Here is a 117,407-nt window from a genome sequence, read left to right on the forward strand (position 1 = left end):
CTCTCCTCCTGAGGTTAAATATTTTGTTACATAACTACCTTATGTAAGAGCCCTCACTATTTCAATGAAAGATCCACGATCTCCTCCACCTCTTGACCAGAAGGTTTTGGAAAGAATTGCCAGGACTTCTCTTGTGCTAATTAAAGTGTCCTCAAGTGTTCAACCTCTGGATGATGATGAACCTAAAAGTGTTCAAAACAGGGCTCAGACTCCAAGGAATCAGCTGCCAAGTGCTCTCTAATGAGCAGAAATTTCACATAACTCAGGCCTCAGGGGGCTCGGGCCTCCGCTGGAGCCATGCCAGCAGCACTGGTGTCTGCAGGTGCTTGTGGGCACATGGGGCCTGCCGGGACAGCAGTCTGGCCGCTGTGGCTGGTCTAGGAGCTGGCTGGAGGGCTGAGCTTCTGCTGACGCCTGCAGCTTGAACAATCCTGCGCCACTCTTTGCAAAGAAAATTCTGCTCTCGTGGCTTTGGGGCTAAGATACTTGCCTCATCTTCTCATTTTCCTCATTTTGAATTCCCTCATTTGGGGCCCCAGGTGCTTCGCAGTTTCTATTTTTATCCTTTGAACTCCTACTAGAGACAGCCCTTTTTTTTTGGGGGGGGGGGGTTGGTACATGCCTGGCTTACTTACCTGGAGGTACATGCTTGTTGCTTCCTCCTGGCTCTTTACTCAGGGATCACTCCTGGCAGGGTTTGAGGGACCATATGTGGTGCTGGGAATCAAACCCTCATCAGCCATGTGCAAGCTCTCTGATCCCTTTCGAATTTCATTTTTGAGGTCTGAGGTATAGAAGCCAAGTAACCATTTTTCAAAGAGCACTGGACCAGAAAGTTGGGAGGCCTGAGATTTTTCTGCTTCCTCACCGTGGACTCCGGGCCAGAGTCTAGCTCTCCTGGGCTGTTCCCTCACCTCTTCTAGCTCAAGTTGAAAGAAGCTGGTGAACTGAATCACTCATGAGTAAAAGCCATTATAGGCTCCTCTCTCCAGAAGTCTACAATTTCTGGGGACCCACCCCTACCCACCAATCTACACTCACTCCAAGCAAAGGCTGTAACTTCCAGGGTCCAAACTCTTCTCTATTCAATTAGAGGAGGTTTTTCATATTCATATCCTGCCACTTCCCCTGACATTATGCTCTGTTCCCACTGGAATTCATTTGGACCACACCTAAGGTGCTTAAAGGTTACTCCTGAGTTTGTGCTCAGGAATCACAGTCTCATTCCTGGCAGTGCTGAAGATAGAACAGGGGTAAGCCAAGCACATACAAGGCAAGTACTTCACAGCGGTAGGGCGTTCGCCTTACAAGCAGCCAACATGGCCGACCCGAGTTCGATTCCTCCGCCCCTCTCAGAGAGCCCGGCAAGCTACCGAGAGTATTCGATATGCCAGACACAGTAACAACAAAGTCTCCAATGGAGACGTTACTGGGCCCGCTCGAGCAAAATCCACGATCAACGGGAGGGCCTTTACTTTACTTTACTTTACTTTTACTAGGTCTCCAGTCCCTCACCTTGGAATTCTGGCATATTCCTACATAACCATGGTTCTGAAACATCTTTGAGACCTACCTTTTGTTACTGCAGAGGTTTACCTGCAAGAAGACTTGGTCCTCTCCTGCATTACAGCAAGTACGTAGGTGATTACACAGCAGAGTGACAAATGCCCGGAAATCATTCCTTGGCCTTTGCTTAAGGGGTTTCTCTTGCTCTGCTAATCCCGTTTCGTGGTCATCTGTGAAGATGACTCCAATATTTCTCCTGTGTTCTGCACCGTGTCTCTGTTTTTTTTTTTTTTTTGGGACACTTCTAGAGATGCTCAGGAACTGCTCCCTGCCTTGCTGGGGGTGGGAAATGGGGGCTGGGGGCCGGCCTTCTGAGATCCTGCACTCAGCCTCCTGGGCTATCTCTGGCCCACAGGGCGTCTTAGCTATCACTTAACCGCAAAGAATCTCTCACATACGCTTGGTTATTTCTGTTTCCTCCCTCGCTAGACCGCCGGCTCTCAGCTCCGTTTTGCACCGTTCATCTCCAGACCTCAAAAAAGAACTCTGAGGCCTGTGCACGCAGTAAATTCGAGATCAACCAATCAAGGCCAGCGTGAGCCCGCAATCCAGCCAGGCCGACCTGGAAAGTGCTTCTCGAGGCTTGCTTTTGCTGGCCGTGCCCAGGCTGCAGGAGCCGGGAGGACACACGGGGGACACACGGAGAACAAAACCCGGGGGGGGGGGGGGGCGGGCGGGGGAAGGTGACAACGAGCACTTCTCGGGAGCCGCACTTCCAGGGCCCCGCCCCCCGCCCCGCCCCGCCCCGGACTGCCGGCAACTCTGGGACCTCCCGGAAGCGGCTCCGTCCGGCTCGCCCCCGCGCCCCGGCGGTGGGCGTGTCCCTCCTGCATAATTAACCGGCGGGGGCGGGGCCGGGCCCGCCCCCTCGGGCGGGAAGGGGGAAGCGCCGCGGCGGCCGCCTGACTGGAATGAGGGTGGCTGCGGCGACTGCGGCGGGAGCGGCGGGAGCGGGAGCCGGGCCGGCCATGGCGGTGTGGACGCGGGCCACCAAAGCGGGGCTGCTGGAGCTGCTGCTGAGGGAGCGCTGGGTCCGGGTGGTGGCCGAGCTGAGCGGGGAGAGCCTGAGCCTGACGGGCGACGCGGCGGCGGCCGAAGCCGAGGCGTCGCTGGGGCTGGCGGCGGCCGCCTTCAACGGCCTCGCGAACGGCGGCGGCGGCGGCGGGGCGGGCGACTCGCTGCCCGCCAGCCCGAGCCGCGGCGGCCTGGGCCCCCCGAGCCCGCCGGCCGCGCCCGCGCGGGGCCCCGCGGGCGAGGCGGGCGCGTCGCCGCCCGTGCGCCGGGTGCGGGTGGTGAAGCAGGAGGCGGGCGGCCTGGGCATCAGCATCAAGGGCGGCCGCGAGAACCGGATGCCCATCCTCATCTCCAAGATCTTCCCGGGGCTGGCGGCCGACCAGAGCCGGGCGCTGCGGCTGGGCGACGCCATCCTGTCGGTGAACGGCACGGACCTGCGCCAGGCCACCCACGACCAGGCCGTGCAGGCGCTGAAGCGCGCGGGCAAGGAGGTGCTGCTGGAGGGTGAGCGGGGCCGGGGCGCGGGGCGCGGGGCCGGGGCGGGGGGCGCGGGGCGGGCGCCCGGGCCGCGCTCACTTTGTTCCTCCCCTCCCCCGCCGCGGCGCCGCGACGCTCCTGGCCGGGGACCCGGGCCGGCCCCGGACGCCCGACTTGGGACTTGGGGCGGGGGTGGGGATGGGGGGGTGGGGCCCGCGCCGGCCGCTCTCCGCACGCCCCCCCCCCTCGGACACCCCTCCCCACCCCACCCCCAAAACCCACCACCCCACCTAGCAACCCCGCCCGGCCTCCCGCTTGCGCGCGGTGAGCTCGAGCCAGCTACCTCGAGAGCGCGGGGGCGCTCAGGGGGTCGGCTCCTCGGTGGGCTCCCAGCGGTGATCGCCGGCGATGCGCTCCCTCGGCCTTCCCCCCCGCCCTCCAGCCCCCCGAACCGAGCCGAGGCGTCCGGTTTAGCGTGACCGGCTCGCGTGCCCACCGGCGCCGTGCCCCGGAGGGCGAGACGCGCCGCCGCGGGGTTCCTCTGCGCGCCGAGGCGCGCCGCTCCGTGGGCGTTTTCGAAGAAAGCTGAATTCTCTTTGCCTGGAGTGAAGTTAGGAGGCGCGTGATCTTACACCGGAGAGGTTTATTTATTTATTTATTTCCCCCTCCCCCCTTTTAACGAGGGGTGTGTGGCGATATTAAAGGCCGAAATTCAAAACTCGGCACCTGAATAGACACGTGTAAGCCAGTTGCTCGCTTCAGACGTTTTTTTTTTTTTTTTTGAGTGATGGGCTTTCTTGATCCCAGGCGGCTCGGTCGTTCCCGGACCTTTTTAATAGCTGGTAAAGGGAAGACAACGGAAAAAGCGAGGTCCCTGGTCTGTAGTTGGGAGAGAGGATAGGAAAAAACAGAACCACACCCACACACACACACACTAAAAAAAAAAAAAACAACCAGAATCCGCCAGCGACTTACGAGTGTCTGATTGTGCAATGCAAACAATATATGCATGCTAAGGCAGTGCAGAGTTAGGAAGTAGTGGAAATTGGGTTTTAGTCAAGGAGATGTTTTCTGGGCAGAGATGAGTCAGGAGGGTATTCCTGCAGAGGAAAATCGGGAATGGGGACAAGGAGGAACTAACTCATCAAAGCCCCAGCCCAGAATTCCAGCTTGGCAAAGTGATTTTCACTTTTTTTCCAGACCGGTTTGTGAAATTCCAGTGTCCCACTTTCTTTAAAGGATTTTTTCCCTTCATTTAGTGTCAGGGTGGAACTCTGCTCAGAAAATAGGGTTTGTAAAAGAAGTAGAACCACAGAGAGGCACTTATGCAATGCCTATGAAAAAACCTTGGAGAGAGTTCAAACAGCTTTGCATGTGGGAGCATTGGGGTCAATTTCTGGGTACCACATAGTCCCCTGGACCCCACAGGGTATTCCCCTCAGTTAGTTCCCTGTCATAGGTATCTTAAAGTTGATCTAACTAAGTTCTTAGAACTAACATAACACTATTTTTGTAGTGTTCTATGATGAAGATGCATAGTTTAAACCTTTACAACAGATTTGTTTTGGGGCCACACTTAATCTGGCAGTATCAGGGCTTACTTCTGGCCCTATGCTGCTTTAGGGATCCTCCCTGGAAGTGCTCAGAGAACCACATGTGGTGCTGGGAATTGAACTTGGGTCGGCTGTGGCAAGGCAAGTGCCTTAACTGCCCTATTACCTCTTTGACCTGGGTGGGTTCTTTTGTCCTGTTTGTGAGGAGGTACAAAATAATTGTTTTTATTTTGTTTTGTTTTTGGCTACACTCAGCTGTTCTTAGCTATTTTATACATCTGGTTCTATCCACAGGGATCATACCTGGTGCATATTGGGGATCATAAGTGGTGCCAGGGATAGAACCCTCGTCACCTTTGTGCAAGGCAAGCTGCCTACCCACTGTACTATCTTTCTGGCCTTAAAATAACATTTTCGTGGAGTTCATGCCCAATTCAATCATCTGATCAGTGGCTGAATGAATAGCAGTACTCCTACATAAAAAAAAATAACATTTTCAAGTTAAAGGATATAAAATTACCTAGAATATGCAAAATCTCTAAAAACAGTGATTTAATGTAACCAGTAAAATATTTGAAATTGAGATCTGATGTCCCATCTAGAAAGTAGGTCACTTTTAATTGCTAGATTTTATGCCAAGCTCTTGAAATTTTGGAAGTATATTAACCTTCTGTTAGATGTCTCAAAACTTGAAAAACTATCTTAGCATAGTGATTCTCTTTTGTGGTGTGGGCAGGGAATTTCAGGCATGCCTTTGCCACCCCCTAGAAGTAAAAACTGTTCTCTCTGGTTCCTGTGATTAGGGACCTGAGTTTAAAGGGCTCCTTTTTTATCTCTGGGATTTGGAGGGATTATTTATTCATCAAACATTTATTCAATATTACTACCCACCAGGGATACTTGAAGACGCCTGATTCTTGGCCACAGGAAGTTGTAGTTGAGAGAGAGAGAGACAGAGACAGAGACAGAGACAGAGAGAAAGAGAGGCCTGAGACACAGCAGGGTGATTGCTTTGCATCTCAACAGACTGCATGCACACTTAGCCAGCGCTGGAGGGCTGGGAGGTAGAGCACCTCTAGGAGGAACCTTCTGCAGTGGGAGTAGCTTCTGAGCACTTCTGGGTAAGGCCCACTCCCCCCAAAAAGTCCTTTGTTGGAGCCACAGCTCAGTAGGTTAGCATGTTTTGTATGTGAGAGGCCCAGGTTCAATCCCCAGCTCTGTTCCTCAAAAAACTTTAGGGCTCCGTGCTGGAGTGATAGCACAGCAGGTAAGGCGTTTGCCTTGCACGCAGCTGACCCAGGTTCGATTCCCAGCATCTCATATGGTCCCCTGAGCACCGCCAGGAGTAATTCCTGAGTGCATGAGCGAGGAGTAACCCCTGTGCATTGCCAGGTGTGACCCAAAAAGAAAAAAGAAAACATTTTAGGGCTCAAGAGGCAGTACAGGGGTTTAGGCACTGCTTTGCATACTGCTGATACTAGTTTGATCCCTGACACCACATATGGTCCCCCAGCACTGCTAGGAGTGATCTCTGAGCACAGTGGGTATGGCCCCAAGTCAAGAAACACACTTGTTTGTCATTAATTTAAAAATAAAAGGGATAAAGAATAAACATGCGGCTGGAGCAGTAGTACAGCAGGTATGATACTTGTCTTGCACATTGCTGACCTAGGTTTTTTTCATGGCATCACATATGGTCCCCCAAGCACCGCCAGGAGTAATTCCTGAGCGCCATCGTGTGTGGACGGAAAACCAAAATCAAAATATATTGGGGCTGGAATTAGCACGGAGTGTCTGAGCTTGTGCTTTACTTTGCAGGAGGTCCAGGGTGAATCCCTGGCACCACATGGTCCCCAGAGCACTACCAGGAGTGATCCCTGAGTTATTGCTGGATGTGGCCACTCCTTCCCCCCAAAACCCAAATAATAAGTATGGTAAAGAGCTAAAATAATATAATCATAGAGAGGAATCTATATGCTGGAGAGGGTTCGAGCAATGCTTAATAGACCAGAGGTTAACAGTGCCCAGGCAAATATTGATGGGGAAGTTGAAGGTTGTATTGAGCCCCTACCCTAGTAAGCTTGCACCATCAAACACGCAATGAGAAACCTTTGTGTGTGTGTGTGTGTGTGTGTGTGTGTATGTGAAGCAAGGAGGTTTTTATTGAATGAAACTTGCTTAGAAAGATGTGAAAGCAAAGAGGGGGGATGTGTTCAAGAGAGAACCTGGGGACCGGAGCAATTGTACAGCAGATTAGGCTCTTGCCTTGCAGGTGGGCGACCTGGGTTTGATCCCTGACACCTTCTATGGTCCCCGGAGCCTGCCTGGAGTGATCCTTGAGCGCTGAACTAGGAATAAGCTCTGAGTGCTATTCGGTGTGAACCAAAAACAAAAAAGTAGAGGTGGGGAGAGGAGAGAGAACACAGCCTTCTTTAGTGGAAATACAGAAACAGAGACAAGCAAGCGAGATATGTTTTCAAGGGAGGACAGGAGCACAGACGCTATCTTGTGTAGTGAAGATTGTGCACAAATGAGGATTTTGTGGTCAGATATCCTTGGGGTTGTTTCTGACTAGTGGTTTGTAACCCCTAGGCGGGTTACTCAGCCTGTTAACTAAACCTTAAGTCTCCTCATCTGTAAAGCCAACGTGATTATAAAACCTCCCTCCAAGGCTTATTGCTCATTTAACAGTTGATGGGCTGGGCACATTTCTAGTCATGGGGAAGGTAGTAGTAAACAACCCCAAAGAACAACAACTGGGGCCGGAGTGATAGCACAGCGGGTAGGGCGTTTGCCTTGCACACGGCCGACCTGGGTTCGATCCCCGGCATCCCATATGGTCCCCCAAGCACCGCCAGGAGTAATTTCTGAGTGCAAAGCCAGGAGTAACCCTGAGCATTGCTGGGTGTGCCAAAAGGCAAAAAAAAAAAAAAAAAAAAAAGAACAACAACTGAGGTCAGAGTGATAGTACAGTAGGTAGGGCGCCAATCTAACTTCCATCCTCAGGACCCCATGTGGTCCCCTGAGTAGGAGTAATGCCTGAGCACAGAGCCAGGAGTAACCCCTGAGCATGTGGTTCATAAACCAAAAAGATAAAAGACCAATGACCACAAGTCAGGGGTGTGACCCAAGTAGTAGAGCACAAGCTTGCCCATGTGTCATCCTGGAGTAGGTCCCCGATATCACATGGCACCATACCCCAGCATGAAAGCATGAAACTGCCTGCACAGCAGTTTAAAAGAAGGGGTGGGTAGAGCAATAGTGCAACAGGTAAGGTGCTTGCTTTACATGTAGTGGCCCCAGATTTGATCCCTTGTACCTCATGTGGTCCCTGAGCCCCACCAGGAGTGATCACTGAGTGCAGAGCCAGGTCTTGAACACTTCTGGGTGTGGCCCAGTTAGAAAAAAAAAAAGAACAAAGTCTGAACAGTTGAACAAAAGCATTATCACCAAAGCCAAGATAAGACTTATTAGAATCAAAGGTTCCAAAGAAATACATGGTAAGATTATGAATTTAGTTTTGAACAGTGGCCAGTGCCGTTGACATAGAGGGCCGGAGAGAGAATAGCGGGTAAGACCCTTGCTATGCAGGTGGTGAATCCCGATTTTATTCTGGCACCTATATGATCCCCTGATTATCACCTGAGTCATCTCTTACTTAGCACTGCTGGGTGTGACCCAAAACCAAAATAATAACTCTTTTACTTCATTAAAAAAATGTTACGTTTATCTTTGTATTTCATTTGAATGACTAGACGTGTTTATATAAAACCTATGTCCTTGTACCTAGATTCTTTATATTTTGATGGATGGGAGAGGGAATCTGGGTCACACCTGAAGGGTATTTTGACTTAGTCTGGCTCTGCTCAGGAGTCACTCGTGACAGTGTGTTTTGGAAATGCCTTAATCCTTGTACCAGCAGCCCTCCTCCTATATTATTTAGTTTTTGTCTTTCTGGTTTGGGGGCCACAACTAGCATTGCTCAGGGTTTATTACTGACTTTGTGCTCAGGGGTCCCTCTTGGTATACTCAGGGAACCATGTGGAGTTCTAGGGATCCAACCTGAGTTGGCCATATGCAGGGCAAATGACCTACTGCTGCACTATCTTTCCAGCACAAATATTATTTCTTGGAACATTCCCTATATGTAAAATATGGCCTTCAAATGAATATAGAAATTTGAGTTTATTGAGTTTAATATTGACTGGTTATGAACATTTTATAAATACTTAGAAGTAAGCACAGCGGGGTGCCACCGAAACAAAACAGAACAAAACAGCAATTGCTTATGGTTTCTGACTGTGAGCTCAGGGATCACTTGGATCATATATGGTGCCACATATGTGGTGCCAGAGATTGAACCAAAATAAGTTGTATGCAAGGTAGGCACCTTAGCTGCTGTACTATCTCTCAGGCCCCCATAACCGTTCTTTACTTTAGATCTCAAAGGATAACTTAGTGACTTCAGCTGATGTATTTCTGCAGAGTATTTCTTCCAGAATAAAGGTTACTCTCTATTGTGATTAAATGTATATCTTTAGACTTCAGATTAAATTTCATTTGTGTGTGTGGTTTATTATTATTATTTTGTTTGCTTTTTGGGTCACACCCAGCTGATGCTCAGGGGTTACTCCTGGCTCTGCACTCAGGAATCACTCTTGGCGGTGCTTGGGGGACCATATGGGGTGCTGGGAATCGAACCCAGGTCGGCCGCATGCAAGGCAAACGCCCTACCCGCTGTGCTATTGCTCCAGCCCCAGTGTGTGTGTGTTTTTTTTTTAATTGTTCTGGACTGTTTAAGATCTAATCACTGTCCATGTAGGTTAGCATGCATTCTGACTTCTTTTTCTTCCTACTCCTTCCTTCCTTCCTTCACTCCGTCCCTCCCTCTATTCCCTCCCTCACTCCCTTTCTCTTCCTCTTTCCCTTCCCCCACTCCATACAGGGCCTGTTCTCTATCACTGAGCCACATGCCTGACCCTGAATTTTACCTTTCACCTTGAGAAGAGAATATTTGACCTTTATTAATGTATAATGTATAGACAGCATTTCTCCCCCCCCCCGTCTTATGACCTCTGTCTTATGACAGTGCCTGTAAACATTTGATATAGGAAGTGATACATCAGAATGTCATAGAGAGGCTGAGCAGTATGACTAATTTGACAGCCATTATCACAGTGTAGCTTTTGCAGTTTACTCAGGAATTGTGTGGTTATGTTTTGTTATCTTCTTTTAACTAAATCTCTATAAAATGAATAAGTTTTTCAGATAGTTGCACAAGGAAATCATGAATTTTAGATAGTCCTAGCACTGCAAATAGTAATAGAAAGATAGAGCTGATGTTTCTCCTCCCAAAAAGGAACTCTGTCACTCTACAAGGTAATCTTATCTGCCAAGAAGTAAGCCTAAAAGAAATTGAAACAGACTAATAGAATAAGGAGTTATATGCATTATTGTCAATGAACTTCACTCTTAAGAGTATATTATACTTAGAGTCATATAGAAATTAAACTCGCATGATTTCATCAGGGGTATGTTAGTGCGTTTCATCTTTATCCCATTGTTCCTTGATTTCTATTTTTATCTGTTTCCTATTTATACATTTGACATTAATGAATATTCATAGATGGAGAGTGTACACTCTGTGGGTGTGAGCTGTCAAAAGTTTTAGGCCTAGGGAGCCGCCCAGGCTTTAAATTGCTTTAGAGTAAGGAGTGGTGTCCTAGAAAGTTCAGGTTGGCAGATGGAGTGTAGGAGGGAAAGACATGAGGTAAGGGAAAGCAGTTAGGCGGTTGTTGCAACACCACAAGGGTAGTGAAATTGGAAAGCGTGAAGCGGAAAAATATAAACGAGATAGAAACAGTGGATCTAGGGGTCGGAGAGGTACTACAGTGGGTAGAGCATTTGCCTTGCACGTGGCCAACCTGGATTTCGTCTCCGGGATCCCATACAGTCTCCTGAATACTGCCAGGAGCAATTTCTGAGCGCAGAGCCAGGAGTAAGCCCTGAGCACTGCCCCCCCCCCCCAAAAAAAAAGAAAGAAAAAGAAAGAAAAAGAAGAAATAACAGGTCTAAAGGAACAATTTGAGACTCAAGGAAGAGAGAACAGTACAGGATAACATCTAGATTTCTGGCTTGGGAAATTAGATAAATATTAAGAACCAAAAAAGAATGGGAGAGAAATTAGTATTGTAATTTTAGTTTTGGGAACTAGAGAAATAGTACAGTGGGTAGGGCATTAGCCTTGCTCAAGGCCTACCCAGGTTCGATCTCTGGCACTGCATGTCCCCCTGAACCCCAGCAGAAGTAATCCCTGAGTACAGAGCCAGGATCCATGAGAACAATTGGGTATGGGGAGGAAATACTTTTTTTTTTCTTTTTTTTTCTCCTTCCCCCCCAGGAATTTTTTTTTTTTATGCTGTAAATCGAACCTGCATCCGTGTTCAAGGCAAATGCCCTACCTGCTGTGCTATCGCTCCAGCCCCAGGAGGAAATGTTTAATTTTGATGCTAGAGATATAGCTCAACAGGCTAAGCACATGGGAGGGCTGTTCAATCCCTAGCACCCCAGGGTCCCCTGACAGCTGCTGGGAGTAAGTCCTGAGTACCGTTGGTGTGACCCCAAAATAAAAAATAGTCTAGGTTAGTTTATTTTAGGTTATTTTATTTTATTTTATTATTATTTTTTTGCTTTTTTTTGGGCGGGGGGTCACACCCAGCGATTCACAGGGGTTACTCCTGGCTCATGCACTCAGGAATTGCTCCTGGCAGTGCTTGGGGGACCATATGGGAGGCTGGGAATCGAACCCAGGTCGGCTGCGTGCAAGGCAAACGCCTTACCTGCTGTGCTATTGCTCCAGCCCCGGTTAGTTTATTTTAAATGTTTGATTCAATTTATTCATTTAATCACACCAAAACAACTTGAGCAAGAGTATATAAAAGCAAAACTCCTAAATAACCTACAGGGGGAAATGTACTTAGATTGCATTTTTTGGGGGAAGGAGTAGCAAATAAGGCTGATCTTTGTAAATTGTGTACATCTTAAATTAATTTGGAGAACCTTGTTCCCTCATTCCCAGAGTGGGCTTTATTTTCAATGTCAGATAGATAACATGTATTTAAACAGAGATTAGTTTTTTACATGTTAAATTTTAATTACCTATGTATATTTTGACACAAAAGACCCTTTGCTCGTCTGAATGACATACAGGACTGTAGTTGAGAGATACGCCAAACCTAAGCTGGTGATTTATGAAATGTCAGGGTGGAGGTGGTAATTGAAGCTGTGAGTATTAATACAATCATCAAGAGAGAGAGCAAATTAAAAAGAAGTCAGCGCGGCCTGGAGGGTGGCTCAGGACTAAAAGCACCTGCTTGGCAAGTAAGGAGTTCAATGCCACACACATGCTCCAAGCTCATTCCTGGTAGCTCTGCTGTCTGGGACCCTCCGGCGCCACGACAGGGAATGTGATTTTTGGTGCATAGCCAGGTGATAGCACAGCGGGTAGGGCGTTTGCCTTATAAGCAGCCAACATGGCTGACCTGAGTTCGATTCCTCTGCCCCTCTTGGAGAGCCTGGCAAGCTACCGAGGGTATCTTGCCCTCATGGCAAAGCCTGGCAGGCTACCCGTGACGTATTTGATATGCCAAACACAGAAACAGTTGTCACAATGGAGATGTTACTGGGCCCGCTCGAGCAAATCGATGAACAACGGGAAGACAGTGACAGTGACAGCCAGGTGTGTGTGAATACTTCCTCCAAAGTGTGTTACCTTGGATGGACACCACAGCTGAATGAGCACTGCAATGAAAGGTGTAAAAACATCACAGTCAGGAGTTCAAGCTCTGCTGAGCACCTGTATGAGCATTATCGCAGCCTCCATCAGGTATAAAACCAGGTGTTCAACCACCATAAAGTATATGACCCCCAGCAATTACCACAGATGAGTGTGTGGTCACCACAACCAGATGTGTTACCACATCTGGTGAGCACCACAGCCAAGTGTGTGAGCATCATAACCAAATGTGTATGTTCCCCAGTCATTGCAACAATGGGAAGGGAAAGAGGAACGATACATGACATATTTACATACATAGCACTGTACTGTAGCACTGTCCTCCTGTTGTTCATCGATTTGCTTGAGTGGGCACCAGTAACATCTCTATTGTGATACTTGTTATTGTATTTGGCATATCGAATACGCCACGGGGAGCTTGCCAGGCTCTGCCGTGCAGGCAGGATACTCTCGGTAGCTTGCCGGGCTTTCTGAGAGGGGCGGAGGAATTGAACCCAGGTTGGCCTTGTGCAAGGCAAACACCCTACCCGCTGTGCTATCACTCCAGCCCTCTGTGTACATACATACATAGAGAAATCAAACCAGCACACAATCATGCAGAATCCCTATGTTTAAAGTGAGATGGGAGGAAAAGGTATCTGAAGTGAAATGGTCCACGAGGTAGCGAGAGCAACTGGGGAAAATGGTGAATTGGAAGGAAGGGAGACGAGTGTCTTCAGATGCAGCAGAAGCTAAGAAAGTCAAGGACAGGAAAGAAGTCCATTGGTAATTAGAGAACAAGATCATTGATGTTCTCAATATCAGCAGAGTGATAGAAGCAGGGGCAGTTGGTTGAGGGGTTTGGTTGTATTTTTCAATTATTTCATTTTATTTTTTTGGTACTGAGGATCAAGCCCAGAGCCTCATACACACAAAAGGTGTGTGCTCTATTGCCAAGTCACTTCTTGGCGAACACACTTAAGCATTCTATCATTGATGAGAAATACATTATTTTTTCTTTCCAGTTCTGTGGATTAAAACCAGGGGCTCATATATGTCAGGGAGAGAGCCTGCAGCAAAGTGGACCATGTTTTTAAAAGCTCCTTAGGAAAATAAAAGTGAGTAAGGTATCTAGAGTTGAATGTCGTGTCCAGGAAAAGTTTTACTCTTGCATTTGCTTTGGTTTGTTTTGCTTTGTTTTAAATTGGGGCATATTTGTACAGCAAGGGGGAAAGGCCCAGAGAATAGGGGAGAGGTTGAAAAACGAAGGGGTGGAGGAACTGATGCAATCCATTTTTGAGCCAGGAAGTGACATGCGGGGAACAGAATTTGGGGCTGGCAGCAGTGGTTGCTTTGGATGCAATGCTAAGAGGAAAGGCCAGAGGTAGGAAAAACTACAGCTGTTGCACTGAAAGCAATCCAAAGCAGAGGTAAGTGTCATTGAAGAGGAGATGTGGGGTGACAATCAAAGAGAGGGAGAAGAGGAAGATTCAGTTGAAAAGAACATCTTCAAAAGGCTGAGTTTTCCACGGGGCAGCAGAATCTGCTGGGGTCCATGTCTTATCTGCACAGCTTGCATTGAACTGCCCATGCACCCAGAGATTACTGGCAGCCAGCCTCAATTATCAGCTCAGGCATTTGATCCCTTAGAGACATTGTGGTGGAAAATTGAGAGCTGATGTATTAAAGGAAGAAATGACAGGATGTGGGGGCTGATTGGATATGGTGAATTAGCTCTTAGGTTTCTATCTAGGGGTGTAAAGAAGAATGATTGTTATTGGGGCAGGGCGGGATGAAATTATTGGGGCTGGAGTGCTTGCTTTGCATGCAGGAGACCTAGATCCTTGGATTTGAGTCGCCATATATGCTTCAAAGACCAATTTTTTTTTTTGAAAAGAAATACTTTGATGAGACTTAGGTGAGTGTTAAGTTTATAATATTCAGCTTTGGTTTTCTTTTTTGGGTTGCACATTGCTGTGCTCAGGAGAAAGCACTTTTAAGTTGTCTTTTATTAATTGATTAAAAAATACTGGGGAAGATTTTGGGCCACAGTGTGTGGTGCGCAGGGCTTACCCCAGGTTCTTTATTCAGGGATCTCTTCTGGTAGTGCTTAGGGAACCATATGTGGTACCAGGGATCGAACTCGAGTTAGCCGTGTGCGTGGCAAGTGCCTTACTCACTGTATTATTTCTCTGACCCTGGTATTTCCCCCCGCCCTGGGCGGGGGTGGCTATAAGGGATGCTGGAGATTGAACATGGGTTGGCCACTTACTTGCAAGACAATTGTCCTATTCACTGTCCTTTCTCTCTCTGTTCCCTCTTCCTACCCTCCCACCCCATATTTAAAAAGAAAATACTGAATCATAGTTCATTCTGTTCCCTTCCTTTTGTTGTGTTAATGTTGTAATATACTTGGTACTGTGCCAGAGCTCCCATAGTTGGTTGCAGTGCTCACTTGGTGGTAGCGGGGTTGGGGGGGGCAGGGTTTGCATGTTTCTGGCTCAAGGAATCACAGGGACAGTACTGGGGAGCACAGTGATGTGAGGTACTACCCTGGATGGAATCTAGGGCCTCACACATGTGAAACAGATGCTCTCCCACTGCGCTATGTCCCAGACCCATGTAAGGTGTACTTAAAACAGCAGGCTAACTTATTTTCCTGTGTTGCTGTACTGAGTGGGGAAGTGGGGATTAAGGATTAAGAAGGCATAGGCATAAAATCCTTTAATACTTCTTAGTAAAGTATTCACTTGATTCATTTGAGGAAATATAAAATTCTTTATGAAAAGAATGTTTTTTATATTACGGGTGGGAAACTGTTACTAAATCTTTTTGTATTAACCAGGTTAGGATGCAGAGGACAGCTGACAGGAATGTTAATCCTGTTGGTATTTATCATCAACAACACTAAAAATATCTTGAGAAATTATTTTCACATTTTCCAGAAAATAGTTTGAATAGTTCTTTCAGATTTCTTACTTGAGGGTAAAAATCTTGGTTTAGTTGAAACATTTTTCATGAACAGTCATATTTTAATCATGTCACCTCCATTTTTTTGTTTGTTTGTGGGACACAACCAGCAATGCTCAGGGCCTATTCCTGACTCCACACTCGGGAATCACTCCTGGTGGGGCTCAGGGAATCATATGGGATGTTGGGTATTGAACCCGGCTTAGTCGCATGCAAGGCAGGTGCCCTATCCTCTACCATTCTGCTCCTGCTCCTCTTTGCTATTTATCTGCCACAACTCATTGCCTTTGCTGTGAGAAGGAAAACGAAGACTAATATTTGCTTGAGCAAAGTGTAATTTAAAGAGGTAAAGTTGTTTCTACAAAACAACAATAAAAAAAAACCTCCTGAAAATTCAAAATTAACTTTCAAAGATCCACTATTAACTTTTCTCTTACCCATGTATTAATGAGAATGGTCAAATTAGAAGTCTTGATTTCCACATTGAATTCAGTTTCTTCCATCTTTTTGGTTTGCTGGCTTGCTTGTATGCTTTTCCTATGTTGTTTTTCCATGAGCGGGATCTCCTCAGCAGTAGGAGTAAGTATAGCTGCTGTGATCTTGTGCAGGCACACCATAGGAGCTCTATCATAGCAAGATCTAAGGAATGACTCGGGAAAAACTATTGTTTAGGACACAGTGAAAGGCTTGGGAAACTGTCAAAGTAGACTCAGCAGAATAGGTCAGTGTTATCTATCTTACACTACAAGAAAAAGTACTTTTGGGAACAGGAATGTGGCCCAGTGATAAAACACTTCCTTTGAATCTGTGGGACCCTGGGTTTGATTCAGGTTTTTTGTTTGTTTGCACAGTGGTAGAGCGTTTGCCTTGTGCGCAGCCGGCCGGCTGAGCCGAGTTCGATTCCTCCGCCCCTCTCGGAAAGCCTGGCAAGCTACCTAGAGTATCTCGCCCGCAGGGCAAAGCCTGGCAAGCCACCCGTGACACATTCAATATGCCAAACACAGTAACCACAAGTCTCACGATGCAGATGTTACTGGGCCCGCTCAAGCAAATCGATGAACAACGGGAGGACAGTGACAGTGACAGTGTCAGTTTGTTTTTTAGTTTTTGGGCCCCACCTGGCAGTGCTCAGGGCTTACTCCTGACTCTGCTCTCATGGATCACTTCTGGCTATGCTTGCGGACCATATGGGATACCAGGTTCAAACCCACCCAGGTTGACCTCATGCGAAGCAAGCACCCTACCTGCTGTGCTTTCTCTGCAGCCCTGGATTTGATTCCTGACATGCATGGAACACTGCTGGGAATGACCCCCAAACACTACTGGGTTTATGCTCCAACAAATCCAAGTTCTTCCCCATAAAGTACTCTTGAGCAGAATATACCTCATCTACACCAATGATAGTGTTGTACTAATACAGAAATAACAGCCCATCAGATCAAGGAGTTCTGCGTGATGTCAGCAGAGTAAGAGATTCTTTAAGTATATTTTTAAGAAATTCTTCAGTATATTTTTTAGTCAAACAATTGACAGTTACACAAAGCATAACGTATTTTCTACAAAGTACCTAGCATATAACAGGTACTATAGAAAAGATTGGTTCCTTTTAGGGATGTAGTTCAGCCAGAGAGCACTTGTATGAGGCTCTGGGTTTGATCTTCAGCACCATAAAGGGCAGGGAAGGAAGAGAGGGAGGGAGGGAAAGAAGATAAAGGGAAAGGATGCGAAGGCAGGAGGAACAGCAGGGAAGGGAGGGAGGAAGAAAGATAAATTTTAACCCTCCTGTTAATAATAAACACTTTAGTCTTGTAGGGAAAATTAATTTTAGCTAATTTAGGAGCTTGTAGGGTCCTGATTCTTGGCCCTTGTATACATTTCATGTTTATGTCACTTGTTCCTATCATTTTAGCTATTACTTGAGCATCTGCAATTAGTTGTGTCTTGTTCCCAGTCCCTCTGTGATCCTTTGCCATTGTTTAACCATGTTCTAGGCAAAAATGTTTGCACTTATTTGCTTAAGGGACTAACAGTCTCTACCCTGTTTCTTCTGCGCATGGCTGTAAGGCTGTCTGTTCATATCTTCCCAATTTTCACTTCAGGGTTTTTGATGAAAGTTGGATAACTTCTCACATCTCATCAATTACTAAAAAAAACCTTTTTTTTTTTTTTTGGTTTTTGGGTCACACCCAGCGATGCACAGAGGTTACTCCTGGCTCATGCACTCAGGACTTACTCCTGGCAATGCTCAGGGGACCATATGGGATGCTGGGAATCGACCCTGGTCGGTCGCGTGCAAGGCAAATGCCCTACCCGCTGTACTATCTCTCCAGCTCCTAAAAATTATTTTAAAGAAACAAAAATTTCTACATTTAGAGGGAATAGAAGGTAGTGTTATGGTTACTATTTATATTAGATGTATATTGTGATTTGGGGCAGGGGTTGGGGCTACACCCAGTGGCTCCCAAGGCTTACTCCTGCCTCTGTGCTCAAAGATCATTCCTGATGAGGCCCAGGGTACATTTGTGATGCCAGTGATCATATCTGGGTCAATCACATGCAAGACAAGTTCCCTACCCACTATTGCTCTGACTCCAAGATTGTGATTTGTGTGTGTGTGTGTGTGTGTGTGTGTGTGTTGAGGTCACACCCAGAAGTGATCAGGGGCTACTCCCAGCTCAGGGGACTATGCAGTGCAGGGGATCAAATCCTGACTTCCAGCACGCAAAGCATGCACTCCCTCCCTTACAGTTATTTCTCTGACAAGTGTGCATTTCAACCCTTTTAGCTATTTTTCTGCCCAGGTGTGAATCTTATGCACTTTTGCGACCTTCTTAATTTTATATTTGGCCACACGAGAGGTGCACAGGGCTTACTTCCTGACTTTGCACTCAGGGATCACTCCTGGTGGCCTTTGGGTACCATATGTAGTGCCAGGGATTAAACCAATGTTGGCCTCATGGTAATGCCCTACCTGCACTCTTTCTTACTTATTACAGTAAGAATCTGTTGCGGAATCCTCCCCTAATGTTGTTTTATAAGCTAGAAACTGGTGTGGACTATTCTTTTTTGGTGGGAAAGGGGACACACCTGGCTGTGCTCAAGGCTTACTCCTGGCTCTGCTCTCAGGGATCACTCCTGATGGGTTCATGTGCCATATGGGGTGCTGTTGATTGGCCTACCTGCTGTACTATCCCTCTAGCCTGGTGAGGACTGTTACATGGAAGCAGAAATGGGTGGCACTGTGGCTCAGCTCCATTTGCTTCAGTAGGTTCACCATAAATCTCCCACCTGGCACCAAAGTCATTGAGTTGTATGCCATCAGGATTTTCCATATACGGAATATCTTACTGCTCCTCAAAAGAAAAAACATGTTGAGACAGTAATGTCTAAGAGTTCGACTTTGCCACAGTTTCAAAAAACATAGCACCTCAGGCTTTTTCTCTGCATAGATTTGAAATTCTTTCAGAAACATAAATTCTTCACAGAGACAAATGATTAATTTTGCTCTGTGGAAAGAAAGAATCTCCAAGTTAGTATATGGCACACAATCCAAATGAACTGAGTACAGTTTTAAACGTTAGGAAAGTTAAGACCCATTTAAGAACATCCAGTCTTGAACCGAAGAAGGAATTTTTCAGATGATCTACCAACACATGAAAATTTGCAACATCAGCCCCTTCAATGCTCAAACAGTCTGTGGTTTAAGCAAGTATTTTTCCACTCAGCAATTTCCCACATCTTTCTTGGCATCAAATTACCTTTCTACTTGATTCAAATTGTTAGTTTGACTATTGGGCAGAATTCAGTTGTGGAAGTGGAAATGGAAATTATTTATTCCAGGAAATTTGGTGATTTTTCTGCTGTGTGGTTCACATATGGTCATAGTATTTACGTACTGATGATCTTGGTTTGTTTCCATTATACTTTTTTTATTGACTTGGTAGACAGAATAGGACCATTTTGGAAAACGGATATGGGGGCCAGAACAATATTACAGTACATAAGGTGCTTGCCTTGCACATAACTTGACCTGGTTCGATTTCTGGCACCCTGAAATTTCTGGTTCGATTTATGGTCCCCTGAGCCTGCAGGAGTGATCCCTAAGCACAGAGACAGAAATAAGCCCTGAGCATCACCAGGGGAGGCCCTCCCCCTCCGATTTTTTTAAAATAAAAAATGATATGACCCCCTCATTGCGTTACCCAACTCTGAGAATTCAAGGTAAGAAATGGTACTTTCTTTTTACAGTTACCCTTATTTCCATCCCAGAGAAAAGGTTTTTTGCTGGAACTCATGTTTCACTGATATCTCTAATGGTTCCTTTTTAGGCAGGAAGAAAGTCCTGTCTTTTATCTTTTGTCTTTCTTCCTCTCTTGACCCCAGATCCTTGGATGTATGTTCTAGTATTGTGTTTGGTGGATGTGACATAGATACTTTTTCTTTTACTTGGATAACATTGTCTTTTTCCATTTTCTCTTCCCTGTGTCTAGCATTTTCTGCCTACTTCTTTTAGATTTCTCAAGCGTGCCCCCCTCCCTGAGATCCCACACAAATAATTTAAAGATTTTAGTAATTCAGTGGATTTGAAAGAATGAGTGACTTGTTCTCAGATGAAACTGAAATTTTTAATAATACTTCTATAGAATACTTAAATACAGGAGCTAGAGCAATAGTACAGGAAGTAGGGTTTTTGCCTTGCATGCAGCCGACCTGGGGTAAATCCCCAAAACCCCATATAGTTCCCCAAGGTCACCAGAAGTGATGAGTGGGTTGAGCACTGCTGGGTGTGACCCCCAAACAAAAACAACCTTAAATACAACGTGTTATGGAAAAGATCTATTTTATGTCCATAAAATCTTCCTACTCATATCTTCCTACTCATATAAAGAACTAGGATTTGTTAGAAAGTCTTAGGAGTTTTGGAAACCACTCTTGGCTCTTACTTTTAATTTTTAAATGTAATAATCCTTATTTCTCCAGTGAATATATGATTTGAGCAAGATGTAGGTAATTAATTCCCAGTTTCCATTCAAAGAAGTATCTTTTCCCCTTAGATTTTGGGCCACATATGGTGATGTTCAGGGGCTACTTCTTGCTCCGTATTTGGATATTGCTCCAGACAGTGTTTGGAGGACCAAGTAGTACCAGGATTTGGGATTGAACTAGGGGTTTCTGCATGCAAAGAATGAACTCAGCCCATTGAACTTTCTTCTCCCTAGGAAATATCTTTTGTATGCATTTGTTATTAAGGAATGAGCTGCATCATTCTTTTAGAGTATGTAAGGAATTTATTTAAAAATTACTTTAAAAAATTTGAGATAGTGATTTTTTTTACAACACTTAAAGTTTGTTGTAGAAGTATGGATTTATGCTGGAGATAGCACTCTTGTTTTGGCACTAGGAATCCTCTTGGGCATTGGGGTACGGGGAGGGTGCAAGAGTTTGAACTCTGGGCCTTATTTTTGCATGTCAGTCTCTACCACTGAGTCATCTCTGGGCCCAACCACTCTTTCTTTCTTTCTTTCTTTCTTTCTTTCTTTCTTTCTTTCTTTTTTTAAACTTCTTTTACTTTCTAGACATTTGATGAATTTTTCTGTAATAGTGCTTAATGGGCTGTGCTGTAATTATTCATTGATAAAACTTGGGAGCCTTAGGGGTTACGGTGCATACTTTCATGTGACCAATCTTTTCTATCCCTGGTGCTACATCGTTCCCTCAAGGATCATTAGTTGTAGAGAGGTCCCCCTCACCCCACCCCGACAGCCCTATTTCTCATGCTCCCAATACCCTGCCACGGTAGCTTGGGTAATCCCTGGCACTTCAGGCCTGAGCAACACCACATTCTTAGGCTTTCCCATTGTACCGAAGGCCACATTGTAATGATTTGCTGAGAATCTCCAGAATGGGCCTGCGCTCTTACATGGTAGGAATATCCTGTCATTCTTAGATAATGCCTGATTACTCCAGTTTTTTAACTGTATAGATCCAGTGAGCAAGTTTGTGTCTTAACTCATTTCTACTGCTTCTTGAGTAATTGTAACATACTCGTGGTATGTTAAGATTTTACACTATCTGAAGACCAAATTGAAAGTTGAGGCATTCAAGAAAAGATGACATCAGTCTTTTCAGGTACTGGTCTGCAGTATATGAACTATAACTTGGTAGAACTTTGGTTCTTTTCTAGACCTTAGTTTTCTGAGTTTTTCAGTTTATATCACATTGAAAGTAACTAGAGGGGCCAGAGCTAGAGTATTGTGGGTAGAACACTTGCTTTGCATGTGGTCGACCTTGGTTTTAACCCTGATATGCTCTATGGTCCCCTAAGCCCTGTCAGGAATGATCCCTGAGTGCAGAGCCTGGAATAAGTCCTGAGCATTGCAGGGTTCCCCCGCACCCCGCAACATCCAAAAATAGGAGGACTGAGGAAGATAGCCCAAAGAGATTGTACATATGCTTCTTATGCCAGAGACATGGGCTTGGCCCCCAACATACTATGCCCTCAGCAGGAGTAGCCCAAACACCTCAACAGAAGTATCAGCCCTGAACTTTGTGTCCCCAAAACCAAAACTAAAAGAAAAAAACTAAACAAAAGCAACCCCTCCCAACCCAAAGTATAAAAGTGAATAGATTGGTTTGAATTATCACTAGGGTCTCCATTAGCTCCAATATTCTTTATGCATAATTACTGTTGTTTTTTTCTTTCTGGGTCTTGGGTCACACTTGGCAATGCTTAGGGATTGTTCCTGGATCTGTATTTTTGTGTATTTGGAGAACTCGCCCAGCAGCAATCAGGTACTCCTGGCTCAGTTACTCTTAGAAGTGCTCCCGGAGACCTTGTGCCATGGATCATACTAGGACCAGCCTCTTATACCCTGAACTATCTCTCCTGTCCCAAGTTGTTTGTTTTCAGTGAAGCATTTATCCAAAAAACATGCTGGGTGATTGGGTGTGTGTCGGAGAAGAACATGATATACTTGAACAGCCATTTCATTAACCTTCTCAAAATATGGTAATTTAGACTCTGGAGTGTCGCTCTATGATTCATTTGTGCTAACTACATTGGTGAATCTCCTTTCCTGGAGTAATCTCCAGAAGAGAGGAGGATTTAGCATACATGAAGATAAATATAATTCCAAGATAAGTACTCAGTGATTATAGGAAAGCTAATATTAACACAAATTTACTACTAATTTCAAGGGCAAACATTTACATATCCAGAGCTGATCATCTCTAATGTTACCTTAATGTTATTTGGCAGGAAGAGTCAGGAAATTTTGAAATTAAATCTGGATTCCTCTGGAGTGGCAGCATTCTTTGGTTGTCGTTATTCTAACTCAAATTGGCTCAGCAATGAAGTAAAAGTGAGAGGGGACTATAGGAAAGTGTTGGTCAGAGAATATAAGCTTCCCGCTGTAAGATGTATATCTTAGGATCTAATAGTTAACATGATGGCTATAATTAAAAATATTGCATTTGGAGTAGAAGAGATACTACAGTAGGTAGGGCATTTGCCTTGCATGCGACCAACCTGGGCTCGAGTTCTGGAACCTCATGGTCCACCAAGCATCACCAGAAGTGATCCCTGAGTGCAGAGTCAGGAGTAAGTCCCAAGTATCACCAGGTGTGGCACACAAAACAAAACCCCACCAAAACTGTATTACTTGGTAAAATTTTGCTATAGTAGATCTTTAAAGGGCTGGAGCGATAGCACAGCAGGTAGGGCGTTCGCCTTACAAGCGGCCAACATGGCCGACCCGAGTTCGATTCCTCCGCCCCTCTCGGAGAGCCCGGCAAGCTACCGAGAGTATTCGATATGCCAGACACAGTAACAACAAAGTCTCCAATGGAGACGTTACTGGGCCCGCTCGAGCAAATCGATGATCGACGGGAGGGCCTTTACCTTTACCTTTACCTTACCTAAAGTTTCTACTCTGGGTCTAGCAATTAAACCTGGATTGGCTGTGTACAAGGCAAATGCCTTCCCTGTTACAGTATTTTTCTAGCCCCACCCTGGACTATTCTGGTTTTTTTTTTTTGTTTGTTTTGGAGGCATATCTGGTGGTGCCTGATTAGGTGGATAATCATGTGGGGATGCACTCCAGCCCACTGAACTTTCTCTAACCCTGGGATTCTCTGTTTTGTTTTTGAAGCCACACCAGGCAGTGCTCTCTGAACTCAGGAATCACTCCTGGCTGTGCTAGCCGGGATGCTGGGGATCTAACTTAGCTTGACAGGTGTGAGGCAAGCACCTTACCCACTGTACTATCTTGCCAGCCCTTGAAATTCTTTTTTATGAGTGTTATCCCTTATCCCTTGTTTATTTTTTTTATTTAGTTTTTTTTTAAGTAATCATGTTGATTCATAGATATTTATTTTGTTCTGTGGCTCATAATTCCATATAAATATCATGCATTTTGATGATCATATTCTTCCAAATTTTGTTTTTCATTACCATTGTTGTTAATTTTATTTTTTAATTTTTTAAAAACTAAAACAGGAGGGCTGGAGCTATAGCACAGAAGGTAGGGCGTTTCCCTTGCACGCGGCCAACCTAGGTTCAATATCCAGCATCCCAGATGGTCTTCCAAGCACCGCCAGGAGTAATTCCTGAGTGCAAATCCAGGAGTAACCCCTGTGCATTGCTGGGTGTGACCCAGAAAGCCAATAAATAAATAAATAAATAAATAAAATAAAATAAAAATAAGACAGGTGCTGGGATGACAGTACGGCGGGTAGGACATTTACCTTGCACATGGCTGATCTGGGTTCAATTCTCAGCATCCCATATGGTTCCCTGAGCACCGGCAGGAGTTACTCCTAAGTGCAGAACCCAGAGTAACCCTTGAGCATTGTCAGGTGTGTGACCCAAAAACAAACAATAAAACAAATTAGGGGATGGGACGATAGTACTGTAGATAAGGTGCTTGCCTTGCATGCAACCTACCCATGTTCAGCCCCTGGCACCCCATGTGGTACTGTCAACAAATTATTTTTATGAACTTTGCACATTTGTCAGCTATAGGTGAACCCACGAGTCATGTATTATATAAAAAAGGCAGGAAAAGAATATGAACACATCTTCATATTTTCTCCTCTTCCTGAACTCAGTACTGCCAGTGTAGTCAGAACATCCTAATGACAACAAAAGCTTGGCAGTAGTTACGAATAGCAGGTCTTTTGTACAATTTTTAAAAATTACAAAGTGTTTTAAAATGTGGAAACTTGGATGGCATTCTGGTTCCCTGGTGGTGACTCTGATTGGATGTTCAGGATGGAGTGCTTGCTGACCCCTTGAACACAGCCATTGTGCTGGGTTAATATTGTGTTTCCGTCTATAGTTTGCTGCTTGGTGTGCTGATCTAAAACAAACCATCCTGTGTATTGAGCTAGTCCAGGACACATCCACTTAGAAACAAAAATACGGATGAGGATTTCCTTGCACTTGAACTGCTAGAATTGTTTTTGTTTGTTGAAAAACACTTAATATTTTAAAGTATTTTAGCAACTTCATTTTGCTTGCTATTGTTATATTTAATTATGTATAGCATTTTAATTATACTTATGGCATTTAGTACACGTTGCCTTTCATAATATTTACTTTATTATTTTGGTTGGTGGGGAGCTGTCTCTCTGCCTTTTCCTTTTCAACTCAACAACTTAAGGGCAGTCAGTATATCATTTTAAGTATCTTGCATGTTTTCACCTAAGAGAGAGTTCTTTGATGTTGGGAGGGGGAAAAATATGGTTTCTAAAAGTAAAAATGTATTTCCTGTCATGGATACTAGGAATGGGTAAAAGCCCATATGTTTGTGAGGGAAAGATTATCTTATAGAATGTTTTGATTCATTGACTCATAGTACAATATAATTTATGTATTTTCAAGAGAAAATGTCCTTTTGTTTGCTCCTGCGGACATAAATATCATTAATAAACTTATCAGTTGACATGTATGGTATATCAGTTAATAATAGTTTATTAAAGATAATTTGTTACAATAGAAGACTTGTTATAATAACAAATTTAGCTGCAGAATCTCAACAGATTACACTTCTAGAAGTCATGTGATAGCCTGATTCAGTATTTGAAGCATGACCAAGTCCTATATATTAAAAGCATTTAGGGCCCAGAGAAATTATCCAGAGGGCTAGTGTGCATGCTTTGCAAGCGAGAGTGCCAGGTTTAATTAATCCCTAGCACTGTAGTGGTCCTCTAAGCACCCCTGAGAGCAAACCTCAGGCACAGAACCAGTAATATTCCTTGGGCATTGCTGGATGTGACCCAGAAAACAAAAGAAGGAAAAGGTACACGAGGGATGAAAAGACAGCTGAGTACATGCTTTATCTGCTGGGTACTACCTGGTATCCTGAGTACTACATGGAGCCATCCCTGAGCAGAGTAGAAAGGAGCTCCCCAAGCACTGTCAGGTATGACCCCCCCAAAACAAAACAAAAAAGTGGTGTTGAGCAAAGATGCATCATCTAAATATTAGCAAGAATTCTTCATCTATAAATTAGCAGCAGCTTTTGTTTTTGTTTGTTGTGGTGCTGGGGATTAAACCTAGGACCTTATATATGCAAGACAGATACTCTACTACTGAGCTACATCCCCAGCTCTCAGCAAGTTTTTAATTATTTGAGTGCCCATTCCATAATTCTCACAATATCACCAGGACAGGGAAGTTAGGATTTCAGAAATATCTCTATTTGTTGCAGACATTTTTTGTTTCAAGTGAAAGTTTTCTTTAGAGAGGAAACTAATTGTAAGGAGAATATGGGGAGAGAAGAAAGGCCTAAAAGTAAAGGAAATTTGTGCCCTAAACAAAAACAAAACCGGATTTGTGCCCTAAAGGACATGGGTGGGGCTGGAGTAAAGTACTGTAGGGAGGTGCTAGCCTTGCGTGTGGTCCATCTGGGTGTGATCCTCAGCATCCTACGTGGTCCTCAGAGAAGCTCAGGAGTTAGTTCCTGAGTGCAGAGCCAGGAACAAGCCCTGAGTATCGCGGGGTGAGGCTCAACAGCAACAACAAAATTATTCTTAATCAGCCTATTGCTAATTCTTAGTCTGCTTTGTTGCCTTGACTTTATGTAAAAAGGAATATTTTATCTTTTTATTTTTCTAATCTTTTACATGATTAGGAAAACTTTCTCTGTTGTCAACAGCTTTATCTGCTTTGAATGTATTAAAACAGAATGGCATGAAACAGATTAGAAAATTGTTTCACATGAAGCAGGTATTTCTTTTAGAGAAAGAGAAGTACTAAGAATGGAATTGATTTACATGTACAGAAATATGCAAAGGAAAAATAGAAATCCATAATAAAAGGAAAATTATGTTAATTGAAATAACTTTTATATCCAGTGTCTCAGTTTCTGGATGAGTTATATGAAGAATTCTGAACACATGTTTTTATTTTATTTTATTATTATTATTTTTACTTTTTGGGTTATACCTGGCGATACACAGGGGTTCCTCCTGGCTCTGTGCTCAGGAATTACCCCTGGCAGTGCTCAGGGGACCATATGGGATGCTGGGAATTGAACCTGGGTCGGCCGCATGCAAGGCAAATGCCCTACCCGCTGTGCTATTCAGCGCCAAACACATATATTGTGTCACAGCTTCCACAGGGAAATTTGCTGGTAACTATCTTATGAAAACATTAAAAAATGCAAACCTAAGATTTTGAAAATAAAAAATTAAAAAGCTCGCATATTTCTTTGTACCTTGAGGAAACATTCCAAAGGAAAAAAATGTTAAATTAATTTTAAAGCTATAAATGATCCACAACTAGTTTCACTATATAACAGTAAAAAAGACTACTCTGCAGAAATTATACAGTAAATAACACAAAGCCCCAGAGGCCCCTACATTTTTTTTGCCAGTTTGCATAATTTTATTAAAAGACATAATTTTCAAGTTATGGAAGTTTAATTGCTGGGAATACATTTCAGAGCTACCTTATTTCTGGGCGTATTTGGAATACACTCTAGCTCAGACTGTATTCTTGTTTATTACATTTTTTAATAGCTCAGGGGTTTAAAAAGGGAACTTTCCCCTTGCTATGCCAACAGTAATCTGAAGTTTTCAAGAAGGGTTTCTCAGGCCAAAGAGACGATATCAAAGGCTGAGCACGTGCTTTGCATGCAGGAGGCTCAGGTCGCATCCACAGCACTCCACGGTCCTCTGAGCATCATGGGAACTGATCCTGAAACACAGAGCTGGAAGAGCCCTTGAATGCCACCAGGTGTGCTAAGTTCCCCTCCAACCCCCCCGAAAAGGCCATTTCTTGACTTGGACAGATCTTAGATTAAAATGGAGAAGGAAAGATGGGTAACACAGTGAACTGGAAATACCAGGACTGACATATAAACAACAACAGATATTTATTAAAAACCAGATAATGTTGAGATTCCATCTTAATAAGCACATATAGCTACTTCTGAGGGCAGGCTTGCGTCCTGGACTTCCTTGCGAGAACTTTTTCCTCCTCTTGAATAGCAAGAAGAAAGGAGTTATATTAGAGTTAAGTCATAAGACAAAGGGAACTTTGGGCGTGCTAATCTGGAAAATTGCAATTCAGGATACACTGCATTTTCGAATTGTTGGCATCCCAACATAGGCTGTGTGATTCTCTTATTTCATGGGACTTTCTTCTGCCTCAGGAGACATTTGCATTCTATCTTGAACACAATCCTTTTTCTCTTTCCATATTTACTTGTTTCTGCCACTATCACTATCACCCCATTGTTCATCGATTTGCTCGAGTGGGCACCAGTAATGTCTCCATTCATCCCTGTCATGTGCTAGTGTAGCCCGATGGCATACTGGGGGCTCTTTCAGGGTCAGGGGAATGAGGACCATCATTATTACTGTTTATTTGAATATTTACTTGTTTATTTCTTTATAATTTTTTCTTGACTTTTATTGTTTTGGGCCACAGCTTGCAATGCTCAGGGGTTACTCCTGACTGTATACTCAGGAATTACACCTGGCAATGTTTGGGGGACCATCTGAGATGCATGCCAGGCAAGAGCCCTATCTCCTGTACTATCACTCTGACCTTATTTCTTTATGAATTTTGAGAAACAATGGCTTAAAATTGCTGGAAATTTTGTGTTTGATACCCAGCATCCAGTGATTCCCCGAACACAGCCAGGAGGAACCTCCCTTCACCCCTTCCAGGGTCTACAAGAACTTCATTTAGCTTGTTGCTCACTCCCAGTGTTGCTTGGGGACTGTGTGTTACCAGGAATTAACCCAGGTTCTCACAAGTGCTCACAAGAGACAGTACTCTACTACTGAACAACATCTCTGGCCCTTCATAGCTAAGTTTTTGTTTTCGGGGGTCAAACCCAGCTGTGCTCAAGCATCACTTCTGGCAGACTCAGGGGACCATATATGGGGTACTAGAGATCAAATCCAGGTTGATTGCATTCAAGGCAAATGTCTTACCCACAATACTATCTCTCTGGCTCATCTGTACTATTTTTTAATGATGCTTATGAAGAACTTGTATTTTATGAGAAGATGATGTTTCTGAAAAAAGACAGGAGAGTCTGGAAGGACATGTGAAATTAGGAGGAATTTTTATATTTACAGTTTCAAGGGTTTTTTGTTGTCGTTGTTGTTGTTTTGGATTACGTCTGATGATGCTCAGGAGCTACTCCCAGCTCAGTGCTTGGGTCGGGGAGAGCCACTCCTGGCTGTTTGGGGCAGCATTTAAGATGCTGGGGACCAAATACAGGTTTCCCATGCAGAGAGAGCTCATTCGTAATGCTGTCTCTCCAGCCCTTCCTTTCTAATTTTATTTTTAGTATTTTCGAGTTTAATTACCTAAGGGAAAATGATGAGGCCCGTGGAGTGTAAAATGGTGGGGACAGTGTGGTTCTGGGAATTGAACCCAGTGCCTCACATTTGCAAGGCATGCTCTCTTCCACTTACACTGCACATCTACCTCCCCACCTCTTGTTCTTTTTTTTTTTTTCCCAATAAAAATGATCAGTACATGGAAGGGAAAACATTAACTTCAGTATTCAAACACCTAAAACGCTACAGACATTAGTGCTTAAATATTTTTGTTTTGGGGCCACTCCCACTGGTGCTCACAGCTTACTCTTGGCTCTGCACACAGGAATCACTTGTGGAGGTGTTCAGGGAACCACATGGGATACTAGGGATTGAACCTGGGTCAGCTGAGCGCAAAGCAAGTGCCCTACCTGCTGTACCATTTCTCTAGCCCGCAGTGTGCTTAACTATTTTGAGGTCAGTCTTTATCAGGGAAAATGAAACTTGCTGCAATATATCATGGGTTCTGAGTTGACCTAAATGCCTCATGGGAGTGTAAGTTACAATTCTGGGGCAACCAGGGCGGTCTATGTTTAGGACTAAAACAATATTTTTATTAACTTTTCACCTTTCCTATATCTCACATAAATTAGAAGCAGATGTTTGTTCTCAGTTCTTCGGCCATTCAGATGGTTAATTTTATGTGGGGATAGAAGTGATTGTGGTCAGCTCAAGTGAAATTCATTGCTTTTTTAAATAAAGACCAGGCATTAAGTTGTGTATGAGTGTGTTTACATATGCTATTGGCTCAGGGATGGTATGTGTGGTTGAATAAACTTTTGAGTAAATCAATAAAGGGTGTCCTTTTCTTCTTGGGGGGAACCACACCCAGCGGTGCTCATGGCTCACTGCACTTGGGTCATGAGATCACTCTCTGTTTTCTCTCCTTTCTGCTCTCTCTCTCACCCCTCACTCCCTTCCCGCCCCCTCCCTCTCTCTCTCTCCCCTTCACAAAATTTTTGACTTTGGACCATGCCTTGTGGTGTGCAAGGCTTACTCTTCTTTACTTTGCACTTAAAGTGGACTGATGAGCTCTGGGTAGCAAATGGGATGCTGGAGATCAAACTCAGGTCGGCTGCATACAAGGCAAATGCCATACCTAGGGATCGCTCCTGATGGACTAGGGGACTCCATGAGGTACAGGGATCTATCGCAGGTTGGTTGCCTGCAAAGTAAGTCCCCTGCCTGCTGTACTAGTGCTCAGGCCCCATAAAGGGTTCTTTTCTAACTACTATATTACTCAAGAGTAGCAATTTAGAATCTCCCCTGTTTGGCAGTCCATTAGTTGGTACAATGCTTTACATGCCCCTCAAAACAAAGTCTGCCATTGATAGTGATTGTAAACATGGAATTTTCGTCAAAGTTATTGTGACTTAATCCTCCTTTCAAAGCACAAAGTTAGACTACCAGCATGCCTCAGTCAAGAAATATGCTGGTGTGGGACCGGAGTGGTAGTACAACAGGTAGTACAGCGGGTAGGGCATTTGCCTTGCATGCTGCTGACCCGGGTTCAGTCCCCAGCATCCCATATGGTCCCGTAAACTTCGCCAGGAGTAGTTCTTGAGTGCAGAGCCAGGAGTAACCCCTGACCTTTGACCGGTGTGACCCAAAATGCCAAAGGAAAAAAAAAAAAAGAAATATGCTGGTTGTATCTTTGCTCCTTTTTCTAGAATGAAAAATCCCACACCTCTTTTGCCCTAATGCTTTACAATTGATATATTGTTTTAAAATGTTGATTGAGGGGGCTGGAGCCAAAATAGAGCAAATAGGGTATTTGCTTTGCATGTGGCTGACCAGGATTCTATCCCTGACATCTCATATGGTCTCCTGAGCACTGCCAGGAGTAATTCCAGAGTGCAAAGTTAGGAGTGACCCCTGAACATCACCAGGTGTGGCCCCCAAACAAACAAAAATGTTGATTGAGTTTTCTTGAACTGAACTAGAGATACTTGTTTAGTGCAGAGAAGAGAGGTAAATAGTCTCCAATTGCAGCTATCCAAAGGGTTCTCGTGTGAAAGAAAGTTTTGTTTTACATGGCAAATCATGGGTGGAAATTTTAAGATGTCCCTAAGAGTCCCTGAAATGAGACAATACTCTCTTGTGAGTTACTGAATCTATCACCAGGATATCGTTCGTGATGATGATACTCAAATATTGTTTCCATCATTTATTCAAGTTACTGAACAGACACAGATCTAGGTGTGGTTGGCTAAGATCTAGGTGAAATTAAATAAGCCATAATTCTGGCCTTCAGGGAACTCACAGCCAGCAGAGGAATAGGAAGGAGTATTAACAAAAGATCACAATCCAGGGTGCTAAGTAAGAGGTAATTGGACGGAAGAGCTGGTGAAGTATTTTTTTGGAGGGTGTGAGAAAGGAGACTGGGCCACACCCAGAAGCGCTCAGGGGCTACTTTTGGCTTTGTGCTCAGGGTTCACTCCTGGCAGTGTTCATGGAACTATATGTGGTGCTGGGGATCTTCCTGGATTTGGCTACATGCAAGGCCAGCACCTTAACTGTCCAGCCAAAGAAGGTGGGTGATTCCTAGAAAGAATACTAAGCACACAGTGGGAGAAGGAAGGTCCTAAGCAGAAGGAACAACACAAAGACTGAGAAGTTAAAGATTGTAAGGCTGGGGATGTGGCTCAGTGGTAGAGGTATGCCTCATATGTGTGAGGCCCTGAGTTCGAGTCCTGATGCTGCAGAGTGGAGTAGTTTTTAAACTAGAGTAGTGGTCCTTTGTTTGAATTATGTGCCTGTCGATCCTAAAATTCAGCGTACTGGCTCTTTAACAGAATAGATTTTTCTGCCCACTCCTAGTTATGTCATGTCTGTGTATATATCAGTTGCCATTTTTTCATAAGAAACAAAAATACTGACCTCCTTCTTTGATTTTTTATTCTAGTTAAGTTCATTCGAGAAGTTACACCATATATCAAGAAGCCATCATTAGTATCAGATCTGCCATGGGAAGGTGCAGCTCCCCAGTCACCGAGCTTTAGTGGCAGTGAGGACTCTGGTTCTCCAAAACACCAGAACAGCATCAAGGACAGGAAGGTCATCCCTCTCAAAATGTGCTTCGCCGCTAGAAACCTAAGCATGCCGGATCTGGAAAACAGGTGAACTGTATCTAAGGAGACCATTATACTCACAACTTGACAAACTTAAGGATGTTGCAATATTCCTTATGTATAAAGCCTCATGTAATAATATGGCTGTTGACTAAATTACTCAAAGGAAAAGCAATGATCTGGGATGATAATTTTTGGGGTTCCATATTTAAGTTATTTCACACACGCACGTGTGTGTGTGTGCGTGTGTGTGTGTGTGTATGTGAGAGAGAGAGAGAGAGAGAGAGAGAGAGAGAGAGAGAAGAGAGACAAAGTGCTGGAGCAATAAAACAGCAGACAGAACTCTTGTTCTTGCATGCAGCCAAACCAACTTTGATCCCTGGCTTCTCACATGGTTCCCCTAGCAGGCTAGGAATGATTCCTATTGCAGAATACTGGAGTAACTACTAACCATGTGCGACTACTGCACCCCAACCACAGAGAGAGAGAGAGACAGACAGACAGACAGAGACACACACACACACACACACACACACACACACACACACACAGAAAGTTTCAACAGACACACAGGAAGCTGTTCATGGTGATTACTCCTGGGAGTGAAATAAGATTATAGGGAGAAGGAAAGAAGTCACTTCTACTTTTTTAATTTTAAACCCTCTATAATGTTATTGACAGTAGGCAACAAATCATAGAGGGAAATATATATATATATATATATATATATATATATCTCAGAAAGCCTGGCAAGCTACCAAGAATATCCCGCCTGCATGGCAGAGCCTGGCAAGCTACCTGTGGCGTATTCGATATGCCAAAAACAGTAACAATAATGGGTCTCGTTCCCCTGACCCTGAAAGAGCCCCCCAATACATTGGGAAAGACAAGTAAGAAGAGGCTGATAAGATCTCAGGGCTGGGATGAATGGAGGCATTACTGGTGCCCGCTCTAGTAAATCAATGAGGATGACAGTGATAGTGATACAGTGATAATGTTAATACATTTTTTAAAACTACCAACATTATTTTATAATTGAAAAAAAGGTTTTGTCAGAAGATTTTGATATCTTTAGGGCTAGGAAATGGCTCAAGTGGTAGAATATATAAGCTGGGTTCAATCTCCAGTTCTGCCTGGTACCCCTTCTCCTGCAGCATCTTTAGAAGTGACCCAGGTAGTCCCCAAGCTTAGCGGGCAATGATCTCCATCACCACCATCAACACCACAAAATTTCCTTCTATCTTCTAATCATTTGGAGTCTATGATTCCTTTATTAATTTTTTAAAAATTTGGCGCGGGGGTGACTGGTAGGATGTTTGCCTTGCACATGGCCAATCCAGGTTCAAAACCCAGCATACCATATGGTCCCCTGAGCACTGCTAGTGCTGCACTCAGTGGTGCTGAGTGCAGAATAAGAAGTAACCCCGAAGTATTGCCAGGTGTGACCCAAAAACCAAAAAAATTTAAAAATTGGGGGTTGAGGAACCATACTTGTCAGTGCTCAGTGCTTACTTGTGTCAGGGCTTGGGGGAGTAAGATTAAATCCAAGTCAGCTGCGTACAAGTCTGGTGCCCTACCCCTGTACTGTCCCTCTGGCCCCTCTCATTAATTCTGTATGATGAAGTTAGTACTAGATATATCTGTTGTTAGAGATTATGAGGAAAGGAAAAAAGAACTTAAATATAGCAAGGATTAAGTTTTTATGATGTACTTTCACCTTTTTTTTGGTCTTGTTTTTTGGGGCACACTGGTGTACTCAGAAGCCACTCCTGGCTCCGTGCTTGGGGGTCACTCTTGGCGGTACTTGGGGTACCGTATGCAGAGTTGGGGCACAAAATGGGGTTAAGTATCCGATTTACTATCCCCTTTGCTGTTTAACCCCTGTACTATATCAGACCTCTGCTTTCACTTTCATGGCCTTTGGTCATCACTAGTTTAGCTACTTGCCTAATCAGATTGGGAGGGATCACAGAAAACAAAAAACAAAAAAAGCTGAATGCAGGTCAGGGAGATAGCCTGAGGGACTGAGCACTTTTGCATGCCAGAGGTTGGGTTTGATCCCTGACAATAAATGGTCCTTTGAGAGTTCCAGAGAGCAAGGGTAATGCCCCATCCCTAAACACAGAGCCAGGTGTGTGTGTGTAGGGGGGGGCGGGGGTGGGTGAGGGGGTTAGCTCCCAGTTGCAACCAGGAGTCTCTCAAAACACCCACCCCCAATTGAATGAATTCCTATTTTAGGCCACAGAAACTTTAAAGCTATCTGGTGGATGTGTTATAAAATATCTTTGTAATTCATCCTTCATTTTATTTTATTATTGTGCAAGGGAGGAACCATACCTGCAGTACTATCTCTCCAACCCACTTCATTCACTTCCTCAAGTCAGATATTTATTTGACATGAGAAAGATCTTACTTTTTTCTTCTATTTTAGTCCTTTCATTTAATTTTACCATCTAGAGCAGAAAAGAAAAAAAAATCATCAGAATGAATAAAGAGGAAAGCGACATCTATTCTTTTTACCTTGTGTTTTCAAAACTTGATTAGATGGTCTGATAGTTACAAGCTCTTCATTCTGGAGAGTGAAAGATAAATAAGTAATGATGAAGCTCAGGGAGAGAACATGAGCCCATTCCACACACAGCATTGTGGACCGTGGAGTTCAGGAAGGACAAGGTGTTCCCACACACTTCTTTTTGGAACTAGAAATCTCTTTCCTTTGGTACTTTCAGGATGTCCCAGTCAACCCCACATTAACTGTTTTCCATGTAAAAAGAAATTTTTTGTGATATATAAAATGATATAATTATTCATTTGAACACATAGGTGACATCACATATTTTATGGTACGAGAAATCAGTATGCTAGACATACAGAATTCATGCTTTTATGTACCTAAGCAATTTCAAAATAAATTTTGAAAATGATCAAGGGTAATTGCACTGCACAGGAAATCCTCAGTACTTTGACTCGAGGCCAAAACTCTTCACTCTGCGGTTGATTTCTCCTCTCTCCTGTGAGCCCAGACAATTTCTGGCAGACTGCTCCCAAATTTTTATTAGCAGTTTCACTTGAATTTTTCTTTTTCTCTTCTTTTTTATTTTTGTGTGTATGTGTGTTTTGGTTTGCTTTTTGTGCCACACCTGGCACTACTCAGGGGTTACGCCTGGCTCTGCACTCAAGAGTTGCTCCTAATGGTGTTTGGGGAAACGTATTGCGTGCTTGGGACCTAGCCCAGGTTGGTCACGTGCAAGGGAAGACTCTACCCACTGCACTATCACATCAGCCCCAAATTTTTCTTTTAAAATAGCAATTCCTTAAGAATACCTTGGAGCACTGTCTATCCTGTAGCTCTGTCCTCCTTTTGTTCATTGGTTTGCTCGAGCGGGCACCAGTAATGTCTCCATTGTGAGACTTGTTACTATTTTTGGCATATTGAATATGCCACGGGGAGCATGCCAGGCTCTGCCATGCGGGTGGGATACTCTTGGTAGCTTGCTGGGCTCTCCGAGTGGGATGGAGGGATCGAACCCAGGTCGGCCACGTGCAAGGCAAACACCCTACTCGCTGTGCTATTACTCCAGCCCAAGAATACCTTGTACATTTTTTTTTTTTACATTAACGAAACTCCTTTTCTAAGGCAGATTTCTGAATCCTCGAATCATCAGTCCTATTTTGGAGAATTCACAGGCCAATTATTTTTTTATTTAAAAAAATTTTTTTTACAGAGGCTGGAGAGATAGCACAGCGAGTAGGGCGTTTGCCTTGCACACGGCCAACCCGGTTTCGATTCCCAGCATCCCATATGGTCCCCTGAGCACCGCCAGGAGTAACTCCTGAGTGCAGAGCCAGGAGTAGCCCCTGTGCATCACTCAGTGTGACCCAAAACGAAAAAAAAAATTTTTTTTTACAAAACACAACAGTATTTCTTTCTTTCTTTCTTTTTTTTTGGGGGGGGGGTTCATACCCGGCGATGCACAGGGGTTACTCCTGGCTTTGCACTCAGGAATTACTCCTGATGGTGATCAGGGGACCATATGGGATGCTGGGAATCGAACCCTGGGTCAGCCACGTGCAAGGCAAATGCCCTACCCGCTATACTATCACTCCAGCCCCTCAACCGTATTAATTTTCAGGAAAATTTGGTAATCTTATTCTGGGAACTAACTTACTGCATGTTTTTATCTCTTTCCTCTTTTTCCACCCAGTGATCCCTATACCTGCTCCTATGTAAACAAAACTTAGTTTTGCTTCATAACAGAATTATTTTCTATTTGATTATTAAGAACCAGAATCTTTGACATAGGAATTTTCAGAGCTTAGATTGTCTCAAATGGTTTGAGGGATTGTCATATGAAGTTTGAAGACTTTTTTTGAAGGTGAATAATTTGTGTTCAGAGAAGGATGAAATGATTTCTATCTTTACTGCTAAGCAGGTCAGTAAGAGGCATAAAAGAAATTTCATGTCATGGTTTTAGAACTGAAACCTTAGCTTGCATTTAAAGGTCGTCAAACTGGTGACAGTGCCAAAGCAGCCAAGTGGAAATAATTTGACACTTTAGAAAGTGGTCAACCTAAAGAATTGGCTAATTCTTTGACCCAGATAGTTGGGATGAGGGTGGGTAGTTACTGACCACTAAGTGTAAGGATTGTTAAAGTAGATTTCCAGCCTCTGCATTTTTGCTGCATTTTATTCGCAGTACCAGAGATAACTAGTGTTAATGCTTCCAATTCCCATCTGATTCGTACTTTGTTGGTTTGTTTTTGAGTCATACCCAGGGTTCTCAGGGATTACTCTTGGTTGTCCTCAAGGATCTCACCCCTGGCTGTGCTCAGAGTGTCATTGAGGTACAGGGAATTGAATCTGGTTCTTTAACCTGGATGGGCCACCCATGTGCAAAGCAAATGCGCTACCCATTGTATTCTTTCTAGCCCTCATTATTTTCTTTTTGTTTCGTGTTGGTTTGGTCTTGCGCCACCTGGAGGTGCTCCTGGCCCTACTCTCAGGGATCACTCAGGGATCATTCCTGCTCTCAGGGATCCCTCCTGGTGGGCTGGAGATTGAACCCAGTTTAGCTGTGTGCAAGGCAAGTGCTCCACCCGCTGTAATAACAACGCTTCATGACCACCTCGATCTTTTTTTTTGGGGGGGTGGGGCCGTGATGCTCTGGGGTTACTCCTGGATCTGCACATTCACGAATTACTCCTGTGGTGCTCCAGGGACTATACGGGATGCTGGGAATCAAGCCAGGGTAAGCCAATGCAGAGCAAGTGCCCTCCCCGCTCTGCTATCTATTCTCCACCCCTCCTCCCCCCACCTCCCTCCCTCCCTCAACCTCCCATCATTTTCTTTTTTTGGGGGGGAGGGTTCACACCTGGCGATGCACAGGGGTTACTGCTGGCTCTGCACTCAGGAGTTACTCCTGGCAGTGCTCAGGGGATCATATGGGATGCTGGGAATCGAACCTGGGTCGGCCGCGTGCAAGGCAAACGCCCTACCCACTGTGCTATCTCTCCAGCCCAACCTCCCATCATTTTCTTAATTTTCTTTCCCATCTTTCTCAACTAAGTCATCTAATCACTTTCTTTCTGCTCGCCAGCTTCTATAGTTTTGTTGTAGTCATCCTTTCTTGTCCCTTTGGGCTTCTGGGTATGTTTTTAATTGTAGTGTTTGGTGGTGACTTCTTAGATGCAACAACAAAAGCATAATACATTAAAAGAAAAAACTTGAATTTCATTTTAATCCAACAACTTTTGCTCTCTAGGAGACACTTGGTTAGCATTAGTGTTCTCCAATGGTATCTGCTTTATATATTGAGAGAGATTTTGATTTATTATAGGAATTGTCAGAGGGACCGGACAAATGGTACAGTGGGCAGGGCACTTGCCTTGCACTCAGCAACCTGGGTTCTATCTCCATCTCTGGTATTCCATATGGTTTTCCCAGGAATAATACCTGAGTGCAGAGCCAGGAGTAAGCCCTGAGTACTGGTAGATGTCACCCCCAGATCCCAAAGCAAACCAAAAAAAGGGAATTGCCTGATATTTTGGGGGCCAAGAAGTTCCAACCTCTGCTGTCTAAAAGCTAGAGAACCAGGAAACTAGTGATACTATTTGGTTAGCACTCTACACCCCTGAACCAACACTACCAACACTACAGAACAAGGGCAGGAATAGATGGTTGTCCAGTTTAAGCAGAGGGTAAATTTGTTCTTTTATTCCCCCCCCTTTTTTTTTTTAATTTAGTACCTTAGTGAATTGAATAATACCTGCTTTGGCTAGCGTTCTCTTTGTCACTCAGTCTACTGGGTCTACTGATTGAGATATTAATCTCTTCTGGGAACACACTCACAAAAACGTCCAGAAATAATGTTTGACCAATAAAATAAACATTCCTTAGCCCAGTTGCATTGACACATAATATTAACTGGAGCTCACTAAAAAGGAATAAATAGACAAGGCACTGACTGGGAGAGAAAAATCTTCATAAAATACATATCAGATAAATAGTAACGAAAATATGTCGAGAATTTTAAAATCTCATGAATAAGAAAACAGGTCAATGGAAAATTGGCCAACAGGGGTTGGAGAAATAGCTCAACAGGCTGGGGCATATGTTTTGCATGTCAGAGGGCCAGATTTGATCTCTGGTATCACATGGTATACATCACTAGTAGTGACCCTGAACATTGAGCCAGAACTAACCCCCTGCACTGCTGGGTGTGGCCCAAAGTAAACAAAGGAGAACAATCAGCCAACGCATCTGAACAGAATCCCGAATGGAAAAATATATAGATATCTCATGAAAGGTACTCAATATCATGTGTCAGTAAGGGAATCGCAAAGTCAAATAATGAGATACAGGGCTGAGAGACACTACAGGAGATAAAGTGCTTGCCTTCTAATCCACTTTAATCTCCAGAACTGCATCTGGTCCCCGACCTCAAGCGCTGCCAGGGATCAGTTCTGAGCACAGAACCAGGAGTAACCCCTGAGCACTGCTGGTTCTGGCCCAACCCCTCAGTGCATGCACCCCAAAGACATAAAATTATATATATTAAAATCCAAAACATTGTTAACACTGAATGCTTATGTGGGTGTGGAATCTAGGGATGAGTGATGGAGGGGTCAGTAGGTGGGGCACAGGATTTTTAGAGCAGTGGAATTATTGACCTAAATAACTGTATCACTGGAGCACTGTCCTCCCGTTGTTCATCGATTTGCTCAAGCGGGCACCAGTAACATCTCCATTGTGAGACTCTTTACTGTTTTTGGCATATCGAATACTCCACAGGGAGCTTCCCAGGCTATTCTGTAGCTTGCCGGGCTCTCCGAGAGGAATGGAGGAATCGAACCCAGGTCAGCCGCGTGCAAGGCAAACACTTTACCCACTGTGCTATCGCTTTATGGCCATACCACCCTGAACGCACCCGATCTCGTCCTAAATAACAATATATTTATATATCAATAAAGATTGGTAATATATTATTAATTGGGGAGAAGGGGTTTGGGTCATATCCACTGGTGTTTTGAGGCTATTCAATTCTGTGTTCAGAAAAACTATGAAATAAACGATTAAACGAAGGTCAGTAGGAATATTCATTCATTGTTGGTGGGCTTTTAATTCTCCTCTATACTGGTGAGCTCTTTGTAGTCTCATTCTTTTTGGGCTCAATTAAAAAATTTTAGGACTTTTTCTTTATGTTATAATTCATGTCACATCCCATTGAAAAATTGTTCAAAATTTTATTTTATTATTTATTTATTTTTTGATTTGGGGCCACACCAGGTGTTGCTCAGGGCTTACTCCTGGTTCCGTGCTCAAGGGTCACACTTGGTGGATTCATATGGGGTACCAGGCTTGAACCTGGGTAAGCTGCATGCAAGGCTACCACCCTACCACTGCACTGTCTCTCCAACCCTAACTTTCATTTATCTATTTTTGTTTTATTTGTGGTAAATACACATAACTTTGGTGGTATATTCACATTGTCATATAACTAATCTCCAGAGCATTTTTTTTTAAATTTGGTGATGGGAAGCATACCCAGTGATGCCCAAGGCTTACTCTTGACTCTGAGCTAAGGGATCCCTCCTGGCAGGGCTCAGGAGACTATATAGGGTTCTGAGGATTGAACTTGGGCTGGCTGCATGCAAGCCATAAAGCACCCTACCTGCTATAGTATCTCTCCAGCAACTCTATAAGATGTTTTTGTTTTGTTTTGTTTTTGCAGGGGTGGGTACACCCAGCAATGCTAATAGCTCTGCACTCAGCTCAGGGATCACTCTTGAGGTTCTGGGTTTGCCAGACAAGCACCCTACCCACAGCTCTATTGCTCTAGCCCATCTTTATATATTTTTTAAATATATATTTTCTTTTTATAGTGTATCTATATTTTTGATTTGGAAATTAAGAAAAAGTGAAATTTTCTGTATGTATTATGTATCATATTCTTCATCTTAGGTCATTGCATTAGTACACTGAAATAACAGAACCAGCAGTTAGTTGTTCTGGTAATTATTTTTCCAGCGCGCGCGCGCGCGTGTGTGTGTGTGTGTGTGTGTGTGTGTGTTTAATTGAATCCTAAGAAATAAATTCTAAAGAACACATTCTAAATATGAAATTATAATTGTTTTTCACTTAACATGTATAAATGTTAAGCCCTGGAAGGCTCCAATGACTCAGGATCTAGCTCACTCTCTCTCTCTTTTTCTACAGATTGATAGAGCTCCATTCTCCTGACAGTAGGAACACGCTGACTCTCCGCTGCAAGGATACAGCCACCGCCCACTCCTGGTTCGTAGCTATCCACACCAACATAATGGCTCTCCTCCCACAGGTGTTGGCCGAACTCAATGCCATGCTTGGTGCAACCAGTGCAGCTGGAGGCAGCAAGGAGGTCAAACACATTGCCTGGCTGGCAGAACAGGTAAACTGGGAGGCAAGACAAGGACCTGCCTGGTCACCAGGCGGAGTTAGGATGGTTCCTCATTATATCTGTAATGCCAGGTCCTGGTCAGCTGGCTTGAAGATCTTTTGTTTGTCATTCTTTTGTTTCTCCTACCTAGCATTTAGCTGTTGGTGACTAATTATTACTTGGCCTAGAAGAATTGCCTGTCATAATAAACAGGATCACAACACAGCTCAAAAGAGTTTCTGATCACTGTCTCAGTTGTAATGACAGGATGAGCTTCATGATTTTACACCAGCATCAAAATGCCTTCTCTGCAGACTTTCTCTTGCAGTTGTAGCAAGGAAACAGTCATAGACAATAAAAAAAAATTAGGTATTAGCACTATTAGCACTGTCCTCCCGTTGTTCATCAGTTTGCTCCAGCAGGCCCAGTAAAGTCTCCATTTTGAGACTTGTTGTTACTGTGTTTGGCATATCGAATACATCATGGGTAGCTTGCCAAGCTTTGCCATGCGGGCGAGATACTCTCGGTAGCTTGCTGGGCTCTCCAAGAAGGGCGGAGGAATTGAACCTGGCTCGGCTATGCTGGCCGCATGCAAGGCAAACGCCCTACCGCTGTGCTGTCGCTCACATATATATGTGAGTGTGCACACACACACACTTCCATAGGCTACAGAATATATACATGTGCATATATATGTATATATATATACACACAAATATGTATATGTTAAATTTAGGCACTGTAATTTCCAATATTGTTAATAATAACAAATCATATTTAGGTTTAAATTCATAGGCTTTGCACTTATATAGTACCCTTTCCAAAGCATTTGATGCTCCCAGCAGCTCTTTGAGGGTAGGGGAAACTAGAATTCTTTCCCTGGTTTCAAGATTACATCAGGGCAAAGTCCTTTGTGAATGATCCCAGGTCTGGTCAGCAGTTGAAGCAAGTTCCAAGGAAGTCTGAAAACCCTTTAAAAAACCCGGTGGACACTAGCTCTCTCAAGCCTGTGCTCTCCTCCTTTGAACAGGAACCTTGGCTTGCTTGCTTTTTCCACACTGGAGAAACCCATCTTCTTTCTGAAAAAGTACTTCCTCTCTTTCCTCTCATGTCTTTTTTTTTTCTTTTTGGGTCACACCCAGCGATGCTCAGGGGTTACTCCGGGGCTCTACACTCAGAAATCACTCCTGGTGGTACTTGGGGGACCATATGGGATGTTGGGGATTGAACCCAACCCGACCTAGGTTCAATTCCCAACATTAGGTATTACTATATTATATTTTTTAAATTTACAAATAGGAGTAGTGGACTGCATTTGGCCCCCCAGTTCATAACTCCTTTCCCCATCCTTCCAGTCAGTAGAGTTTTAGGGACACTAAGCTGTAGCTTAGTCCTTTGTTCTAGCAAAACTATAGAAATATACAAAGTATTTAGCAAATCTTTAGACAAATGGTAAATTGTCTCCACAACTGAAAAACAGAAGAGAAACAGGCGTGTTGAATGAGGAAAAAGAAGGACATAACCGAGTTTGTTTGGTTTTGGTTTTGTTTTTTTTTGCAGGGAGGGGCACACCCAGCTGTGCTCAGGGCTTACTCCTGGCTCTGCACTCAGGAATATCTCCTGGCAGTGCTCAGGGGACCATATGAAATGCCAGGGATTGAACCTGGGTTGAGATATAAAGGTTCAAGAGCTACTTATATTTTTAACTGCCTTTAGATCTTTTTAAAAGTTCCTCCATCTCTCTGGATCCTGGTTTCTTCTTACATATACAATGCAGCAGAATTTGTGACACTTGTTAGCCTATGGAGGTTTGGTTGTTTTATTTTATTTTGTTTTTGGGCCATACCCAGAAATGCTGAGGTTATTCCTGGCTCTTAAGAATTGTTCCTGGAGGTGCTGAGGGAACCATATGGGATGTCAAGAACCAAGCCCCAGTCAGCTGCATGCAATGCAAAAGCTCTACTCACTGTACTCTCCAGCTCTTTTTAAAATTTATCTGAGGGAAGCTGGTTTCCCCAACAGTACTATATCCAGAGGTGCTCAGAAGGCCATGTGATGCAGGACATTGAACCTCAGGTCCTTGCATGCCAGGCACTGTCACTGTCACTGTCCTCCCGTTGTTCACCGATTTGCTCGAGCGGGCCCAGTAACGTCTCCATTGTGACAATTATTACTGTGTTTGGCATATTGAATACGTCTCAGGTAGCTTGTCAGGCTTTGCCGAGTGGGTGAGATACTCTCGGTCGCTTGCCGGACTCTCCGAGAGGGGCGGAAGAATCGAACTCGGGTCGCCATGTAGGCTTCTTGCAAGGCAAATAAACGCCCTACCCGCTGTGCTATAGCTCCAGCCCGCGTGCCAGGCAAACACTCCAAATCTTTGAGCAATCTCAAACTCTGTTTTTACGTACTTTAAATACAACTTGCTAGGAATGTAACTCAATTCTAAAGCACACTCCTTGCATGCATAAAATCTGAGTTTGATCTCCAGCATTGCAAAAAATAAATATACATGCATACAGTTTCCCCAATAGTTCTGATTTGGTAGATCTGTGGTGGGATTTGCAATCTTGTTTAGTAGCTTCCCAGATTATGTTACATACCAATGTAAGGCTCCATTCTGAATTTTTATGAATAGTTTAAATAATAATTACATTAAATTCAGATTGAGGAGATAGTACAGTGGTTACGGTACTTGCTTTGCATGTGGCTGACCCTAGTTTCATTACCAACATTGCTTATGGTCCTCTAAGCACCTCCAGGAGTGATCTCTGAGCACAAATCTAGGAGTAACCCCTGAGCACCACTGCTAGGTGTCCCACAAACAAAAAACAAACCAAATGAACTAGAACACAGAATCAGTACTGTGGTTTTATAGATAAAACATAGTTAGAGGTGCTGAAAGGTAGTACAGCTGACAGCTACATTGCATGCAGTTGCAACCCTGGTTAATCCCTAGACCCTCCATATGACCTCCTAAGCCCCTCCAGGAGTGGTCCGTAGCTCAGCGCCAGGAGTAAGCCCTGAGCAACACTGGGATTCACCCAAAAACAAAACCAAAAAAAAAAGCATAGTTAGACGGCACCTTACTCCCTGTACTATCTCTCTAGCCCCCTATTTTTTTTTTATTAGGGTGTATATCCAGGCCACCATTTCATGTGATTGCAGTTTTCTATTGTGTGGCCATTATGAAATCAGTACCGTATTTCTGTTGTTAAACCTTTTCCCACTATAAATGGTTGCAGTGAGTAACTTTAGTTTTCCCTTTCACACATGCACTGTCCAAACTTTTGCTTCTCTAGTTTAGAGAGACCACATAACATGGGAACCTATATTATTTCGACATATTTGTTTGGTTCCTAAGTTGCTGGTAGTAAGTATTTTAATTTTGCTTATAAAAATATAATTCGAAAATTGACACAGTTCTTGAGTTTGGATAATGAGAGTTTAGACATTAGGGAATATTTCTGTACTTGTAGGTTAAATTCTAGATTTAGTGCCAGGTCAGAAGATGTGTTTGTTATCTCATCACTCTGTGGCAAAATACTTTGTCATCTATGACTTAAAGTAAAAGTATTTACCTCACACAGTTTCTAAGGCTCCTGAGTCTGCTAGTAGTTTGGCTGGGTGGTACAGGGCAGAATTTCTCATGACACTGCAGCTAAGATGTCAGACAGAGGAATAAACGTGTTCTGTGGTCTAGAGCACAGAGCTTGGAGTAACCTTTTCCAAAAGATTCATTCATGGCCATGGAAAGATAGTGCAGTGTTTGCCTTGTAGCCTTCCATGTTTATAGTCATAAATCAAGTCCCCAGTGTGCCATGTGCACAGAGCGTGACCCTGCAGGTCCCCTGATTGAGCCTGACAGCCCTGTTCTCTGTGATCCCTAGCACACACTCACGTGACTGTAGTCAGAAGCCCCAGTTCCTTTTTCCCTGTTCGTGCAAGTCTGCAGTTCCTTATCCTGCGGGCTGTTCAGAGTGGTCTCCCTGTGTCTCTGCCTAACATGGATGTGTGAATGAGTGATTTGGGAGAAAGAACCAGCTAGAAGTCACAATAATTCCTCTTCTTTTATTTTGTTTTGTTTATTCAGTGCCAGGATTTTACCAAGGTCTCATGCACGCAAGGCATGTGCCTTACTGATGAACCGCATCTCCTACCCAATAATGCCTTGTGCAACGCAGACTATGCTGCTTTATTCTTTTCATTAGCAGTGAGTTACTAAGTTGAGTCTATATCCAACGGCTCTACCTCTTAAAAAGAAGAGTAGTAAAGAATTCATGGCGATCTGAAGAGATAGTACAGGAGGTAGGGCACTTGCCTTACATCTGACTTAACTCGGCTCGATCCCTGGCACCTCATATGGTCCTTTGAACACTCCCAAAAGTCACTACTGCCCCTAAACACTATCAGGTATGTCCCAACTCACTCTCCCTGCTCCAAAATTTAAAAAACTTTCATGGAAAAATTTTAAACTATCATAAAAGTTACATGCATTTGTAATTGAAATTAACATCTATAAATTGCCTTCCATTAGAGTTGCATTCAGTTAAAATCTTACAAGTGAAAAAAATGTCAGATTTTCAAACATGAACCTAACATGATATAGGAGGTGGGAAATAGAACCACTAAATATCACAATCTATTTTTATGTTTTGTTTTGGGGCCACTCGCAGCAGTGTATAACACTTCTCCTGTCTCTATGCTTAAGGATCACTTCTAAAGGAATTCTGGGGATCAGATGGGGTGCCAGGAATTGAACCCAGGTCAGCCATGTGCAAGGCAAGTGCCCCACCTGCCAGACTATCTCTCCAGTCTCCATCACAGTCTACTTTTTACACACCCTTTTAATGTGTTTATTTCTTCAAGGCTAGCTCTTGAAACACTGATGCAGGTATTTTAAAAACCTTTTTAAAAATTGAACCACTGTGATATACACAGTTACAAAGTTGTTCATGATTGAGTTTCAATCAGACAATGTTCCAACACCCATCTCGAGCACTTATTTTTTTATTGCACCATTGAACTTAGACTAATGCTGTGTGTATTTATCACTTATCAACTTATCACTCACAGAATAACATGTTCAAACAAGATTATTTCTCAGAAATATGACAGTGAGCTTACAAATTTGAGGAAGATTGAACTAGTCAAATGCCGAAGTCTTTACTATTAGTGTTTAATTCTGGGTTTTAAAATGGCCGGTGTGCCAGAGAGGGAGTACAGTAGATAGGGCGCTTGTCTGGCATGTGGTTGATCCGGAATTCATGTTCCATCTTGGGCAATTCATGTGGTCCCCAGAAGACGTCCAGGAGTGACCCCTGAGCATAGAGGCAAGAGTAAGCCCTAAGCATTGCTGGATATCTTGCCCCTCACACATACCCCATCAAAATGGTCAAGATAATCTTTGATTATATAATCTGTTTAGTATAGGTAAGCATTTCTTGTTATCTGGGTTTTTGTGTTTTGTTTTCTTTGGTGGGGATGCCATACCTGGAGATGCTCAGGGATTACTCCTGGCTCTATACTGAGGAATTACACCTGCTTGAGGGATTATATGGGATGCTGGGATAGAACCTGGGTTGGCTGCATGCAAGGCAAATGTCTTACCTACTGTACTATTACTCCAGCCCTGTGTTTGATTTTGGGTCTCCCCATTGATGCTCAGGGGCTACTACTGACTCTGTGTTCAAGAGTCATTTCTGGTGGGAGCCAAGAGGGTGCCATGGATCCAGCCTGGGTCAGCCATGTATAATGCAGGTGACTTACTCAGTCCCAGTGTTTTTCATTTTGTTTTTGCAAAGGGCTACATCTGTTGGAGCTCCTGATTCTGTGTTCAGGACTTTCTCCCAGAGATGCTTGGGGGATCATGAAGTCTTGGAGATCAAACCTGGGCCTCACACATGCAAAGCATGTACTCAGTCCATTGAATTATTTCTCCATAGTCTGTATTTCCTCAAGTGATAGTCTTTTTTTTTTCTTTTCTTTCTTTTTTTTTGGTGTGGGAGAAACCCATAGCTCGTGTGCTCAGGGCTTACTCCTGGCTCTGCGCTCAGGGATCAATTCTTGGGGAGGCCTAGGGGACCATTTTGGGTCCTAGGAATAGAACCCGGGTCAGCCATGTGCAAGGGGTCTCTGCCTTACTGTATCTATCTCTCAGTCTTCCCAGTTATAGTCTTAAAGGGAATTTTCTTTAAGCTACCAAATGGAGGGTACATGTGTTTGTAAGTTGTGTGGAGGCTGTGCCTGGAGGTGCTGGGCTGGGATAGGAGAGGCCGTATATTGTCAAGGTCAAAGCCAGGGTCTAGTGCATTCAAGGCATGTGCTCTACATTTGAGTAGCATTCTTGGCTTAGTCTATTTTGTACAAAATCACTTTTGTGTTTTTTTTTTTTTGGTTGGTTTTTGTTTCTGTTTTGGTGGCAGGAGTGAAGCCCAGTATATTACATATCAAGAAGAGGTACTCTACCGCTGAGCTACAACTTTGGTTCAAAACTGAAGTATTTAAGTACTGAGAAAAACCAAGACAGCCACAGAAGATTTTGTTTCCATAGTGTTTTCTTTGTCCCTGACAGTTGCCCAAGTGTTTAAACACTCAAATTAGGAACATATAAGCCAGGGTTAGTAAAATTGCTCTACTTTTTTTCTGCTTTCTACTGTAATAATAAAAAGCAAAAGTAGGGGCTGGAGCAATAGCACAGTAGGGCATTTGCTTTGCAAGTGGCCAACCTGGGTTCAATTCCCAGCATCCCATATGGTCCCCTGAGCACCGCCAGGGTAATTCCTGAGCGCAGAGCCAGGAGTAACCCCTGTGCATTGCCGGGTGTGACCCAAAAAGCAAAAAAAAAAAAAAAAAAAAAAAGCAAATAAAAAGCAAAAGTATATTATCTATCAAAAAAGATTTATAGGATTAAGAGACACAGGGAATGAATAAATCTTTTTATTCCCATCTTAATACCATCCAACTGTATTAAAAAATAAAATTTGGAAAAGACTGTTGTTTTACTAGGTATATCTATGGGTGGGTGTTGAAACGCAAGCTGACGAAAATCCTAACAGTATCCTCTTTCTTCCTCTGGCCATGATCCCAGTAGTGGAATCTTAGTACAAGGCTGCTTGTACTAATACCATAACTGAAAACACGTACTATATATAGCAGGCAGCGTTTGACTGCAGTGACAGCGAGCAGTATCCTTATAGTATAGCAGTATCCTTATAAAGCAGTATCCTTATAAAGCAACTAAAGCAAACAGGCAGAGTGACTTAAATTGAGGTTTCAGTTTTCTCAGTCATAAGTAGAAAAGGGGAAAGATAATGTCCAAAAGCTAAGGATTTGAAAGAGCTAAAGTATAATGAACACTCTTTAAAAAAATCTTAGTAAGGAGTCTGGAGATGTGACTCCCATAGTAGAACACATGCCAGCTGTGTGTGAAACCCTGGGTTGGACCCCTGCTCTATGCCCCACCCTCCTTGATTCCAGGTGTGGCCCCAGTGCTCTGCAGCACCGCTGGGTGCAAGTTTTGCTTAGAGATGGCACTCAAAACAATTTTAATTAAAAAATCTTAATTTTAAAAAACTCTCCCTAGGGCTGGAGAGATAGCACAGTGGGTAGGGCGTTTGCCTTGCACGTGGCCGACCCAGGTTCAATTCCCAGCATCCCATATGGTCCCCTGAGCACTGCCAGGGGTAACTCCTGAGTGCAGAGCCAGGAATAATCCCTATGCATCACCAGGTGTGACCCAAAAAGCAAAAAAAAAAAAAACCTCTCTCCAAATTATATATTGTTTTTATTGACATTAGCAATATTTCTTTATAGTCCAAAATTTTGGTTTTGGGAGGAGCATATTTAAGTTAGATTTTTCAAATTCACAAAATCTGAACAAGGCTTCAAAATCTCCTATAATTTAAGGAAATTGTGTATGTGTGTATGGGTGGTGCTGGAGTTGAAACCTGTGGCCTCACATATATAAGGCAAGTGCTCTGCCACTGAGCTACATCCTTGGAAGGAATATTCTTGTTTTCTTTTGGGGCTACATGCTGTAGTGCTCAGGGCTTGTTCCTATCTGCACTCAGGCATCACTCCTGATGGGCCCTCCAGGGACCATTTGTGATGCTGTGAATTGAGCCTGGGTCTACTATGTGCAATGCAAGGGTTCTACCGTCTGTAATATCTCTCCATTCCCTGAAAGGAAAAATTCTTTTTTTTTCCAATCAGAACATCATCGGAACTGGAGAGATAGTCCAGGGGGTAAGGTGTGGTGCTTGTCTTATCTGTGAGTGACCCAGTTCATCCCTAGCACCACTGCCAGGAGAGAGCCCTGAACCCAGAGCCAGGAGTAAATCCTGAGCACAGCCAGCTGTGACTCCCCAAAACAAAAGTAATTTTAATCCTTTGGGAAATACATTTTACATTACTTTCCATATCGAAATACTATTATTAACAATCTCAGGTTTAATTGAATAAGGGCAAAAGTTTTGATAACGAGCATTTTTCTTAAATATAATCTTTTAGATCTTAACCCTGGAGACTGGACAATATGAATAAATAGTGGTTGTTTTTCTACATTTTAAATCATCAAAGAGATAGCTGAACATTGTGCAAGCAAATACAACCTTACATTTTAAATGTAAATAAAAACTTCATAAAATATGATGGGGGAACTTTCCAATAATAGGTTTTGTCAGCAGAGTTAAGTCATGCTTAGCGTTTTGAATGTGGAATAGAAATTGTCAGAGAACATTGCATGAGTATATGTGTGTATGTGTGTATACAGACAAATATAGGGGATATATATATATTTACATGAGTGTATATATACATATATATCCCCTATATTTGAACATTTAATTTAGGAGATTTTATTTATGTGTGCTTTTTGAGTTGCACTGTGAAATGTTTTTTGTATTTAGTGGCTTTTCTTTTTTTCAGTACGAGTGTTGTAATCCGGAGCCTCACACGTGCAAAGCAAATGATCTGCTGCTAAGCTGCTTCCCTTTATTTCTTGTTTTTTTTATTTGAGGACCATATACAGTGGGTCTTAAGTACTATTCCCAGTGTAGTGCTTGGGAGATGCCCTTGGCAGTGCTCAGGAGATGGTGTAATGCTGGAGATCAAATCTGGGCCTCCTGCATGCAAAGCATGCACTCCACGAGCTCTCTCTGTGGCCCTGAAATATATTTCTTCACTCCAAGTCTTTTGTTAGCCTTTTGATTTTGTTTTCAGACCACACCCGGTGGTGCTCAGGGCTTACTCCTGAGCACCATGCACGAGACCCAGATTTGATTTCTGTGTGCTAGGTCTCGAGCCTGGGTTGGCTGCATGTCAGGCAAGTACCTTACCCTGCTGTACAAGTTCTTCACCCCGTTGTACTGGGCTCTTTAGCCCAACTATAGATCTTGATTTGAAAAAACACTATGTTTGGCTATTATACACTGGGGCTAGAGAGATTGTAAGGCAATAAGTTTTTGTGCCACCAACCGCAGTTCAATCCCTGGCACCACATAGGGTCCATCAGGCAGCACTGGGGGTCATGTTTTTTTTTCTCTTTTTTGGGGGGTCACACCTGCTGAGGCACATGGATTACTCTTGGCTCTGCGTTCAGGAATCACTCCTGGCGGTGTTTGGGACCACATGGCATGCTGGGAATTGAACCTGGGTTGGCCGCGTTCAAGACAAACGCCCTACCTGCTGTGCTATCACTCCAGCCCCTGGGGGTCGCGTTTGAGGACAGAGCCAGGGATAGCCCATGAGCATCGTTGGGTGTGGCCCAAAAACCTGGGCTACTTTCTCCCCAAAATAGATTGTACAACTTGTTAGAATTCTGTTTCTTTTCTGTTTTATTTTTGTGCTACACCTGGTGGTAACTCTTAACTCTGCTCTGGATTCACTCTTGGTGGGGCGCTGGAGACCAAATGGGCTGTTAGTTGGCCACATGAAAGGCAAGTGCCCTTCCTGCTGTACTTAGAATATGCTACTCCTACCAAAAACATAATGAGGCTATTTGGTTTGGTTTGGTTTGGTTTTTGGCCCACGCGTGGCTGTGCTCAGGGTTACTCTTTGCTCAGGATTCATTCTTGGTGGGACTATTTTTGATACCAGCGATTAAACCAGGAATCAGCTATATGCAAGGCAAGTGCCTTATTGACTCCAGGAGATATTATTATTTTTTCCAAACAGATAACGATATATTTAATTAGAATTAGTAAAATTGAATTTTCATGGAACAGGGAAAAACTTGAAGTGTCACTAAATGATGTCTGTAACTCAGAGAGAGCTTTTTTAAACTGCACAATCCACCCTACACCTCCCATTGAAGAAGTCCTGCCAGTGGGAAGGAATTTAATGGGCTATTTCCTTATCAGGAGTCCTGTAGGATCAGGGAAACAAAATATGGACCCAGTCAGTTAAAGTTAGGAACTTTTAAAATTTCCTTAACTTTTTAGTTAGTTCTGCTTTCTGGATTTCACCATTGTAACAGGCAAAATTAGATGGTGGAAGACAGCAGTGGAGACCAGTCCTCATGGCTGTGACTGAGAAGGACTTGCTGCTTTATGACTGTATGCCGTGGAGCAGGGATGCCTGGGCATCGCCGTGTCATAGCTACCCTCTTGTCGCCACAAGGTAAGACTGAAGACCAAAAACAACTACCCTATTCTAAATCTACTAAAGAATGGAAAAGTAAATTCTATCATCTTAGGTGCCTACAATAGCATTCGATTATACAGATGTCATATCTAATTGCTTTTAATAGCTGATGTGATTGAATCAGGCAAAAACTTTTCACAACTTTATGATTTTGCAGCTTCTAGATGGAAGAAGTAGTTTCAACAGTACTCGGTATATGTGAGGGGTTTTGAGGGGTTTGTTTTGTTTTGGGGCCACACCAGGTGGTGCTCAGGGCTGACTCTGGCAGGCTTGGGGGACGAGATGTGGTACCAGGAATCCAACTGGTTGTGTGCAAGGCAAGTGCCCCCACTGCTGTATTCTCTCTCTCTAGCCTATGTGTGTGTTCTTTTTTTTTCTTTTATTTATTTATTGAATCACTGTGGGAAAAGTTACAAAGCTTTCAAGTTTAAGAATCGGTCATACAATGATCAAACATCTTTCCCTTCACCAGTACTCATTTTTCACCACCAAGAACCCCAATATATCCCCCCTCCCACCTCTCCCAATGCCTGTGAGGCAGGTGATTTCTACTTAACTCTTCTCTACATTGATTACATTCATAATTTTGACAAAAGAGGCACCATTATTGTTTAAAACTTCCCCCCCAACAATTAGAATTGCTGATAAGGCATTGTGAAATACTTTGTTTTCTATAGCTGGTTATGAGAATCATATAATGATTTTGGATTTCTGCAGAGAGCCAGATAGTTATGAGATTGGTTTCTCTGCGTCTGGTATTATGGCTGTGCTGGAGTGCCACTCGTGGGGGGCAACCTCGTGACCTTGGTAGGGTGTGAAGGACAAGCTGGTACCGCCCCCCTTCCCATGAGACTGCAGTTACCCTGTCATCACTGGCTCATACCTGGCTTTCCTATAAGCTCTGAGGCGGTGGCCACCTTGCTGGCAGGGGGTGGGGGGATGGCGGAAGGGAGCAACACCCTTTCCCTCCCGGGGAGGCATGGCACGGTAGTTTAATGCATGGTCCATTCACTTTTCTGCTGCAAGCTGTTGGGCTCTGGATTAAGTCCTTTTGCTTCTGGAGCCATGACTGTGCCGGAGAGCCACTCATGGTGGGGGCAACTTGTAACCTCGGTAGGGTGTGAAGGACGAGCCGGTACCATCCCCCTTCCCATGAGACTGCAGTTGCCCCTTCATTGCCGGCTCATACCTGGCTTTCCGATAAGCTCTGAGGCAACGGCCACCTTGTATGCAGTCCAGATGCATTTCTGCCAAAAGCCGCTGGGTTTTGAGATTTGTTTCTGAGTCTCTGGGATCATGGCCGTTAATCAGCTTGATCAGGAGCCAGAGAGGCCGTTTGTAGGCGGCAACTCAGGGTCTCGTTGGGATGGGGAGGAAAGGGTCGGTTCCACCCCCATCCTATGAGGCCCCATGTGTCTCGTCACTGCAGGCCCAAACCTGACTCCAGTGGTCTCTGGAGGATGGCGATCACCGAGCCGCCAGGGGGAACAGGCCAAGGCACAAAACCTATTCCCACCTGGAGTGGCCCAGCGCCAGTAACCTACTGCAGGAACATGATGCATTTCTGCCAAAAGCCTCTGGGTTCCGAGATTCGTTTCTGAGTCTCTGGGATCATGGCCGTTAAGCAGTTCAATCAGAAACCAGAGAGGCCATGCTTCCAATTATATAGCTGAGCCGGAGGTGGTTTGTAGGTGTTTCTCCCACATACCTAAGTTTTGGCCATTTGCTTTCTTGGTAAACTTTGCCCCAAGTTTTTGGGATCTGGCCAAAGGCACAGCAGCAATTTTGGGGTATCTGGAAGTCTGAAGGCGCCATCAGGTTGCTGATGCACTTGCCTCACAGGTACAGATTGACCAGCTGGCGGCACCATACCCCCTATGTGTGTGTTCTTTTTAAGCTGTTGAAGTAGTTTCCTAACTGCTTCCTTCATGAAGACTTATTTCTAAAGATAAGTGAATAGTGGGGTGGGGTGGCGGGTTTCCTTCTTATTGACTGTGACTGGAAAACCACTGAAATTATGGCAGCCTTTTGACTGAGCATTGAAATAATTTCAGCCAGAATCTGGTATTGTCTTAACTACAAAACTCAGCCAGACTGTTCCTCGCCTTCTCTTACTAGTCTGAGTACTAATGTATCAAATAAACATTGATTTGACCTAAAGCAACAAGGTGTTTCTTGCCCACCAGATGTGAGAAGGGAGAAGAATAGAGAAACATAGATTGAGCAGACAAGGTATTTTCAAATGTTATCTCATAAGAAACTAGAATATATACTTAAATTCAGTTTTATTTAGTAAAGGCCCTCCCGTTGATCATCGATTTGCTCGAGCGGGCCCAGTAACGTCTCCATTGGAGACTTTGTTGTTACTGTGTCTGGCATATTGAATACTCTCGGTAGCTTGCCGGGCTCTCTGAGAGTTTTATTTGGACTTAAAAAAAAGAATCTGGTATCGATATAATTTGAAAGCTGCACGTTTAAAAGGAGACTCACAGAAAACTATGTGATGATCAAAGAATACAGATGAAGCGACCATCAGGTATGTTCTGAGCAGATATAGATTCATGTGAGGAAGGGTATTCTCTCTTTTTTTTTTTCCTTGGGTCACACCCGGCGATGCACAGGGGTTATTCCTGGCTCTGCACTTAGGAATCACTCCTGGCGGTGCTCGGGGAACCATATGGGATGCTGGGAATCAAACCCGGGTCAGCCACATGCAAGGCAACCCTACCCGCTGTGCTATTGCTCCAGCCCGGAAGGGTATTCTTTACAGCAAGACTTTCACATTATACAGGACTTTAGCATGCCAACCCTTAAATACCTTTTTTTGTTATTGTTTTGGGCGACACCCAACGATGCTCAGGGGACCATATGGGATGCCAGGGATCTAACCCGGTCAGCTATATGTGAGGCAGATGTCCTAACCTCTGTAACATCGCTCTGACTCCTACATAATTTTTAAAATAAAATTATTACTGGGCCAAGGAGTGATAGTGCAGTGGGTAGGGCATTTGCCTTGCATGCGGATGACTTGGGTTCAATCCCCACCATCCCATATGGTCCCCCAGCACCGCCAGGAGCAATTTCTGAGTGCAGAGCCAGGAGTCACCCCTCAGCATCGCTGGTTGTGACCCTAAAAGCAAAAATAAATAAAATAATTAATTTTTTAAAAAAATTACTCACATGGAGCTAGAGAGCAAGTATAGGGGGTAACATGCGTGCCTTGCACATGGCCAACTGTGCTCAATCCCCAGCTCCTCAGATGGTCCCCACTGCCAGGAGTGATCTCTGAACACTGTTAAGTGACCCCTAAACAAAAGCCTATTTAAGCATAGCTTTTCAGAAGAATTTCTGTAATTTCTTTTTCACTCCCTACCTTTCCCTCGTTTCCCTTATTGCTTGTATTGGCTGTTGCAGTAAGCAGGAGGGCCATACACCTGGGTGGCTTGGCTGTGGGGCTCTCACACTTGGCTGTGGTGCTTGCATACTTGCTTGCTGGGGCTCATACTCGGAGTTTTTGGTTGTAATGCTCATTGGGGGGTCACTGTGGTACTCATAAAGCGTTTTAGTTGGGGCACTTGCCAGGTGTCACATCCCCTTGTGATATTTACGCGCACCTGGAATGGTTGTTAGCTCCAGAGATCATGGTCCCAGAGCAGCCAGGCTCAAACAACAAAGAGACTCAGTGCATACAGTGCCTGCAAGGATATGCTTGTCAGGCGCCTTTCCTCAGGGTCCTCTCTGTGATTCAGGACTGGAGTTTCCATCATAGGATAAAGGTAAAGGATTTATGAGCTGCAGAATCTGGGAGCAGTCTTCTCACTGATCACTTTAGGTGATATAACTCCTGCAGGAAGAGTGAATTTATCCATCCATTTCTGGTTGGTTTGGTTTGTCTGGGGAGGTTTTTGGGATCACCCCTCCTGGTACTCGAAGGCTACTCCCTTATCTGCTCAGGGGACCCTGGGGTTCTAGGAAATTATACCTGGGCCTCCTGCTTACCGATCAGATGCTTGGCCCTTTGAATTAACTCTCTGGTCCTGTTTTTGTTTTTTCATTCCTATTAAATTACAACCTCTTTAAGATGATATTATCATCTCAGCACTTCCCATAGTACTTTGCATTTGGTTGTGGGCCCTCAGTAATCTCAGCTGAGTGAAATTTTGCTGCTCATCCTTTGTCATGGCTACATTGGGAGCATGACAATTCTTGCGACAACCTGTAGGCATGACTGAATAGTTACAGTGAGAGTGATTAAATTTATATTTGCCAAAGATTCAGGACTTATGAGCACGGCTATAGAGATCTCTTAAATTTAAATTTTGTGGAAAAAGCTTATACTATAATTACGATGCTAGAATGCCAAAAGGATGGTTTTATGCTTAGACACTCTTTTACTGGTGTGTCACTGGATGCCTCAGAAACTCATGGCATCCCAGGGCTGGAGCAATAGCACAATGGGTAGGGCGTTTGCCTTGCATGTTTGCCTACCTGGGTTCGATTCCCAGCATCCCATATGGTCCCCCAAGTACCGCCAGGAGTAATTCCTGAGTGCAGAGCCAGGAGGAACCCCTGAGCATCGCTGGGTGTGACCCAAAAAGCAAAAAAAAAAAAAAAGCAGTCACCAGAGAAATGCTAATCAAAACCACAGTGACTCTTGCTGTCTCCTAGTATGGTTATGATTACAGAAATCAATAATGACAAGGATAGAGCAGGATGTGGAGAAAATGGGATTTTTATTATTTATTTATTTGAATCACTGTGACATACAGGTTGTTCATGATTGGGTTTCAATGCCCAATATAATGTTTCAACACCCAACATTTCAGTGTACATTTCACACACCAATGGAAAGTGGAATTTTTTGGTTTTGATTTTGTTTTTTTGGGGTGACCATACCCAGTGATGCTCAGTGGTAACTCATGGCTCTGTGTTCAGGAATCACTTCTGGCAGTGCTCAGGGTACCAGATGGGATGCTAGGGATTGAACCCAAATAAGCCATATGCAAGGCAAAACGCCTTACCCACTGTACTATCTCTTAATCACTGTACCCACTGGCTACCCACTGTAGCCCCTGGAAATGGAATTTTTGTACATTGCTGGTGGGAATGTAAAATGGCAAAAGTAAAAGTGGAAATTGGTCTGCTGCTCACTGAATACAGAGTTTCTTTTTTGAGTGATAAAAATGTGTGCTCAAACGGAATGTCATGATGGCTACACAACTCTGGATATACGAAAATCTTTAGAACTGCACCCTTTAGATGAATAAAGTATGATATGTGAGTTACATCTAAAAATTGTTGTAATGAAAAAATTTCTCAAAGTGCTAGAGAGATAGTGTCGTGGTTAAGGCACTTACCTTGCATACAGTTGACTCAGGTTTTGTCCACAGCATTACAAACCTGTGGTATGCTGAACCCCACAAGGAGTGATTCCTGAGCACAGGGCCAGGAGTAAGTTCTGAGTATTGATGGGCGTAGCCCAAAAAACAAACAAGCCAATTTTAGTTTAACAGAAAATTGTAGTTCAAGAATTAAACACCGGGGGCCAGAGAGATAACTCAGTGGACTGAATGCATGCGAGAGGTCTAGGCAGGATCCCTGTCTGCATGGTTCCCTAATATAGCTGGAAGCAAAGCCTTGAATACCACCCTCACCCCACCCCCCAAAAAAAGGAAAGAAAAGAATAAGACGTTATTAGGATGCCATAAATCAAAATAAAGTACCATTTATATTGGCATGCACATTTATAAGTTCCTTGAACCAAAGCTGTATGTGTGTGTGTGTGTGTGTGTGTGTGTGTGTGTGTTTCTGTGTTTCTGTGTTTCTTTGTGTCTGTGTTTAATAACTGGTATTCCAGACTCATGAAATTAAAATAAAGCAGGAAAGTGGGGGCCAGAGAGATTGTACAGGGATTAAGGCCTTTGCCTTACATGTACCCAATTGTATTCAATGCCTGAGCACATAGCCAGGTAAACTGAGCTCTGTCCTCTATGGCCTGAAAACCTCCCCAACATAAAACAAATATGGGGACCCGAGCAGAAGTATGGTGGCTAAGGAGCTTACCTTGTACATGCCAACCCAGGTTTGACCCCCAGAGCCCACCAATAGTGATCCCTGAGTGCAGAACCAGGCGTAACCCCTGAGTACCGCCAGGTGTGCCCCTCACCACCCCCTGCCCCCCAAAAAAACCATGAAGGTGATAAATGAAGAGTATTTTCATTTGGTTTGTTGTATTTTGGAGGGTTGGGTGAACCCCACACCTGGCAGCGTTCAGGGATTCCTTGGGGTCACTCTTGTCTATACTTGGGGGACTTATGTGGCTCAAACTCTGGTGCAGGATACAGGTAGAAAAACATAGTTTATAGATGCTCTGCATTCTTCAGGAGATGTGTTGTGTAGTCTTTTCCTATTAGCTTTCTTTCAAAAGGAGAGGAAAAAGATCCAAAGAAAGTCTGACCACTTTACTATGTGGAAAATTGAGTGGTACTGTGCTTTTGGGACTTTAAGGGCAAAAGCTGCTAAAACGCTTTTGCATGAGCTCATCTGGACTCCCCACTAAAGGGACCTTTTGCAATTATTTTCCAGCCAACTTCTGTGCAGCAAGAGTCTGCAGCTGGTTTGAATTAGGTTCCCTCTGCCAAATATTTAGCCTCTAATCTATAGGGGAAAATTCCCCTAGACTTTATACAGTTTAATGCCTTACTTGGGTTTAGCAATCAAACAGGATGGTAGAATACTGACTGTCACTTTCTCTAGTACTCTTGCTTACTTGATTCTGTTATAGAGTAGTTTTGAAACATATTTAACTCTTGCTCAGATAACTAATTAGCTAATCAGGTACTCAGAGTATCCTTCTATGAACCTCTGGGGATCTCTTTTGGAGTTCTCTGAGTTCAAGGTTGTTTGCATAATAACACTAAAATACTTGCCAAGCTGATGTTTGCATGGACAGTGAGTAAGATAGCTGGTGTTGTGGCATGAATCAAGGCAATTTGCACTGAAATGAATGGCTGTACAGGGGAAAAGAATGTCATTTTAGCCTCAAATTGTTGAAGTAGTTTGGTTGAAGGGGCAAAACTTATGTTTTATTTAAGCTTGACTCATGAGTTTCCATCTTCTTAATAGTCTGATGAAATGAGTATTTCTAGAGCCCTTTAGCTGCATTTTGAAATATGGTGTTTCAAAAAAAAAACACATGCAAATAAGTTGTGAGAGGAATCTTTTCCCCATTATTTTTCTGGGTTTGGGGTTAGGGACCGCATCCAATAGTGCTCAAGGGCAATTCCTGAATCTGCATTTGGGTATCACTCATGGCAGTGCTATGGATTTGCAGGAATCAAACCTGGGTTGGCTGCATGCAGGACAAGCACCCTGCCCGCTATGCTGTACTATCATTCCAGCCCCAAAACTCAGGTTTTTGCTTGTTTGGTTTTGGGTTTTGGTTTCGGACCACACCCAGGAGTGCTCAGGCTTTACTCCTGGCTCTGTACTCAGGAATCACTCCTGGTGGGTTCAGGGAACTGTATGGGATGCTGGGGATCAAACCTGGGGCCACATGTAAGCAAGCGCCCTACTCATTGTACAATTGCTCCAGTCCCAACACTCAGTTTGTAATAGTGTAAAAGGATGCTTAGACCAAGAAATTGGCAAACCACTTGGTTATGCTTCTCAAACGTGACTTCACATATGAATCATCTGAGGAAATTCTAATAAATTTTGACACTGTGAACCAGAGAATAATTTTCCCTCTTCTTGGGAAGAGAGAAGGTGACCACACCCTAAATTTGCTCAGGGCTTACTCCTGTCTCTGTACTCAGGCATCATTCCAGGCAAGGCTGAGAAACCACTGGTTGTGCTGGGGATTGAACTGGGGTTACTTATACAAGGCAAATACCTTAATCTCTGTGTTGGCCCCTAACATCGATAATTTTTAAAAAGCTATGCACTGGTGATTATAGTGTACGGTAAAAAGTTGGCTAAGTCAATTTGCAGAACTCGAGAGAGAGGATAACAGAAGAGGCACTTTCCTTGAACACGGTTGACCCAGGTTCAGTCCTAGGAGTGACTCCAGAGACCATATGCAGTGCTAGGATCTAATTAGGGTCATACAAGGCAAGCATTTTAACCTTCTTACTCTCTTTAGCCTAGATCACCAAGATTTTCTTTTATGTCTAATATAAACTTTATGCATTTTTATGTTTAGATCTAAAATAATTTGGTGCTGGGGCTGGAGTGATAGCACAATGGGTAGAGCATTTACCTTGCACGCGGCCAACCCGGGTTCGATTGGGTCCATATGACCCAGTATCCCGTATGGTTGTCCGAGAACCACCAGGAGTAATTCCTGAGTGCAGAGCCAGGAGTAACACCTGAGCATCGCCGGGTGTGACCCCCTGAAAAAGCAAAAAAATAAATAAATAAAGCACTGTAGTACTGTACTCCCATTGTTCATTGATTTGCTCGAGCGGGCACCAGTAACATCTCCATTGTGAGACTTGTTACTGTTTTTGGCATATCAATATACCATGGTTGCTTGCCAGGCTTTGCTATGCAGGTAGGATACTCTCAGTAGCTTGCCGCGCTCTCCGAGAGGGGCTGAGGAATCAAACCCAGGTCGGTCGTATGCAAGGCAAATGCCCTACACGCTGTGCTATTGCTCCAGCCCAAATAAATAAATTAAATTAATTGGTGCTAATTTTTTATTGAAAGTTTAATTAGGTCTTTCAAAATACCACTAGGCCCAGATAGATTCACTATTGAATACAACCAAACATGAAGATTATACCAGTTCTAGGAGCTGGAGATAGTAAAGGAGGTAAAATTCTTGTCTTCCATCCTCAACACTGCATATGATCCCTTGAGCACTGAGCCAGGAATAGACCTTAGTACCACTAAGTGTAGCCAAAATAATCTAAGAAAGGGTTGGAGCAGCAGGGCATTTGTGTTGGACACAGCCAACCTGGTTTTGATCTCTGGCATCCTATAACGTCCCCGAAGTCCTGCCAGGAGTGGTTGGAGTTTAGTGCCAGGAGTAAGTCTGGGTTTTGCTCCAAGACTAACAGTCCCCAAAATTCAAGAAATAATAAATGTATAAAAGTATACCATTTCCTATGATCTTGTCTAGAGGATAGAGCATCAGATACACTTTCTAACTCTATCTGTAAGGCCAGCATGACCCTACTACCAAAACCAGACAAAGAAAATGAAAGAAAAATACAGACCAATATTTCTCACAGGCATTGATAATAAAACTGCTCTGCAAAATATTAGCAAATTAGGAGCTGGAGCGATAGCACAGTGGGTAGGGCATTTACTGACCTGGGTTCGATTTCCAGCATCCCATATAGTCCTGGAGCACTGCTAGGAGTAATTCCTGAGTGCAGAGCCAGGGTAGCTGCTGTGCATCGCCGGGTGTGACCCAAAAAGCAAAAAAAAATAATAATAATAATAATAATAATAAAATTAGCAAATTGAATTCGGAAAGGTGTAAAAAAGAAGTTGACATCATAATTAGTGGGATTTATCTGAGGTATGCCAGATTTGATCAATATTTGAAAATTAATCATAGCAACAAAACTACTTAATCACTTACACTTAACTTCCTGTTAGTCGTCGATTTGCTCGAGCGGGCGCCAGTAACGTCTCCATTTGTCCCTGTCGCGTGCTAGTGTAGCCCAATGGCATCTGTTCGCTCTGGGAACATGAAGAGCCTCAAACCGATCGTTCATGATCTTCACGAAGAAGTCTGACCATCTGGAAGGTGGGCGTCCACGCGGTCTTTTGACATCCCGTGGAATCCAGTTGGTAACAGCTCTAGTCCAGCGGTCGTCTTTAAATGTCATTACATGACCAGCCCATCTGATTTTTGACACCTTGGCAAATGAGACAGCGTCCCTGATTCTTGATCGTCGACAGATGTCAGAACTCCAGATTCTTTCTCTCATTTGAGTGAAACATGACATTCCAAGCATAGCTCTTTCTATTCTTCTTTGGGAGACCTGAGTAGCATTCTCATCCTGTTTGCGTAGGGCCCAGGTCTCTGAGGCATATGTTAATGCAGGAAGAACAGTGGAATCAAAGAGATGTGCCCCGAGCCAGAGGTTCTTCGTCCTATTAGCTATTTCTTTGACACTTTTGAAGGCGTTCCAAGCCGCTCTCTTCCTCCTGCGCAGCTCGGGTGCCAGGTCATTTCTCATGTTGACCTCTCGACCTAGGTACACATAGCTGTTGCATTCGGAGATGGTCGTTCCATTGAGAGCGAATGGGGCGTCAGGAACAAGGCTGTTTCTCATAAACATTGTCTTCGTAAGATTCAGCTGTAGTCCTACCTTTCCATACTCACGGTCAAAGTCGGCCAGCATTTGTGCCGCTTGGCTGATGTTTGGTGTTATTAAAACAATGTCATCAGCAAAGCGGAGGTGGTGTAGTTGCCGACCATCTATCTTCACTCCAATTCCTTCCCATTCCAGTCGTCGCATGATGTTCTCGAGGGTGGCACTGAAGAGTTTCGGTGAAATGGTGTCACCCTGCCGAACCCCTCTCTTGACATCAATGATTACTTCTTTGTAGAATGGTGAGATCCTGGTAGTGAATCCGCAATACAGCTCACGGAGGATCTTGATGTATTGGGCTTGAATGCCCTGATTGGCTAGGGCTTCAATGACCGCTTCCGTCTCAACAGAATCAAAGGCCTTCTTTAAATCAATGAACGTTAAACAGAGCGGCATCTTTAACCCCCAAGAAACCTCAATGAGCTTGGTTATCTGTATGTACAAAACTACATCTGGAGATATGTTAAAAGGGTTTGCTAAAAATAATACCCATTCATGATTAAAAAATCCAAAAACTTCTTAGCAAACCAGAAATAAAGGAGTATTTTCTCAACAAGATAAAGAAAAATCTACAAAGCCCTACAGTTAATATCTTACTCAATGGTGAGAAATGAGGTCTCAGAGGACCATATGGGATGCCAGGGTTTGAGCCCAGATCAGCCACTGCAATGCAAATGCCCTACCCGCAATCCCTCAGTATTTGGGTCCCTCAGTATTTCTTTTTAACATTGTACAGTAGTCCTTGCTTAATGAAATAAGACAAAAAGAGAAATAGAAGCGTATATATTCGGAAGGAAGAAAGAAAACTATTATATGAACGTGATATGTTTGGTAAAAGAATAGATGTGAAACAGAATCGAAAACTCCAAAATAGACTCAGAAATATATTCACTGTCTGACAGGAGAAAGATCACGTAATGTAGTAAAGATAATTTCTTCAGTGATTCTGAAACAATTAAATAGCCACACTTGAAAATTTTTTTTTTTGACACAGACCTGACACCCTTTACAAAAAAATTGTCTTTAAATAGTCATGGGGTCTGGGAGGATGACTCAGTGGCTAAAGCTCCACTTTTCAAGCGTGGAGCTGCAATTTGAATCCCTAGTGGTACCCATGTCCTCCAAATATAGTGCCTGTAACTCTGTTGTCTGGGACCCTACACTCTACAGCTGAATGCCCAGCATCCAAGATGTAAGTACCACAAGTAGAGACAGATGGATAGGCAATGAATGGATGTTTAGGACGGTCCTCCCATTGTTCATCGATTTGCTCGAGCGGGCCCAGTAATGTCTCCATCATGAGACTTGTTGTTACTGTGTTTTGGCATGTCGAGTACGTCACAGGTAGCTTGCCAGGCTCTGCCGTGCAGGCGAGATACTCTCAGTAGCTTCCTGGGCTCTCCGAGAGGGGCGGAGGAATCGAACTCGAGTTGGCCATGTTGGCTGCGTGCAAGGCAAATGCCCTACCACTGTGCTATCGCTCCAGCTTGGATGTTTAGGACAGTGAAGCTATTTTGTATGTTGTAATGATGTGTACATGTCACTATGCATGTGTCTCTGCAAGATAGAAGACCAAGCATGAATCATAAAAGTGGGTGATCAAGAGGTGTCAGTATAGGTTCATCCTTGGTAAAATGTGCTGTACCGGTGAGAGATCATGGGGGAGCCCTTGTTTGCGTGGGCTCATTGTCTCCTAATCAGAATGAAAACTTGGATAAGTGTGGCCTCTTTTTATTTCTTTTTGGGTCACACCCAGCAACGCTCAGGGGTCACTCCTGACTTTGCACTCAGGAATTACTCCTGGTGGTGCCCGGGGGACCAGGACCATATGGGATGCTGGGGATTGAACCCAGGTTGGCTGAGTGCAAGGCAAACACCCTACCAGCTGTGGTATTGCTCTGCTCTGGCCTCAGTGTGACCTCTTGAGAACATAAAAGTCCTGGGAAACTGAACCTTATATTCCTTCCGTGACACCAGGGGTCATTTCATGGGAAAACAAATTGCTAACTACTTCAAACACTAGAATTTTCTGTTTACTAATCAGTATAAATTACTGATGTTTCCTGTTGATAATCATCAATTGCTCTTGGTTGCTATTCTGTTTGTGTTTCTAGATTGGTTCATTCTGGCTCTGGATGTCGCTCCCCCTCCCTGGGATCAGACCTAACATTTGCCACCAGGACAGGCTCCCGGCAGGGCATTGAGATGCATCTCTTCAGGGTGGAGACACATCGGGATCTGTCGACCTGGACCAGGGTGCTTGTTCAGGGTTGCCACGCTGCTGCTGAGCTCATCAAGGAGGTTTCTCTAGGTATGGATCCTGGAGTTTTGTTCCTAGTAGTCACTGATGGAACTTTAGTCTTTTTACTTTGTATGTTGTTTGGGGGCCATGCCCAACAGTGCTTGGGAGATACTTCCCACCACAGTCCTCAGTGTCACTCCCAACAGTGGTAGGGGGGCACCATATGGTACCAGAGATCATATCTTGGATTTCTACATGCAAAGCTTGTGATCCAACCCATGAACTGGCGCCCTAACTTTGGGAATTTTATTTTAAACAAAATCAGGGCCAGGAAGCTAGCTCAAAGGGCTAGAGCACACACATTCTTGGCATGCACAGCGTACTGGGTTTGATACCAAGCATCACTGGGCTCCTGAGCACTGCTGGGTATAGTCCTGGTGGCCCTCACTGCCACTGAGGAGACCCAAAAACAAAATCCAAAACTATCATGTGTGCCAAACTTCTAATTCTCTACGACCCTGGAGATGGTTCAAAGGACTGAAGCTCATGTTTTGCAAAGGGGAGCCCTGGGTTCCATCCCCAGCACTGTGTTCGATCCCAAGCACCACCAGGAATATCCCTTAATCACTACACCAGAAGTAGCCCCTATGCAATACTAGATGTGACCCCAAAAAGAAAAGTACTCTGAAATAATGGCAGCTTAAGGTAATTATGATGAAAGAAATCAGGCCTCTGTTTCATTTCACTGGCAGATTTTTTCCTGTTAGTATTGGTTATAAAGTATGAGCTTTGGGATCAGAGCAATAGTACAGCAGTACAGTATGACATTTGCCTTGCACATAGCCAACCAAGGTTCGCTCCCTGGCACAGTATCATTCCCCAAGCCCACCAAGAATGAATCCTGAGCACAGATCCAGGAGTAAGCCGTGAGCTTCACCATGTGTGACTCCCAAACAAATAAACAAAAAGAATTAAAATATGAACTCTGGGGCCAGGAAGATACTTCAGTGGACTGGAGCCCATACTTTGATACAGGAGCCCAAGGTTCAATCCCTGGTACCACATGGCTGTTTGAATAACTACCAGGAGCAGCTCAGAGCAACAACACAGCCAGGAGTAACTCCCCTACATAGCTGGATCCACATGGCCCCAATCGTATAAATAAAATCTAAACATATAATAGAGCTTATGCCTGTAGGAGAATAAAGGATTCAGGATAGGTTTCTCTTCATAGTTTCAAACATTTGCCCAATTCTGAAATGACCATCTAAAGGAGGCAAGTCTGGAGGTCTCTCCATTGGAAGTGCCCTCTTGTGGTTAGTTATGTATGTATTTGTGTGGATAGTTTTATATGTATCTGTGTTATGATCCATCTCACAATGGAGACGTTACTGGTGTCTGCTCAAGCAAATCACTGAACAACCGGAGGACAGTGCTGCAGTGCTACAGTATTATGATTAAGTATATAACTCCATCTACAGACAGCTCCAAACTGTTCTTTACTCTAGAACAATAGAGAATATTCAAAATGAAAATATAGTTACAATTTTAGTGTGATTTGAATTCTTTAAATATCTGGGTTGCCAGTGATTTATGTAAATTTTGCTCCTGTTTCATATTTTTTCTTTTCCTTTGTATTTTGTTTGTTTTGTTTTGGGGATCACACTCAGCATTGCTCAGGCTTATTCCTGGCTCTGTGCTCAGGGATCACTTCTAGTTGTGCTCAAAAAAGGAGCCATATGCAGTACTAGGGATCAAACCTAGGTTGGCCATATATATGCAAGCTCCATATCAGCTGTCTCTAACCTCTCTGTTTTATTTTTGTTTTTGTTTTGTTTTTGGAGTGGGGAGTGTATATCTACTGGTACATAGCGCTTATTCCTGACTCAATGCACAGGCATCACTCCTGGTAATGCTCAGAGGATATATACAGTGCCAAACAGGTTGGCCACATGCAAGACAGGAGCCTTAACCCCTGTAACTAAATCTTTGCCCCTCTGTGTTTTATTTTATATACCCAGTAATTTTACATAGTTTCTATGAAAATAAAAGGGCTTATATGTAATAAGTTCAAGATTCCTGCTTTTTTGTGATTTCTCTTCACATAGGCCTTTGTCCCCCACTGTCTCCTATCCCATCCACAGCCACCATCTTGTCCCTGACTCCTAACCCAGGGTATGCTTGTGAGAGGTTGTCAGAGTAGGTCTCAGGATGAAATGAACCTTGAAGAAGAGATAAGAATGTCTGTTTTGTGAATTACTTGAGCAGTAAAATCTTCAAAATACCTTAAATTTTATTATTGCATTTATAGATGAACTTAAATGTTATTATTCCTACACATAGAAACATTATTATTATATGTATTTTATTATTATGTAATATAATAATATAATATATTAACAATATTATATGTAATAATTTGTATCATTAAGATCCAACCAAAATAGCACCCGCACTTCTTTCCTAATTTCCCAGTTACTCTGTTTCGTTCTTCTCTGTTCTACCACAATGTTTCATTCTTCATCTTCCTATCTTAGCACTTACTTCATTCTGTTGTACACACATTTCTATTCTCTCTCCATCACTTGTCAGGGCAGGAGGAATCTTACCACCTCTGTGTCTCTCGGTGTCTAACAATGTTCAGAACTGCTTTTTCCCGGTATATATTGGTTGCAATGACTTGGCTTAAGGCTGCTCTTTGAGAGCAGAGAAATGAGAGAATATGAATGTTTGAATGAGATCAGTAAGCTAAAAGAGGCATGATTCACATTTCCATCAGACAGTCTCCTTGTATCCTTCTTCTTATGGTTTTTGAGTCACATTGAACCTATCTGTCTGACCAGACCTCATCCCCTGGATTCTTCAATAGCTTGAGGAATGTTCTGGATTAAAACTTTCTAGGGCCAGAGCAATAGCACAGCGAGTAGGGCATTTGCCTTTTATACGGCCAAACTGGGTTTGATTCCTCCACCCCTCTTGGAGAGGCCGGCAAGCTACTGAGACTATCCCGCCCACATGGCAAAGCCTGACAAGCTACCTGTGACGTATTCGATAAGCCAAAAATAGTAACAAGTCTCACAATGGAGATGTTACTGGTGCCCGCTCAAGCAAATTGATGAACAACCGGAGGACAGTGCTACAGTGCTACAGACAGGGCCAAAGAGATACACAAGAGAGCCAGAAAGAGCACAGATGCTTTCTTGCCTTGCCTGTGGCAGACCCAGGTTCAAATCCCAGTATCCCATATCCCAGTATTCCTGAGCACAGAGCCAGGAGTTAGCACTGAGCAGGCAGGCTATGGGCCCCTACACAAAAAAATTCTTGAAAACTGTACCATGGTTGTTTTTGTTGGTACTGTCTATTCTTTTTCAAATTCCCCAGCCATTTAAAAATTATTATATTTGAATTTCTTCTTCAGATAAATTTTATTCACATTTTACTGTACAAGCTTCCTTTCCAAATATTCAGAATCCTTTCTCTAAAACTCTTTAATATTTGAATGATGATACAAAAGACATTGCTAGTATCTCTGTTGTTTTTTTCTTCCTTTTCAGTTTGTTTTATTTTGAAACCACATCTGACTGCTCAGAGCTTACTCTTGGCACTGTACTCAGGGATCACTCCTAGCAGTGTTCACTGTACTACCTTGGCATGGCAGGGATTGAACCAGGGTTGACCATGTTCAAGTCTAGGGCCTTAACTCCTGTGCTATCTTCCTGGCACTAACTACATTATCTGTTTTAGCTTTTGGGTCACACCTGAAAGTGCTCAGGGCTCACTTGTGGCTCTCCACTCAGGGATCACTACTCAGGATCTCAGGATTCCTGAGACCATTTGGGGTGCTAGGGATAAAACCAAGAAGGTTGGTCATAGACTGAGCACTATGGCCACTCAATACCTCTGTTGCAAACTACAACACCCTAAAAGAAAGAGTGAGCAAAAGGGAATGCCCTGCCATAGAGGCGGGTTGGTGTGGGGGGATAGGGTGTGGGAATGATGGGAATGGGAGGGCTACTGGGATCATTGGTGGTGGAGAATGGGCACTGATGGAGGGATGGGTACTCGATCATTGTATAACTGAAACCCAAGCACAAAAGTTTGTAAGTCTACAACTGTACCTCATGGTGTCTCACTAATAAATAAAATAAATAAAAAAGTAAAAAAAAAAAAAAGGTTGGTCACTGTCTGTCTGGCCCCATATATTCACAGTAAGAAAAAGCTTCTTGGGGCTAGAGCAATAGTACAGTAGGTAGGGCATTTGTCTTGCACGCAGCCCACCCAGATTTGATCCCCTGGCATCCAATGTGATCTCCTGAGCACTCCAGAGTAATTCCTGAGTGCAGAGCCAGGAGCAATCACAGATCATTGCCAGATATGGCCTCCAAACAAAAACAAACCAAAAAAAAAGATCCTACTCCTTTTTTTGTAATAGATCTTTTTCTCCTTGATAGTTTATTCATGACATTTTTCCAATTGTCTTCGACAGGATGCACATTAAATGGCCAAGAGGTAAGACTCACTGTCCACTATGAAAATGGATTTAGTATCTCCAGGGAAAACGGAGGTCCCAACAGCATGCTATACCGCTACCCCTTTGAAAGGCTGAAAATGTCTGCTGATGATGGCATCAGAAATCTGTATCTGGATTTTGGTGGTCCTGAGGGAGAGCTGGTAAGAGAATTTCTGAAAAATACGGTTTATTCTGCTTGGTATTTTCTTTCTTCTCATCACTTCTTACTCTTATATAGAAAATTAAAGACTAACTTTTGACTTGGAGTTTGGAAGATTTTTTTTTTGCTTGTTTGTTTGTAGAGGAGGGGCTTTGTTTATTTGGGGGTCATAACCTGGGTGTGCTTGGGCTTACTCCTGGTCCTGTGCTCTCTGATCACTCCTGGCAAGGCTTGGGGAAACACATGTGGTGCTGTGAATAGAACCCAGGTCAGGTGCACACAAGTTCTTACCTGCTGAGCTATCTCTCTGGCTCCTGGGCAGGGTAGGTCAGGTATGGGGTTGTTTGTTTTTGGTTCCTGTGTCATATCCAGAAATTCTCAGGGCTTACTCCTGACTCTGTGCTCAGAAGTCACTCATGGCTGTGCTTGGGGGACCATTTATCGTGCCAGGGAATGAACTGGGGTCATTTACATGCAAGGCAAGTGCCTTAATCTCTGTACTCTCTTTCCTTAAGGAGCTTTTATCCTCCCCTTTTTCTGTACAGTAGAAAATCATTCTTTTTTATTATTTTTTTATTTTTTTATTTTTAGACAATACAAGTGGTTGCTCAGGGCTGATGCCTGGCTCTGTGCTCAGGGATCACCCATGGCAGGGCTCAGGGGACCTTTTGGGGTGCCGGGGATTGCACCTGGGTAAGCCGCATGCAACACAAGGTCTTTACCCGCTGTACTATTGCTCCAGCCTGAAATAATTTCTTTTTTTTTTTTTTTTTTGCTTTTTGTTTTTTGTTTTTTTGGTCATACCCGGCGATGCACAGGGGGTCACTCCTGGCTCTGCACTCAGGAATTATCCCTGGCGGTGCTCAGGGGCCCATATGAGATGCTGGGAATCGAACCTGGGTCGGCCATATGCAAGGCAAACACCCTACCCACTGTGCTATCACTCCAGCCCCTGAAATCATTTCTTTTTAAAATAAGTGTTTTAGAACTGGAGAGATAACTCAAAGAACTGGAGCATATTCTTTGCAAGCAGAGACCTGTGTTCAGTTTTAAGCATTACATGGCCCCTCCTATCCCCAGTTACCAAGCTGAGAACAACCACTGAACTTGGCTGGGTGTGGTCCCCCTCAAAAAAAGTAGCCAACAATAATAAAGAAAAGTTTCAAATGTTATAAAGAAAAAATTATTTTCATTGTCATTAGAAGTTTGTTGGGATGCAATTCAATCAGTCAATCAATGGCTGAATAAATAGCAATATTCCTACATTAAAAAAAAGTTTGTTGGAATGAAAGTCAAACCAAGAATGTTTTGCTTGCTACAGAACTTTTTGTAAGGGGGAAAAAATTAAGAGACATCTACAAAGCCATCTTTTTTTCCTTTTGACCTTGTAATTTGAAGGAAATATTATGAAATTTATTATTTTCTCATAGAAAACTAGAGAAGTGTGTTGAGTATATAGCCAAATTCATCACGGTCACAGTCCTCCCATTGTTCATCAATTTGGTTGAGCGGGCCCAGTAACATTGTGAGACTTGTTACTGTGTTTGGCATATAGAATACGTCACGGGGAGCTTACCAGGCTTTGCCGTGCGGGCGAGATACTCTCAGTAGCTTGCCGGGCTCTCGGAGAGGGGCGGAGGGTCAGCCATGTTGGCTGCGTGCAAGGCAAACCCCCTACCCACTGTGCTATCGCTCCAGCCCAGCCAAATTCATAAACTATGATAATAGGGTAAAGTAATGCCTTTTCTCTGATCATTCATTTTCCTCTTTTCTCTCATCAGCCTTTAGTTCAGGTGCCCCAGTAGAGCACCTGCCTTGCACTTGGCTGACCTGGGTTCGATGCCTGGCACCGCATATGGTCTCTTCAGCCTAATCAGGAGTAAATCAGAAATGTGCCCTGAGCATAGTCTGGTGTGGCCCAAACCTTCAGGTTTCGCCCCACAACCCCTCCCACCTATGCCTGTTTTGGTTTAGCTCAGATCTAGTTTACATGAATTCTTATATCCAGGAGCCAGAGTGATAGTATGAGGCATGAGGCCAGCCTGGGGTCAGTCCCCAGTACCACATATGGTAACCCGAGCCCTAGCAGGAGTTATCTCTGAGCTAAGAGCCAGGAGTAAGCATTTAATGCTACCAGCTATGGCCCTCAAACAAACAAACAAACAACAAAAAAGTGGCTTTAAGGAACTAAAGGATAGGCCCTAGAGCAGTACTTTTCAAAAGATTGAAATGTTAGTGATGCTGGGCCGAAGTAGTGGTTAGGGTGTTTGCCTTGCACACTGCAATCTAGGTTCAATCCCCGGCATCCCATATAGTCCCCTGAGCACTGCCAAGAGTAATTCCTGAGCAGAGCTGTGTGTGACCCAAAAAGAAAAAAAAAATCCTACCTATAGGGCAGGCCTATAGATAGGATATAGACCAAATGTATATGTTCGTTTCCCTAAGCACTGCAGGAGTGATCATTTAGCACAGTTAGATGTGACACTCCTCCCCCCACCCCCAAAAAAGGGAATGTCATGGCTGGAGAGCTTGCTCAGTGGCTAAGTACAGACTTTGCCGTGGGAGGCCTGGATTCAATCCATGGCATTGCATTGGGTCCACCAAGCACAAAGCCAGGAATAATCTTTAGGAACTTCTGGCTATAGCCCCCAAACACACACAAAGTAAATAAGCAAAAAAAAAAAAAAGTGAAGTATTGGGACTAGAGAAATAGCTCAATAGGCTAGCTGTGTGCTTTGCCGGAGCCCTGAGTTTAATCCCCTGCACCTCCCAGGTGGCCCAAATACAAACATACAAAAAAGGTGGAATATCGCATTCACACTTATTTTGAATGTTGTTTATTAAAGTATTTGTATATAATAGTGATAATTAATGTCCTTTCTCCACAGACCATGGACCTGCACTCTTGTCCAAAGCCAATTGTATTTGTGCTGCATACGTTCCTATCAGCCAAAGTCACTCGCATGGGACTGCTTGTATGAGCATCAAAGAATCAGAAAAGAGCCTTGAATGTCTCAAAAGTTTTTCCACCTCAAAAAAAAAAGGAAAAGGAAAAAAAGCACAAAAAGAAATCTCTTTGATCTCTCCTCTAGCACAGTGCCTTGACAAGGACCCGCAAACCACTGCTGAACCATGAACGTGTTTAAGGAAGAGCCAGCCACACTATAGGGCTGTAAGAAGCTCCAAAATGAAGCTTTTGATTCATTGCATAGTTTCCTCAAGTGGTTTATGAGCAATTAGGTGTATTTCTTCTATTGAGAAGGGTGGCTCATTGCTTTTCTTTTGGGATATAACCAAATATTCAAGAGTTTTCTTTTATTCTTCCTGTAGAATTTGTTTCAGGCTTAACTTTGAACTTCTGCTTTGGGTAACTGTTCTCTGGTGCTAGTTCACAGCCGCCCGTGCTTCTTGGTCATTCCAGATAGGACCAACATTCTATTGGAATTTATGGTCCTCACTTGCTCCTCCCCGCTGGAGAAGTCTTTGAATGGTCTCACCAAAGCATACTCCCATCCTGCCTGCCATCGCTGCCCACCACGCCTCAAGCTCGGCCACTCATAAGTGCTAAGGACTTAAAAGTTTTAGGACTTAAAAGTTGCGTAGTGTGATTTGCCTTGCCTTCCACTCCCTTCTTAGTGGTGACCAAGTTGAAAAACAATTTGTAAACCACGACTTTGAAAGAAAAGTTTTGTTTGTGGGCTTTCTGACTTTATCTTGTTAAGAGCCAGGGAATGTTAGAAGACTTACTTTAAAGAAAATCCTCATTTTAGCCCAAGCCATTTTTATTGCTTACCAATTGTGCCTTTGGTTAGGGTTAGTGGAGCTTTGTTAGTCACTGTTGGAATAACTGGATGTCACTGCCATTCCAGGGAGATGATTTATCCTGATTTTGAAGAATAGTCTACAAGCTAAGCTCCCTCAGCTATCTCTTTGAGGGAAGTAAATCCTAGAGAGCCAGCTTGCTCTAGAGTAGACTTGTGATGAAGCTATCTCTTCAACAAAAGCATCATGTTGAGTTTATTGGACACAATCCTGGCCCTGGCCCATCACCTTTGTGGCGGCAGTGTGTAATGGACAAGCATCAGCTAATATAAGTCTTGGCATTTTTTCCTTAGTAATGTACCCTACAGTGGGCAGGGTGAAGGGACCACAGGGTTTTGCTACGCATTGCCAGCTGACATCATTAGGACTTTAGCAGTTAGAGTGCTGGTTTTGTGGTATTGGAGAATCACGCTCAACTTATTTTCCTACTTTCGAAGGAAGTTATATGACTGAAGACATTTGGAGCTGTATAAAATATCAAGATTAGCACAACCCTCAGATCTGAACGAAGAAGGACAGTTGACTTGGATTTCTCCACTCTCTGAAGAAAGGAATGGATATATTTTACTAGGCTTGTCAGGAGTGTCATAAGAGAATGTGAACCCCAAGAAGGGCAGAAGAAAGGGGCCTGAGCGGGCAGAGCCTTGCATGCAACCAAAGTGGATTTGATCCCTGGCATCCCACACAGTCCCCTGAGCAGCAGCAGGAGTGATTCCTGAGTGCAGAGCCAGGAATAACCCCTGAGCATCTCTGGGTGTTGTGTCCCCCTCCCCCAGAAAAAAAAAGGCAGACGAGAATGGCACTCCAGAGAGGGTAGGGGCATATAACCGTCTATTCATGCAGAAGTGTTTGGTTTGAGTGTATTACAGGTGCACTCGCGGTGGGCCTTAGAAAAGAGCAGACACCTGAGCAAGCACATTCTAACTAGGTTTAGAACCCCATTGTAGTTCCTCTGCTCAAGGTCAGTCCGCTTCATCCGTGTTGTGTATGGTGAGATTACCCATGTGAAGAGTCTCCAGGGAGAAGTCTGTTCTCCCACCGACCCCCACCTCCCACCAGCTCCAATCTCTAAAATGATCACTCCACTTAAAACTGGAAGTTGAAATCCAGATTCAGGAGCTTTTTATAGTTTGAATTAGTCAACCTAAATTTTGTTCCATTGTAAGTCAGGGAAGAAACAAAAATAGCTTGAATATTAAAAAAATAATAGCAGAATTTCTATATGTAATGCTCTTGGATAAGAATATTCAGACACTTTGCACTGAACTCTTATTAATCTGAGAAGTGTAATGGTGAATCACAGAATTTGTAGCGAAGCCATTTGTCCGAGGATTTCTGTGTTAGTGCGAAAGATTAAGGTACTCAGAAAACTTTTCAGGAGGAACTTCTGAGACTGCTCATAAGTTACGTGAAAAGGATCTGTTTAAAAACAGCAGCAAAACCAAGTTGTGGTTCTGTTATGGGCAGTAGAAGGAAGGCATGTGGGCATCTGGGCTCACTTTACTCAAGCTTTAATTGTCCTGTGTAGCACTAAGGTCTCTGGGGTTCTTAATATCTTTTGAGTCATAATGTGAAGTGACAGTGTTCAGTGGATTCCTTTAACCACTAGCACCCCAAGAGCAATAGCCTTTAAGCTACTTGTTTGACAACTTCAACAATTGTTCAACATGGATAACCAGGTTGTTCTTTAAAGAAATCAGTTTGTGGGATTTTCAAATCACAACTGAGTACTTCTCGTGAATGGGACAGCCTTGCTAAATTTAGTATTTTATATTTAGATTCCAGTTATGGCAAATTATTTTCAAATAACTAAAACAGGCCTTTTTTATATTTCACATCTTTTATAGGACAGCTAACTTTTCTTTTTCATTTAGTATTAGTTGGGCATCCACTTGTAGAATGGAAAGGACAATGCAGAAAGGAAATGGAAAGGAAAATGCAGAGTAGTGTCCCCCTTGTTCTGTTGGGCCATTTCCTGTACCTGAGGCCGGGCTTCACTTCTCCGTTTCCCACACAGACTTCTGAAGCAGCCCAGTGGTGTGTGATAATTCTTCCTCCTCGTTTCCTAAAACTTTTCCCTTATTGTTTCCACCCTGTGTTCCCCCAAAGGGAGGAAAAGAACAGAAGAAAGAGAGTCACTTATTCCTTTTGTAAAAAGCAAAGTTCTTTCCTAAAGTCATCAGATGGACCTTACCTGGAAATTAATATCTAATATCATATATGAAGAAATGCATTAATGTGTGTTAATACAGTATTTATTAAGTATTTCTAACTGTAAACTCACCTACTTAGTAGACAGAGTTTCAGGTTAAAGACTGGGGCATGTTCAGGCAATCAAAAACATTACTTTAAATGCCATTCACCTATTTTAAAGCCATGTTTTATTTAGCACTTTTTAGGCTAGGTAAAGTCTCTAGTGCCTGTTTATATCATCTATGCTCGCACATATTTTGTTACTAAAAATTATTGCATGGCAGGAGAGATTGAATTATTTATTCCTTTTATTTTTATATAAGTGGGAAAATCTCTAACCAAAAAATGATTAGACTTTCATCTTTCTCCTCCTAAGCATAAAGGTAACAAAGCTTTTTTCAGCTGATTATGCACTTAGCTAAGAAACCAAAATTAATTCTAAAAAAAATTTAAGCTGTGTGGAATCTGGACAAGATTATGCTCCTCCTAGCAAAACAGGTTTCACTATGAATGGTTTTGATGGATGAAAGTGTGACCAATTTTCAGAAAAGGTTATGATAGGTTCTTCTGGTTTTGTGAAAACCTCCAGATCTTCTTGTTTAACTTATGTGCATGTGGGTATATTTGTATGTCTTCAAAAACATGGAAGAATCTCTCCATATTTTTAATGCAAAATTATCTTGTAAGCTGCTATGCAAATTCTATTAAAGGCCCTACCTACTTAAAGATTTAGAAACATTTTTTGAAGCTTTCAGGGAAGACATATAGACTTAAGCACTTTTCTCTCCTTTTTTGTATTCAGTCTTGGACACTTGTGCTGAATTATGTTCTTAATACTTTCACCGGTTATAAGCTATTGATTGTATATAGTATTTAAACTATCCAAATATCCAGCATACATTTTTCTCTTCCTGCCACTCATTATTGACGCCATGAAATGCAATGACAAGTTAGAAAGCCAAAGGTCTTTTCTTTTTTTCATTCCTAATGAAGAAGTAAAACCATATTGCTTTGGTTAAATTCAAATATGCATGTAAAGAAAGGAGATATCTAAATTTGGTGTTCTCTTGAACTTTACATTGAATTTGACGACGTGGGGCTGGAGTGATAGCACAGCGGGTAGGACGTTTGCCTTGCACGTGGCCGACCCGGGTTCAATTCCCAGCATCCCATATGGTTCCCCGAGCATGGCCAGGAGTAATTCCTGAGTGCATGAACCAGGAGTAACCCCTATGCATTAACCATTGAATTTGATGAGTTCCTATTCATTCTTTTTATATTTCTCTATCAGGAATATTTTGTGCCAGCTGGTAATATAGTCTACCTTGAGTAGGGAAATCTCAGTCCAGTTGGAATAGAGAGTCATGCCTCTTTCCTTCTTGGGATGAAAGAAAGCAAAAGGCATTGCTGTCTCCTATTCTCTTTGTCCCTGTTTTAATTGCTTGGAAATCTTTAATTATTTTAACTTTCTATACACTGTCTTTGAAAATGGACATCAAGTCTGTTTGCTTTTTTAAAAGCTGTAACTTTCTCTGAGTGTGTACACACTTCATAGATGTGTAATGGTAGTTTTAAAGTTATGCTCTATACCAGAATTATGGGTTGTTGGTTTTGTTTTGTTTTTTTAAAGCAATATAGCTGTTTCTAGGGTATAGTAATACTAAGAACTTTGTGCTAGTAATAGACTGCTTAATTGAAACCCTTTCTCTAACAAATGTCTGGTAGATCAGTGATACAAGTTCGTCCCTCTAAAGGATAGAATTAAAGTTAAGTAAGTAAGGTACAATAAATAGGTACATAGAACGCACCTGATTTATTGTCTCTGGCACTGACTAAACTGCTAGCAGGAAAAATGGTTGTGTACTAACTCAAAAAAAATTTTTTTCCCCTTTTTGGACCACATCTGGCAGTGCTGGGGGCTGCCTTGGTCCCTGGAACTGAACCCGGGACTCCTTAAAAAAGGATGTGCTCCAGCCCCTCAAAAATGTCTTAACAAGATTCTTCTTTTGTTTTAAAACTGATGAACTGAGTCTCTTACCTCCTACTCTTCCTCCCCACTTGAGGGAACTGAGCCAAAGCATGTTCAAGTTTTACAAACAGATCAAGCACCGGGGACATAGTGCAGGGGTGCTGAGCTGCTTGCCTACATGTGGCCAACAGTGCCTCAAGTCCGCACCACAGTTTGTTTCCCCAGAGCACAGAGCCGGGTATGGTCTAAGCCTCCCTCACAAAAAAAAAAAAAAATCTACACTGATGATTACATAAATATGCTCTTTGCAAATAATTGTTATCTAATTACCTTTTGAAATTTCAATAACTTTTGACTCTTAAGGTAGATATTCAACAAATAATTACCTGGGAACTATAATTCTTGAATTCCTCCAGAATAGATGGGTTGAAAAGTGAAGGAAATTATAAATTCTTCACATTGTGAGACCCTGTTAGATTTCTAACTTCTGAGTCCTCTAACTACCTGACTCCGGTTTTTCTTTTGGGGGGGGGGAGGGCGGCTACCCCCAGCAGCGCTCAGGACTTACTCTTGACTCTGTGCTCAGGGATCACTCCTGGTAGGATCGGACCAAATGCAGTGCTGGGGAGTAAACCTATGTCGGGCACATGCAAGGAAAGCGCTGTCCCTGCTGTACTGTCGTTCCCTAACTCAGTGTTGTAGTACTCCAAGTCCTTCCTAATCCCTGCACTTAACTGTCCTTGGAACCTGACAGTTTTATCACCTCTTCCAGAATGATTGTCTCATGAAGAGTTACAAAGTTTCTTTGAGTGTCTAGAGAAATTTTCAAACTGCAAGATGAATTGGTTTGTAGATTCTTTCATCTAATAAGCATTTGTTAATGTGCAGTTCTTCACTGGCATGAATTCAAAAGAAAGTTCCTATCCTCGAGTTCCACATAATCCACTATATCTCAATCATACTCTCCTCTCTGTGTATGGGTGATTATGTGATTTACTGCTTTATATATACACATATGTATATATAAAGCAGTTATTTATATGCATATATATATATATATATTAACCAAAGTACATTTGCAGTTCTGCTCATTTGACAAAGTGAAAAATGTTTGAGAGGATGCTCAGTCTTTGATCCATGCCAACGTGAAAAAACTCCAAGCACCTTGAAGTAGGTCATTATTTTTGTATAGAAAATACTTGAACTTTTCCCAATGCATTAGACTTTAATTTGGGGAAGGAGAGTAGCATAGACTATTCTTAGTAAGATATATCACAACAAGAAAAGTTAAATTCTGTTGCCCAAGTAGATCAACAGGAAATTTTTTTAGAAGAAATGTTTCTTTTAACAATAAACAGCAAAATAAAATGTATATTTCATTCCCTCTTTTTATGGTTTTGATGGTGGGGGTGGGGGTGGGGGGGGTAGACTGGCGCTCTCTCTCTCTCTCAGACACACACACACACACACACACACACACACACACACACCCCGCCTCTCTCTTGTGATGGGGATCAAATCATGGGTGATACACATGCAAGGCATCCCTGGATTCTACCCTATATTTTAAAATTGTGCTGACTCATTTCCACACTTATCACCCTTTGACATCTCATTTGCTGAAAATCCTTAACACTTTCTAGAGAAACTTTCCACATAATGTTGATCAAAATGAAGATATTTTTTCCACCCTCCCTGTTCTTATGAAGATATCGTAAACTTCGCAAAATTCTTATTTCAGAATGCTCTTGCACTCAAACTCAGTTTTAAAATTCTTTTAAAAGACACCTAGAGAAAATAAGAGATGAACTGAAATGTCACATTTTTTCATAGAGGACTAGTCCCTGTCTTTCCAAATTGCTGTCCATTTATCGCCAGGGCCAAATTTTCAGATAAGATCCTTCAATGTATCTAGAAAATACCTGAGCTACCAGTAGTGGGACGGCAATGGAACGCCGTCACCTGATCTCTAGCCCCCTTATTTCGAATGTCTTTAAATCATGTGCATATATTATGCCATGCCTTCAGTTCCTTGGTCTTTGCTTTAAACCCGCTATTGGTTAGTTATTATTTGATATACTATTGAAGTATCATCACAGTATGTGTGTGCTTTGTAGACTGGAAGAAGGACGCTACGTCTGTCTGTCTTAGTCCTGTTCAAGCTCGTGTCAGTTCTGCTTTTTATTTTTTGTTTTGTAGACTAATAAACTGGGTTTGGCACAATCATCAATCTTAATATTATTCCTCACGCATTAGAAATACACCCTATTAAGAACCAGTTTAAAAGGCCAGCAAGATAGTGCAGTAGTTAAGATGCCTGCCTTGCACACACATGACCTTGGTTCGATCCCTGGTACCCTATATGGTGTGATCCCTGAGCACAGAGCCAAGAGTAATCCCAGAGCACAGTCAGGTGTAACCCAAAAACAGAACCAGTTTGATTTTCTTTTTCCCCTCCCGCATAGGTCTCCAGTGTTATGTTTACAATCTGTTGGAGGGATCCTCATGCTAGGACCTTGGTACCCAAAGAATCTATTTCATTTTGTATCAGTTTTAGAAAATGTGTCAAACCACTACCTATTAAAGTCTATTTTGGCTAATCTGTGCAAGCTCCAGTTATACCCACTTGTATGTGTTACATCCCACAAAACTTTTATTTTTGTTAAGCATGAAAGAAAAGGACTAGTACTTTTAAAATAAATTAAAAGTATAAATGTTATTGAGTTTTTTTCCCTTTTAGAACACTGTATCAAGTAAGACTTAAGTATTGTTTTAAATTTGTCTCAAATCTTATACCACCCGACCACCAAATCAAAACCCACAGCATAAGACAGGGCAGTATCTGCTTTCTTAATGATGACAAGCTTCATGTGTACGCTATAAATATAAATGCATAGACGATGCTTCCCCTTGAGTTGCACATCAACATATTGCATTGTATATTACAATGGACATTTGTAGCTTAAGGGTATTATATATGTATAAATATATACCTTTGTAACCTTTATACTGTAAATAAAAAATTGCTTTTAGACCGTATTTTTAATTTGTTTTTGTTTTGGAGCCATACCAAGTTGGTCACGTGGTTCCAGACTCAGGAATCACTCCTGGCGGGGCTTAGGGTGCAGGAATCAAACCTGGGTTGTCTGCATGCAAGGCAAGTACTCTTTGGCTGTACTATTACTCCTGCTCCTATATTTAAAAATTTTTGTTTCCTTTGGGGCCACATCAGGAAATTCTTAGGGCTTACTCTTGGATCTGCATTCACAAATCACTTTTGGCAGGGCTGAGGAGACCATATGAGTGTCAGGAGTGAAGCTTGGTTTGGCTGTAGTGCAGGATCAGCACCCTACTCCCTCTCTTCTCCCTATTTAAAATTTTTTTAATGTTAAAATTGTTTTACACTTATAGTAAAGTCTCAGGGAAACAGCTAGGGGCTGGAGAGGTAGAACAGTAAACAGGGCAACTGCCTTTCATGCTGCTGACCCAGCTTCTACCCCCAATACCCTACTTGGTCCTCCAACCTGCCAGGAGTGATCCCTGAGTGCAGAGCCAGATGTAAGTCCCAAGCACTATTGGTGTGACTCCCTCCCCAAGAAAATCAGAACAGTTAAAAAAAAAACCACTATAGGAGCTGGAGAGATAGTACAGGGGATAAGGTGCTTGCCTTGCATGTGGCTGACCCAGGTTTGATCCCCTATACTTCATATGGTCCCCTGGGCACCACCAGGAGTGATCCCTTAGCTTTCGCAGAACCAGGAGTGAACTCTGGATACCTCTTGATATGTGGCCCTCACACCAAAGCAAGCTCCTACACCTCCTTTACCCAATAAACATTTTCCCACATTTGTTCCATTTCCCTCTTGTCATTTTCTAACATGAATCTCTATCAGCCTTTATTTTTCCAGTGTGTTCCTCCTGCAAACACAAAGACACTCTCCTGGTATTCAACTGTACTGTGTTACCACCAAGAAATCAGCATTGGTACCACACTGCCCTCCATCCAGAGACCCTGTTCCTGTGGTACCTATCATTCCAACAATGCTTTCCTTTCTGCCATAGCATCTCTCAAGCACTACATATTGTGTGTGCTTTTGATGTCTTTCTAGTTTCTTCAGTCTGGAATAAATTGATCAAATTACTCAAGAGGACAGATGTGGAGCTGTCAGGAGTCCAGGAGCTCCTGCCTTCCAAGTGGCTGACCCCAGAACTGCATGATTTCATGAGCTCTGCAGGGAGTGACTCCCGAAGGCCAGACTTGCGCTCAGCATCACCAAGTGTGACCTGATTACCCCCTCCCATAAAAAGGGCAGCAGTCTTTATCTGAGGATGACTGTTCTAAATCTACCCAGTATCACCTGGACCAAACTTGGGCATGTGTTCTTGGCAGGAGTAACAGGAGAGATACCATGGCCTTTCTAGACTGTCATATCAGGAGATCCATGATGTCAACCCAGTCCATCATGTGGTGGGTTCAACTTAAAACATCTGGTCAAGTCAGTGTCTCCACTATTTTCCTCGATGTATTTTGTGGTGCTGAGGGTCAAATCCAGGTCTCGTGTATGTGAGGTGTGTTTTTTTTCTTATTATTTTTATTGTCATAGTACCAGTATTACTATTTTATACTTAGTACTGCTACAGCATGCTCATAACCAGAGTGCCATAATGCCGCCATCACTATCTCAGAGTTCCTCCCCACCTCTCTACACCACCACCCCCTTCACATCCTCAAGCTGTATCTCAGAGTTTGTTTCCACTGGACTCATCCAATCTCTTGCTTTGTTTTTTTACACACATCAGTGTGATGATTTGGTATTTGTCTTTTTCCTTTCTAAGTCACTTAGCATAATGCCTCAAATTTCATCCAAGTTGCCACAGATCACAAGATTTTATCTTTTCCCGTTGAGTGGTATTATATTTTGTATATGTTCTGTACTGTTGAGTCACATTCCCGATCCCTTCTGTTATATTTCATTAACATTTTTATAGGGAGAAATTCTAATATTTTGCCAATATCCAGTTCACCAAACCTCTCCCAACCAGCCTTAATATTCATGGACCACTCCTGCTTGTGTTAGCTATTCCACTGTGGTGGCTGCCAAAGGGTGACTATTATCCGTTCCGCCTTTATTAAGTTGGCCTTCTACCATAGGCAAGAACTGTCACATCTCTCTGCCACAATGTATTGATTAGTTGATTGATACTAGAGAATCATGAAACCCAGTTTCTTTGGTGAGGTTTAAGTCATGCTTATATATTTTGAACAAAATTGTTCTAGATTTGTTCAATGGGAGTTCCTTCAAATTGGTTACTGAGTTCTTCAATATGTCCCCTAATTTTTTTGTTTGGAGGTCACACCCAGCTCTCATCTAAGGAGAAAGTCAGTCTCCTTAATAATTATCTAGGGTTGGGTTCTCAGGGTGGGTACACTGTTTATTTTATTATTTGTGTGGGGGTTTGCTCCTTGTTCTGTACTCAGACTTACTCCTGACTGTGCTTAGGGATCATCCTGGAGGCTTGGGGAACCATACCGGGTGTCAGGGATCAAACTGGGGTCAACAGTGTGCAAGGCAAGTGCCTCAATCCCCGCACTCTCTCTCTCTGATCCCTTTATTAGCTATTGATTGTATTCATTCCCCCCGCAGCCAGAAAAGGTAGATATTCATTATTACTATATCCTATTAAATATCCGGAAACTGGGCTCAGAGAAAATGTACAAAGCTTAAGGCACTTGCCTAAGCATGTGAAGGTTAAGGCACTTGCCTAAGCATGTAGCTGTGACCACGACAAGGGTTCAAATCTGCAGCACTGCCAGGAATGACCCCTGAATATCGCCTGATGGAGGCAGCCACTCCTCAGCCCACGCCCCCAATAAAACACATCAGGAAGCTGTTTCTGGGAAGTCAGATTTACTGTGTAAATGGGTCCTTAGGCGCTCTTTTATTCTAAGCAGGAGTCCGAGGCTGGAGGTGGCGGTCCCAGCCCCGACTCCGGTCCCGCCCCAGCCCCGCTGGACTTCCGCCCGGCCCCGCCCCTGCGTCCCGCCGACCCCGGCACGCCCCCTGCCCCGGCGCACACTCGGCTCGGCCCCGCCCCGCCCCCTCCCGGGCTCCCGCCCCGCCTCGCGACCCGCGGCCCCGCCCCCTCCCGGCCCCGTCTTCCTCTTCCGCTCGCACACGACCCGGGCGCCGGCCCCGGTCCCGGCCGCGGCCCTTCTCCCGCCGCCAAGCTATCCGGGCCGGCCGGTGGCCGCCGGTGGCCGCGCCTGCAGTTCCCGCCGCCGCCGCCTGGGGCAGCCGCCCGGCTCGCGGCGCCCGACCGCTCTGGGCCGCGCTCCTCGCTCGCCCTCCGCCTCGGCTCCGCCTGCGACCCGCCGGGTTCCCGCGGCCGGACGCTGCACCGCGGCTCCCCGGGGCCGGAGAGCGAGGCCGCCAGCAGCGCCGCGGGCTGGGGGACGGACCCAGGAGATGAAATGACAACGTCAACCCTCCAGGTAGCTCGGCGCGGCGCGGCGCGGCCCGGCCGGCGGACGCGAGGGAGCGCGGCGGGGCCTGCGGGCGGGCGGGCGGGCGGGCGGCGACCTCCGCCCGGGCAGCCTCCGCCCGCCCCGGCGTCCGCGGGCTCCGGGGGCTGCAGCCGGCGGCCGCGCTCGGGGGCTCCGGGGACTCCGGGGGGCCCGGGGCCCCTCTCCGCCGAGGGCTGGCACCGCCTGGATGCCGGACCGAGCCTCCCGCAGGTGCTGCCCGGGCTGCCTGCCGGGACGCAGACTCGCGCGGGCCGCACACCTGGGTTTTGGGTCTCGGTTCCGCCGCTCGCGAGCATGTGACCTTGGGCCAGGTCCCCTGGTCTTGAAATCTCGGGGATCCTGGCCGTGGAATGGGGTAACAGCTCTCTGTAGCTTTTTTGTGTGTGTGTGACAGTGGCTCGACACTGTTGTCCGTGCCCAAGTCAGTACCTTTTCAATGTTGAAAGGTAAAGTACCTGGGGGGTTTCGTGGAGGAAGGCGCGTTTTGTCTCAAGCGGTCTAAAGGTGAGGTGCATTTAGATTCCTACCCCAGGTGGGAAAAAAAAATCAGAGACGGGGTTGGAAGAAATTGGGAGTCCTGGGGTAGGAATTAGCTGGAATCCAAAGCTATGCAGTGGAACCAGCAGAGCTTATGGCTTGTTGACATCAGCCAGATGTGCAAATGTGACGTGCAGATCCCAGCTGCTGGTACAGGTTTCTGTGTGATCTACTAGTTAAAGATGCTTTAGGAGGGGCCCGAGAAAAAGTGCAGGCGGCCAAGCACCTTGCCCTGAATCAGCTGACCCGGGTCGATTCCTGTCATCCCTTATGGCCTCCCAGGCACGCAGGAGTGATCCCTGAGCACAGCCAGGTTTGGTTCAAAAAACAGACCAAACAATTGATGCTTTTTAGGGAATAAAAAAACATTATATGTGTGCTATATATTTGTATTAGGTAGCTAGCTCAAAGGACTAGTACACATGCTTTGAATGTGGCAAGCCCAGGTTTGATCCCCAACTCTGCATGTCCCCCAGCACTCACCATACAGCCCTCCCATTTAAAATATAATTCAGTGCCTTCAGTTTTGTTTTTATTCAGGTTTTTTTTTTTTTTTTTTTTTGCTTTTTGGGTCACACCCGGCAATGCACAGGGGTTACTCCTGGCTCATACACTCAGGAATTACTCCTGGCGGTGCTCAGGGGACCATATGGGATGCTGGGAATAGAACCCGGGTCGGCCACATGCAAGGCAAACGTCCTCCCCACTGTGCTATCACTCCAGCCCCTTATTCAGTTTTTATTCAGATTTGTGCAGTTTTCTGCCAGTCCGTCTTCACTCATCGCCCCAAGCAAAAACCCCACATCCTGTAACTCTCACCTGCTCATCTTGCCATCCCACTCAACTATGGGCAACAAGTTGGTTCCTTTCGTTGTTGTTGTTGTTTGGGACACACACGGTGATACTCAGGGGTTACTCCTGACTCTGCACTTAGGAATTACTTCTGATGGTGCACAGAGTGCAAAGTTGGATGCTGGGGATCCAACCCTGGGCCTGCCGTGTGCCAGGCAAGTGCCCTACCTCCTATACTAGCTCTCCAATTTAAAATCTTTCTGTGCCCATGAGTTTGTCTGGTCTGGGCCTTTAAGAGAAACAGAATCCCGGTGATAGGCTTCTTTGCAGCTGGCTCCTTTCACTTAATGGGTAGGTTTTGGCATGTTTAAATGTCTGAAAGAAGGTTCTTTTCTTATTTTTTTTCTTTTTGGGTCACACCCGGCGTTGCATAGGGGTTACTCCTGGCTCATGCACTCAGGAATTACTCCTGGTGGTGCTCGGGGGACCACATGGGATGCTGGGAATCGAATCTGGGTCAGCCGCATGCAAGGCAAACACCCTACCTGCTGTGCTATGGCTCCAGTCCAAGAAAGTTCTTGTCTTAGCACAGAGAATAGCATAAAATTCACTTTTCCAGGTTTGTAAGAAACTGTTATTGGTACATATCCTTCCTTGCTTGTTCACTTCTGTGTTAGCCAGTCCTTCTCCGGAACTCCAAAGGCCAAGTTCAGTCTTGCCACTGTACGACCAGCAATGCTTAAAGTATTGGATGCAAGTTTTGAAAAAGTTCCACATCTTCCATGCTCCTTTTTCCTTTGTTTCCTGGGACCTGTACTCAGGTGTTTGGAGGCTACTCCTGGTTCTGTTCAGGGGATCAGCGGTGCCGAGGATTGAACTGGGGTCTCTGGCTTGCAGGAATCGTGCTCAACCCTTGAGCCATCTCACAGGCCCCTTGCTCTTGTATTTTTGTTGTTTCTGTTATTTTTCATCTTCAGCATTTCCCGTATGCGTTCCTAGAGATGCATTAGGGCTGTCAGTTTTCTTTCTCACCTCACCTTCTTGTTAATAGAAAACGATTCTTCTCCCGCTGAAACGAAGGCTTCTTGGGTGTGAAAAACTTTATACGTTGCCGGAAAGATCTAAGGTGCTCTGAGTGTCTGGAAGGAGGGAGGGGTGCCCCTGCTTTGCCATGTGGGTGCCAAGCTGGCCTGGGGTATAGCTGTTCCGGGCCCCATCTTTCAAACAGGGGGACCTACACTAGAAGGCAGAGGGAATGAAAGTCCAAGAATAGGAGTGTTGGTTCTGCAGCCACAGGAGAAGGGGCAGGCACAGGAGCACCCCCTGCCGGTCTTCTGAAGAGCTGTCGGGGGGGGGGGGGGGGGGGGGGGCGGGAGTGGGCAGGGGCGGGGTCAGGAGACTGGCAGAAAGTGGCTTGCACTCAGGCCTTCCTCCTCGCCGCCCTGCCGTCTGGCCTCCCCTACCTCAGTTGGGTCACTTTGGAAAACCAGCTGAGTCTTTTCCTGCCCCTGAGAAAGGGCTGCGCAGAGGGCCGGGGCCTGCCAGCTACCGGTTGGGAGGCTTTTTCTCTTTCCGGTCTCAGGCTGGCTCCGTGCAAGGAGGGAAAATTGGGGTAACACATTGGGAGCTGGCAAGCTCCCGTTTCTAAAGCTGGCTTGAAGGCAGGTGTTGGGCTGCCTGAGGGGCAGCAGTTCAGCCTAGCGGACGGACCTCAGGGGACATTCGCGAAGGGTCCATCCGTTGCAGAGTGCCGAGGACTTTCCGGGGCATAGGTCCAGGGCAGCCCTTGTCTCTCGGGAGCTACGATAATGGTGACCAGCGCCCTGGCCTCAGTGGCAGGGAATTGGCTTCAGGGACCCTGGCTTGGGCAACTAGAAGGACGTCGAGAGCTCCCTAAGTCTGTCTTGGGAATCTCAGGTGGAAGGAGACTTTCCACTGGTCAACTCCCACTGGCCCTCCAAGTCAGGTGGCATTTCCGTGTTCCGATGGGCACCACGTTGCCAGGCTCAGCCCAGAGGCTGGGGCCAGGGGCTGCTTTGCACCGTTGTAACGTGGCTGTCTCAGAGCTCCCTTTCAGGCCCTTTCCAGATGGTGCTGGAGAAGTAGGCCAGCATAGCGCTCTGTGACTGGCACCTCTCGGGCCTGGCGTGCCTCTCATCGGCATCCTCCAGGCCGCGTGACCCCCGGGGCTCTGAGCATCTCTAGAAGCTCTGAGCTCTTCGCTCTGCCTCTCCAGAAAGCCATTGATCTGGTGACGAAAGCCACGGAAGAGGATAAAGCCAAGAACTACGAGGAGGCGCTCCGGCTCTACCAGCATGCCGTGGAGTATTTCCTTCATGCGATCAAGTGTGAGTCGCACACGCGGGGCCCGGGCCTCGTGCCCCCGAGAGGAGGAGGGGCAGGGGCTGACTTGGCCCTCTCCCGTTCCCCGTCTGCAGATGAGGCGCACAGTGACAAGGCCAAGGAGAGCATCCGAGCCAAGTGCATGCAGTACCTAGACCGGGCCGAGAAGCTCAAGGATTATTTACGGAGCAAAGAGAAGCATGGCAAGAAGCCGGTCAAGGAGAACCAGAGCGAGAGCAAGGGGTGAGTCTGCCTCCCGCCCTGTCGCCAGCGCCTGGGCACCTGCCTTTGGGGTTTCCGCTCAGCGTCTCGACAGTGCCACCCGCTGCCTTCCTGCAGCACTTTCCAGAACACTTCTTATCTTATTGGCGCTGCGAAGACGCCCGTGGGCAAGGCGGGGAGCCAGTGTGGCAGGATAAGCCAAGGACGCCTCCGATGCTCGGGCAGAACCCAGCCCCGCCACTTGCTTGCTGTGGCCTTGGGCCCCCGCCCCCCAACCCTGGTGCCCCACTGCCAGGTCCTCGGGCTCCTCAGGTGGAGAGGCACATTCCCCCCGAGTGTTGCTCGAAGGAGCAGATGTGGGAGTGCCGACTGGGCCAGCTGCTGGCCTCACACTCACCTTCCCCTCACCAGAGGAGGAGACAAACTAGGAGATTCCGAGGCTGCCAAGGGTGCCAAGCTGGTCCTTAATGGAGCCTGCCTTCCGCCCCCCCCCCCCCTTCCAATTTCAAGCCAGCGTCTGTAACCTCTCACCCAGGGGCTGTGCTGCCCCCCCATGCCCGAGTCCCCCACAAAGACTTTGTCCACGGGTACCCAGGGCTGGGCAGGAGACCCGTGGAGTGGGAAAGAGGCTTTGCCCCTGGGTGGGGAGGATTCCCAGAGTGAAAGAGACGCCCCAAGGAAGCGGGGGTGGCCAGCCCCTGCCATGGGATCCCAGGGACCCCAGGAGGGCAGTGAGGGCCTTGCCCTTCGCTGCTCCCACAGACTTTGGTGGCGCTTCCCGCCTCCTGCATCTCAGCCTCTCACTGTCGGCCTGAGTCTGCTGCTGGCCCGGCTGCCCCGGGGTCTGGCCAAAGTGCCCCTGCCCTGCAGAGGGCCACAGGGCCCTAACCCACCGGTAAGGTTAACCCAGAGACGAGAGCACCTACACGGGCCCGAGACCAGGAGTCCCTCCCTGCCCTCCGCTCCAGCTTCTCATCCTCATCTCTGCCTCCTTTCCCAGCAGCGATAGTGACAGCGAAGGGGACAATCCGGAGAAAAAGAAGTTGCAAGAACAACTGATGGGTAAGAGACCCGAGGCCACAGCCATGGCAGGGGCCGTGTGAGGGTCCCGGGGGGTCCGCTCGGGTGTGGTGATCGGATCCCGAGTCCAGGCCCCGCCTGCCTCCCGCAGGAGCCGTGGTGATGGAGAAGCCCAACATCCGGTGGAATGACGTGGCCGGGCTGGAGGGGGCCAAGGAGGCCCTCAAAGAAGCTGTCATCCTGCCCATCAAATTCCCACACCTGTTCACAGGTGAGAGCCCAGCGTGGGAAGGCTGGGGGGCGGCTCCCCTTGAGCAGGATGAGGCCTGGCCACAGCACGCGCCGATGCTCCTCGGCTGACCCTGTCAGTGGGGTCACGGGGCCAGGAGTCTGCTGTCAGTGTCACAGGGTGTGACCCTGAGGCGGGTGTGGCCGACCTTCTGGGCGAGGTGCTCATTCTGTGGCTCCCGGGGTGGTGGGGGTCAGGGGCGGGGGGTGGGGAGACGGGACTGACGCCCCCTGCTGTCACTGCCCCCATTATTTTACCCCCGCAGGCAAGCGGACCCCATGGCGTGGGATACTGCTCTTTGGACCCCCCGGCACAGGGAAGTCCTACCTGGCCAAAGCAGTGGCGACAGAGGCCAACAACTCCACATTCTTCTCCGTGTCCTCCTCGGACCTGATGTCCAAGTGGCTGGGGGAGAGCGAGAAGTGAGTCGGCCCCAGCTGGAGCCGCCACCTCTATAAAGGCTGTGGAGGGATACGGCTGGCACGTCAGCTCACTGGGTGGGACACTGACCGAGGCCAGTGACTACCAGGAGGGGACTTGGCCGGGTCAGGGCGCAGGCTCTGCGTGAGGCTTAGGTCCCCGCTGCCATGGAGAGCATGGCCGGGGGCACCAGACTGGCCATGTCTGGGTACCAGGTGTGGACCCTGTAGTGACTCCCACTGTGACATTGTGGCAGAGCTGGCACGGATGCTGACACCCAGGCTTGCTCTTCCTCTTGCTCCAGTGCTGCCCTGGTCACTGTCCTCTTCCGGCAGGGGAGCGGGGTGGCGGGGCCCCTGGCACGTGGAGTCCAGAATCCACCTGCGTGTCTCCCTCACAGACTGGTCAAGAACCTCTTCGAGCTAGCTCGGCAGCACAAGCCGTCCATCATCTTCATCGACGAGGTGGACTCCCTCTGCGGCTCCCGCAACGAGAACGAGAGCGAGGCGGCGCGGAGGATCAAGACAGAATTCTTGGTCCAGATGCAAGGTACATGCTGCCTGCAGCCGGCCGGAACCTCGTCTCTTGCTGTGCCGGACCCAAGTGTCCTGTCAGTAAGGGGACTCTGTCTCAGGTTCCTGGGGCCTTCCAGGGCGGGCAGGCTCGAAGGGGCGCAGGGACGACTCCCCGTGAGGACTCTAGAGCCGAGGTCCTGCCCCGCCGGCTCTCACTGTGTCCCTGTGCCTGCAGGTGTGGGGAATAACAACGATGGGACTCTGGTCCTTGGTGCCACCAACATCCCCTGGGTGCTGGACTCTGCCATCAGGAGGAGGTGAGCCTGCCCAGGGGGCTGGGCCCTTCTCCAGCCGCGTCCACTGCCGTGCTGCAACCTGGCCCCTTTTCTCTCGGCCCCCCCGGTGTCTGCCCACGAGCAGAGCCCTCTGGGGAGCCTTTTCTGGGGGACCCCACGCCCATTGTCATCCACTCTCAGGGCCCGCCCTGCGCTTGGCTCTCTAGGTTTGAAAAGCGGATTTATATCCCGTTGCCCGAGGAAGCTGCCCGCGCCCAGATGTTCCGGCTCCACCTGGGGAGCACCCCCCACAACCTCACCGAAGCCAACATCCAACTGCTGGCCCGGAAGACGGAAGGGTACTCGGGCGCCGACATCAGCGTCATTGTGCGGGACTCGCTCATGCAGCCCGTCAGGAAAGTGCAGTCGGCTACGCACTTCAAAAAGGTGAGGGGGGCGGCGAGGGAGCCTTGTTCCATCCCCAGCACTGCATATGGTCCCCCGAGCACAGCCAGGAGTGGAATGGTAATCCCTGAGCGCCGCCAGTGTGGCCCCATAGAACAACAGCAACAATGCGGAATCAGACTTAAAGAGAATTTTAAAGAAGGTGAGTGGGCTGCCCTGCTCTCTGGCTGGCTCCTGATGCAGGTTCTGCAGCCTCTCTGGGAGCCAAAGGCAGTTGCAGTTGCAGAGTGAGCCCCGGTTCTCCTGTCTGCACAGTTCCCCTTTGTCCTTTGTTCAGCACCTTCTGTGGGCCCTGTCAACAAAGACATTCTTCTTTGTTTTTTTTTTTTGGGCGGGGGGGGGTTGGTTCTTTGGGTCATGCCTGGCAATGCTTAGAGGTTACTCCTGACTCTGTGCTCGGGAATTACTCCTGGCGGTGCTGAGGGGACCCTTTAGGATGCTGGGGATTGAACCCTGGTCGGCCTCATGCCAAGTAAACTGTGGCCCTGCAGAGACATTCTTGGCTATAGCCCAGATCCCCGCGCTCTGGGTCAAACTGCAGGGGAGAGGCAGAGCTGCCGGCTGAGCTGCTTGTGTGCGGGTTCACCACCAGGAGCGCCCCTAGCCCCCGAGTCCCGTAAAGAGCTGGGAGTGGCTCCTGAGCAGACACAGGGCCTTCTTAGAGCTTCTTAGAGCGCCATGCCTGGGTGGGGTTCCAGTCAGGAGCTGCGGGAGAGAGGGAAAGGAGTCTTGGAGATGATTGTTGTTCCCAGGGGAAGAACCTTCAGGTGGAAAAGGTGTCTGGTTTGGGGCCGCACCAAGTGGTGCTCAGAACGTTGTGTGGCGGGGTGGGTTGAACTAGGCTCCTGCCTACAGACTGCACGGTAACCTTCGGGCCACCTCTCCAGCCCCCAGAAACACCTTGCTTATGTCACTGCTTTCATAGGAAGATTTGATATGGAGTTGAGGGGTGGTGGCAGGGCACTTTGGGCCCCACGCCTTCTGGAGAACAGTTGCCGAACAGGGGATCTAGCACAGCGGGGAGGGCACAGCTAACCTGGGTTTGATCCCTGGCAACCTGTATGGTCCCCCAGACCCCACCAGGAGGTATCCCTGAGTGCAGAGCCAGGAGTAAGCCCCGAGCATGCTGAGTGTGGCCCGAAAAATCAGGAGCAGCTGACCACAAACCTCTGCCATCAGACTTGCAGCCACTCTGACCTCAGCCCGAGTCTCGACAGCGCCCCCTCCCTCCTCAGGTGGTGACCCAGAACCCCAGCCCGGGTTCACAGCCCGCCAGCACCTTCTCCTCAGGCCTCAGAGTCGAGGTCCCGTCCCCGCACACCCAGGGGCGATGGCCGACACACCTGTGTGGTTTCAGGTGTGTGGCCCCTCCCGTACCAACCCCGGCATGACCATCGATGACCTGCTGACCCCTTGCTCGCCAGGGGACCCAGGGGCCATCGAGATGACCTGGATGGATGTCCCTGGTGACAAACTCTTAGAGCCTGTGGTCTGCATGGTAAGTAGCCAGCAGGGACAGAGAACAGCTCAGAGCCTTGGGGCCAGGTCGTGGAATGCACATAAGTTTCCCTGCCCTGGGTGACTGGGGGCCCATGGGGCTGGCAGTGTCCTTCAGGGACGGGCCTTCAGTGTCAACCAGCAGAGTCTGTCTGGACTGTGCCCTGCAGCCTGTGCCTGCCCCAGACCTGAGGTGGGCGCACAGCAGTGAGCACTACAGAAGGCAGTACACCACTGTGTGGACCAGCTGATTTTGAGGGTGGGGTGGAGGGCGGAAGCCTGGTGGCATGGGGTTCGGGGTGCACGGCTCCTGCCTCAGCAGTGCCTTTGTGTCTCGGCAGTCGGACATGCTCCGGTCCTTGGCCACCACCCGGCCCACCGTGAATGCCGATGATCTCCTGAAAGTGAAGAAATTCTCAGAGGACTTTGGCCAGGAGAGTTAGAAATCCTTTCCACGAGGGTGATGGTGAAGGTGGGAGATTGGAATGAATCCACGTCAGTCCCCATGTCGGCGGCCAGCCAGGGCTCCAGGGCTTGTCATAGTCCCGCAGTGGCCGCACTGACGTCTGGCCGCCGGCGGGGAGTAGACGAAGGTCGCCCCGGGCCCACGTGTGAGCACATGGGGCCCACGTGGACACTGGCCCTTCCACGCGTCCTCTCCTCTCCGGGATGCTCACCAACTCCTGCCCTGCCCCCTTTGTGTTTTGTTTTTTTTCTTTCTTTTTCTTTTTTCAACCTTTTACGTTCCCTTAAATTAATGCTGCTTGGATTTTCGTCATGTTTATAAATAAAGTTGAAATGGCCCAGAGGCGCGAGGGGGTGGGAGCCGCAGTGCTGCGGGGTGCTTGCCCGGCCCCGCCACATCCCCTCCCCCAAGTGCGGCCCCGGGAGTGACTGATGCAGGCCTGGCCCTGCCGCCCAGCCCGGCCGGCCGCTGGCACCCTCCGCCGTGGCCCCAGCTGTGGCCTCCCTATAGGTCAAACCTGGTGCCGGCAGGGCAGAAGCAGAGTGTGAGAGCAGCCGGGCCGGGTCTCGCCTGCCTTTTCTTCCCTCAGAATGTGAGAACGCGGAATCCGACCACCGCTCCTGGGGCCCTGCCCTGGAAATGGGCTAATAAATCCTCTTCCTGTGAGCGATGGCCTCCGCCTCTGATTGGGACCTTCTGCAGGCCGCTCGGCTTCTCTCTCTCTGCCTTCTGCACTGAGCTGGCCGTGAACGGAGTCTCCCCAGCCACTGTTCCCACCCTGCTCCCAGGCGAGTGCGGGAGCCCTCAGGAAGCGTGGCTGGGGGTGCTTCAAGGACCTGTTCTTGCTTCCTCTCAGCCTCCACATCTGAGACTGTAGGCTGGAGCTGGTGGGTCAGACTTGGTCGGCAGCTGTTTCGTTTAGTTGTCTGCCAACATTTTATTATTGGGAGGTTGGAAGGGAGGGAGGGAATTAGAACCCGACCACCAGGGATTACTCCTGGGGGGTGCCAGGGATCAGACCAGGGCTGGCCGATGTCAGGAAGGTGCTTTACCCCTGTACGTGCCTTACCCATCACATGATCACATGGAGGTGATGGCTCAGATTGGAATACGCCTGGCATGCTGGAGCCCAGAGTTTGAACACCAGCACCGTACAGGACCAAGCACACAGCCAGGCCTACCCCCCTAGCCAGGCACTAAGAGTTCAGGTCCTGGCTCTCAGGAGACTTAGCCACGCTGTCCCCATGAGGTTGCCTGCTGAGAGGGCGAGCCTCGACGTGTCCTTCGCAGTGCCTGTCCATCCCCCGTGGCCATTTGAATTCCGACTCCTGACCGAGTTCGGCGCTCCCGGGCTGGAGCTGGCAGCCTTGCGAGCGAGCAGCCAGGCCACCACGGACAGTCCCAGCACCTCTCTCTCTTCCGCACATGGCAGCTGGGCACTCCGGCCGCTGCACCGACTACTTTGGTCAGGTTAACCATGCGCTGTTTCGTAGAGCTGGTTAGGAGCAGGTATTGAGCCCAGCCAACTCTCCAGAGTTCCTGATGGCTTAGGCCCACAGCCCCTTCTCAGTGCTAGAGGGAGTCTGCCGCCCTTCATTTTGTTTCGGTGGGGATGGGGGATCATACCCAGTGATGCTCGGGGATAACTCCTGGCTTTGGTTTTTTTTTTTTTTTTTTTTTTTGATTTTTGGGTCACACCCGGCAATGCACAGGTGTTACCCCTGGCCGGTGCTCAGGGGAACTCCTGGCTTTGTACTCAGGAATGACTCCCAGTGGTGGTTCAGACCCAGATCAGCCATATGCAACACCAGTGCCCTACTTGCTGTCCTTCTATACTGTTATCCAGCACCCTGCCACCTTTAAGCCTGCTTCTTCACGGGCTCACAGAAAGTTTGGGGTTGCTGTGGTGTTCTCTTCAGCTTCGCCTTGGCTTTCCCAGATGCCCTGCCATTCATAAGGATCCTTCTCAAGACGAGTGACAGTGTATGGATGCCAGTCATCCAGAGCTGCAGCAACCCCATCTAAACCACGGATGCGGGGACATGTCTCCCTAAGAGCTAATTCCCACGCCCACCTCTTCCCCACCAGCATTCCTAAATTTGCCTGCTATATCGTTTGCTGGGGAGAGGACTTCTGAGGCCTCTGTCAGTTCAGGATACTGTCTGCCTGGGATGGAAGAGGTTTTCCTTACTGGAAATGTAAGAATGTATTCTTTCTGGACTGGAATGTCTTGGGCTACTTAGCCAAATCCAGTAACTTCTGTGGGTGTGGCCTTAACAGTGACCTCATGCAAACAAGTGGCGCAGGCACAGGCTTTCTGGCGTCCACTTGGCATTCCAGGCCTCAGGACACCGAAATGCTCGAGATACACTACTTGTCTGCTTTACAAGGGCACCCTTGGAGGAAACTTGGAAGAAGCTTCTGGACCTTGTTAATTGAATTCTAGTTTTCCTAAGGATCCATGTTTTTAGGTAAACAAGAGCTTTGTACAGACTTCCCCAGGGAGTCAGTCTGTACTCACCCCTGTAATGCTGCGCCCTATTTCTTTTCCAAGCTTAACGCAGAGAGCCTGTTCGCTTTTGCATGGCCTTGTAAGGCCCCCCGGATTGGCCTGGTTGGTGCAGAAGCTCGTACTTGCTCTCTTTGAATCACCTGCAAAACTTTGAAAATTTCTAATGTCTTTCTAGTCTTCCTAATATGGTTGAGGGTCACACCAACCATGACTTGTTTCAGAATAATCTGAGGGGCTGGAGAAATGGGGGAGGCATTTGCCTTGTACCCTGCACTGACCCCAGTTCATTATCAGGCACCAGGTATGATTCCCCCACCACCCTCTCCGCCCACAGTACAGAATCTCTTAGGGCTAGTGCTCAGTGGAGCACTGAGCAAGCCAGGCTCCATCTGCAGCATGCATGGACCCCTGAGCAACTCTGGGAGCAACCCCCCAAAGGAAAAAAGAATATTCTGAGCATGCTGTTCAGTCCTCAGTGCAGTTAAACCTGTTCAGATCATTCCACTTTGCAACTTTGAGAAGCACTGGGGGAACCATGTCAGGAACCCTGGTCCCTAATTGGTATTTATTCTGGGGCTGCTCCTCAGTGCTGTTCACCAACCTGTGCGAGGGATTGAAACCCAGGTTTCCTGCATACAAAGCATGTGTTCTGGGGAGGACCCTCAAACAAAACCAAACATGTTTACTCACCCCTGCATAAAGCTCTGACAGTGGCCAAGAGATAGTTCACGGGCTGGACAAGTGCTCTGTATGCCGGAAGCTCCGCTTGATCCCTGGCACCACATGGTGTCGAATGCCAGGAGTGATCCCTGAACTGGGAGTAGCCCCCAAGAAGACCGGGTATACCCCACACTAAAAAAACAAGTTATGACTGCATCTTGTTTTTGTGCCACAACCCATGGTGCTCAGGGGCTATTGGCTCAGTGCTTGCGGGTTGCTCCAGTGACCATGCAGTGCTAGGGATCGAACTTGCCCTCTCCCCAAACACTGGGTCCCCAGCGCAGCCCTTCCAGCCCTTAGCACTGTTGCCTGGCCCCTCTGATAGGAGTTTATGACTAGACACTGGTCAGTGTGGTGATAATTTATTTTTCCAAAATCAGGAGTTGTGACCAGAAAGCACAATTTCTTTCTGCTTCTGTGACAGGAAGAAGCTTCTAAATTGTTTTTAATTATCGTTCCTCCCCTTACCCAGCTCCATGTCTCCTCCCAAAGAATGAGCAAAGTACCATGCCCAAGAGATACCAGCAGAAAACTCTTCCCTATCTACTAAAGGTGGAAACCAAAAGGCGGAGGCTAGCGTGGAGATGAACCTGTTACAGTGTGTGGCACTCACTGGCATTAAGCTGGAGAACTGGCCCAATTACTGAGTATATGCTTCACATGCAGGAGGCCCAGGTTTGGTCCTCTGCACTTGAGTTCCTGAGCCAGAAGCCCTGAACACTTCTGGGTGTGCCCCCCAAAAACTAACGAGTCATTAAGCCCTTCCAGGAGCGTGGGCCATTCTCTCCTGCATTTTATTTCCATCAGCAAAGTGATGCCTAGGGCCAAGAGAGGCCCTGCAGTAAGATACACACAAGGCCCAATGAAGGTCTGAACTTGGTGAATATGGCCACACAAACTTGGCCTGCATTTTTCAACAGTCTTTAGATACCTGGGGAATAAATTTTGGCTTTAGGGAGCCCTTATTGCAGTCCTGAAAGTGGTTGACTCGTTCCATTTATCTCTACCCAATTATCAGGAAATCTCTCCGTAGTGAAGTATTTTCTTCTCCAGTTGAAGGCAGCATTTTGCTCAAAATCTTTCAGGGCAAATACTTAACATCTTTCCAAACAGTTCGCTTTGGCCTGCTTTGGTTGTCCAGCATTCTCTGTCAGTCAAAGCCAAGTGGATGCCAAGTTGATGCAGGCCCAACTCAAAGGCCAAGTGTTTGTCTCCGTAATGGGCATCTTGGATGCTGCAGGGCAGCTTCAGTCATTCACCTCCATCCAGTGGACATTGGTAAACGTCTTGGTGTCCATTTTGTCAATGAACAGGCAGCCCTGTAAGTGGTCCATCTCGTGCTGCACGATGCGGGCTGCCCACCCGCTGGCCTGCCACACCACCTGCTCTCCCTGAGGGTTCAGCCCTGCAAAGAGATAGACAGCGGGATAAGGAAATGTTGTACCAATACCTCCATTCTCAAGGAATCATGAGCCGGAGCCCGGGCTTCCGAAAAAAGCTGCCTTGAGACCCCGGAGGGGTTCCCTGCTCCACAAGGAGGGTGCTGCGCTACCTGCCGGAGCCAAGGTGAGAAAATCTTCCCGAGTGCTTTCATTTGAACCCTCCAGCTCTTCCGCTTTCGTTTCCCACCAACACAGTTTACCGCGGGATAACAGGAAATGGGGTACCGTGGCCTCTCTGACGCTGGAGGTCCACTCCCCGTCCTCCCTCACAGTCCGTCCCTCCACCTCCCAGCGGGCCCTGTTCCGGCCCCAGGCTCGGGGGTCGCCGAATTACTGGCGCCCGACAGAGCTCTCCCGCCCGCGGAGCGGCCCTCGGCCCCGCCGCGCCGCACCTGCTATCTGCACGGCCTGGAAGCGGGGCACGCAGGCCAGGAAGCCGGCCACGCTCTCGCAGCCCTCCGGGAAGGTGACCAGGCGGCTGTCCAGCACCCGCAGGCTGGGGTTGACGAACACGCGCAGGGGGAAGGGCTCCATCTGGCGGGCGGCGCGCAGGTGAGGCGCGCAGGTGCGGCAGAGCTCCTCGGGCAGCTCCAGGGCCAGCACCTGCAGCGGGACCCCGAGCTGCGGCGCGCTCAGGCCCACGCAGCGCCGCCGCCGCATCACCTGCACCAGCCGCTGCACCAGCCGCTGCAGCTCGGGGCCCCCCAGCTGCGCGGGCTCCACCGGGGCCGCCACGGCCCGCAGCACTGGGTCTCCGACCTGACACACGTGCGGGTACGGGGGCGCCGGCGCGCCCCGCACCAGACGCCGCACGTAGCGCCAGTAGGAGCGCCGGCGCGCCGGGCCCACGGGGCCGCCCGCCGCGGCCGCCGAGCTGCAGGCCCGGGCGCCGCCGAGCGCCCACAGCGCCCGCAGCAGCCGCAGCCCCGTGCCCAGCGGGCCCATGGCACCGCCGCCGCCGCCCGGTCCAGGCCCGCTGCACGCCGGGAAGCGGATGCGCGCGCCGCCCCGGGACGCGCCGCCCCGCCCGCCCGCCCGGCCCCGCACGCACCGCTCAGGCCGCCGCCTGCTGGCCGTCCGCGCTGGTGTCCGCCGGCCCCGGCTCCGCGGCCGCTTGGATCGGGGCCTCGGGCGCGAGGTCTGGCTCCGCGGCCGGAGCGGGCACGCCGGGCTCGGCCACCGCCTCGTCGTCCAGCCCCGGGAGCGGCTCTCTCTTCGGCAGCAGGAAGGCGAGCGGCTCCTGGAAGGCGCCGGCGTCCACGTGGCCCAGGTGCCCGTACCTGGAGAGCTGGGCGGGCGGGATGCCTGGCGGGGAGAGGGGCGACACTGAGAGGCGCCGCCGGGCGCGGGACGGAGCCACACGAGTCGGGGCACGCGAAATAAAGGCAAGCTGGGAAAACCTTTACAAACAATGTCTGCGGACGTGTCATATAAAAGGGAATCTTACAAGGATGTGGTGCTTTTGGAATAAACGTCCAGGAAGGACATCCCAGTGCGGCTGGGGAAATGACTATAGTGGCTATGAAGAATCTATTTGTGAATTTAGAGTAAATGGTCACACATTCTCTAAACAATGCATTTTGTACACGGATGGTGCGCTAGGAAAATCATACCAATAAAGTTTTAAAAATCCTTTCTCCTTTCTCTTACCCAATGTCTGTGCTATCTGAGCTGGTGGAAAAAGGACTTGGAGACAGCGATTTAAATAAGGAACAAGGTCTTCCAGGAAAGCAGTGCAGAACTGGACGAAGAGCTCTCGCTCCCCACTGCTGAAGGCGGCCTCTTCAGCACGATGGAACGCCAGAATTACTTTGGTGACCTGAGACAGGGGTGTCAATCACAGGGTCAGTTGCTCTCCATCTATATGCAGTGCCAGGAGCCCGTTAAAACATGCCACCCCCAAGTTTCATGAGGAAAATAAAGGTACATATATATAACCTTTTTAAAATTCCTATGAATGGTCCTCTCCACAGTTCTATCATTTCGCTAATGTATTTAACTTAAATACACCTTGTTCAGATGTAGTTTCTAGTTCTAGTTTAAGAGCATATTGAAATTGTGCAGGGTAGACACGGTTTAGACCCCACTGGAATGCAACTGAACTACACTGGATCCAAGAAAAGGCGGCAACATTATAAAATGTTTCTACCCTGTAGACCTCTGAAGCCAAGGAAGTAACAGCCAACAGAAAACAATGCAAGTCACAGGGCCAGAAGTGGCACAGCTGGGACTTGAACCCAGGTAGCCCAGCACCGTGTCTGAACCCTGTTATTATATCACACCGTGACCTCTAAAGTTAGGCTGCTTTGTATAGAGAACTCAGCTGTGCTGTGCCTGGATTCCTAGGCCCACAGAAACTGGAAGAGAATAAAATTGCATTTATAAACTGTTACAACTGTTTATATAAACAAGCTGCGGGAGCTTGTTTTGCAGCAGTAGAAAAGCAATACATTAGTGATTCATTGCTATAGATGTGCCACTTCATAGACTGTTCTAGATCTCAAAGAGGAACTAATCAGAGCTTCTCAACCTGAAAAATCTCTAAAGCCACACCTTAACTCTTTGTATATTTTTGGGCCACAAATGGTCGTGCTAGAGATTAAACCAAGGGAGGGCTGCATCCAGAGCAAGTACTATAACCTCTGTAGCATCTCCCCAGCTCCGTTATAAAAGAGTTGGGGTGGAGGATAATCGGTTGAAGTCAAGGACTACTCCTGGATTGAAGTCAAGGACTACCCCTGGCTCTGTACTCAGGGATCATTCAACTACTTGGGATTAAGCTGGGTTGGCCACATACAGGGCCCCTGTGCTATCCTCGTGGCCCACACTCCACCTCTCCACAGAGAGCCGACATCACCTTCACAAGGACTGGTCCATTACTAAGGTCTGGTCCCTGATGGAGACACTTACCTTGGCAAGGGCATCCTCCAGGGCCCTAGTCACATCCTGTGCTAGGGCCACAGGGCAGCAGAGACGCAGATCATTGAAGGCCACCAGAATGTTGTTGAGGAAGCAGGCGAGGGGTGGGAAGTCTAAGAGAACCATTGGTGGCTGCAGGGTCCCAGGCTGGGTGACTGGCACAGCTGCAGGAAGGTTAGAGCTGCCCAGGATGGCTGGAGCTGAGATGAGGGTGTAGGAGATCATTTCATCCTGAAACTTCTCCACAGCTTCCTGAACTGCCTTCTGGAAAGTGCTGATGGCCACCCGCTGGAAAACTGGAACCAACTGGCCACGGAAATCAGCCCCAACGCGGCTGAAGGATAGCCCAAAGTACATGCATTGGCCCAGGAGAGAGTCTAGGCGACCGCCGATCCCCCGGTGCAGGTCGGACTCCAGCATCTGCAGGAACTGGGAGACTTTCTGCAGCACCCAGCCGTGGAAGATGGCACTCTCATTCACAACATGCTCGCCCGTGGCTGGGCGCAACAGTGGGTCCTCATCTGAGAAGATGGCCCGGTACTGGGTGATGATATCGAACAGATGGACACGGCAAGCCTCGATGGTTTTGGTGATGTGGAAGTAGGGATCGTCATTAGGGATGGCAGTCAAGATGGAGCGGAGCCAAGCGTCTCGGGCTTGAAGAAACTTGACTCTCAGCTCAGCCTCTGTGAAGACATCCATGCACCGCAGGAAGCCAATGACACGGAGGCAGGCAGGGAGCTGAATGTTGGTCCTCAGCTGCTGGATCAGCTGGCTCAGCATCAGCTGCATGGACTGGCGCACCTCAGTCACAATGCCCTGACGGTAGAGGAGGTTGAGACACTGCAGGCTGGGGGCAAAACTCCCTGAACCCACTCCATGAGCCCTGAAGACCACATTCCCACAACTCTTCTAGTCTAGCAAAGTGACCCACAGCTGATGCTCACAGGTCCACAAGCAAAGATCGACTTATCTGCGTGGGAACCTGTGCTTCAAAGCTCAAAATCCTCCTTTATAACGAAATAATTACGACTCTTCAAGCCAGCCTCGCCTGCTATGCAGTGTAGTCCCTAGCTCACTATAATCCAAGCACACTGGCCATCTCTATAGTTCTTGTTGTTTGGGGGCCACAGACAGAGGTGCTCAGGACTCATTCCTGGCTCTGCAATCAGGATAACTACCGGAGGGCTCTGGGACCATATGAAATATAGGATTGAACTTGAGGCAGACATGTGCAAGGCATGCATCTTATCTGCTGTGCTGTCTCTCTGGTCCCCTCCTTGTTGTTCTGAAAAACTCTAATTCCTCCTTCCTTACCCCTCAGCATTTGTTCTTCCCACTTTCTGATTTGCCTTTTCTTGTTTCTGATCATCTGGGTCTCGGGCTAACAGTTATCTCTGCAGAAAGGCTTTCCTGACTGTCCTTCCTAGAGAAACCCACCCAAATTTTTGACCCCATTCCCTAGTCTATTTTCTTTAGGCACTTACCACTATCTGAAAGGATTATTATCAGTTCATTCCTTTGCCAACTGCTGGCTTACATTCATGACAGCCAAGCCTGTGTCCCTTATTCATACTGTACCCAGCACCTCCGTCAGTGCCTTGCACATAAGAAATGCTTATCAGCTGCATGAATGAACATCTCATATTAAGTCTACTGGCTGGCAGAAACTGATATGAAACATGCAAAGAGTTTTCTCAAGGTTTCTACCTACGTGGTCAGTAATAACCCCACGAATTCTGAGAACTCAGTAAATTCGAGTTCTCTCTGGGCAGGTTAGCTACCTGGATGACAGGGATGGAAGAGTATTTCCTTTCCAGACGGTGGACATAGGCTGCAAGCTCCAGGGCCTCTTCATAATAGCTGTTGCGGACACAGGTATCCATGAGCTGAGGAATCTCCAAGATCTCCAGGATCTCCATGTGTCGATTCAGCGTCAGGGTGTTCATCCGGCGACTGGAGCTGATCTCCTCAGCCTCTCTCACAAAGTTCCTAGTGACAGAATTGCTCCCTTACTGTGCTGTACAATCAGATCTTAGCTACAGTTCCCAACCACCTACCAGGACCTGGGCTGGATGACTGCTCTGATTTAATCCTCACCCTACACCTATAGGTAAATACTCTTTAGGAAACAAAACCCAGACTGGGTTCAGCAACTTGTCCACAATGGCACAAATGAACCCTGATCTGCCACTTTAGTTGTGGCAAAGGTACCTTGGTTCTTTGAATATTTCCTTGTTAGTGATACAGTAATAGGACCTATTTCATAATGTTGCAAGGCTTAAATGGCATCATCTGTGAAAAGCACTATAGAGATTGACAGAGCAAATGTTCCTTTAATAATGATCATCTGCATTATTTTCTTAATAGCATCAACTATTAGAAGTCACACCACCTTACAAATTCCCTTGGCCTTAGCTTTCTCCTATGGAGAAGTCTCCATTTCTTCTCCATAACCATGGAGACCTTCTAGATGAAATCTTCTATTCTGGAGTATGGACAGGTACCAAAACTTCAAATTCCAAAGATTCAAAGGGGATTTAACTTTCACCAAAGACTGGGTGCCAGAATGAGGGAGTTTTTGCTAACTTTTGCTGCTTCCACATGAGCTGGTTTCCTTGTCAGCTTTTTTATTTTTCAAATTTTTGTTTATTTTAATGTAGGAGTATTGCTATTATTCAGCCATTCTTGTTAACTTCTATCAATGAAACTTTTGGTTGGAGCAGATGAGATCTGTTCTGATCTGTTCCTATCCTGTGCGTCATTTTATAAATATGCGTATTAAGCTAGAGCTGGGAGAGGGTGAATACGTGAATCTGATATATGCTTTACTCCTACTATTGTTTAATAGTCCTAATTAGAATTCCTTTGGACCACACAGCTACACATATGGGGGGCATATGGTTCTGGGGAGTGATCCCAAGGTTCCTGCGTGCAAGGCTTATGCTGCGGCCCATGAACCATCTCCCTGGTCCTCACAACATCCTTAATGAGGAAGGGCCGTGCGCTGGGTTCCAATGCTGACTCGGGCACGAACTGCGCCCTGACACCTCTCCGTGCTTCAACTTCCGCATACACCCAATGGTGCCAGCAGTGCCCACCGCCAGGTTGAACTGGCATCAGCAAAACGGCGGAGGGCCTGGATCGAGGGAACAGCTATGCAAAGACTTAGCTATCGCCACCACCGCCGACGGCCGCTCTTCAAAGCCCCTTCAAGCGCCCGGGCCCGTCGCACCTGCAGCTCTGCTGGAAGCTGGGCAAGCGATCGAGCAAGTGGCCGAGCGACGCCTCCACGTCGCCGAAGAGGCGGTGGATGCGCTCGGTGCACTCGGCGCCGCGGATGAAGGTCTTGTAGTTGGCGAAGGCCAGATCGCGCGTCTGCTGCAGCAGCTGCGCCCGCTCCTCTGCCAGGCGCTCGGGCTCGCGCCGCAGACGCTCCAGCCCGGAGCCGCTCAGCTCCCGCAGGTAGCGGCCCACGTCCGGCTTCTCCCGCCACTGGGCCTCCGGGAAGCGGTCGCGGAACAGCGACGCCAGGAGCCCCTCATCCTCCACCTCCCCGAGGGCCGTGGCCGAAGCCGGGAGGCTCGCCGCAGTCGCCATCTTCCCGCCACGGCGTCACACCTCCACCCTAGGGAGGGCGCCGGCCCCAAGCTGGCCCGCCCACCCCCGGAAGCGACCCGGACAACTTCCGGTCTCTGCCGGCCTTCCGGTCGCCGGCGACGCGAACCGGAAGCGGGCTAGAGAGGCCGGCTTTGGGTTGCCAGGGAACGGCTGGCGGTGACTTCCGCTTCCGGCCGGCGAGGCACGAGGATCCGGTGCGCCGACCTAGCGGGAAAATGCGGCCTTTAACTGAAGAGGAGACCCGTGTCATGTTCGAGAAAGTCGCCAAATAGTAAGAGCGCGCCGCGCGGCGGAGGGGCGAGGGGGGCCGGCGGGGAGCGGCGGTGGGAGCGCGGCGCGGACGCCGCCTCAGGGCCTCTCTCCGCCCTCAGCATCGGGGAGAACCTTCAGTTGCTGGTCGACAGGCCCGACGGCACCTACTGCTTCAGGCTGCACAACGACCGAGTGTACTACGTGAGGTGAGGCGGGGCCGGGGGGAGGGGGGAGGTGCCGGCGGGGGCGCGTCCCGGGGCTGCAGCGATTCCCACCCCACCCCCCACCCCCAGCCGCCCGCAGCCGCTCCCCCCCACTTCCTTCCCCCTGTAGCGAGAAGATCCTGAAGTTGGCCGCCAATATCTCAGGGGACAAACTGGTGTCCCTGGGCACCTGCTTCGGGAAGTTCACGAAGACCCGCAAGTTCCGGCTGCACGTGACGGCGCTGGACTACCTTGCCCCCTACGCCAAGGTTCGCGGGGGCGGCGGGGGCGGGTGGGGAACGTCTAGGGGGCCACTAGCTGCTCAGAGTGTGGAGGGATGCACCCCCCTCGGCCGGGGCCGGAGAGACAATCCTTTGCATCCGCTGACCGCGGGTTCAGTCCCTGACGCTGCATAGAGCCCCCCGGAACCCCGCCAGGAGTAAGCCCTGAGCACTGCCAGGTGTGATTCCAAAACCCTTTCTTAAAAAAAAAAAAAAGAAGAGAGAGATAAGGAAAGAATCTCTTGGCAGCTCTGGCCAAGGGCTGAGCAATATTTGAGAGTTACAGGCCTCTTTCTCGATGTTCCTTAAAGTGATTTTATTTATTTAATTTATTTATTTTTAATCTTTTTGGGTCACACCCGGCGATGCACAGGTGTTACTCTGGGCTTATGCACTCAGGAATCACTCCTGGCGGTGCTCTGGGGACCATATGGGATGCTGGGAATCGTACCCGGGTCGTCTGCATGCAAGGCAAACGCCCTCCCCAGTTGTGCTATTCCTCCAGCCCCCTTAAAGTGATTTAAGTAAGATTTAAAGATGCTAGGAGTAGCCCCTGAGCATCTTTGGGGGCGGCCCAAAAGTCAGAAAAGGGAAAAGGGATTTTCACAAATGAGTCGTTGGTCCTGCAGGGTCATACCTGTTGGGATGTTTATCTCCCTTGGTTTTTCTTGTTTTTGCACAGTACAAAGTGTGGATCAAGCCTGGAGCCGAGCAGTCCTTCCTGTACGGGAACCATGTGTTGAAGTCTGGTTTGGGGCGAATCACAGAAAATACTTCTCAGTATCAGGGAGTCGTGGTGTATTCTATGGCCGACGTCCCTTTGGTGAGTAACAGTGGAGACTGTCATAGAAAATATCCGTTCATTTTTATTGAAGAAAGGGGTGTTTTCGGTCTGTGCACTTGAGAGGTTTAATTTTCTCAGCATGTTTTGAATTTCTCGAAGATAAGAGCTCTGCATCTTTGTGCATTCCAGCCCTCAATGCCTGGTTATCGAACGATTTGTGTGAATCAGTGTCTCTTCTTTTGAATCCCAGGGTTTTGGGGTGGCAGCAAAGTCTACACAAGACTGCAGAAAAGTAGACCCCATGGCGATTGTGGTATTCCATCAAGCAGACATTGGGGAGTATGTACGGCATGAAGAGACTTTGACTTAAAATGAAAACACCGCAAGGACTTGTGGCTGTGTGGAGGGGCCTAGCTTTGTTTCCTGTGTCTGTGTGGGCTCCGCCATCGTGTTGAATGTTGTCGACACTGTGAACTCTTCAGGGACTTTTTAGCTTAAATGTTCTTTCTATTACAGGTGAACACAGGCCGGATTATCATTATTATGCTGAAATGACTTATAAACAGGGTTTCAGATTTTTATATTTGTCACTAAATAGAGTACTGTGTCATGTTTGAATCAGAGGACTGCTTGTTCTGATGAGAGGTCTCAAATTGTTGGGAATGAGGACAAGAATAGAATATTGTTGTTTGTGATAAGTGTTTTCTGAACTCGTCAGAACACAATGGATTTTCTCCCTTATTTATGAACATTATGGAAGGAAGATACCACCATATCTGAATAGCAGGTCACATTTAGGGTTTTTGAAAATGAAATCTGTCTAAAATCAATTTTATTTTGCTAATTTTGTGGATAGTAGATGCTGTTTGGTAAGGAAGAAAAACTTTGATTCAAACACTCGTTCTAACTCATACCATGTCTATGGCCCTTGATGAGTCATTACATTTTTAAGCTTTATTTGCTTGTATTTAAGAAACAAAGGCATTTTAACCACCTACCTAAGAGGTTTTTAAATTTAGAAAGGATTATAAATTACTTAATACAGTGCCTGGCAAATAATAAATGGTAAGAATTGTTTTTACATTGCATATATTGTGTTTCAACATTTTTTGCTAAGTGGAGCTTATTAATACAATTTGACTATACTGTCTTTTACAAACATTTTTGCATTCTTTTTTGAATGGTGTGATTGGAAGATGTTATTTTCATTATTGTGATTTCCATAACATAATTCCTCTGTGAACTTTTTCTAACAGGACAAAAAGACTAATGGGACTCTGAAGTAATAATTTCTTATTCCATCCTGCTCCGTCTCTTCTAAATAGATTTTAGCAGTGTAATAGGGGCAGTACAGTGAGTTGGACTTTGGCCTTGTACATAGCCAGTCTGGATTTGATTCTTGGCACCCCTTATGGTCTCTTGAGCACTGCCAGGTGTGGCCCAGAAACCAAAAAAATAAAAACGTTTCAAGTACAAAATGTACCAAGTTTTTTTTTTTTTAATGAAATATATAAAGCTGGGTCTTACATCTTTGATTCCATTTTTTACAACTCTTGTACCTTCTAAGAGTCTAGAGTTTTTGGTTTTGGGGGGCTATACCCAATTTTTCTCTGGGAAAGCTGCTCAGGGGTCACTCCTGGTTCGGGGCTATTCCGTAGGGTGCTCTGGGGGTTTTGTGGTACAGAGATTGAACCTCGGCAGGATATTTGCTTCTTCTTTGAGGTATTGCTGGTGGGATTGGGGTCCTTCTTTTAAAACTTTCTAATTAGTGAAAGTTAAGGGACTGCTGAACAAATGGGTAACAGTTTTTATTTTTGCTGTTTTTTGATCCACACTCAGGAGATAATTCTGGCTCAGTGCTCAGGTGACCATGCCATTCTGGGTCTCCAGCCCTGGACTCCTGCATGAAAAGCTTACTCTCCAGCCCTTTGAGGCACGTCCCTGACCCCTGAACAGTATTTTGATGGTGGCATTTCACACATGGTTAAAGGAAAGTAGGGGGTGGGGGTGTAGTTCAGTGGTAGAGCACATGCTTTACACATATGAGGACCTTGTTCTATCCCCAGCTTGACAAAAACAGCACCAACACTTGCATATTTCTATTTATTGCCGTTTCATCTTTCTAGATGGATTAGAACTAGGACAATGAACTTAAACTTACAAGAGAAACTTCTATTTTCCATTGAACTTTACAAAGTTGATGTGACCAAAATTTTAACAAAGGTTTTTTGCCCTAAGCAGAAAAGGGTTAGGATGCTGTAGTTGCCTTAGCATCTCGGCTTTGCTGTGTCTGTAGTTGTTGGGACATTGAAGAGACGTTTCAAGAAATACAGTTGCAGGATCCCAGAAAGAACAATGACAAGGCTCTGGGCTGTAGACCACCAGTTCACGTAGTTATAGTTTGATTGAAGAAGGAAGAAATCAGCCATTTTCCTCATTCGGGCAAAATTGTAGTATCTCCACATATGGAAAATATTCATTTGCACCTTTCGTGTACTCTCCTGTGTGATACATGGGAAAGAAAGGAGGGGGCCGGATTGATAGTATAGCAGTAGGATGCTTGCCTTGCGTGTTGCCAACCCAGGATGGATCTCTAGCATGCCATCTGGTCCCCCAAGCCCACAAGGAGTGATCCCCGAGTACAGAATCAGGAGTAATCCCTAGCATTGTTTTGGGTGTGGCCTCAAAACAAAGGAAATGGGCCAACCATTGCCCTAGCTAGATTCTGAAGTCATCTGTAAGTTGAGTAGTCTGATTTTATAATACATAATAAGTTGGCTGTTATATTTGTTCAGAATGCTAATTTTGCTGTATACTCAAAAAATGGCCTATACTTTATGGTTTGTATTTATTTGGGGTCACACCCAGCGATGCACAGGTGTCACTCCAGGCTCTGCACTCAGAAATTAACCCTGAGCAATTACTGGCGGTGCTCTGGGGACCATATGGGATGCTGGGAATTGAACCCGGGTCAGCCGCGTTCAAGGCAAACGCCCTCCTGCATGTTATCACTCCAGCCCCTATTTTATGGTTTTTAAGAAATAATTTTATATGAAAATCATCAGTGCCCAAAGTAGTGGATCCTCCAGGGTGTTTCTGTTTGTTGTTGAGTCCTCAGCACATCGTTTTCCTTCTGGATATCTGTTCTCTGTGTGTGATATGACAAGAGCGAAGTGCCCCTGGGCACTCGTGGGCACAGGCCCAGCACTGTGGCTTCCATGCTGCTGGGTAGGAGGTGCATTCATTGCAGGAGGGGATCAGATTGGAAATTCAGTGCTAAACAGGCATGCGCTCCAGCCCCTTGAGCTATCTCCCCAGTCCACTGCAGACGTTTTTGGGGGGGAGGAAGGAGGACCATACCGAGCAGTGTTCAGGGCTGACTTCTGGTTCTGCTCTAAGGGAATACTTCTGGTAGGGGCTTAGGTATCCATACTGGGATTGAACCTGGCTCATCTGCAAATGCCTTACCCACCGTACTATCTCTGGTCCCTCTTGTCTCCATTTTAAATCCCTTTCCACAGTTCTCTCACAAAGCAGTTACCTCAATTGCATCCAGAGTATTGTTCAGCTGTTTCCTTTCATTCTGTTTGTGGTCCACCCCGATGTCCTCATAGAAAACTCCAAAGTTGAGATACACTTGCACAGAACCAAAATGATTTTGCTGGTTGCTTAAACAAAGCTGATGAAAACCTGTAGAAATCCTGAGATCATCACCAAATCTTGGTCTCCCACTCTTTGTTGACTTTCCACCCTCCAGATAAGTGATTTGCAGCCTTTTTACAATTGTATGGAAATAGGTGAAAACAGGAATATTTTATGGACTGCCGAGGCAGAAAAAATATGTAGGCTTTTGTTTGTTTTAGCTTTGTTTTGGGGCCACACCTGGCAGAACTTAGGTGCTGTTTCCAACTTGATGCTGGGAAGGTGGAGGGATGGGGTCATTCCAGCAATAATCTGCAAACCATGCAGTATCAGATATCAAACCTGGACCTTCTGCATGCAAGGCAGTGCTCTACTGATGAGCCACATCCACAGCCCAGGGTGGTTTGGTGTATTTTGGGGGGATGGGGGTGGGGGAGACTTTCATGCAACATTCAGTGGGGCTTCAGGGCTATAATCTGATATTTTGGGGATCCTGTAGTGGGGGGAGTGGGCCTTCCCTTCAGTGGCTCAGGTGACCATAAATTGCCAGGGATGAACCCCTGGGGCTAAAGTGTGCATTTTGTTTTGTTTGGGGGTCACGGCCACCAGTGCTCAGGGGCCACTCTTTTTTTTTCTTTTTTTTTGGGGGGGGCGCTTTTTGGGGTCATACCTAGCAATGCTCAGGGGCTATTCCAGGTTCTGCACTCAGGAATCACTCCTGGCGGTACTTGGGGGACCGTATGGAATGCTGGGATCCAACCCGTTAGCTGTGTGCCCTACCCTGCTGTATTGTTGCTCTAGGTCCCAAGGGATTGTTGTCTTAATCCTTATACTATCTCTCTGACCCCACACCTGCTTTTAAAGGTAATATTATAAAGTGATTCCCCGCCGCCGCCCCCCCCCCCCCCCGGCATACCATTAAAGTGACAGTAAGTTTTCTGTGAACCAACAGAAAATTTCTGTGGGTTGTCACTGTTCCAAAGACCAGTAGTTAAAATCCCGTAGGGCTAGGGAGGTTGCTTAAAGAATAGAATACACATTTTTTCTGATTTCAATCCCTGGCACTCAAGGATCCCCCAATTATCGTCCTTAAGAACTTCCTAGTATGTCCCAGAAACAAACCCACTATTAGAGGCTGTTTCCAGCTTGGTGCTGGGAAGGTGAAAGGAAGGGACCATTCCAGCATTGCTGTTCATTACTTCCTCAGAGATACTTACTCTGTGTTAAATGTGTCACTAAATGCCAGAGAGATAGCTAAATATGCTTTGCATGCAGGAGACCTGGGTTCAGTTCCCAGCATCACATGGTCCTCTGAGCCCTGCTGGAAGGGACCCCTGAGCACCCACATGCACAAAAAATTAAAGTTTACTTCTACAACACCTTTTCTTAGGAAGTACAAAGCCTCCATGTTTAGTGTGTTAGGCACTGTTCATAATGAAATTTATTTCACTAAATATGGTATATAACTTCTGTTCTTTACCAAATAACATTCATCCTGTCTGGTATAGAAAGCAGTGTTTTCTCCCTGTTTTCCAACCTATGATTCCTGAGGAACTTCTGCCACGCAAACTGAGTTGAAATTAAGAGCATGGTTGCTTGCTCATAAGAGGTGGGTATACAAGAGAAGTTGAAGTGTTCTTGACATTGAAGTGGGGAGGCTTTGTACTGAGTGAGAGAAACTGTCGTGCCCCAAGAACTTCCTTCAGAGTGACCTGTACAGGACTAGTAGTTTGCAGAATATCTCCTTTGCTGTTGTCAGCTGGGGTTACTTGTCTGTGGGAGTGGTGGCCACCGGGGAGGAAGAATTCGGGGTGACATATATTTGCCAGACTGGAGGCACTAGTGGGACCAAGGATGTTAAACATCCCACAGCGTCTCATGCTGCTGTGGACAAACCGCCTTTTCCTACACCTGCCCAGAGGGCTGCTTAGACTGACCAGTACTGTGGGCTGGGGGGTTTTCTGAGAAAGTGCTTTGTCGTCGAGTGTGTATGTTTCACATGATTGTATGTTCACATTTGTCTGCCTTTGGTGACTGGCTCGAGTATTTGATGACTGGAAAAAAGGTCCCCAATAATAAATTCATTCGTCAGAAGTCTGTATTGTAGGTGGGCGTCTGTCTTAGTCCTGCCTCAGGTATGTTTGGAGACGATGAGACAGAAAGTCTGGGTCGTGGGCTTAGAAGAATTATTCACCTGGAGACTCTCCTAGCTACATTTGGGTTGCTGCTTAATGACCTGGGCCACCGGGCAAGGGAAACAGTGGGTTTTGATGTTGGAGTTACATCCCCTGCCCCCCAATTTTTTTTCAATCAACTCTATGTAGGAATAACAGGGCTTTTGCATCTCAATTAATTTTAGTCCCTCCTCGTTATTTCTCCCAATTTCAAAAAAACATTATGTCTGTTCCAATAGGTAGGTGATAAAAACACACCTGTCTCTTGGGTAGAAAAGTTAATCTGGCCTCGAACATTCTGAGAAGTATCTATGAGGAAACCCTTTGGCGTATGTGCGGTGGCAGTAACATGCCGGTCGTGTGACATTCCCAGTGTTCGCTGTACCTGCCGAGACATGTTAAAGGGAGAGAAAAGCTGCTGCTACGTCAAGAAGCTAGCTTAGCAAGCGCCATCCCGTGCACGGTGGTTCTCAGTCTGGGCTGGGGAGGTCAAAACCCCTCAGAATTCAAACAGACCTGGGTGATGTTGGGAGTGGGGAAAGAACTGTGCCAAACGTCTTGCCTTGTAGAGACAATATTGCTCAAATGCCAGTAGCCCCCTTTCAGAAGACTGTACAACGAGCACGAATTGGTTATTATGATTCTGACAGTTTACTGGCTTTATTTTGATCATCCTTGTGGAATATAGACCTAGGCTTATTTAAGATGCTTGACAACAAGTAAATGGGTCCCTCAGTAGCTGCCTGTCTCCCAGCTGGGTCTAGGTGAGCTGAAGTCACAGTGAGCTGCGAGTAGCTACTGTCCAATAAAATTCAGAGATAAGTAAAAGCTCTTATAAGCTAATTGAAAATGTAAGTTATAGTGGAATAGAGTCAGATCAATAGTCTGTTCCTATTTAAACAAAAAAATCACAAATTTTTACAATTAAGAAAGAAATGAACAGCCTTAACTCCTTTTTTGGGGGGAGCCAGGGATTGAACCCAGGACTTCACATCTGCAAAGGCCAGTGTTCTTCCTCTGAGCTACTTCCCCAGTTGGTAATTGCTAACCTGTTCTGAAAGAAACATCTCTCAGGGCCAGAGAGAGAATGCAGGGGTTAAGGTCTCGATCCCTGACACCATATGGTTCCATGAACAACATCAGGAGTGATCCCTGGGCACAAAGCCTTGAGTAGTACCTGAACATAGTTGGATATGGCCCAAAAGTCGAAAAGAAAATGAAACAGGACTTTGACTTAACCTTGAGCCAGTGATTCATTATCTTTCCAGAAATGTCCCTAAAGCAAGCTGGTCAATATCACTCCTTAAAACCACACCAATAGAAGCATCTTTGCAATCTCTGGGTTTATCTCGAAAGTCATGATTTATCATTCACCTCTACCATATCATAATGTTTTGTACATGTATTTCCTCCCCTCATCTTCAAACCAAGTACATTTTTTTATTACTCTCTGAGTACTGTATTTGTCCCATAGCCTTTTGGGGGGAGGCAATAGGCAGTAAGGGATAGGGGGGAGCTGGGGGTTGAATACAGTGCCATATATACCTAAAGTATATGCTCCCACTGAGCCACATCTCTGGCTGGCCCCCGGGCTGTGAATACACTTCCAACAACCCCAGCTTGCAAAGCCAAACCATATGTTTCAGTGATTTTTGACATTTGAGAGTTTCCATCTAACTGCAAGTATTTATTAGCAGGAGGAAAATCACAGTATAGTAAAAGACAATCCAGAGCTTTACATTCAATATCTGACCCACTTTACAAAGGGAAATAAACAACCAGTTCCCCAGCGTGCCCATGTACCCACCTCATAACTGAAATAGAAGTATCCAGCCTGATGGGCGAATTGCCAAAAGCATTCTGTGCCTCCTGGAGGGATCATGATGGCGAAGTCATACCGATCTGCTTCATGGGAGAGTGGCTGGTCCACAGAGCCACTCAGGGGTTCTGTCTTCTGGCTCCTAGCAAATGGCACTGGGTTCAGAACCACCAGTATGGCTCCAAGGAGCAAAGAGAACATGCTGCTTTCTGGAGATTGTGCAGGTGAACTGCTGGGGCCCAGTGGAACCAGCCCCGACAAGGTAATCATTAACTTGGCTGGCCATGCAGGCCAGCTGCAGGCTGACGATGCAGAGAGTCTGTCACAGCTGGCATGACTCTCCTAGACTGGGCTCACTAGGAGAGTTTTTGCTTTCCCCTCACGAGTGGCTTACCAAACCTACAACTTCCAGGTGCTAGATAGAATCCAAATGGCTCAAAGGGCTGGAGCATATGTTTTGCATGCAGTTGCCCCAGATAAGATCCCTGACATCTCATGTTCCCAACATGCTCACAGTCCTGAGAACTGCACAGAAAGTAGCCCCAAAACAAAAGTAATTGAGGGGTAACAACACTATAAGAATAAACTGGCAGGGGCTGGAGCGATAGCACAGCAGGTAGGTCGTTTGCCTTGCTCACGGCCGACCCGGGTTTGATTCCCATCATCCCATATGGTCCCCTGAGCACCAGCAGGAGTGATTCCTGAGTGCCGAGCCAGGAGTAACCCCTCTGCATTGTGGGGTGTGACCCAGAAAAAAATAAAAATAAACTGGCAAAGATAGGGGAAAGAGTCTCTTGTTGGGGAGCGATAGTACAGTGAGTGGGCCGTTTACCTTGCGTGCAGATGACCCAGGTTCGATTCCCAGCATCCCATATGGTTCCCTGAGCACCACCAGGAGTAATTCCTGAGCGCAAAGTCAGGAGTAGCCCCTGTGCATCGACGGGTGTGACCCCCCCCCCAAAAAAAAGTCTCTTGTTAATGTCAAATTGCTGGAAGATACTGTTTTACTCCTAGTAAAACACATGGGCAGCATCTGTCTCAGAAGTTGCCTTTTTGCCCAGTGCTGCAGCTTACACAACAAAACATTTTATGAAAGTGTGTTAGAGTCCAAACGAAGGGCTGGACCAATACGACACTTGCCTTGCATGCGGCCAACCTGGGTTCAATCCCCAGCATCCCATATTGTTCACTCTGCACCTCCAGGAGTAATACCTGAGCATCACTGGGAGTGTCACACACAAGTCCAAGAGCAAAGTAGTGGCTATACCTCCCCACTGATAATCCTCCTTTGGTTACCTTCCACCTGATAAAATTCAAAGCACATTTGGTGTTACTCAAACCATCAACCTATTTCTCCCGCCTTGCCACAGAGCCTGTTTTTAATAAGCCTGTGACAGGATAAATAAGCTTAAGGCCCGCATTAGTGACATGTGGCTTCCCAGGTCTCTTTACTGTGTGCTACTTAGACGCCCTGGGCATCATTCAAGTATCCTTAAACCCTAAGCCAATCAGACATTGCCTTTAGGATTGAGACTTCATCTAGATCTCACCCAGAGATGTCTTTAGTGTTGCTGATTTGGAGTAGCACTGTAGCACTGTCGTCCCGTTCATCGATTTGCTCAAGAGGACACCAGTAACATCTCACAACAAATTGTGAGACTCACTGTTACTGTGTTTGGCATATCGAATACGTCACGGGTAGCTTGCCAGGCTTTGCCGTGCGGGTGAGATACTTTCGGTAACTTGCCGGGCTCTCCAAGAGGAGCGGAGGAATTGAACTCAGGTTGGTCAGGTTGGCGGTGTGCAAGGCAAACGCCCTACCCGCTGTGCTATTGCTCCAGACCCCTGAATTGGAGTATCTGTAGATTTCAAATATAGTTACACACATAGGTTCCTCACCTGTATATTTTCAAGCCATATGGCACCCACTCCACTAGTTCTATTGAGACTATGTATTCGAAACCCATTGTAATTACTGGTTTTGACATATCGAATACACAATGGATAGCTTGCCAGGCTCTGATGTGCAGTCCGATTACAGCTGAATCTCACAAAGACAATGTTTATGAGAAACAGCCTTGTTCCTGATGCTCCATTTGCTCTCAACGGAATGACCATCTCCGAATGCAACAGTTATGTGTACCTAGGTCGAGAAGTCAACATGACGAACGACCTGGCACCTGAGTTGCGCTGGAGGAAGAAAGTGGCTTGGAATGCCTTCAAAAGCATCGAAAAAATAGCTAAGAGGACAAAGAACCTCTGGCTCCGGGCACATCTCTTAGATTCCACTGTTCTTGCATTAACATACGCCTCAGAGACCTGGGCCCTATGAAAACAGGATGAGAACACTATTCGGGTCTCCCAGAGAGGAATCGAAAGAGCTATGCTTGGAGTATCACGTTTCACTCAAATGAGAGAAAGAATCCGGAGTTCCAACCTCCATCGATGATCAAGAATCAGGGATGCTGTCTTGTTTGCCAAGGCATTGAAAATCATGTGGGCTGGACAAGTAATGAGATTTGGAGACGACCGCTGGACTAGAGCTGTTACTGACTGCACTCCACGGGACGTCAAAAGATCGTGTGACCGCCCACCTACCAGATCATCAGACTTCTTCAAGACTCTGAACGACTGGTTTGAGGCTCTTTGTGTTCCTAGAACGAACAGATGCCATTGGGCTACACTAGCACGCGACAGGGACAAATGGACACATTACTGGCGCCTGCTCAAGCAAATTGATGATTAACAGGAAGTCAAGTAATCAAGTGATGTATTGGAGAAGACACTAAATAAATCAGTGCTTTTATAAGGGAAAAATTTGCAGAGCTCCTAACCAGTGGGGCTGTCAGGATTTGCCAGGATTGGCTTTAGTGCATTGGGTAGCAGCAACAGAGATCAAGCTCACACTTCACAGTTGCACTTGAGTGCTTTTCAAGCTGCCAGGCAGGATTGTAAGGATCACATCATTGGGATTTGAACTCAAGGTGGCATACTTGCTTGAGAGATCCTCTTCTGTTTTGATTTGGGGCCACACCAGTGGTGCTCTGGGCTTACTCATGGCTCTGTGCTCAGAGATCATTCCCAGAAGGTTCAGAGGTCTGGGTTCCTGGTTATCAAAACTGGGTTAGCCGCATGCAAGGCAAACACCCGACCCACTATGCTATTGACCCACTATGCCATTGCTCCAGTCCTTGCTTCGTAAATACTTTAAGCTACTGAGCCATCTTCCCATCTTTAGCTTTTAAAACTCCCCACTCCAACTTTGATCTTTCTTTGGCCTTTGTTTGTTTAGGCGCCACATCCAGCAGCATGCAGGATCACTCCTAGTGGTACTCAGGGGGCCATGTGCTAGGGCTTGAACCCAGGCTTATGTTTCATAGCATTTACTCTAGCCTTCATACATACATTCGATGTTTTGTTTGCTTTGGGGTCCTACCTGCTGTTGCTAGAGGACCATTTGTGGGGCTGGGATCAAACCAGTGTCAGCCTCATATAAGACAAACACTTTACCCCTGTACTCATTTCTGCCCACCGTTCTTTTAATATGACTTTTTTAGCACCACAGAAGGGCTCACTGAACATCCACTCACTCCATGGCCAGCACTTACCCCTGAAAGGAGGTGCCATTACTGCATTAGCAATGAGATGGACAGGGATTCCAGTGGCTAGTTCATAAGGCAACAAGCACAGCTGAGAGAGCAGACTGGGCCTCACATTCCTTATTTTGTTTTGGGGGCCACCTCCAGCAGTGCTAAGGGCTTACTCCTGGCTTTGTGCTCAGGGATCATGCCTGATGGTGCTTGAGAAACCATATATGGTTCCAGGGATCAAACGGGGGTCAATTGCCTGCAATTAATGCCTTAACTCCTGCACTTTCTTTCTCTCTGGCTTGCCCTTCCCTTCTTGCCCACCAGGTCAGAATTTGTTAGCTTGTTTTCTGACAATCTTATTTCAGTCATAAGCTTAAAAAAGCAAATCATCAGGGGCAGAAGAAGTAGTACAGGGGTTAAGGCGTTGCCTTGCAAGTGCCAGTTTCTGGCACTGCTTATGGTTCCCCAAGCACTCTAGTGTGGTCCACCCCCAAATACTAAGTTTAGAAAAATCAAAAGATCAGTGTCACAGACACCCAGTGTAACTCTGGTGATCCCAGCATACTGGTTCGGCATAACTCCAAATGGTAATACTTTTAAGTTAAACACTAGTAAGAACAGACATCACAATTGTGACCAGTTAGACAACAAAGGCCTGTGACATCATAGCAATCTGAAGACCAGGAGCTCTTCATCACAGTGGCTTCTACTAAAGTGAAAGTGGGAAAGAGGATTCTCAGCACACAGTGGCACAGACACTAGTGACCCTGCTCACCTGCATCCCCCTGCAGCCACTATCATGAGCACTGACTTAGTTTCGGCACACAGTCATCTGTTCAAGGTAATTTTTATGATTCTAGGAGTAATAGGCAGAGTTTTATGTTTGTGCACATTTCAGTACTACTACTAAAAGCAGTATGTTAAAACATGTTAATAGACTTGATGTCCTCTAATTCGAAAAATACTGATTATGGTATACATTTCTTTTTTTTGGAAAAAAAAAATGGTTATGGGGCAGTATCCAGTGTTAC

General features: G+C 46.1%; 5 protein-coding genes across 7 annotated transcripts; 3 read left to right on the plus strand and 2 right to left on the minus strand.

Moving 5' to 3' along the window:
• The first annotated feature begins 2,477 nt into the window (after positions 1-2,477).
• Positions 2,478-73,989, plus strand: SNTB2 (syntrophin beta 2). Its single transcript, XM_056136840.1, has 7 exons — positions 2,478-3,084; positions 32,102-32,315; positions 40,984-41,194; positions 51,657-51,799; positions 64,269-64,465; positions 68,883-69,067; positions 71,955-73,989. The coding sequence occupies exons 1-7, from the start codon at positions 2,478-2,480 to the stop codon at positions 72,045-72,047; spliced, it is 1,650 nt and encodes a 549-aa protein (XP_055992815.1). The 3' UTR covers positions 72,048-73,989.
• Positions 73,990-83,268: 9,279 nt separating this feature from the next.
• On the plus strand, positions 83,269-92,759 carry VPS4A (vacuolar protein sorting 4 homolog A). Of its 2 annotated transcripts, none has more exons than XM_056137269.1 (11): positions 83,269-83,543; positions 87,142-87,253; positions 87,344-87,491; positions 88,474-88,532; positions 88,642-88,761; positions 89,045-89,201; positions 89,600-89,748; positions 89,950-90,031; positions 90,217-90,436; positions 91,812-91,952; positions 92,293-92,759. In XM_056137269.1, the coding sequence occupies exons 1-11, from the start codon at positions 83,523-83,525 to the stop codon at positions 92,392-92,394; spliced, it is 1,311 nt and encodes a 436-aa protein (XP_055993244.1). In that variant the 5' UTR covers positions 83,269-83,522; the 3' UTR covers positions 92,395-92,759. The 2 variants fall into 2 exon arrangements, with proteins under 2 accessions (XP_055993244.1, XP_055993243.1); XM_056137268.1 differs by having other exon boundaries at positions 83,270-83,543; positions 88,471-88,532.
• A 3,263-nt stretch (positions 92,760-96,022) lies between these two features.
• On the minus strand, positions 96,023-103,666 carry COG8 (component of oligomeric golgi complex 8). 2 transcript variants are annotated; one of them, XM_056137262.1, is made up of 6 exons: positions 103,246-103,666; positions 101,795-102,002; positions 100,002-100,829; positions 98,742-98,910; positions 98,211-98,396; positions 96,023-97,054 (listed from the first exon to the last, which is right to left on the minus strand). In XM_056137262.1, exons 1-6 carry the CDS (start codon positions 103,608-103,610, stop codon positions 96,897-96,899), a joined length of 1,914 nt encoding a protein of 637 aa, XP_055993237.1. In that variant the 5' UTR covers positions 103,611-103,666; the 3' UTR covers positions 96,023-96,896. The 2 variants fall into 2 exon arrangements, with proteins under 2 accessions (XP_055993237.1, XP_055993236.1); XM_056137261.1 differs by having other exon boundaries at positions 96,940-97,054; positions 98,143-98,396.
• Positions 103,667-103,786: 120 nt separating this feature from the next.
• On the plus strand, positions 103,787-106,607 carry NIP7 (nucleolar pre-rRNA processing protein NIP7). The gene is made up of 5 exons (XM_056137271.1): positions 103,787-103,902; positions 104,003-104,089; positions 104,217-104,355; positions 105,050-105,190; positions 105,402-106,607. Exons 1-5 carry the CDS (start codon positions 103,847-103,849, stop codon positions 105,519-105,521), a joined length of 543 nt encoding a protein of 180 aa, XP_055993246.1. The 5' UTR covers positions 103,787-103,846; the 3' UTR covers positions 105,522-106,607.
• A 564-nt stretch (positions 106,608-107,171) lies between these two features.
• On the minus strand, positions 107,172-113,100 carry TMED6 (transmembrane p24 trafficking protein 6). Its single transcript, XM_056137273.1, has 4 exons — positions 112,775-113,100; positions 111,226-111,352; positions 108,693-108,841; positions 107,172-107,652 (listed from the first exon to the last, which is right to left on the minus strand). Exons 1-4 carry the CDS (start codon positions 113,054-113,056, stop codon positions 107,419-107,421), a joined length of 792 nt encoding a protein of 263 aa, XP_055993248.1. The 5' UTR covers positions 113,057-113,100; the 3' UTR covers positions 107,172-107,418.
• Positions 113,101-117,407: the final 4,307 nt, after the last annotated feature.

This window comes from Sorex fumeus, unplaced genomic scaffold (assembly GCF_029834395.1).
Source record: "Sorex fumeus unplaced genomic scaffold, SorFum_2.1 ptg000122l, whole genome shotgun sequence".
NCBI lineage: Eukaryota > Metazoa > Chordata > Mammalia > Eulipotyphla > Soricidae > Sorex > Sorex fumeus.

Coding starts and splice junctions, on each gene's coding strand:
- SNTB2 (XM_056136840.1), top strand. CDS start 2,478: ATGAGGGTGGCTGCGGCGACTGCGGCGGGAGCGGCGGGAGCGGGAGCC. Junction 41,195..51,656: donor TTGCCTGGCTGGCAGAACAG/GTAAACTGGGAG, acceptor CCATTGTAACAG/GCAAAATTAGATGGTGGAAG. Junction 64,466..68,882: donor CATCAAGGAGGTTTCTCTAG/GTATGGATCCTG, acceptor TGTCTTCGACAG/GATGCACATTAAATGGCCAA.
- VPS4A (XM_056137268.1), top strand. CDS start 83,523: ATGACAACGTCAACCCTCCAG. Junction 87,492..88,470: donor AACCAGAGCGAGAGCAAGGG/GTGAGTCTGCCT, acceptor CTCCTTTCCCAG/CAGCGATAGTGACAGCGAAG. Junction 90,032..90,216: donor GACTCTGCCATCAGGAGGAG/GTGAGCCTGCCC, acceptor TTGGCTCTCTAG/GTTTGAAAAGCGGATTTATA.
- COG8 (XM_056137262.1), bottom strand. CDS start 103,610: ATGGCGACTGCGGCGAGCCTCCCGGCTTCGGCCACGGCCCTCGGGGAG. Junction 100,830..101,794: donor CTTCCATCCCTGTCATCCAG/GTAGCTAACCTG, acceptor CTCTACCGTCAG/GGCATTGTGACTGAGGTGCG. Junction 98,397..98,741: donor TCAGATAGCACAGACATTGG/GTAAGAGAAAGG, acceptor TCTCCCCGCCAG/GCATCCCGCCCGCCCAGCTC.
- NIP7 (XM_056137271.1), top strand. CDS start 103,847: ATGCGGCCTTTAACTGAAGAGGAGACCCGTGTCATGTTCGAGAAAGTC. Junction 104,356..105,049: donor ACCTTGCCCCCTACGCCAAG/GTTCGCGGGGGC, acceptor GTTTTTGCACAG/TACAAAGTGTGGATCAAGCC. Junction 105,191..105,401: donor CTATGGCCGACGTCCCTTTG/GTGAGTAACAGT, acceptor TTTGAATCCCAG/GGTTTTGGGGTGGCAGCAAA.
- TMED6 (XM_056137273.1), bottom strand. CDS start 113,056: ATGATTACCTTGTCGGGGCTGGTTCCACTGGGCCCCAGCAGTTCACCT. Junction 111,353..112,774: donor ACTTCTATTTCAGTTATGAG/GTGGGTACATGG, acceptor ATGTCTCGGCAG/GTACAGCGAACACTGGGAAT. Junction 108,842..111,225: donor CTTTTCTACCCAAGAGACAG/GTGTGTTTTTAT, acceptor GGATTTCTACAG/GTTTTCATCAGCTTTGTTTA.